The 144179-nt window shown below is 38.0% G+C and overlaps 5 protein-coding genes and 1 non-coding gene across 8 annotated transcripts; 2 read left to right on the forward strand and 4 right to left on the reverse strand.

Moving 5' to 3' along the window:
- Positions 1–1382: 1382 nt before the first annotated feature.
- lhx5 (LIM homeobox 5) lies at positions 1383–69265 on the reverse strand. 2 transcript variants are annotated; one of them, XM_039688360.2, is made up of 5 exons: positions 68995–69265; positions 9107–9330; positions 6583–6860; positions 3395–3560; positions 1383–2311 (listed from the first exon to the last, which is right to left on the reverse strand). In XM_039688360.2, exons 1-5 carry the CDS (start codon positions 69204–69206, stop codon positions 1953–1955), a joined length of 1239 nt encoding a protein of 412 aa, XP_039544294.2. In that variant the 5' UTR covers positions 69207–69265; the 3' UTR covers positions 1383–1952. The 2 variants fall into 2 exon arrangements, with proteins under 2 accessions (XP_039544294.2, XP_039544293.2); XM_039688359.2 differs by lacking the exon at positions 68995–69265 and adding an exon at positions 11295–12218.
- Positions 69266–94937: 25672 nt separating this feature from the next.
- On the reverse strand, positions 94938–99955 carry mzt2b (mitotic spindle organizing protein 2B). Of its 2 annotated transcripts, XM_039688365.2 has the most exons (5): positions 99851–99955; positions 98730–98925; positions 97181–97332; positions 96864–96998; positions 94938–95530 (listed from the first exon to the last, which is right to left on the reverse strand). In XM_039688365.2, exons 2-5 carry the CDS (start codon positions 98912–98914, stop codon positions 95379–95381), a joined length of 624 nt encoding a protein of 207 aa, XP_039544299.1. In that variant the 5' UTR covers positions 98915–98925; positions 99851–99955; the 3' UTR covers positions 94938–95378. The 2 variants fall into 2 exon arrangements, with proteins under 2 accessions (XP_039544299.1, XP_039544301.1); XM_039688367.2 differs by lacking the exon at positions 96864–96998 and having other exon boundaries at positions 95228–95530; positions 99851–99932.
- A 1898-nt stretch (positions 99956–101853) lies between these two features.
- Positions 101854–106520, reverse strand: LOC120490864 (uncharacterized). Its single transcript, XM_039688361.2, has 8 exons — positions 106359–106520; positions 105114–105312; positions 104827–105017; positions 104267–104416; positions 103620–103778; positions 103263–103397; positions 103051–103143; positions 101854–102952 (listed from the first exon to the last, which is right to left on the reverse strand). The coding sequence occupies exons 1-8, from the start codon at positions 106371–106373 to the stop codon at positions 102518–102520; spliced, it is 1377 nt and encodes a 458-aa protein (XP_039544295.2). The 5' UTR covers positions 106374–106520; the 3' UTR covers positions 101854–102517.
- A 464-nt stretch (positions 106521–106984) lies between these two features.
- On the forward strand, positions 106985–107056 carry trnaa-ugc (transfer RNA alanine (anticodon UGC)). The gene has a single exon. It is a non-coding gene; the product is annotated as a tRNA-Ala (tRNA).
- A 2-nt stretch (positions 107057–107058) lies between these two features.
- cyb561a3b (cytochrome b561 family, member A3b) lies at positions 107059–112277 on the reverse strand. The gene is made up of 6 exons (XM_039688418.2): positions 111967–112277; positions 111018–111195; positions 108582–108784; positions 108280–108434; positions 107905–108070; positions 107059–107429 (listed from the first exon to the last, which is right to left on the reverse strand). The coding sequence occupies exons 1-6, from the start codon at positions 111997–111999 to the stop codon at positions 107406–107408; spliced, it is 759 nt and encodes a 252-aa protein (XP_039544352.2). The 5' UTR covers positions 112000–112277; the 3' UTR covers positions 107059–107405.
- A 4472-nt stretch (positions 112278–116749) lies between these two features.
- LOC148970795 (uncharacterized) lies at positions 116750–118559 on the forward strand. The gene is made up of 2 exons (XM_089123923.1): positions 116750–117076; positions 117635–118559. Exons 1-2 carry the CDS (start codon positions 116750–116752, stop codon positions 118442–118444), a joined length of 1137 nt encoding a protein of 378 aa, XP_088980049.1. The 3' UTR covers positions 118445–118559.
- Positions 118560–144179: the final 25620 nt, after the last annotated feature.

A 144179-nucleotide genomic window follows, 5' to 3' on the forward strand; every position in this document is an offset into this window, starting at 1 on the left:
TGTATAAATATGATTTTTTTTTTGATTATGTTAAATAGCTCTTTGTGGTTATGTAAATTCACAGGTTAAATTGTAAATTGTATATTGTTTTTCTTTATGCAATATCACCCTCCCTCCCCTTTATAAATATTTTTGTATTTTATTGTAAAAAAAAAAAAAAACTCTGCTTCAATTACCTCTAACCATAGGCACTTATTTGGTTTATAAATAAAGGTAAAAATATTTATATTACTACGTGTATGACAAACTATATTGTATTTTTGTTTTATGCAAGCAACGAGTAGTCTTTTCTTAAGAAATTGGATTTAACCCATTTCACTCCTCTTGAGTAACTCGAATCCTTTAAGACTAAATACTGTAGTGCCTATTTCTACATTTCTCTCTAGTGTAATTAGTAGTTAAAAAGTAGTTAATTGAATTTGTACAAAATTATTATTATACCCCCTAATTCCAGGTGACATTTGTCTAGACAATTGTTTTTCTTCACTAGCCCATCAGATGGCGCCTGCTTTCAGTCTGGAGGCTGTTCAGGCTGCAGTGGTAAGTCACAGATGTTGCTTGTCCCGTTCTTTTGTTTTCCCCCCATTGAGAAGAGAGACCTCAGCTGTTAAAGGAGATTCTTCATTATGGCTTTAATGTTCTTTTGAAAATCATTTCCATTAAAATATTTTTTTTTTCAAAGGAAGGTATTAAAGCGAAGGTTAAATGAAGTTGAACAACGCACAGGCTCGTCAGGCATTTTTGAGTGCTTCTCGATGACCGATCACTGTGTGGGCAAAGGCCTCTATCCAAAAGACTACAGCAGGCTCCAATAAAGACGGAGGGGATGGGGGAGTGATTTGGGTAAGGCAGATGTCTTCATGTGTTACAGGTGCATGTGAATGCCTTGTTTTTTTAAATAGAGAGAAGAAAAAATATCCATATAGTTGTTACTGATTTTGTCCTCTTTTGTAGGAGTGACTTCCTGTTGTGTGATGTCACAAAAACTAATGGTGATGTCATGGAACGTCAGTTAATTTCAAAATTTGAAGTGAAATGTCACAAAGACTATAACTGATCAACTGCTTACTGAAACAACCAAAGAGGTCGCAAGCTGTTTCAAACCCTAAATCATTTACATTTCATTATAAATCTAATGTTTAGATAACCCCCGTCTTTGCTGTATAAGGGGTTTTTAACTGTTTAGACTTTAACGTAGATTTATAGTGACTTAACATCATCCACTTGTTGGTTATTCAAGTTCAAGTATGGTTCTGTAATAGTTTTAGAAAATGCCATGTGTTGTAATATTTAATTTAAGTCCAATTACCTATCAAAATCAGATATGTGATTAGTGCAGAGCGTGTTTTGACGGCCATAGATTCATCAGAACACGGGTATGCTGAGTGTTCATCAAAATGTTTAATGAACCAATTCATCGGTTAATGAATGAACCCAATATGTTACAAATGGACCAGTTTTAAGACAGAAAAGAAAACATTTCAATAAACTGAGCCTCAGAATCTCAGAAAAGTAAGAAACTAAAGCCGATGCAGGATGAAAATGGATTTACCTTTAAGTACTAGCTCACCTCTGACCATCAAATGCAGTTCGACAACGTTTGCTAATCAGTGAGTTAAAGCAGTAGAAAACGCCTTGGACGAACATCTGAGCTATTATCATAAAATAGAACTCAGGAAACCATAACCAATGTGATTGGTCAAGATGACCACGGACAATACACATCCTTTGACAGTAGAATCTAAACTGCGAGAGGGTGCTCATTTGTGCTCGATGTCTTTCCGCCTCTCAGGTTTATGGTCCAAATATTGGTTCGCTCTGGTCGATGACCAGCCAATAAGCCCTCCCTCGGGAACCTATAGCACTAAGGTGATCATTCCGGGTAGACCGGTTTGAGTGGAATCCGCTCCGTGTCCATAGTTCAGAGTCTTGTCTCAGACCACCTCTCTGTTCTACCAAACAGTGTTCTCCCCCATCTCTTGACCAGGATGGGACATGGGGCCATTGTAACTGGTGTTGTTGGCCAGGGGGAAGGGTGGACTCCCTGCAAAGCCACCCTCCCCCTGTGGATTGGGATGAAGAGGTCCGGTCATGCCTGGCTCGGGACTGGGGGTGTCTGCGTGAGAGATCATGTCCGTGAACCTTTGGTCGTCTGAGGGGTGGTGCGCAGACACCGGGCCGCCCTCAAGGGGTCCTGAACCCGAGCCTAAGAGGTAAGGGGACTCGGCTGGAGACTGAGCTTGTGAGGAAGGGGGTCCGTGAGGGAAGAAATCGTAGTTGACCACTGGGCCGTAGTAATCAGCTTGGTATTCTGTGGAGAAAAAGAGTCCATTCAGTTACTGGTTGACGAGTATGACTTGACATTTAATTAATTGACAAGAAGTATTTTTTTTTATTTGATGTCCAATTTCATCTGTTCTTCACATTTTCTGAGAGGATGTGTCAGGCTATGACGAAATGACTCATTACGAGCACGTAACAAAGATTTTCATGCATTAATGAATGAAAATACTCTAATGAAAGGTGAGGAAAGAGGATGTAAATAAACATGGAAATCATAGGAGGCATGTTTTATTTCTCCTCGCAATATCCAACCCCTCGCTCCATCATACCATTGCGATTGGCCTATATAATTAGTGCTACACAAAGTCATTAACATTCCTCCCCAATTCCATTATTTTTTTCCTGCAGTTGTGATACTTTAATGTGCTAATCAATCATCAAAAGACATTTCATCATAAAGAAACGCCACTTGTTCACTGAGTGATAGATCGTCGAATCATCAATGCCAGACCTCCGGAGATCAGTACATCTATCTGTTCCCATGTTCAGAAAGCTTTTGCTCTGAAAATGTATGCTTTTTTTGAGGGATTTGAAATGTGCAAATTTTCCAATTAATTCTAGAATGGTTGGTGACCTTATTCTGATTGTTTTGCTTTGTTTACCCATTACAGGAACGAAAACACAACTTGCATCTTTGCCAAATACCTGTTAGTATGACAGATACCAGGTGTGCGAGTGTGCACGTGGAATTCCGATCAAAAAGACCGAGCTGGAATGTCACGCAACAGGTAACGCGCATGGTTTTCAGGATCCTTTCAATCAGATTTCTTTGTATTCGTTCATGACTGGAACCCATTGCACAATTCTCCAATGAACACCAGTGCAATCCTGTTATAGTACTCATTTTTTGATATTTTGCTCTGATGTTTAAGAGACAACATAAACATGGCTTTTGGATACTGCGTTAAAGCTCTGAGGAATGATGGGTAGACCGGTAGAGAAATGCATGGAAGAGTCTTTGTGCTTTCAAAGTAAGAGAAAAACCCTGAAGTTACAGAGAATGTGTGTGAGGTACAGAACATGATATTGTGACAGAACATTCTTTATGTACCTCCGTAGTAACTGTATCCTCCAGGGCCCATTATTTCAGGGTCCTCTAGTCTTCCTCCAAGTGGCCTCATTCTGCGAGGTCCCCTGAAGAAAGCGTGCCGTCGAGCACCGAGCGCGCTCAGCTGCTTCATCCTACGTTCTTTAGACCGCCGATTTTGAAACCACACCTTGGAGGCAAAACCACAATTATAAATGTGTGATTACCTCACAGAGGTACGTGATCTTCCTTACATATTTATACATTGCACATTCCTATGATTTTCCATTTAGAAAACGGCTTACAGAAACTGGGACAAAAAAAATCCACACTTGTCCAGGTTACTTGATTGTTTACGGGAGTAATTATACCGTGCAAAACACCTAAGCTAGATGTTTGCTATGTTGGTTAAAGGGACATTTCTTTCTTATGTGGGACATAAAGGAAGATATTCTGAAAACAGATTTGTCCATACAATGAAAGTCAATGGGGACCAAAAAATAATTTGACTTGCATTGTAAAGATTTAGAATATCTTCTTTGGTCAATTGCAGAAAAAAATGAATGTCATACGGATTTTTCAGTTTTGGGTGAACTATACCTTTATTATATAAGATACAGGTACATACAGAGACTAAAAGAAAACAGCCTAGTCTTAGTTATGTACTATAATGGTATTATTAGAAACTCTTTAACAACTTAATGAGGGAAATGAACACAGCATACGTTAGGCCTACTGGTCAATGTTAATCCAACATACTGTCACAGTGTTATATAAGCTTTGAAATGTCATTTTATAAATAATAATGTGACCAAATTAACTGAATACCAAGTAGATGGTACACCAGGTTATTTATCATTGAAACTAAACACTGTTCTAAAGATATTGGCAGAACTGGCTATATTACGCACAGAGACAAATATTCTCTAGTTTTCATGTTTATCCTACAGCTCAACCTAATAATGACAGAACCAACACATAATAATTGATCCGACCCAACCTGTTAAATACGTCTTGTCAGGCCTAAAATGCTACTGAACTGCAATGCAATAGATTCCCAAGATTTATATTCCTGTGGAAATGAATATGCTGTGATGATTTCACCAGTCCCTCATCGTTGTGCACGCACACACGCACACATAATTTCTGAGACACTGCGGTGCTGACAAGTATCGTTTGATCACGGCGCCGCCAGCTCATTACAAATAGACCTGATATAAAAGTGTGTGACAGATGCAATATCAGACTCATCACTGTCGAACATTGTTTCAATCTCTTAGCAAGACCAAGGCAATCTGATGTACCACTGTGCCGGTGAAACTCAAACATAACCTTTTAGTCAAAATAATCACAACCATATGCTTCAACAAACACCACAAGGGCCGTTTTTCACACTGTTGTCATATAAACTGCTTGCGCAGGAACAAAGAGTAGAGAATATGAAAATGTCTGACATAAGGTGACATTGTTATGCATGATGCTTCAATGTAACACATTCGTGTCTGAATCTGCATTGCCACTGCATAATATATGCTAACAACAGTTAGTCTGCTCTGGAGGCACAATCCCACCATGTACGAAAGAGAAAAAGAGAGAGAGAGACTATATTGAGAGTGTGTTAGAGACAAAAACATGTTCTCTACCTAAAACCACTTAAGCATTCCTCTCCATACACAGCTAAGGCAACACCTGCTTATGGAGAACAATTGGCTAACTGTTTGGTACATTTTTATGGAAATGTTTTGCCTCCTCCTGAGTGAGCGTTGCTTAGGGATTACACACACACGCTGCTGAACCGGCATGGCTCCGGAGGGCTCCCTGCGCAGAGCGCAATCCACATTTAACACATAACAAATGAACAGGGACGTGTGGCAAAGGCCGTCTCCATTTTGGCTCAGAAACAAAGCCTTGAGCCTCGCTGGGATTCGGAGAGGGTTGTGATTTCTTGATGATGACAGCGACACATGAAGATGAGCTGTGTGCTTGAGTGGATAACTTTACTCGTCAGGCATCAAGAATCAAGTTCCCTTCCCTATGACTGGTAATCAAGCAAAGGTGTGGTTTTTTTTATATGGACCCGGCAATGTGCTCTTATCCTTATTGTTAATAAATTCATGTTCTGCATTTTCTTTACTTTTATAATCCTCACGTCATTCTTTCCACAAAGCTCCTAAATTGTAATTAATCTAAATATGTTTCAGGACTGAACACTTCTGGCATTTTTCACTAAATAATCAAGGAAAACTTGCACTCTCACTAATGGTGTTGATCTTTATCTGTACTTTAAAGCATGTGGCTGTGTGGCTGTGTTTGTGTTCGATAACAGCACCTCTCAATTAAATTTCACCTCACAAATAGCTTGAGAAATTTATTTTGAAATAGTTTTTAAATTTAGTAAGAACAGTTGGCTGCAATTGCTGTTTGAACAGCTTGTCTTTCACAGTCATATTTTCTAAGCAGGAACCAACACGCCCATCATGTAGCTGATGTTATCTTAAGTTTTTGATTCAGTGCCTATACCTGGTATACATCCATTGATGACGCTTTACAACTGTGAACATTTTGGCCTGTATTTGGATTTTTGTCATATTTTATGTATACCAGGATTCTACACTGCAAATTGATGATGATATGATAGTATGTTAATTAAATATTAACTTGTACATATTCTGTACCTGTTATACTACTATTAATAGGTATACAATTCTATCAAATAAACTCAAACATTCAAACATCATCCTGCACTTCCAGGAGAAGTTAAAAGTGCCCTCTTTTTTAACTTTATCATATGTTATGTACGGTTTGTTAGTGGGATATGACCTTGTCAAACCATGACTTTGTACAGTATACAACTAATTATTGAAAATTGTATAGAAATATCAGCATTCAATTTTTTTTTTTTTTTTTTTATAAATGTGCTAGTGGCATGGCTCTAGGCCAGTAATAAATAAACTGTGACATTTTTTTCATTTTTTTTTTTTTTAATTCATAGTCATATCCCAGTGGTTCTCTATCCCTGTGGGGTGTGTGGAACGGGACTGAGGACAGCCACATCCCACCACATATTATTATTTTCATTTAGCTCGAAGTTAGGCATAAAAGCTTGCGATGTAATGTTTAAAATCTTAAAGAAATTTACTTTACAGAATGAATTTACGGTACATATCGTGGAACGGAAATAAATAATAAAATAAATGCAAGCGTATTCTCACCTGTATGACTCGCATGTTGAGGCCTGTCTCCTGCGCGAGCTGCTCGCGGATGTGTCGCGTGGGCTTCGGCGTGGCCACGAACGCGGCTTTCAAAGTTTCGAGCTGTTTGGCCTTGATGGTGGTGCGCGGGCCCCGTCGCTTCGTGCACGAGTTCTGCTCCTCGTTCTCGTTGTTGTTAGTGTCCTTATCTGAGGATGTGGAATTGTCCGTCTCCTTCGTGTCGTCCTGGATCGGATCCGGAAGATCAGGCGATAAACTCCGGTCCGTACACGATGACACTTAAGCATGTTAAAGGACCAATGAGGGACATATTAGACTCATTGCAATTTTCCTCCCCAATGATCACTATAATAGCCTATAGTCTACTATCACCATTCTCTTGAGATAACAGTTGTATAAGTAGCCTAATATTATTAAAAAAGTAGCCTACAATGCATAATAGTCACACATTACTGGTAGGTCTATAGCCTAACATTAATAAATGTTTAATTGGCTAATATAATTGCATAATCTGATATAAGATATAGCCTAGGTATTAGGCTAAAATCAATTTGACACATTTCGACTACAAAAACAAAACTATGAATATCATGGTTGACCAGACATGAGGGGTTGTTGTAGCCTACTTTGTTAGTCTAATAATAGGCCTATATTATTACTAAATAAATGTTTGATTAAATGTTACTTAAACTAAATAAGGGCAATAGATTAAAAAGTAATAATAAATTGCACATATTAATACACACACACACACACACACACACACATACACATGAAACAAAGGAGAAAACAAGCAGAGATCACTTCTGCAAAATATCGGAGGAATTAAGTCTGGTTGTCTCTTGGGACAGGCTGCTGTGCTTGATAACAGCTTGTCATTGTCTGAGGAGCGGGGATATACGACTACAGACGTTTATCTGACAAGAAAGCGCATGGACTGAGGAGAATGAGTTATGGACACTTCTCTATAGGTGGACAACACCAAGAGTCCTCAGCTTGCAATGAAAAATGGATTGACAATCATATTCACGGACATGGACATCATGAAATCATTTTAACTAGCCTGGTTCGATTTACTTTTACTCACCTTTATTTTTAAATTCTAAAACAAGTTATTCCAAAATGAAAATAATTTAGCCTAATTTTGCAAAAATATAACACTATGGGCCTATTTGCAATCTAATAACCGGCACGATTTATCCTAGTAGTGGCCTTGGGTGGATACATTTTTGTCTTACAAGTATGCATCAAGTCGTTCAAAATAAAGATTGGTGTAAAAACGGCACGCAACCTTCAAAAGACCATTTTATGCATTAATGAATCTGAGTGTTATACGTCCCTTTTAAATCGACTGGACGAAGCACTCAGTCGCTGTTAAATTAATTGGACTAGCACTGACCCACAAGTGGAGGCGATAATAATGTCATCTGTGTGTTGGGAAACAAACAGCCTGTCCGTGATTCTGAACACTCGTGCGCATCACAGTCACGGGGACGCGCATAAATAGTCAACTCGCACACCTCCGTATTGGGCTGCTCGTTTCGTTTCAATGGATTTTACATTTGAATCACACACGGGCTCTGTTAATGTGCATTTGCATCTTTGAAACAATAGAAAGATAGAGATAGCACGTTAGAACATATTGTAGCCTACTAGACGACAAACAAACACAAATGAAAATGTTAATAAAAAAGAAAATTTTTGTTGCTTAAATTAATCGGAAACGAATGCGTTTCCCTGAAAAGCTTCGCCTTATAAAATCGAGTTTAAAGTAGGCCTATGTGCAAAGTTCTTACAATGTAGGCCTAATCTTTTATATTAGTGTTGCTCTAATTTTGAACAAAAACATTTAATTTAATTAATAATATCATGTGGTTTAACCATCAAGTAAATATTTAATTCTTAACTCGTATTCAAAATTCTGAACTTTTTACTGAAAAGCTTAACTTGAAATTCATAATAGGCTATTTGTAATAACCTTGACAGTTGTTAGGGTTTATGCATGATATAAACTCAGTTTTATAGATTTCATATCACATGACAACAAAATGGCTTCCTTCATGATTTTTTTTAAATAAATGAATAATAATAGAACAATTACAAACTAAACCAAAATTACACCACCAAAGCATTTTACTTTAAGGCCAACAAAAATAACTTAATTAACTGAAAATGAAACCATTTATTGACAATCATCATTTTATATGAATTGCCATTTTAATGTAATATTGAACAACTCAATAGATCCGGATAAAAAAAGAGCGTCACGTCATTGACCGATAATTCATATAACTGTCAATCTCTCTCTCTCTCTCTCTCTCTCTCTCTCACACACACACACACACACACACACACACACACACACACACACACACACACACACACACACACACACACACACACACACACACACACACACACACACACACACACACACACACACACACACACACACACACACACACACACACACACACACACACACTATGTATTTCACTTGTAAAGCTCTATTCGTTTCTCTCACCTGAGTTTAAATTGACTTCTTTGATAGCGCTCGCGCTCAGGTAGTCCTCTTTACACACAAATTTGTTTTCGTCGATGACGTAGAGCTCCTCGCCCGTGGACAGCTGTTTGTTGCACACCATGCACGTGAAACAGTTCAGATGGAACACCTTGCTGCGCGCTCTTCGCACGAGGTCGCTGGGCGAAATGCCCTGCGAACAGCCCGCACATTTCGTACCAAAACGCCTGTAAGGGGACATACAGATGGGGGAAAACAACATTTTATAAGAAAAAAAGAGTTGTGGCACGTTTAACCTAATGACCAACACAAAATGTTATGTAATGGACATTGATGAGATTGCATTCCAGTATACCAATGAGTCAATAATTGTTTATTTTACAAACCCAATACCCCCCCCCCCACACACACACACACTGCATCTTATTTGACGATTAAGAAAATGTTTAAGTATAATTGTACATCATGTATAATGTGTAGTAGGCTATGTGCATTTTTATGTTGTCTATATTGTTAATAGGGCCTATGTGTTATGAGTGAGTAAATTGTTAATTCTGTCATAAGTAGCCTAATAAAAATATTGCAATACGGATAACGCACAATTTCACTCATTGTGACTAAAAATGATCAAATATCAACAGTAATTTCAAGTCACTGATTAATGGATATAATTATCTATATTTTCCATTCAGCACTTTTATAAACCATGCCAACAACTCTGAATATTTCTAAAGGAATTTGACAGTATGCTCAAGATAAAGTCGACATGCTCTAAATTAAGTGATATTGTGGGATTAGGCAAAACAACAAAATATATAGGCCTATACACACGTACAATTGCTGATTTGTTAATCTGTGCACATTGGTTTCATGGAAAAATAGGCAGAAATAATATAGCCTAGAGAACGTGCATTTTTTTCAATTTATATTTCAATAACAACGAGACGGGAAAGACCGGGTATACAGGCCGGCCGTGGTTGAGGCACGTCAAGCGCACTACTCCCTTCTGTTTCTCCCCTCGGGTTTATTTTAACACTAATGCACTAAATCTTCTTCCATTTGTTATGGTATCGAGTCGCTCTCGCCCTTTTCAAATGCATCTCTCCCAGTGAAAGGCCATAACACTACTTACACAACAAATGGACGCATTACGGGTGATTACTGTTTCGCCCCACTAATGGCTCCACATTCAATCGCCGAGCTCGATGCTGGGCCCCATAGAACGTGATGGTCAAGGCCGTTTGGGATAACAATGGCACATATGAAAGCTTAAACACTGGATGACGTTAAATAGCTCAGGGAAATGTAAACTAGAAGAAAACATGACAGAACTCATTTAGCGATATTAATGACTAATACAAATAAACAAGCGGCCTGTTCTGAGAATACAACAATATAGGCTAATTACAGGTATATAATAAGCAACACAGGTGTTATTTTTAATGTTGTTTGGGGGGGCTTTAATCGTTTTGGAATATTAGTGCATCATTTTATTACACGATTTAAAAGTAGTTCGTGGTCGGTGATTTAACTTGATGGCTGTTTATATTATTTCAAAGGGGTTAATGATATATTAACTTAATACGTTAATATTAATTAGGCTAGAAGTTACTTAATTATGAACAAAATATGTAAATGATCTTGGCTATTTTTACTACAGTTTGGAGGGTATTTGAATTTTAAAGACTGAATCTCCTATAGGCTATATATATAATTTCGAATTTTCGTTCTGGATAAATGTAAACAAACAAAAAAAAAAAAAAAAAAAAAAAACTACTTTTGTTTTATATAAGTATCCAAATGAATGGTCCATCAAATGCACAATAATAATAATGCGTAAAATATTGACGTGTTTTAGGGTAGGCTACAATAAACAGTTATTTCACGTACAGGTTTTCTTTTATTTCCCCATGTGCACAAAGGTTTTCAAGAGGAATTCTCACACCGAAAGCGTGTGAATACAATAAGCAATGCATGAGTAATCAATCAAAAGCTATTAATGAACGACGGAGGATCAAAGGTTTAACAGTACATTACATATTTTAGGCAGGTTAATCCACAAATGGAGACTCATCCACATAAGAGCAAAACAAGGGTAGGTAAATCCTACATGACACATTCTTCAAATGAGGATTATTCCAGAAGTTTGACGAGGTGAGGCAGCCCAAATACAAGCAGCTGCAGATCTTACCTGAAAAAGTCAATTTTGCAATAGAGCTTTCCGTCCCTTGAGAAACATTTTTCGGTCAGGTTGCAGTTACACTCGCAGCACTGGACACACTTCGCGTGCCATGCACGGTCGAGAACGTTTAAGAGGAACCGATCCAGAATGGGCCTCTCGCACCCCGCGCAGTGCACCATCATTCCGCCCTGGAGGGGACCGAGAGCCGATCTTCCCAAACGGGCACCGCGCCTCGGATTGGGGCCACACGAATCGGTGCGGAGCAACGTCTTGGCTTCTTGTAGAGGGATGCAACAGCAGAGCAAATGTTCCGTCTTGAGAATGATTCCCCACGACGCCTAGAGGTAAACACTCCGGACGTGAATGTTATGCATTATACCTGTCGGCATCCAGAAATCCACTGAATCAAAAAAATATATTCGTTGAAGAGAGTTTGTTAACAAAAAGGCTTCTCCAAGTTTTCCTCTTGTTTTTCTGTTTGTTTGTGGGCTCTTGATCCACCTGCTTGTGTCCACTCACCTCACCGACACTTTTTTACATCACTCTGTTCCAGTTCGCGGGAGCTTCTCGCATCCGTATTCAGATTTGATGACGTTTTTTCTTGCACTTATGCCGCGGTGACCAATCACAGACAAGTTGCCATGGCAACGGGTTTAAATATTGGCACTCTCAGATTGCTTCCGAAGGTCTACCTTGGGTTTGGTAAAAAAACATCTATAAAGGCTGATGGTAGGGAAGGTACTAATTATTTCATCGACGTGCTTGCTTTTTTCTTTTTCTACCGAATTTGCAACTACGACTGGATCACTAAAATCAGAAAAAAGAGCCCGTGTGTTTAAGAAGCGTTTGCGTTTTGGCCTCACTAGTCCTGGATCCTGGAGAGCACATTCGGACTGAAAGACGCTCTTCGATTTCTTTATAGACTTTTGAGATTATTTTTTTAAATTATTTTTATAATTACTCCATTGCTCTATTTTGTGTGTATAATGCAGGATTTGAGAGTCGAAAATCTAGTGCCGGTGGTTAACCAGAAGGTAATAAAAAATAGTCAAAAACGTCTATAAATATGTACACATTTATAGACACTGTTTAGCCTAAGTTTTCACGTATTTTGCATGATGCGTAAAGAAAATCTAAATAACCATCACTGCGTCTTAATTCTGAAGGAGTGATCTGTGCGCGCGGTGGGGGATCCCGTTCTTTTATCATGCATAAAGCTATTTACAGGGAAATGCACTGGATTAAGATACTGGCTCGTATCAATAGAGAGTACCGGATCGCCCAGCAGTTTAACAAAGTAGCCACAAATCGAAGGGATTTTAAATATTTACCCAGGTAATCATTTTGTTAGCTGTGGAAATGCAAACATTACACTCTATAGTTTATTCGGGTGAATTAGAGACTGCATTTACAATCTTTTAGCAGCTTTTCAGCATTTAGTGGAAATGACTTGTTCAAATTTAAACCTTTAATTTTTTTTTTAAAACTGTATTTACAGATCGTGTATTATCGTGCGTTCACATGGATTTCCTAAGACATATATAATTGAAATTATTTATTTAAAATATAATACATATATTTAAATTTATCTAGGCTATTAAAAGGAAAATGTTATTAAAAATAAATGTTATTGTTAGCCAAAGGTATTTTTAAACCACATTTTCCTATAGCATTACATATTTTGCATTTTGTGAGAGTGCTGTGTTTTCACGGTGCCTGAAAGCCACCGGCATGTGTGATCACTGGAATAAATCCGGATCAGGCCACCCGTGGTCTGTCTACCTGCTTCCCTCTCTCCATGTAAACAATAGCACATAGTTTACAGTTGTGCTAGTGAATCGGATTAGAAAGCAAACGCAAACACCCCAACCCAAACTTTGCCCCAATAGACTTTATGCCTGGACTATTTAAAACAATAAAACATAGGCTACTACTACGAATAATAATAATAATAACAATAATACATCTATCTATCTATCTTATCTATCTTATCTATCTTATCTATCTATCTATCTATCTATCTATCTATCTATCTATCTATCTATCTATCTATCTATCTATCTATCTATCTATCTATCTATCTATCTATCTATCTATCTATCTATCTATCTATCTATCTTAATCTTAATCTATTTTCTATCATCCCCTAAAATTAATAATCCCTTTACAACATGCAGGGTTTAAGCAGTGGCTAAATAGCGTTTGGTAATATTTGGAGTCAGGGGGTGCCGGTGGGCTGCATGTTGTAGAAAAGGAGAGCCAAGGGCGAGTTTCGGGCCCCCCGCTGTTCTTGGCAGGCAACAACGGCAGCGAGTTTGGCTTCGTTTACATTTCTAATCCCTTCGCGATGCACGCTATTTATTTTCTCACTAAGTATTGTTTTGTTGACTTCCCATTTAAGAAATCTTCAGTTTTCCCCCTGACGTTACCCTTCGCGAATAAGCAAATATGAGTGAAATGCACGCCTGGGCTACTTTCAGTCATTTGCATATTTTTAAATAGCTAAATACTAAAATTAAAGGTGCCATCTGTTTACAGTCGCCCTGACAGAAGAGCCATTAACAGGCTGGCCTAACCTTGTCGAGTCTTTTTGGTTAAATAGCGAATCAGCCCACAGCTTGTGCGTGCGCACATATGCAGCCAAAACTATTTGAATGTGGAAGCATAGAAACGCAGCACTTCACGCAGCACCTTCACGCTCTCATATTACCTTGTTTTATACTGCTTCCAACGCGTTATCATTTGATGCATGGGAAAGCTAACTACTGGACTGGAAAATTGAGAGTCCGTTCTTCTACACTCTTAGAAAAGTGGGTTCTATAGGGTTCTTTAATCAACTGCAAAGGACCTTTTATGCAAAAAACATGATAATGACAAGAAAGAACCCTTTTGGCACAAATGTTCTTTATAGGCTATTGTTCATTCATATAGGCCTATTACATTATTCTACAACATTTTGTTGTTAATTCAATTATTGTTTATTAAACTGTAGTAGTAACTTAATATCATATTTTAATCATGTTGATTTTTTGAGGATAAAAACTGAAATGACACTCTTCGTGTGTTTGATCAATTACATTTTTTAACCCCCATATCTTAAATTTTGTGATAATTCACATGCATTGTATTTTAGGGGTTCCAAATACGTACTTTAGAACCTTTTAAGGTTCTATATAGAACCCTTTCTTCAATAGGCCATAGTGCAATGAAGCACTAAAGAAAGGGACTGAAGTCTTTGAGGTTCTGCTATACAAACAAACGGTAGCCGAGCCACCTGTGCAGATGGGGAACTGTCCAGGGTGCTGAAAACAGCGGGAGCCCTCGCAGTGACTAATGCATCCAGTCAGTGTGTGAATTATACAATGACTTTCATGAGGGTTGGATATTATAAAAGATTTTCGACATTTTAAAAGGATTTTTAGATGTTTAATTTATTTTTATTTTTATAAAGTAGCCTAGGGCCTGCTCACATATTGCGCGGTCATAATGGAAGCGACGCTAAGCGTGTCTGCGCCGCATCAGATAAAAAACAAAACAACAAAAAAAAAAACATAAAATTTTCAGAATGCGCAAGCGCACCGTGTCACGTCACAAGAATCAAGCGGAGCGCAACTGCCCTAGCGCTTTGGAAAAAGGTGAACGACGCGCCCAGCGTTTTAACGCGATTTTAGGCGCTATATGTGAATGGCTCTTTTTTTTTTTCGGACCGCAACCTGTTCATCTCGCGAAATGTTTACTCTATTGTATGCGCCATTACACAGCAGGTAGATAAAACAAAATTAAGTTTTATTATCAGTTGTGATATTTGTAGCCATATCACTATGACTTACCCCACCTTTTTTTTAACTTCTGGTTGTTTGTAGAAAGTGTATTATATTTATATTTGATTATTATTATGGCATTATATTAACATAAGAAGCCTATAATTATCAAATACTATGACGTGTTATTACATTACCTAAACTAGTCCAAAATGTCTTTTTTTTTTTTTAAGATACACGAACACCTTAATCATTCAGCAGCAGTTTAATTGGTGAATTGACGAGACATAGGCTAGTTACGTATTATTCACTGATTGGACAATGATTCTAATATTTACTCACTCTCTTTCTTAATCATGTTCAACTTTACAATCAAGTCAGAAAACTCAACACGAAAAACAAATTTCATTATTATAAGAATTATCATTACGGACATTAAAAGTAAATGAAATATTTAAATCATTACACTTTCTTATGTCCAAAAAAATTTTGCAAAACTGAAAGCCGATAAAACGGAGCATTGTTGTGATTCATTTAAAGGCAAATGTCCTTATTATCGGTCTCAAAGGCTTTGGGTGTCTATCAAATATATCATACAAGTGTGATCTCTCCAGTTTTGCATAAACAAGACATGAATACATGCATAGTAGATAAAACGGCTCATAGTTCTTTGTGTAATTTACAGAAGTGTTTAGAGGGCCTACTTTGCTCACGCTTTATTTAGGAGACATTTCCATACACACAAGAGAGGGAGAAAACATCCACATAAACAAACACACACGTATTTTAGAAATACTATAGATTACTCTTTATTGTTATGAATGGAACACAGTTTAAGATATTTTAGATTTAGTCCGAGAGCTTTCTGTCCCTCCATTGAAAATGTATGTAGGTATACTTTCCTTGTCCAGAAAGGAAATAAACACATCATCAAAGTAGTCCATGTGACATCAGTGGGTTAGTTAGAATGTTTTGAAGCTTCGTAAATACATTTTGGTCCAAAAATAACAAAAACTATCATTTTATGCAGCATTGTATTGTCAATCCACGTTCAGTGAAGCTGCTGGCGTAAGACGCTGCTGACGTGTTATCTGGTGCGTCCGTGTATTCGGGTTCAAATAAATATGGCTGGGCAAATAAATGCAAGTCTTCCTCTGTGTTGAAATCCTTAGACATGTTTGCAAAGATTGTTTACAGCGTGCATCTCCCTCAGACTGTGAACGAAGCACGGGCCAATGAACGCGGATTGACGACAGAACCCGGAAGACAACAATGCTGAATAAAGTCGTAGTTTTTGTTATTTTTTGGACCAAAATGTATTTTTAACACAGTCTCATCCCAAAAAGTCATATAACTGACGTTTTGGGACGTATTTTGACCATACGTCAATATCAGCCTTTTTAGGGCCCCCTTAAACGTCGGTAGATGGCGATCCCGGGCCGTCATACAACTGACGCTTTACCTTTAACGTCAGTTAGGTGACGGGTTAGGTTTAGGGTTAGGTTTAGGTATGGGGTAGAGTTAGGATCCCATAACCTCATCTACCGACGTTTAAGGGGGCCCTAAAAAGGCGAATATTGACGTATGGTCAAAAGACGTCCCAAAACGTCAGTTATATGACGTCTTGGGGTGAGACCGGGTTGGTATTTTCGTTGCCTCAAAACATTCTAAGCCACTGATGTCACATGGACTACTTTGATACTGTCTTTATTTCCTTTCAGGACAAGGACAGTATACCGTAGCCTACATACATTTCCAAAGGAGGGACAGAAATCTCTCAGACTAAATCTTGGTAGTATGGATAGGTTAAATGTTGGGTTAAGGGTTAAGGGAAGAGTCAACAGTGTAATTATAGAAAATTACGGAAATGAATTACAGCTGTATAATAATTTCATGCATGTATTGTTTAAATATAGCCTAAGTACGATGTGAAAGCATGTATGTAAACAATAAATGTATTGTGTCAAAGGATTCATTTAAATGTTGGTACTCTTAACGCAAAAGAAAAAGATGCACAGAGCGAAAATGATGGTGTAAATAGTCAAAAGAACATGAGAGACATGAACATACACACTTTTAAATGAGCTCCACTCAAAACATATCTCCCTGGAGACATTGCAGTGAGTGGCACACCTCCACTTCGCCTGCACAGACCTTCATTCTCACTGCCAGAACTAGCCTGGAGGGGCCAAGCCATCTCAGCATGTTTTCTACCCCATACTACAATCCACCAAGTCCACCGCACACACAGCCAGACAGACAGACAGACAGACACACTCTCGGCCCACATGTGCCATTAGTCTTGAAAGGTAGGAGAAGAGGTGAACAGGCATCTCAAGCATTCCTATTTGCGACCCCCCCCCCCCATCCCTCCGCCTCCCGTATCTATCCACCAAAGGGGTACATGACTCCCCAGGGCTGAGGCAGCAGGCTGGGGTAGGCCTGGAGGGGGGCTGCGGTTGTGGGGGTCGGTCAGTGTGATGGATGGTTGATTGGTAGCTGTCCCAGGGGCCTCTCTCGCTCTCACCTCTGGCGTTGGGAATTAAAAGGCGGTTTGTCTCTAGCGAGTCCTCAGCTGCTGAAAGCAGCCCGGCAATTTCACAGAGATCAGAGAGGGCATTACCGCTGCCTGTCAGGGGAGCCGTCACACAGCCGGACACCACAGGGTGGGGTGGCGAAGGGGGGGCCGCTACTTACAGGCATGCACATGCGTGTTAATTCTCTTCTCACATTGAAAAACACATGAATGCAGATGAGGAAAAGGAAGGACTCTGTATCTATGGTGCAAGACTTCTCTGAGGAGGTGATCTGTCTGAGTGGAGTAGGTGCGTGCACACACACACACACACACATTCTCACAGGGCCTTTTATCGACAGCCCTGTCCATCTCACTTATCTGTTCTAATCAAAGCTCTCTCCATTAACACCCAAACTACCCTCAGCTCCAATGCGAGACCCCTATCCTGATGAGTATAAATACACACAGACATTCACACTTTCCACACCCACTAAAACACCAAGGAACTTATTAACATCCGCCAATCAGTTTGAGTTTGGTGGTAACCAGTTGGTTAGAAGCACCACTTAACTGTCCGCTATGGCCATGGCTGGTGGATTAAAATGAGAAAAACAGGAATCATTTTTTAAATACCAACTCAAATGTCTTAATGCAGGGGTTAACCTATTGTTTGATTAAAATATACATTAAACTAAAATAATTTTAACTTATTTTAAACATGAGCTAAAGTTCAGAGTTGAACTAAATGTTTCCCACCTTAAATTTAATAACATACAATTATATAACTCTGCGAAGTCATTAAATTAATCATTATTAATGCACTATGTAAGTATCAAGAATGCAAAAACTTTAAAGTGGTAAGTTATTTTAGGCCAGGCTTATAATGCAACACACTTAGGTGTGGAAGGCCCTTATTTTACAAAAATAGTTTACCAAATATGAAAGTTTTGTCATCATTTAGTCACTTTCATGTCATACAAGCCACATCATTTTTTTTAGTGCAACACATAAGAAGTTTAGCAGAATGTCCCACACTGTAAAACAATTATATGATCAATAAGTTAGGACAACATAAGTTTTTAACATTGCTTTAACTCATCAAAATAAGTTAAGCAATTTTCAAGTTATACAAGATTCAACTATTTTTTAAGTCAGTTTAATGTATTTTAAGTTGAAATGACTTAAATATCCAAGTTGACTGTACTTAATTTAAGGGATCAACCTTTTCTCTCTTTTTTCTCTTTTTTTACAATGCAGAAGTTTCACTGTCAATTCAGACAGGTTTGGATTATTGATGGTGAGTAAAAATTACATTTATAATTCTATTAATTATACACTAATGGCCAAATGTTTGGTGTAAGTATCATTTTCTTTTTTTAGTATCTTTTTTTAAGTCTTTTATTGCTCACCAGGTGGCATTTATTTGATCAAAACATGCTTAAAATATGCTTATTATATTGTGATGTAATGTAATTACAGCTGAAATACCCTTTTTTCTATTCTAATATAATTTAAAATATAATTTATACCTGCTGGCTAAGCTGAATTTCCAGCACTTTGTCTGAGAATGGGGCATGAGGTGAAGATGAAGATAAAAGTTAGTAGAGTTTGACAGAAAGATAACAACACCAAACTGAACTTAAGCATTAATGAGATCTAAAACACAGGGAGATATATATATACTGTATATACAAAGTGAAAATAAAGATGATTGGATTAATAGTAAGAGACAAATAAGGAGACAAATAAGTGGTGGGAAACTAAAAACAAAAGAGACATGTGACTGAAGATAAACTAAGAGTCCATGAGAGTAAAACTAAGCATAATTGTGAAGGTCACACGATCCTCCAAAAATCACTCTATGATTATTTGGTATCAAAGAATTTTTTTTTTCAAAAAAATTCAAAAATTTTTTTAAATAGTGTTGAAAAAAAAAATGTGCTGCTTAACATTTTTGTGGAAACCATGAAACTATTTTTTAGGATTCTTTGATTAATAAAAGTTCAAAACAACTGTATTTATTTAAAATAGAAATATAAAAGTGTTTATTAATTTATAATTTATTTTTATGCCAGTGCAGAATCAGTTTTTGTGTGTTTTTAGTAATTGTTGGTTTGGTATGTTTGAGTTACTAAAGTCTGGGCTACTATTACACATTACACAGGAGCCTAAACTCTGAGAAAGTGATAATGTTAAGTGCACCAGAATAAAATATGCAAATCAGAATTAAACAGTGTAGCTGACAGAATCATTTAAATCGCTACTTTTTTGAAAGTAGTAAATTGCTACTTTTTTAAGTGAACCGATACTTTTTCAAAAGTAGCAATTCACTTTCAAACTTTTTTGAAAGTGAACTGCTACTTTTTCAAGTAGGAATCACTACTTTTTCGAAAGTAGTGAATCGCTACTTTAAAAAAAAAGAATTGCTACTTTATCGAAAGTGAATCACTACTTTTTCAAGTGAATTGATAATTTTTCAAAAAATTTTCATTAATTTTTTTAACCATGTATTTACATTGTAAGTTGTCACCTGTTCTAGCAAAACATTACACGCAGAAGACAACATTCCTCTGCTCAGGCGAGCAACTACCAAGAGAAGGTGTTAAAACCACTTCTTGCCCAGGACAACTTGTAGCTGTACTGGAAAATGCTGGCTGATCTTGATCAGACCTGAGATTGCCACCACTAACCTACGACCAGAGATGCACCAGGATGCATCAATGTTATCTGCCAACAAATTCTGTCAGCTAAAAAGGAGAGGAGGGAGCTCTTTGGGCAGCATTTGATTTTTCCAGAGTACCAATGTCAATAACAAATTTAGTGAAAGCCTATTTTGGAGATTTGCTATTTAGTTTCTCAACTCCAAAATTCAGCACTACATGGCAATGCTTAGAGGTTGGATAATGGCAGGATGCACCATTTCTCTGCTTGCTTTTACCATGGCAATGGAAGTACTCATTAGGGCATTGAGATGTTTAGTAGAGAGCGCTTGGCTTCTGGGATGCGACTACCACCAATCAGATCATACATGGATGACATAACATCCATGACTACAACAGTAGCCTGCACTAATCGGTTATTGGGTAAGTTAACAGATAATATTGAATAGGCACGAATGCAATTTAAGCCATCTAAATCAAGGAGCATCTCGATAGTTAAAGGAAAGGTAGTAGATAAATCATTCTTCATTAATGGTGACGCAATACCAACAGTTTCTGAGAAGCTTGAAGAGTCTTGGGCGATACATGGGTACGATAGGGATCTAGTCTGAGCGGGAGAAGTCAGATGACAAGCAGTGGAAGGGTCGAAGAGCATAAAAAGTTGTGCTCTACCAGGCAAACTAAAACTCTGGTACTTTCAGTTTGGTCTACTGCCGAGGTTGCTGTGGCCACTGACTGTGTACGAGGATTCTTTGACAACAGTGGATAAGCTGGAAGCGTTAATAAGTTCATACATCAGGAAATGATTGGGAGTTCCACGCTTCCTCAGCAGAGTGGGACTTTATGAAGGAATATTGCAGCTGCCAGTCTCTGCTTTAACCGAGGAGGTTAAGTGTGCCACGGTCAGATTGGAAATGACCTTGGTAGAGTCACGCGACGAATGTGTAAGGTAGGCAGCATCGGTGTTGAAAACTGGTAGAAAGTGGTCAGCAAAGAAATCTATGGAAGAGGCAAAGGCTGCCCTTCAAATTGGGGATATCGTGGGACAGGTACAGCATGGAAGAGGGGGTTTTGGGCTCAGTTCAGTTGAGCTCCTCCTAAATGGAACAAGGCAGGGCCAGCTCAAAGGAGGAAGCTGGTAGTCAACGAGGTGCGAAAGCAGGAGGAGAGGATGAGGTGTGTAAAAGCCATTTCCCAGGGCAAGGAGGGAGAGTGGATGAGATGGGAGAGCGTGGAACAACGCAAGATGGGCTGGCAAGACCTTTGGTCAATGGAAGAGAGTAGGATCAGTTTCCTTATCCGGTCAACATATGATGTTCTCCCATCACCGCAGAACCTAAACCTCTGGGTAGGAGAGTATCCCTCTTGTCTTTTGTGTTGATCACCTGCCACATTAAGGCCCATTTTGACAGGATGTAATGTGGCTCTAAGCCAAAGTTGGTTTACTTGTCACCATGACCAAGTACTGCGATGTTTGGCTTTAGTATTGGAAGTTCCCGGCTATTCCAGCAAAACATTACATGCAGAAGACAATATTCCTCCGCCCAGACGGGCAACCACCAAGAAAAGGTGTTAAGACCAATTCTCGCCCAGGACAACTCGAACAACCCGGTCTCATCCCAAATCGTCATATAACTGACGTTTTGGGACGTCTTTTGACCATACGTCAATATTCGCCTTTTTAGGGCCCCCTTAAACGTCGGTAGATGAGGTTATGGCATCCTAACTCTACCCCATACCTAAACTTAACCCTAAACCTAACCCGTCACCTAACTGACGTTAAAGGTAAAGCGTCAGTTGTATGACGGCCCGGGATCGCCATCTACCGACGTTTAAGGGGGCCCTAAAAAGGCGGATATTGACGTATGGTCAAAATACGTCCCAAAACGTCAGTTATATGACGATTTGGGATGAGACTGTGTTAACTCGAACCTGCTAGGGACTGGAAAATGCTGGCGGATCTTGATCAACGGCTTATTTTTCCACCTGAGATTGCCACCACTAACCAACGACCAGATATTGTTTTGTGGTCTGGATCAGCACGCATTGTTCAACTGATAGAGTTAACAGTGATGGGAGGATGCGGTAGATGAAGCATATGAGAGGAAGAAACTACGGTATGCTCATCTAGCCACTGAAGCAGAACAGCGAGGATGGAGAGTCCAGGTTTATCCAGTGGAAGTGGGTTTGTCGAGGATTTGTGGCATGCTCTACAAGCCAGTTCCTCAGAGACTTCGGATTCAGTGGCCCAGAGAGGGGAAGCAACTGGCTGTGGTTGAAATGGAAAGATTCTAGCTGGCTGTGTACAGGCCACCATTGGTCTGTTGGTTTATTTGTGTAGTTTGCAAAGCAATTACAGTTATTACGTTCCTGTGTATATTGTGTGAATGAGGGGTGGTATTTGGGCACCATATTGTGTTTTGTGATAGGTAGCCAATGTTGCCACTGAACCTACTTTAACAAAGACAGTCTGGCTCGACAACCTTAGTCAAACGGGTTGGCGCATATGGTTGGGTTGCGGAGAGATTGTGAGATTATGCTTAGGTGGTTAGGTCACATGTGAAGTACGAGGAAGGAGCAACCTCAGCATCAGGAGGGATGTAAAGGTCAGTAAGCTGGGCTGAGCTGAGTGGGGGATGGAGGGGGGTGACTCTGGGACGTATAATTACATTCTATTAATTATATAAAATACATTGTAATAAATAAGACTGTAAGAAATGTTTATTTTTTTGAGGATACTTTTCATTTTTTCAAAAAGAATTGCTACTTTTTCAGAAAAGAATCGCTATTTAAAAAAAGAATTGCAACTTTTTCAAAAAGAATAATGTAACAAAATAATAATGTAACAAATGTATAATACGACTGTAATGTATAATTACATTGTATTTAATGTTCATTAAGACTGTAACAAATGTATATTTACATTTTTTCGTTACTTTTTCCAAAAAGAATAACGAAACAAAATAATAACGTAACAAATGAATAATTACATTGTAATTAACGTAAAATTACATTGTAATGAATGTATAAAACACTATATAACACATTTTCTAAAAAATGTATAATTACATTTTAATAAACATATTATAACACTGTAATAAACTTATAAAAGTAATGCTACTTTTTTACTTCAGAAGTAAACAATGTAGATGACTACAACTTCAATGTGTGCTTCTTTTAAAGATATATTTAAGGATATCTTTTGCATTTCTAAGCCAGCCAATGTCAAACCCGTAGCAAGACACCTGTCAAGTTTGAAATCCAAAGAACTGGTTCAACAAATATTCGATTAAAAGAAAACAGACATTCCTGTAATTTATAGATAAATACAGTATGTAACCAGGACTATACTATACAGTACTACACAGATGTTTGAGTGGTAGTGTGTATGTTATCTATATCAGTGAATATGAAATGTAGTGCAAGTTGTATGAAAGCAGTGTGTATATAAAAATATTTGAATCGCAAGCCCTGCAGGATGTGTGTGTGTGTGTATGTATGGTACAGGCCCTGTCACTGAGGCATGATAAGAGAGATTACCTGCAGCCTTTGGTCCATCTTAATGAGGTAATGAGTGGAGGGGGGTGGGGGGCACTCTGCCTCTGCCCTCATATACTCCATTAATCAGAGAGGGTTGGGGGGGTCAGACACCACGGCCAGAGCACCATCCCACCCCCATAACACACTAATGGACTGACTGAAGGTGCATTTAGTTAAATGGCTCTGACTGCTTAGCATGATGGAGAGGAGAAGGGTGAGAGACAGAGGAAGAGGACAGCAGGTTGGACATACAGAGAGCAAAGATGAGAGGCATAAGAGTAGCTGACGGGAAAATACAACAACTGCAAATGAAAAATAACAAGAGGAAAATGACACCTGCTAAGATATGCTCTAATGCACCTAAAGTAAATTAGTTAAAATTACACGTAATTAAAATTAAATTTAATGTGGGAGGAACAATGAAACAATTTGTTGAACTTTAACTCTTTGGGTTGGTTGAAGTTAGTTTTATATAGTATTTTTAACAAACACAATTTTTTCTCATAAAATTTCTTGAAAATCAAACATTAATTGATAGAACCCCCACAGTTTGCCGCCCACAGACAGCTATTTTAAACGCTTTAATATTAAGTGCTTAATCTCATGACAGGTCATAAATATAAAAGTACCTGATGGTTTAAACTATTAACAATCACATGTATGCTCATCATATGAACACTATGAGCACCATTTAGCTCTAATGATATATATCTCATCGGTAAGATTTTTAATGTAAAAAAAAAAAAACGTAATATTTTTAAATATTATGACAATTCAAAATAATTGTTTTCTATTTTATTATATTTTAAAATGTAGTTTATTCCTGCGATCAAAGCTGAATTTTCATTCTTCACTCGGTATCACAATCTTTCAAAAATCATTTGAATATGTGGATTTGAAGCATACCAATGTTGAAAACAGTTGTGTACAATATTTGTTTTAGGATTCTTTGATGAATAGAAAGTTCAAAAGAACATTTTTTTTTTAAATAGAATCTTTTGTAACAATATAATGTCTTTACTGTAACTTTTGATCAATTTAATTTATCCTTGATAAAGAAAAGTATTGCTTTCTAAAAGTTGTCAGAACTTCTCAATAGAAAGTAAAAAAAGAAAAAGAAAAACCCTAAAATCAAGTAAATATTTGTTTACTCTTCCACGTCACTTACTTAATCTAAGAATCATTATTTACAGGGCTGTTGCGAAAACATCTGAAAACAGATTACATAAATCATAAATTTTGAAAAGCAGGCAAGGCTTGTGAGGAAGGAAAGACATAATGAGGATAGATAAGAGGACAAAACGAAGGGCACAGGGAATGACTGTGGATTGATGGATGGAACGAAGGATGGAAATGAGCAAGACAACAAGAGCGAGGAAGAAAGCGAAACAGAAAAGAGGGAAAGAATTGTAAAGGACGACAGTAGAGGGAGGAAGAAAGAGCTTGTGATGGGGTGTATAATCTGAGCTCAGTATGTGTGGTTGTGCCCTGTTCTCCCCTGGCTGGCCGCCCCAGCAGCCACTTGAATTAGCAGCCGAGGATTATGGGGGAGAGGCTCATTAATGAGGCAGACAAACAGCAGCCAGTGTGAATATTTGCACCCAGAAATTGAAAAGATTAAGTCCTATTTGACAATGACTGGCAGGCTCTACGCTGAGAGAGAAGCTACTGTTAAATATTCATATGCTGCCCGCAAGGCTGTCTGTGCGTGTCCTTCTCAACCCATGCAAAAATATGCGTATATGTCTAGTGTTTGAGTGTGTATGTGTGTGTGAGTTGGGTCTCTCTTAGTACATGTTTGAGTTGTATGAGAGGGCCAATAAATTGGCGTGAAAATGTCTGTACTTTTGTTAATGCGAATCCTGGAAAATTCTGGACGTATGGAAGATGAGGTAAATGAGAGTTCAGCCATTTTGGTATTATGCAGAGTCATATAAAAAAACAAGCCACCATTTGCCCTCAGGTTAATTCACAAGCATGGTAACGTCACCATCAACATGATTCATTCACTATTTGTAATAATAATAATAATAAAAACTTCGCAATTCACTTTTGATATAAAATGGCCTTGGGTGTTGAAAATAAATAAATAAATACAAATTCCTGGCACTGCAGTGCTGTAAAATGTGATGAAATGTGAAATTTTCTTTATATATATATATATATAAAGCACGGTTCATGATGAGACTGGACAATTCTCAATCTTAAAAAAACGAACATATTTTATCAGAAAAAAAACAAGGACTAGTTTTTTCAGCCAATAAACTGATGGGCCAGGCATCCATTCAAAGCCATTCTGGTCTGCATTTCTAGGTCTGAATTAAGACTTTATCTCAGAATTACCCGTTTTCAACACTGCAGTGGCAAAAAAGACTTGCAGGGTAGTGACAAGAGTCACCTATTTTGATTATCGCTTGATAAGCTATTTGTGCAAAGGCTCTCTGCTGCGTTACATGCGGATTCAGTGGTTGGTCCATGTGCCCACCTACATAGGATGGTGATTAATGACGTGCCCTTTAGGTGTCTGGTTAATGCCACCCCACCCACTGGCACTTCCCTTTAAATGGCAAATATATGACATAAAGAAGGAGCTGATATAACTACTTCAATTAATCTATGGATCCTTTTTTAGGTCTACTATCACTCCAAAAACCATCATTTTGTGAATGAAGAAGACTTATTTTGGTTATTTGGCACTATCTAGAAATTTCGTAAGCTTGGTAATTCTTGGGTGTATTAAAACTAGACACAAGATGTTGGTTTGTCAGGTTCTTTGCTTGATTGTTCTCTGGTTTAAAAAAAAAAACCCAAACAAACAAGGTGTTCTGTACAAAAACCATGAGAGCATTCAAGAAAGATGCACTCATTCATAAATGGCTGTTTTTTCATTCACAGGAAGTCTTGGAAGCAACGCACTCACACACACACACACACACACACACACAGAGCATTTCCACTATTGGACATTAATAGTGGATGAATAAAACTACTGTTTTAATATTGATCTATGTACTTTTTTTTGTAGACGTTCACAGGGCCAAAAGTGCTCATAGTTAAAGGCATTCACACACGAAACACTACAATGCTCTATAATCACAGCACTGTGTCTTTGCAGTGAGCACACACGAGCGCAGCGTGAAGCCACTCTGACACCCCGTCGATCAGCCTGCCGTGAAGCTGCCTAGCTGGAGATCACCTCCAGCGAACGCTCCGCAAATACAGCAGCAATTCATTTCCTTGACGGGACTGGATTCTTCAGACCTGACAAAGCGATTTACCTAGTGCGCCCCGGTGCTAGCCCATGCTAGCGCTAATGTTTTCCCTTCTGCAGAGGATCAATATCTTTGGAAGTGTACAAACAGCAGTCCCCGGTGGAACAGATCCTGATGTGAACGGCTAACAGACCGGAGGAGATGGCTGACAGCAGCTCAGCACTGAAAAACCAACAGCAGAGAAATCAAATCAACAGCACATACTAATGGGCCTCAGACTGAATCAACATTAGTGAGCTGTCAAAAACACTCAGCTCCAAGCGCTAATCAAGGCCAAATTAGATAGAACCAACACAGTCCAAGATCACACAGACTATATCAACAAGTTGTGTAAATCCACAAATATGGAGATACTGTCAAAATGGCACTGAAATTTGAAAGCGACTGAATCAACAGAATAATGGAATATCTTAGCTCATGTTTTGCTTCATTATCTGATTTGATGAATGTAAGTATATAAAAAAAAACACTAGAAAAAAAGAAAACATTTACAGTGTGAAATGATATAGATCTACACCCAGCTAACGTTCAAATAACATTAAGCTAACTTTCCCATTTAGTTCTATGAACATACAAAATGCCCAGTTTTATTTAAATGTTTACAAAAAGTTTATCAGGGTTATGCAAACATTATGGGAACATTCCCTTTAAAAGTTCTCTGAAAGTTCTGAACAACATAAAAAAAAAATGTTAGATGAATGCCTAACTAAAATATGTCATAAAGAAAAATGTTCCATGAATGATATAGGCTACACTGAACAAAATTATAAACAAAATTACACACATCACGCAGTGCAACACATCTCCTTCGCATAGAGTTGATCAGGTTGTTGATTGTGGCCTGTGGAATGTTGATCCACTCCTCTTCAATGGCTGTTCGAAGTTGCTGGATATTGGCAGGACCTGGAACGCGCAGTCGAATACACCGATCCAAAGCATCCCAAACATGCTCAATGGGTGACATATCCGGTGAGAATGCTGGCCATGCAAGAACTGGGGATGTTTTCAGCTTCCAGGAATTGTTTACAGATCCTTGCAACATGGGGCCGTGCATAATCATGCTGCAACATGAGGAGATGGTAGTGGATGAATGGCACAACAATGGGCCTCAGGATCTCATCACGGTATGTCGGAGCATTCAAAATGCCATCAATAAACTGCACCTGTGCTCGTTGTCCATAACATATGCCTGCCCATACCATAACCCCACCGCCACCACGGGCCACTCTATCCACAACCGGTCACCCACACGACGCAATGTACAGTGGATTCAACCATGAAGAGAACACCTCTCCAAAGTGCCAGATGCCATAGAATATATATCACGGAACATTCTCAGAACTCTGGCTAACATTCTGGCAAGATTCTTTCCAATATATGAGCAAATATTCTTTTAATGTTAAAACTGCAGTTAAAAATTATCCAAAATACAATTGAGAAAATAGATAACCAGCCAGTGTTCAAAACTATCTGCTTGCCTTAGCTCGGTTCAAAACGGTAAGCTTGTAATAATGATTTTAATTCTAGTGGTACTGGTGGATTTCCGCAGGATATTCAAACATGTCTTTGCGTCATTACGTCACACCTGTTCACATAAGGAGGAGTCTCGGCTAGTAGGCTATATTGCGTGTGAGGATGTTGAAGGTGGAGATTTATAGCCTTTTCTCACAGCACTTGATATAATTTGATGGCGGATCCAGAAACTTTCAAATGACAATCACCAGTGACAACATTCACTCGCTGTAAAATGCAAAAGACTTTGTTCGTACTTCGGAGTGGCTACAGAAAAAAAAAAGAGACTGCAACCAGAACCATGCGAAAACAAGGATCCGTATCGGAGGGACATTAAATGTAGTCACGCAATACTGACGTTGTTAGCAATAACGATTTGAGAACAAAGTATGATTTGCTTGGTTTTACGTGGCATGACAAACTATTCAGTGCGATTTACTGCAGTGTCAGAACCAGAACAAAAGTGGAGTTTTTTTTTTACTTGTTCAGACGACATTTTCCGGGGAAAATTCTTATGTTGGTCATACCGTACTTTGAAAAAGAATAATCTGTGTTTCTGAATGCCATTATCCACACGGTGACTGACAGCCTCACAGTCTCCTCAAATATTGTACCATGTCGAGGGTGTTGAAGTACAACTCACGTAAAGTTGATAATTCCACCAATGACTGCAATTGCAGATTTCGAACAGAGATGGCGACAAAGAGGAAAAACTGAGGACTGCAGCTTTAATAGAAAGTTCATTCAGAGTTATCTGGTCTAATGTTCTCAAAATGTTAGCACAAAAACATTATTTTTACATCATTAATGGAAGATTTAATGGAAAATATTTTGTTATATGTTGCTTAATAATAATAATCATTATAATTTCATATACACATAAATAAGTACAATTATTATTATTATTAAGCAATATATCGAATAACAATTTGGTAAAGTTTAAAACGGCTAACTGTAACCCTATAAAGTATAGCCTACATGTTGTTAATCAACATTACTCAATCCTGAAATGTATAATTACACGGTAACAACTAAGGACACCTTAAAATAAAGTGCAACCCGATTGTGTTACTGAGTCGGGTCACCAACAGCTGTCCAATGTAACATCTGGTTTCTGAAGATAAACTGAGAACCAACCACTGACGTAATAATAATAATAATCATTTCTGGGACCTCAAAGCACTTCAAATATGGAAGGGGGAATCTCCTCATAATCTCTTCCTAATACTGTCCAATGCAATAGTCCAGCGTGCCATCTGCTGTTTAAAAGTTGTCATGCCAAATATGTGAATGTTTGAGTCATTTCCATATTAGTATTTATGGTATTTACAAATACCATCAGACAGAAATGAAATGTATAGTATCTGTATATATGACCAAAGGTCAATAACACAACATTAAGAAGAGCATGGGAACACTCTAAAAATTGCTGGGTTGTTTTAAGCCAACTTTGGGTCAAATATGTACAAACCCAGCCATTGGGTTAAATTTTTAAATTACATTTTTTAACCCAACGTTTGGGTTTGTCCATATTTGACCCAAAGTTGGGTTAAAACAACCCAGCATTTTTAGAGTGAAGCTTAAGAAGAAAAAAAAAACATATTGTTGTTTGGTAAGACTTCCCTTTGCTTATCGAATGATACTTTAGAGGTGAATAACAAATATTTATAAAAATAACAACAACAAAAAAAACCTCCATGAGCATGCCTGCATATGATGGAGTGCATATTTGAAATCTCTTTATATACATCTAAAATGTGACAGGTACACAAATGTGTTTTTGCATATGCATATGTATGTGTCGTGTGCATGTAAGTGTGAATATGTGAACATGAACAAGGCAAGGTGAGCTTTGCGAGGATGTGTGTGTGTGTGTGTGTGTGTGTGTGCGGAGAGTGAATGTGTTTAATCGCCTGCTTTGCTGTGATAATGCTGAAGCCTGTTATCAAGTCCATCTCTGCCTGAGGACTCAGCGGAGGGAGGCACGCTCACGCTCACACACATACACACACACTGCTCTGCATATCTCTAGCTTACACAGCCCTCTCTCGGTGCGTGGGGACCAGGGGGGCCAAGACAACCGCTGTTCACCATAACCCTCTGACACTCATTCGCTGTCTGTCAGTTTCACTATTGTGCTTCTCTTAGAAAACACCTGCTTCAATCACCACACCAAACATTATCAAACCGGCCTTTACTAACATTTATTAGTCATTCTCTGTGAAAGAACGACAAACTGAATGTATTGACTGGCCCCTTTGACCAGGTCAAACGTTTATGCCACCGTACGGTCTCCGTGATTTTGCCAAGTACAACATGTTCCTGAATCAAAGTCTATTGTTGATCCTGGAACAACATTCTTGTCCAAAAAAACATAGTCCCTAAACACAACCCATAATTTATCACTAAAATCAGAGGGGAATGATAGGTGAATAACACTGATTCAGAAGCACCCTTGTTGTCTAAAGTCTAAAGTTGACATAAACTGAAAAACCATCCCTCAAATCTGATTGGTTGATTGGAATGTTGTTTCAGATTCATGTTCTACTTGGTGAAATCAGGTCAGATTCTTTTCTCTTTTACCTAAAATGATCAAAGTTAACACAGCCGTCAAGCATTATATAAGCATTATATAACTTCTGCACTATATATTGTTTTATATAATATATAATCTTCTGAACAATTCAAATACAAAATAACTTTGTGTTGAAAATAGAACAACATTTAAGTTGATTGTCCTCTCCTTGTTATTAAAGAAATATTGGTAACACTTTAGAATACGGTTCCTTCGTTAATGAATAACTACACAAGAACGAATGAGTAACACAACATTAACAATCTAGTAACTATTATTAACTAACAAGAAACTCTGATTAACGAACTAGTAAGTAATAGCGCACAGACGAAAGTGGTAGTTCACTATTAAGTAATCGATAACTACTATTTTTTAAATACTTCCCAGAGAACTACTGAAAAAGTTTATTAACAATCTAGTAACTACTATTAACTAAAATACATTCTTATTAACAAATTAGTAAGTAACAGCTCACAGATGAAAGTGTTACTAGATACTTCTGTGGGAGTTACTAATTATTTGGATTCGTACTATAAAGTGAAGATCATTGGAACTAACTAGTAATGACTCAAGTGTTACTAAAGACATTTTCTAAAAGTTACTAAAGTTCACCAAAAATCTCAAACGTTTGCACAAATCATGACTAGATCATGTAGTAACACTTGAGTAATTACTAGTTAGTTCCAATGATCTTCACTTTATAATACAGATCCAAATAATTAGTAATTCCCACAGAAGTATCTAGTAACACATTTTCTAAAAGTTACTAAAGTTCACCAAAAATCTTTATCTTCGGATATTTACAATACGGATCCAAATAATTAGTAATTCCCACAGAAGTATCTAGTAAGACATTTTCTAAAAGTTACTAAAGTTCACCAAAAATCTCAAACGTTTGCACAAATCATGACTAGATCATGTAGTAACACTTGAGTAATTACTAGTTAGTTCCAATGATCTTCACTTTATAATACGGATCCAAATAATTAGTAATTCCCACAGAAGTATCTAGTAACACTTTCATCTGTGAGCTATTACTTACTAATTTGTTAATAAGAATTTCTTTTAGTTAATAGTAGTTACTAGATTGTTAATAAACTTTTTCAGTAGTTCTCTGGGAAGTATTAAAAAATAGTTGTTATTGATTACTTAATAGTGAACTACCACTTTCGTCTATGCGCTATTACTTACTAGTTCGTTAATCAGAGTTTCTTGTTAGTTAATAATAGTTACTAGATTGTTAATATTGTGTTACTCATTAGTTCTTGTGTAGTTATTCATTAACGAAGGAACCGTATTCTAAAGTGTTACCGAAATATTTCACCAAAAAAAATGAGAATTATGTCATCATAACCACTTGTTTTAAACCTGTATAAGTCTACTTCTTCTGCTGAACACAAAAGAAGATATTTTGAGGATTATGGGTAACCTAACAGTTGATTAGCCCCATTTAATCCGTTAGTATGGGGAGGAAAAAATACAATGGAGGTCAATGGGGCCCGTCAACTGTTTGGTTACCGACATTCTTCAAAATAACTGTGTTCAGCAGAAGAAATAAATCCATACAGGTTTAAAACAACACAAGGGTGTTTCATTTTTGGGTGAACAATCCCTTTAAGTTGACTTTTGCAGCAGTTAATTTCATTGATGAAATCTTATGGCAATTTATAGCTATTTATGTTATGGTGAATTGGTATCAATTTGTATGCTTGCATTTGTATGTTTCTTTAAGATTTGCTATCATGGTTAGGTTTAAGGGTGGGCCTTACTTTTATACAAATTAATAATATGAATATGCCATGATTTAAAAAAAAATCCCCATACAATTGGGTTGGATAAAGTAAACACTTGTTAAGAACACATGCAACAACATTTTGTGTCACTGACGTCTAATCTGACTCGAAGCGTCTAAAGAAGCCATATTTGATTTGATTTGAGAGGAAGATTTAACAGCATACAGGTTTTGAACGGAAGGACAAAATCTTATTTTTGGGGGGCAAACTCTTTCAACCGTGAGAAATGCATACCAGCGGAAGGACGTATTCCACTCGGGACTCTACAGACGAAACAATCGTCTCTGATCAAATATTCCTGGAATCCACATCCAAGTGCAGGTAGTTTTAACTGGTGGCAAGAGCGTAGCTAGCATGGGGGTCCAATCTCTCCATTCAACTAATCACCCTCCCAACCAACGTGTACCCAACCCCCCATTCGGCTAATTATTCGTTTTTTCAAATGCAAAGCACTCGGAGAAAGTGAGATGATTTCTCCTTAGCTGCTTAGGAGGCCAAAGAACGCAGGGAAGGAATGAAAGCCACCCGCAAAAAAAAGAAGGAGAAGACGGAGGGACGAGTGAAAGAAATGACTTTCTCCTTCATACGCCGGAGGTCTTTGAAGTCGACCGCGATGGAGGGAAGCCCCCCACCAAAAAAAAAAAAAAAAAGCGAAGAAGATCGTGTTAACGAGATGGCCTCTAAACATGAATTAAATGGTGGGAGAAAAGAAACACGATCAAACCTCTCCTACTTAGGCTGCTTACAAACCCCTTTCAGTGCCTGTGAGGTGTTTCAAAGCCTGGATTCCTGGCCAGCGCTTCTTAAAGGAGCACGGTGTTGAAGAGGGCGAGTTTTAGGGAAGGCGGGTGATAGACTATAGACATACATCATAGGCCCTGAATGGGGAGGTCAGGGACTTACACGTTGACACCAGGTCAGAAGTGCTAAAGGATTACAAGCTCACTAAGCCCTCAGGATCCCTTGTTTTCACTGCTTCTTTCTGTTTGTTGTTTTGTTGCGGCACAGACTTGGGGAAGAAAGGAGAGAGTGGACCGACGGACGGGAATTAGTGTAAAAGCCTGCGGAGGAGAATGGCATCTCATTCACACCTCTTGTTGGCTGTTTTCGAGGCCCCCCAAAACAGCCCTCCCATCCCTTGTTGCTGTGAAAGCACGTTAGGTTGGCTTTGTGCAGACAAAAGGAGACACCCCTCCCTGCTCTCCGGACTCCGCAGGAGCAACAAGAGGATTTGGCACGGCACGCTAAACTCTGAGCCGCTCTCACTTTGATTGGCTTCGGTAGGAGAGCTCCCTCTCTCTTTGTTGATTAATCAAGAGATTTTCCTACTCTCTTTCTCTCTCTCAAACTCTATTTCTCTTGAGCTATCCCCCCCAGCTCTCTCTCTTTTTCTTTGCCTCCAATAGCTTTGAAGGTAACTGGGTTCTATGACATCATGGTTAAGGGAATTGATATGCCCATCAGTGTTTCTTTATGTATAATTAGAGTTATTTAACATTCAATATTATGCATCTGCACAAATAATTTTGGAATGACACCATATGTGGCAACTATTGAAGTGTATACATTTCCGTATTTAGGAGTGGGGTCAAAACATCTGAGACCACATTGAAGATCTGAGATTAATATTTGGAAGTTTAAGGATTTTGATAAATGAACTGCATTTATTGCATTTTACATTTATTGATGGATTCTGTATTATTGAATGTTCTATTTATTAATAAGTTTCACTGATCATATTAAACTCCTTTGATAATCTTATGATTATTCTCTGGAGAACATCAGGTTTCACACAAACTTCGAGATCATGCATGCTGTCATTAAAGGGAGGACATTCTGAAAATTCCACTTTGAACGTTTTTTTTTATATTGAAAATATAATGTGAAATGCAAGTAGTTTGGTTTAAGACTTTTGGGCCCTACTGTATATGTGACAGATACCAACATGTTTTTCATTACTGAGTGTGCATACGTGTGCAAATAATTATAAACATTATTTGTTCACAAAAAAATATTACAGCCCATTCTCACCCCCAAGGCATCACCTAACTGACGCCTTGGGATGCATTTTGACCATGCTTCAATATCTGACGCTTTAAGTGCCCTTTAGCGTCATGACGCCATAGGATGGCATGTAACCCTACCCCCACCCGGATCATCTAACCGTACGTTCACACCGCCGCCGACTTGAGCTTCCAAAGCGGCCGGAACTAATTCATTTTCAATGGAAGCTTGTTTCTTTCAAATTCCTCTGCGTTGCGTTTTTGGGCGTTTTGAGCGTTTTGAGCGTCAATCAGAAAGTTGAAAGAAGCTCAACTTTATGGTAATGAGCTGTGACGCGGTTCAGCGGCAAGCAGCGGCAAACGCCAGCAACCAATGGGAATATAGACGTCCTTCACGCTGGCTGATTCCGGAGAAACACACAATGTAAACTTTCGTTCCTACCAAAACATTAGTTCCGAGAAAATGGAAGAGAAGCTAATCATCGCCGTTGCTGTGATTCCTGCTGGTTTGGTATCATTTATGACATGACGTTGTTTGCTTATAGGGACTGCATGAGCGCAACTTTTCTTTGAAATATTTACGAACGCTCGTTTTAAACCGGGAATGCAGTTAATTTGCTCATGTGACTCCGATTTGACGGCAAATAATAATAACAATAGCTAACTATTTCTTCCCAACCAAATGTGACCAAAACGGTTATAAAAATGCTGTCATTAAAAAAGGTTTCTTCAATATATTGCTTGTTTTTATTACATTTCATGTTGTGACACTTCTATTCTCCCTACAACGTCAAAGCATCCAAAGCGTCAACAAGCTTCCCCGTGCTTTTTGACAAGCGTCCTTGACAGTGCGGCCAGAGCTTCTTTGACGCTGAAGTCGGCGGCGGTGTGAACGTACAGTAACTGACGCTTTTAAAAGCGTCATTTAGATGACGCCGTAGGATTGTGTCATGTAACTGATGCTAAAGGGCGCCTAAAGCTCAAATATTGAAGCATGGTCAAAAGGTGACGCCTTGGGGTGAGAATGCGTTGTGTATTATTGTGCCAGAAGCAGTCTTAAATGATCCAAAACTAAGCAAAAATTGTGAACCTGAGAAGAAACTACAATTAAAATGATATAAAACTATGTGTGCAAGTCTTGGTGAGTACATTAAACATCTCAGCATGATCTCCAGGGTTACTTTACCAACTTTTCAGTGACAATCATAGTACAAAGAACAGCATTAAAACTATTTGTTTTGGTAACACTTTATTTTAAGGTGACGTTAAATGTTACTACCCATATTTACTATAGTACAATGTGATAAATAATCACAGCAATCATTTTTTAAAATTTAAAATTCAACATTAGAATGAGAACATTTATAATTTGTCTTGTTCCAACTTAAAAATGTGTGTTTTTGCTTAACTTAAAATATTACGTTTAGTTAACTTTAGTTTAGTTGGATATTTAGGTTATCTCAACAAATTTGTAGTTGTTACAACTAATTGCAGTGGTAAATGATCAAATTTCAAATAGAATGGACATTCACAAGCCTTTTTGCCAGTGTGGGTGTTCGAGACGAGGGAGTCAGCGAGAGAAAGTGAGAGATTGAGCGAGAGAGATAAACAGAAAAAAAAGGGGGGTGGTTTTCAACAATAAATCAAGTTCCAGACTAATCTATTTAGCATGCTTTCACCATTATCCTGTCAGTGAAACAGCTAATTAATTAACTGATTCTACAATGAAGAGCTTTTGAATGAGCCCATTTAGGTAATTACTACCAAGAGCTGTTTGTGTGACTGCATTTACTGCAGTCACACAAACATGCTGGCAACTGCAATAAAGTCCCTATCCTGAACAATTAGAAAAATTAAAGATAATATAGGTTATGGGTGTGTAAGTTTAGGTGTGCCTGTGGCCATGTTTGTATTTGTGCAGAGTGAGTGAGATCGAGTGGCAATGGCACAATGGCAGCAAATTCAAGTCTTAACGCACGTCTAATCCAAACACGGCAAAAGAACAACAATACAGTATATATATATATATATATATATATATATATATATATATATATATATATATATATATACACTCTAAAAAATGCTGGGTTGTTTTAACCCAATTTTGGGTCAAATATGGACAAACCCTAAATGTTGGGTTAAAAATGTAATGTAAAAAATTAACCCAACGGCTGGGTTAGTCCATATTTGACCCAAAGTTGGGTTAAAATAACCCAGCATTTTTTAGAGTGTATATATATATATATATATATATATATATATATATATATATACACACAGTAATGTGAATAACTTTGGAAACCCATGCAAAATTTGCCTAAAAAGAGGAATAAAAAAAATCATCTTTTGGAAATCGACCTTAATGCCTTAATTAAAAAATGAGGGAAAATCCAACCTTTAAGGACACCAATTTTCTTTGTGTATGAATAATGTATCATAAATAAATAAATGTTCTTCCTTAAAATACAGGGTGCATAAGTCAACTTAAAATATTACTATGTCAGGCAGATTTGTATTTTTAAAGGCCAGTTATTTCATGGATCCAGCATAATATGCATCCTGATAAAGTTCCCTTGCCTTTGGAATTAAAATAGCCCCATATCATCACATACCCTTCACCATACCTAGATTGGCATGGGGTACTTTCCATGAGATCATCTTTCAATGCAAATCAAACCAGCTATTAGGCTAACTGAAATAAAACCATACCAATCTCTAGGAAAAACCAAGCATCTGCAATGGCCCTTCTAATCTCTGAACTGAACCCTATAGAAAATGAGTGGGCAGAACTGAAGAGAAGAAGCGCCAGCATGGATCTGGGAACTCAGTATGGAGGAATGGTCTCTGATCTTGTCAGGTGTTCTCCAAACCAGGTATTATAGGAGAAGACTCAGAGCTGGTATCTTGGAAAAAGGGAGTTGCAAAAAGTGTTTAATAAAAGGGGGGGAAATAATTGTTCCCAAGATGTTTTGGAGAAAAACTATTAATTTATAATGAGATTTTACCCTCACTTTCAATTCTTTTACTTTAATAAAAGGTTCGATTTTTGCATTTTTAAACAAATAAAATATCAAAAGGATAAACAATGCAGATTTTTGCATCTGCTTTACCTTTTGATCATCTTTACCAAGGGGGCTAATTATTCTGACCAGCACTGTATATAAAATGAATATACATACAAAAGTAATTCCATCACATAATTTTAAACTATTTTGTGCAAACAAGTCTAAATCCTTAAAATCTATAAACTTTTTGGACACAAAAGAGTGCTATTCACAGTGAACCCAAACAAAAGGTTTCAGTACCAGGCTATTGTTTCACTACAATACACAAGACAGGATCCTTGTGTTAAGACCAGAGATATAGAAGGGAGAAGATCAGTGCGAATGAGCTGAAAGTGTGGGAAAGCACATCATCCAACTCTGACAATGCTGACATCAGATTAAAGAGAACAACACAGTGGACAAAAGAAGATATTTGCACCTGGCCTGGTCAGAGGTTCATCACCTTTGGGTTAAAAGAATGAGGATAACAAACTCTTCTCATCAGATCAGCCCCACTTCATCCAAGCATCTCAATAATGCCTCAATGAGAGGGCATCCCCCTTTCAATGCCCTTCTTTCAGGATGGCTGTCTTCTTGTTGTGCCTGGGGCTTCTGTGTTTGTTTGAGCTCTGGACAGCAGGCTGAAAGGGAACAAGCGCTTTAAATAGAAGCAAAGAGACGCTATATGTTTTTTTTTTTTTTTTTTAATATACCAACATGCACATATGATCCAATGGACAAAATAAAGTTTTAGCATTGTTAGTTTTAATATTTAACATTTTTTTTAGGTTTGTATTTATACCGAAGTGTCGACTTTGTAATAATTCAAGTTAGTAAGGTAGACTGGATCTGGATTGTGCCAGATTTGTTATAATTTTTTGGCAAATAAAATTTTCCCCCTATTTTCCCCCATTTCCAATTCTCTTATAGGGGTCAAATTGATCTGCGATGGAAGGATTTGTTACTATTTTTATTATAACCACAAAAACTCGTGTATACCAAATTCAAGTGGCACGAATCTCCAGAGGTCTTCAACCACTCAAATGAACACTCAATAATTATTATTTTTCAAAATGACGAGGAGATTTGCAGACATTTTACATTCGCAAACAGCTACATTACACTTTGCATGAAAGGTAATATTCAAAAAAGCATAATAGGGACACTTTTAATTTAAACTTACTAAAACAAATTCATATTTTTCAAAATGAAAAAAAAAACTATACTTATTTTACTTTAAACGCACTTATCAAGTAATAAGATGTTCAAACATGCTTTTTATTACTTCTTTTCTCATGTTCTAACTTGTCAAATGAGCCAGTGCTACAACCAGGTGCATGATGGTCCTGGCAGCGTGTGTAAGGGGTGATGTGCATGTTGTGAAGGTGTCAGGGAATAAAGCCACAGAAAGGCTATCCCTAGTCTATGAATGTCAGTAACCACTGACTGCATGTTCACCTCTGCTTTGTCTCCGTTTTACAATGCAGGCGGCGCTCAATACCTCTTCACCCGGAGCTTCATCAAGAACACTAGCCCTGCCTCTCGTGAATGAACCTCTGTCAGGGCCTTTTATTCCAGCCTTCATTCGGTAACACTGCAAGACATTACAGATTTGGACAGGGTATGCAAGACAGAGATTACTGGTCACATTTGAAACCATATTTCACAGTTTATGTTTCCAGATGCCACTTCAGCATATATAAGGCCAACATCAGCACATGAACATATAAACATGTGCGCACACACTTTTCATCACTATCACTCTAGACACACACTGTACTTATTGCACCTTGTGAAGGACACAGGGGGCCATTAATTACTGGAATGGGCAGTTTTAAATCTGGCAGAAGGACGCAGTGTTGTTCCTGCAGAATGGAACGTAATTAAGGGGAAAGGCCACACGTCAGCGGCGAGCAGCCCGCGGACAATGCTGATGGGGATTTATTACTTCAGCTCAAAGAGAGGGAGAGAGTGCAAGAAACTGTGCTGGGGCAGCAGCCACGCACACATCTGGGTGAAATTCAACACAACCACACATGGACATGTTGATACAAAAACACTCATTTGCATTTAAAAACATACAACTCACTTACACTCTCTCACTAGATTTAGCACATGCAGAAGGTCACATATTCCCCTCAAGATTTCCTTCGGCTAATTGAGTATTTCTCTTTGGAGGAATTGCAAAAAAAAAAAAAAAAGATCCTGGATAAACAACATTAACCTAAAGAGTTGTGTATGCTTTTTCCCCCTCACATAGTTTTTTTTTTTTTGTGCTGACACTTTAAATATCGATTATTAAACACCTGTTAAGTTAAAGCTTTGTTTGAATAATAGCTAATCAATATATTTTTGAACATATACAATCTATTTCGACTTCGTATTAGTAAAAAGAGCTTGCTTGTTAATGCAAATATCTAATCAGCCAATCACATGGCAGCAATTCAATGCATTTAGGGATGTAGACATGGTCAAGACTAATGGTGCGTTCTATTATTTATCTGTCTCGGAGATCCGAATCGGAAGACAGACGTTGCCTAGCACTACGCCTCTTCTCCTCTTGGACGTCGGACAACCGTGAGGACACAGAGCGAGAATTCCGGTTCGGAATTCAAGATGGCTGCGCCCTGTGACTTAAAGTATGAATTGACTTCATTGTTTTTGAACCGCTTTGGTATTTTAAATGACGATTATAATCACTCATATTAATGTATGGGAATCGGTTGTTGTGAGTGCAATTACTAACGTTGCTAGCGTTGCTAACAGAAGATTAACATGAAAAACATGAAATAAAGTAAACATTTTCAAGTTCAAATGGCTGCGTTTTGATAAGGTGTAGTAGTCATAATATATATATTTTTTTTATGTAAGTGCTAAATCACATTTTCGGTCATCGGCCAGTGCTACAGCTTTCCGGGTGGCGTCCATTTTTTTCTCTGATTCAGACGCGCAAAACATAATAGAACGCATGAAGTGTGGACGTGACGTCATATCCGAGGTCCGAGTCGGTTTGTTGGCTATAATAGAACGCACCATCACTGCTGAAGTACAAACTAAGCATCAGAATGGGGAAGAAAGGTCTTGTTATTTAAGTTTAAAATTCTTCTTTCAAAATTAATTTGTTCAATTAAAAAAGAGAAAATCATACAGGTTGGAACTTATTATTTATATATATAAACAAAATTATGTTCAAATTAAATTTACTTTAACAATTTTAATTATTTTTATTATATATGCATTTTATTTTTTATTTAATTTCAAGACATATTCCAACTTGTACTGATAGCCAAGTTAATTTGCCAAGTTTCATTGTTTAATAAGTATTTGATTTAGTAGATGAAATTTCATTATATGAATCAATATATTCTCGCCAAATGTATGATAGAGCAAACTCAATAGATAAAATGTAACAATATCATGTGAATATTTTAAAACTTAGTGTGGCTACAGCAGCACACTAATTCAATTCAATTCAAATTTGTTTGTATAGCTCTTTTTCACAATAGATCTTGTTTCAAAGCAGCTTTACAGAAAGTGCATTTCAGAAATGTACATAGAAAAATACATATTTGCAAATATGTATTAGCATATTTTATAAGCATAAAGATTATTTATTGTGGTGGTTGAGGAGATTCCCCCCTCTATGTAAAGCACTTTGAGTGCCGAGAAAAGCGGTATATAAATGTAATGAATTATTATTATTATTATTATTGTTATGTAAAACATAACTAACGATTAGAGAGATGTTCACAAGTCATTTTTTGGAAGTCCAAAAAGTCTTTGAGGGACAAGTTCAAGTCAAGTCTCAAGTCTCTCTTGCCATCTGATCTGTCCCCCTGCTGAGAGACACGAATTTGGAAACGTGCTGAGAGAGACACGACAAAAAAATTGAAAATCGTGTCCATGTACACGAATCAATAGATTTAAATTTCGTGAGTGACTATTTCACAAACTGCTGTGTGTTGCGACATCGTATACTCTAATATTCTGCTAACACATCCCCCTAGCCCTTGGACCTGGTGAAATATTAACCTTAGTTAATATTAATCTGACGTTGTGGAACCGGCATCATTCATCTTGCATGTATAGCTGTTCGCTTACCGCCACTGTTTGTAACGTTATTAAAACCAAACTAATGACAAAAGGCACAACTCCGGGAGGACTTGGCGTCGCCATCGTCAATGCATTTTCTGCTATGAGCGCATAGGCATAGCGCATGCACATTGCACAGTATGGCAAAGGGCAGGGGACATGGCATGCAGCTCATAATACGCTTCCCCAACGTAGCTATATATGCACTAATAAAAGAAAATTCATGAATTTAGATTTAAAAAGCAATAATTGCATGAAAACCAACACAGTCTCATCCCAAGACGTCATATAACTGACGTCTTGGGACGTCTTTTGACCATACGTCAACATCTGCCTTTTTAGGGTACCCTTAAACGTCGGTTACATGATGATCCCGGGCCGTCATACAACTGACGCTTTACCTTTAACGTCAGTTAGGTGACGGGGTAGGTTTAGGGGTAGGTTTAGGTCTGGGGTAGGGTTAGGATCCGATAACGTCATCTAACCGACGTTTAAGGGTACCCTAAAAAGGCGGATGTTGACGTATGGTCAAAAGACATCCCAAGGTGTCAGTTATATGACGTCTTGGGATGAGACTGCGCTGTGAAAACAGGTTGTTGACAAGTCTCGAAGCTCGAGTCTGTAGTCTATTGGGTCGAGTCTCAAGTCAAGTCTGAAGTCAGCTGTTCGTGCGACTTAAGTGCGACTCGAGTCCAAGTCTCAGACTCGATCCCCCATCTCTGATTATGATTAGTTAGTTTCTCTACATGGACACTTTTGTTTATTATCACTCTTATTATCACTCGCCTCTCTCATTTGTTCTCCGTTTCCTGCCACTAGATATTTAATTTACAAGCATACCTGTCTGTATTTGGTTTATCATCACAGTGTATTTAAATTCCTCTTTAGTTCACATTCATAGTCCGGCATCGTTTGTGTGTTGTTTTACAAGCCGTCTCACATCTTACTTGAATTTGTTTTGTTTAATGAATATCAACTTTAATTTTGAAACCTGTCCATCTTTCTCTTCATTGGACTTGTAAGATGCGACAATAACACTGAAATGTCTACAGGATAGCAAGTAAAACACATTTCATTAAATGTAAAACCTATGCTTGAACACAGGACATCAACTCATTTCTGCATATTGTTCCTTTATCTTCTCAACGGATTGTATAATTGGATAATTAGACGACCATACTTGAAAAAAAAAAGTTTGCCTAAATTCTCAAGACGATGTGTTGCACATGATGGTTTCAGCTCTAATCTAATTACCTAAACAAAGCCTGGAAAACAGCATCCTGCGGTGTCCACCAAGCAGCCTTAATTAGCGACATCTGTTTGCCCAAAAGACACCAGGTCAGTTTTCATGTTTCACAGAGCTGCGGTTATTTAGGAAGGCCTGAGGAAAGCAGCGAAGGAACTTGAAAACGACAAGGTGTATTAACACCCTTGTTCCTCCCCATGGTGTTTTTAAGACCGTGTTAGCCGTTCACTGAAAATAAACCCACAAAAGAAGTCATGAATCGGTAAAGGAGAGTGAAGAAACCCACTCATAGGCTTTTTAATTTCCTTCCCCCTGCCACCTTCTCCAGTAAAGCGTGTTAAAAGCCTGATGAGTCGAATTACACCTGGACTCCACCTGGGCAGGGTGTTTTTGGCTATTGTACAAGCTAAGCAATCATCTATATCAGTGCAAAAGAGAACTTGGGGTAACAGAAGGCTTATGGATTGAGAAAGGTTTTTCACGGCTGTCATAATCTCACACTCACAAGCTGAATTGTTCGTCTTCACAGAAGCGGAACACCTGAGCACCCGCGCGAGACACGAGACTTTCCAAAGAGTCTGTACAGTGTGGAGAGGGGCCAGGTGCTCTGAACAACACATTTAGCAAGAGTAATGATTGTGGCTGAGCTTTTGAAGGCGCAAAAACCGATGAATTCCACAATCGGAGGCATTTCTCTCTCCTCTGAATGCAGACTTTTATTGACGAGAGGCTGCGAGCGTCTCTGCCAATATACCGCTGTAAAATGAAGTCCCCTCCATTCTCTCGTTCCCTCTCTCCCTCTGAATGGCTTCACCCCTCTCCGGTCTGTGTTCCGCCTCCTTCATCTCTCTTCAGCCATTCCTCTCGTTCTTCTATCGGCGCATAAAACACTCCCTCCTCCCCGCTCTCTCCCTCGCTCGCTCGTGAGATTTGCCTAACAATGGGTGGCTCTGCCCAAGGTCAGATAAGAAGCCACAGTCCAAGAAGCCACAGTCACTGTTTCTTTCATCCGTCTTTTTTCCCCCACTCTCTCTCTCTCCCCTCACAGCTTTCAAATTATCTCTGCAGCACATAATAATAATTACTGAGGACGGCGGAGAGGAGATAAGGGAGAAGCGGCGGACGGGAGAGAAGAAGGGAGGGCGAGCGAGGAGAGGAGGAGTGTGAAAAAAATACGTCTGCCAGAGAAAGAGAGAGGTTGAAGAATTATTATTGCTAGATGGAATTGGGTGGGGGGGGGGGGGGGCGCTGAGAGAGAACAACAGCGCTAATGTGCCTGTAATGAGCAGATCTCTGTTTTTCTTCATATGAAAGAGTGTTTTTTTTATGTATCAATGCCTGTAGAGCCTCGGAAATCTATTATAACATCTGTATAATGATATTCTTGTGATTTTTCTGGTTAAGTGACATGAAGCTTTTTATTTTCAAGGTTACATCAAGTTTTGATTGTTATACATTTTAAAAGTTTCCAGGTAACAGACATGAAGTGATTTTTTTATATATATGTTTTTTCTGTATAAAGAAACTGTCTTTCTAAAGTGCTGCAAAATGTTACAGTTTCTTAATTTGTATTTCTATTCTTTTTTCTGGTAAAAATTTAAACAAGATAGCTTTAGATAGATGTATCTTGAATTAAGTACATATTTTGAACAATATTCTTTCAACATTTATAAGTGTGTACTAAACGAGATAAAAATACTGATTGAGGAAATGATTTCTTGCAGTGCAATACACTCTGTCAAAACACTTAAAAAGTCATCCATGATATTGTAAACAAACCTAAATAACTCATCTCTCGCATTAGGAAATGATTTAAAACCCCAAAGGGCTCCACGTAGGGATTTATAGATCATCAACAGTTTAAATATGCTGCAAGTCTCTAGAGGTTTTTACTGAACAATATTCTCCAGTCTAAGTTGCATTGCAAATACCCTCAAATCCCATCTTGTTCACCAGCACCTCTTTTATAAACCCCCATTTCCATGCACTTCCGCACCCCTAACCCTTCTGACCCCCCATAATGTTATCGATAAGCAGCGTAAGCCACCTAATCCTGGGTCCTGTGGTTCCCCACACCACCCAGAGGAGCTTCTATCTGCCTAGCGGAGGTGCTCTGTGCTGGGCTGATACTCGCAGTCTGAGAGGGGGGTCTGGAGATGCCTATCAGAGCTGCTGTGCAACAGTCTAAAACACACACACACGCACACATAAACGTCACCCCTGACATGTAGATCGCTAGCCATCGTAACAATATTCTGAGGAGGCCTTATCTCTGAACTCAAGCTTCGTTGTCTGGATGACCCATAGTGGACCGATGACAAGGGGGGAGCTGGAATCTGTCTATACCCAGCCCACCTGCTTCTCATTGGACCAGTCTGTCTCTGCCTTTGGATATGGCTCATGTTGGACACTGAATGTGAGCCAATGGCCAGAGTTTGTGATGAAGCTGTAAAAAAAACTTTAAAGACCTTAGTCCAGTTAGTGCCATATTTCATTTTTAACAGAAATTAAAAGCTGTTGGGGGATAAAATACAGTCCGTTTAATGGACTCTGTATAGACTCTATCAAACACGCAAGTGTGTTTTGCTCAGTGACGCAAGTGTTTTTTTGTTTTTTGCTCAGTTTCAGCCCGACACAGTTATCATTTTCATGTCCTGTGCCACTTTGTTTAAATAGCAAATCCTTTTTTTGCTTATTTGTGCACCCATGGGTGTGCTGTTCTGAAAACGAGGTCTGTTCAGGTGTATTGTTGGTGCATTTCTATTTTGAGGCAACTTAAATAGACTGCGCCATTGACCAACAAAAACCTGGTCTAAAGTCAAAGGTGTTTAATTTGCGTTTGCGTCAATGGAATTTTAAAAATGTTTAAAAAAAAATTATTTAAAGAGTGTTTGTATTATAAGCCTATATAGGCAGGTCCGCAATGTGTGTACACTTTGTCCTGTAGATTGTCTGCTTGCACACTTTAACCTTGCCCATGAGCAGATCCGTTTCAGCGCAAGAGAAGTGCTCCGTTTTTCCGCTTGCAAATTACGCCTGTGCACTTAGGTTGCACGCTATAGACAATATGGTTCGATTGTTACAATACTTACTGTAAAGCTACATCTTAGCTTGTGCTTATCTTGACGAAAGCCGAGTACAAATCAGCATGAAGTTTAACCCTCTGAGACCTAAGGGTATTTTTACAATAAATTTTCCGTCTGGTGTCATTTACTAAAAAAGCTTGTAAAATATCAACCCTTTGGTGCACAGACAATTGACACACCTCTTTTTTTTCAGGACAAATTGAACTTTCAGCATATTTGTGTTACATTGATGTCACCTGAATGTAAAATAAGTTATGGGACCATAAAGACAAATGAAAAAATAAATCGGAAATGGAATCACTCAATTATTTATTGAAATCACACACAAATAAATAAAAGCTAAGCAATTTTCCTCTGGAAAATAGTTTGTTCATGTCTTTGGAGTCCTGGAGCACAGGAATAAACATTATAACTTGTACAGAACAAAAAAATATTGACATTTTTCCAAAAGAAGTCCAGGCGTTTGGGGCCTCATGAAATTCACTGGTGCCAAGCCTCAAAACAGTTCCTATCAGCAATCACACAGAGGGCCACATCACAGGTTTTGCATTTCTATTTTATTTATTCTTTTATTTATTATGTTCTTTTTATTCTTTTATAATACATTTATACTACTATAATACTTTTTTACAGTAAATAAATAAATGGCACTTCAGCTGGGTCTATCCTAATCTAGTTCCTCATCTGTCAAAAAGCTCTGTTCTCCTGAAAATCCATCATCCTGCAATGCACCAAAATAGACCAGCGCTTTATTTACGTCCATTTCGCTGTGTTTCTCTGTGAATCGCGCGTCTCCGTGAGTCTCTCTATCTCTCTACACTATATCAGCGCTTGGTTCATGCGTAATGACGCACACCAATGTTTACAACGGATCAGCCTGTAATTGGTCAAAAACCATCACGTGAAAACATCACGTGATATCCAGGATGTCCGCTAGCATCAAGCTAGCGGCAAAAATGACCGAATATTTATGAATTATGGGCTTCAAGATTATCAAAGTTTGACATAAAGCGTTTGGATTTATTGCTGAAAACCTCTGAAAGGAAGCACAAGTTCCAGGCTGGATAGAAAACCTTCTGTAAAGGCTAGAAAGACCCGAAAGACACCCCCGTGATGGCTAGCTCGTTAGCTTTCTGCTGGAAAAAACGGTAAGAAAATCGATAAATCTGTCATCGAGTTATGTAAACATTTATCGGAGGTGACGTGTGGCATCGTCGACGACGCCGTCGGGCTCAGGGGGTTAACATCTACTCTCGTGTAATTAAATCATGAAGATCTGGATACGTCCAGTGACTGCTATGAATACTAGTGCTGCTGGCAACAAGGGAAAGACCTTGTGACAGCCTGGAGAGACAGCTGACAGGAGGAAAGAGACCCCAATGGGGCTGGTAAGGGTTAGCTACCCTTGTCGGCAGTATTTAGCTCCGTGTTTACAGGATGCTGGAGACACCCACCCAAGGCTTCTGACAAATTAAAGAGAAAAATACCCCTAGAGTCTGCAAGAGATGACTCAATGTTGAACAACATGGTTAACGACTTGGAAATGGATATGGATATGGAAAAGAGTAAGACTAGTTCAAGATCTGCAGTTAGTAAAGTCATTGAACTCCAAATTTGTGTCTGTGGCTGGAGCAAGTTGACAGCGGTCAGGGTTTGAAGGTTCATCAGGGGAAAATGAAATGCTTGAGGGAGAAGGGATAAGGGCCTCGCACTGATCAGTACTTCTTACAAAGTCAGTCAAGTCAGTCGAATGAAATCCCATGACAGGAAGCAAACCACAGCTCACAGGATATCAGCACCCCTGTCATAGAGGAGAGGAGGGCTTGCACAGTTAGTGATTTTGCAGAAAATTGCAGAAAATTGAAGGGTTAGTTAGAGAAATGAGACAGCAGAGGAAGCAATGGAAAAGAAAAGAACTAAGTCAGAAGGAGGGACTCAATCTCTTACAAAGGTCCATTAAAGATAAGCTGGCAACATTACGCAGAGCTGAGCGCCTACGGAAACGCTACAAAAAGAAGGAACATAATTTCTATAAAGACCCATTCAAATTCGTAAAGTTATTCACTAGTGAAAAGAATGGCATTTTAAAAGCATCTAGAGTTGAGCTAGAGAGATATACGCATACAGGAAAGGAAAACGCATACAGATGCAAAATTCCATCTGACATCCCACCTATCAATCTACCAGTATACCAAATGGAGGTCTGAGCATCTAAGTGGAAAGAGGTAGAGCAGGCTGCGAGAAAGGCATCATCTCCAGGGCCTAATGGAGTTCCATACAGAGTGTACAAGATTGCTTCAGTTCTACGGATTCTGTGGAAATTGATAAAAGTGGCATGGGAAAAACAGGTTGTACCAGAACATGGTGCAGAGCAGGTGGAATCTTTATACCTAAAGAAAAAGGTGCCACAAGCATCAGTCAGTTTCATCCTATTTCAATATTAAACTTTGAAGGTAATAATAATAATAATAATAATAAGTGTATTGTATTTAGCGCCTTTCTCAAACCCAAGGTCGCTTTACATAGTGGAAAGGCAAGTATACACAACAGCAACAACCAAAGCAATACAACAAAGACAAGTTATGTGAATGAATCTATGAGTTTGGTGTGGAGAAGTGATCATTAAACAAAAAGGTCTTGAGATGAGCTTTAAAGAGGGTTAGTAAGGGACAGTCACTAAGAGGTTGTGGGAGTTTGGGGGCCAAGGCACTGAAGGACCTGCCACCCAGGGTGGAAAGTCTGGAGCGGGGGATAGCCAAGAGATTTTGGTCAGAGGATCTGAGTGAGCGGGATGGAGTGTACGGGATGAGGAGGTCGCGGATGTAAGGGGGAGCAAGGTTGAAGGTTGACCTTTGAAGGTGAGTAGTTGTACCTCGAATTTGATATGGGACAGAACTGGTTGCCAGTGGAGTTGGTAGAGAATGGGGGTGATGTGTGCTGATAGTCTGGTATGGGTGAGGAGCATGGCTGCTGAGTTTTGAATATATTGTAACCTTTGAAGTGATTTAACAGGGAGACCAAGGAAAAGGGAGTTGCAGTAGTCTTGGCGGGACATAATGAAGCAGTTAACCAGAGTGTGTGCATCACTAACAGAGAGAAAGGGTTTGAGGCGGGCAATGTTGTGGAAGTGAAAGAAGGCAGTCTGAGTGAGTGATTTGATGTGAGGATCAAAGCTAATTTGGAGTCAAGCAAAATGCCAAGGTTTTTGACCACAGGGGTAGGGTGAACAGATGAACCATCAATATTGAGAGTGAGACTTGGTGATTTAGAGAGGATGTTTTTAGGGCCAATCAGCAGAATTTTTTTTTTATCTGTATTGAGTTTGAGAAAATTGTTTTGCATCCATAATTTCAGTCAGAGAGGCAGTCAGTGGCACAGTGGTGTGTCAGAGGGAGAGTGAGTGGTCAAATAGAGTTGCATATCATCTGCATAACAGTGGAATTTAAGACCATGACTGCATATAATAGGGCCAATAGGGAGGATGTATATGAGAAAGAGGCCCAAGTACAGAACCCAGGGGGACACCACGGGTATATCGTGGGACAGGTACAGCATGGAAGAGAGGGTTTTGGGCCCAGTTTATCTCCTCCTAAATGGAACAAGGCAGGCCCAGTTCAAAGGAGGAAGCTGATAGTTAACAAGGTGCGAAAGCAGGAGGACAGGATGAGGTGTATAAAGGCAATTTCCCAGGCCAAGGAGGGAGAGTGGATGAGAGTGTGGAACAACGCAAGATGGGCTGGCAAGACCTTTGGTCAATGGAAGAGAGTAGGATCAGTTTCTTTATGAGGTCAACATATGGTGTTCTCCCATCACCGCAGAACCTAAACCTCAAGGTAGGAGAGGATCCCTCCCTTCCTTTGTGTCCATCACCTGCCACATTAAGGCAGATTTTGACAGGATGTAATGTGGCTCTTAGCCAAGGTAAGTTTACCTGGCGCCATGACCAAGTACTGCAATGTTTGGCTTTAGTATTGGAAGGCAAGCGTAGCATGACCAATAAGTTGCCACCTGTTCTAGCAAAACATTACACGCAGAACACAATATTCCTCCGCCCAGGCGAGCAACCACCAAGAAAAGGTGTTAAAACCAATTCTCTATACCATGCGGAACCACTGCCACTGAACCTACTTTAACGAAGACAGTTGGGCTCGACAACCTTAGTCAAACGGATTGGCGCATATTGTGGAGAGATTGTGAGATAGTGGTTAGGTCACATGTGAAGTACAAGGAGCAAGGAAGGAGGGATGTAAAGGTCAGTAAGCTGGGCTGAGTTGAGTGGGGGACGGAGGGGCGTGACTCTGGCACTAGTCGACGGAGGTGTCGTGGGCTAGTCGACGAAACACTGAGGACGGAAGGTGACCATTTGAAGACCCTAGAGATGTCCCTTACTCGTCTGGTCCACTGGGGAGACCACACTGTAGTTGCAGCTGTGCTGACGAGCCAAGTACACTGCAGCCGTTAACGGCGGACAGAAGGACAGACACATCACCATATGGAAAGAAACGTAAATGGATGGAGAAGCATAGTTTACAGTAAAGCTACATCTTAGTTTGTGCTTTTCTTGGCGAAATCGAAAGATAGATTTAAAAAAATTAAGAGTTGCCATTAACATTAGAAATAACAACCAAAACAAAATCAAGGCAGACGTTGACAGAGTAAAACTGAACCACTGCCACATGACATCACCTGCAACACAACAAGCCCATGGCACAGATCATCCTTATGGAAGGAATGTGGAAAGGTAAAATAAAACAAAACTGAAATAATCAAGTATTCTTGATGACAATGGGTGTGGAGTCACATGAAATTAAAAAAGAACACTATACCAGACACATTATGCAGTCCTGTTTCAATTTTTGACCTCAGCATGTGCATTTCTGTATATGTGATTATCCTGTGATTGTTTAACAGAAATTCCTCATTTGCCTGTATTATTTTTTATTTTTTTAAAGAAGGGAAAAAAAAGTGTTTGTTTAATATGCATGAAGGCTTTTCCACTGGCCTCTGGAAAAGGGAGATAAAGTGGACATATCTCTGAGAGTTATGATGAGTGTGTGTATTTGTTTGCACACGTGTGTGAGTGTGTGTGTGCCTGAGACATATCTCTGAGCTGTATGATAAGACACATCAGCACGTAACAACACGGCAAAATGGAGGGAGGAGGGGGAGTACGGATGGAGGGAGAGATTGGAAAAAAATGAATGACACAAGGGGGCGTTTCTATTTCTCTCTTTCTCACTCAGTGTGGGTCCTCTGGGAAAGGTCGTGCGGCACAATGCAAACATGTCTGTGTGAATAGCTCGATGGGAAGAGGACAGCTGTTTGAGATGACAGCGATGGCTGCTAATGCTCAATCTGTCTGCCTCCCCACAGACCCATTCATACACACTCACTCGCACAATGACCACAATGGGTTAGCCGCAAAGCACAAATGTGCTACTAACACATATACTGTACACACTTGCCACTTGTGCATGACAGAATGACAGCCTGGGTTCCTGTGTTGTGCCTTAATGGACAAATTATCCTGTCTCTATCTCTAACATGCACTGTCATTTAATACATCAGAACAGGAGAGTGATGTATTATAGAATGTTGTGATGTATGTTATGGGGTCTTGAAGAATTCACAGGCATATTTTCGTAGCTAAGATTCATTCTCACACTCCTTCTTATCTGTCAGTCAGACTTTGACTCATGTCTTTGCAAGCATAAAGAGTAATCATGAGTTACTGTGGCAGTAATAAACTTAATAAACTTCAGGTTGGTGCTAGAGATGCCTTCAAAATACTGTACCACTGGATGTATTATTATTCAAGAGCCAGTTGCATAAACATAGCCGTTATGTTAAGATTGTGTCTTAAGAAGTTTGACCAACTAACAGTTAGTTGGGGGTAATCAGTCTTACTTTTCGGGATCAGATTAGACCAATATTTTCTTTTATGTAACTGAATTTAAAAAGTCTTAAAGAAAAAAATAAAGATGATCATTGACTTTTTAAGACTTATCTCATGCAGTGTGAAAGTCCTGTTGGAAAGATTGTATGTAGATGAACGCACATGAACAGCACCACAACGTTGTAAATACGAGTGGGAAGCACTGGATCTTAATCCCTGATCTTTACGACTTGGGGGCTTGTCTGTGTAAAACATGGTGGAATACCACACATTTGCCACGCACGCCAATGACCGGTGACTTAAAGGTGGCATATGTAATAATTGAGGTAAAAATATCCAAAAAATGAGCTACACGCATCAAAAGAATGAGAAGAAATAAGTGCAATGATGTAATTAAAAAACTGACAAGTTATAGTGCTGCCGAGATATAAACCTAAATTAGCATGCTAAATGACTAGCCCCGGCCCGGTAGGTGTCGTAATACCAGTTCCGGCCATGGGAGGTGGTATGCGGCCGGGCAACATTACCACCAGCCAAACTGCAGTACACGAGTGAGTCGCGCTAACGCCGGCTTGTGTGTGTACTTGAACCTGATGTCAGTCGTGTGGAAATACAGCCCATTACTACATTTCAGTTCAGGGAAGAGTTCAAAAAATGATTGGTCGACATTATGCATGAGGAATACATTTTGGTAAGTTGTAGCATACTGTATCTTTCAACAGTGTTCGGGTTCTTTTTCCATTAGCTAGTAGAGATGATCGGTTCATGTGCGCTAGGGATCTGTGGTGTAACATGTACAAGCGCCAAAACGGTATTTATTGTTTGAATTGCATAATAAAATTGACAGAATCTGAGAGCTTAACTAACCTGCTTGCTAAGTGTTAATTGCATGTGTCTCACGGTGAATTCGTGAGAGCTGGCAGCTCTGAATTTCGCTAGGTTGATCAACATCAGCGAATGCTGTCTGTCAAATTAATTCAAACTAACAATAAAAGTGTAATATGAACAAAACGAATACCGTAAACTTAAAATAATAGCCTGCAGGCTTTTATTTTCCCATATCGTCGAAATGCAACAGCTTGTTTTTGAGACAGGCGTCTATGAGTCGGTCTTCATCATTTAGTGTTGAGATGTTGTTCATTTAGTCTCTGATCTCTAAAAATCTCCAAATGCTCCACGTGAAACTGCGGTCTTCCGACCTTTTACTATCGTGTCAAATGATTTGAATAATATGCGGAGAAAGAGAGCAAAACAGCGCTCGTTTGTGTTGTTTGAAGACGTGAGTGCGTGCGGCAGCGGCACAACACATTTTCTGGAGGTATACTGCCCCCATCTGTTATGGAATATGGAATATTTTTTGATTTTTAGTTCCAGAAGGCACCTTTAAGAAAATGTACCGGACATAAAAAAATTGGGTAACACTTTACAGGTTCATTATTTAACATTAGTAAAGGCATTAACTAACATGAACTAACGATGAGCAATGCATTAGTTACAGTGTTTATTAATCTTTGTTAATATTAGTTAATGCAAATACAGCTGTTCATTGTGCGTTAATGCTAGTTCACAGTGCATTAACTGTTAACTAATACAACCTTTGATTTTAATAACGTATTAGTAAATGTTGGAATTAATATTAACTAAGATTAATAATGCTGAAGCATTGTTCATTCTTATACATGGTAACTAATGTAGTGAACTAATGTCAACTAATGAACCTTATTGTAAAGTGTTACCAAAATTTACCACCCATGAAACTGTTTTTGCAAAAACAGCCAGTTATGACGCCAACATTTTAGATACCAGTGAAAATTCACAAGTTTTGTTTTGCAATTTTGACACCACATCTAACTACAAGCCTAACTAATATAAATTGAATACATTATCAAAGACATGGAAACAGTCAATTACAAAAATCATCAAATTACAAGCAATGCAAATAAATACAATATAAAAAGATACAAAACAGTGCTTTTCAGATTTTTCAGGTGTATGACTAGTTTTACAGATCTATAAATTTAATAAATGTCAAATAATACTGAATAGTCCTCGCTGTTTAAATCAAACTTCCTTATTAATTAATCCTTAAGTTACAAAAGTTATTCTGTCAAGAGCAGTGAGTGATTTTTCTTTGTTCTTTGTTGTTTGATTAACATTAAAAACACAGACAAATAAATAATATTGTAAAAACAGTAATTTTGTTAAATAATATCAATGTAAAAATTACTGCTGTTACATTGTTAAGGTTTTCTATTGTAATATATTTTAAAATGTCATTTATTCCTGTGACGGCAAAGCTGAGTTTCATTAGTCCAGTCTTCAGTGTAACATGATCCTTCAGAAATTATCCAACATGCTGATATAAATTTAAATAAATTTAATAAGGACTAAAACAATTGACTGATTAAATGCAAGTTATTAGTCAAGCACGTAAACTTGCACGAAACATGTTTGAAAACATTACACACTACCCCTTTAAAATGAACATACCCGAGGTAAACGCAGAGAGAAGTACCACACATAAATAACAAGGCGAAAGAAGTAGAACTCTGAGATAGAGAGAATGTGAGAGAAAATTTAAGAAAAAGAGGAAAAAAAGTGGCAAGCTAATTAAAGAAAGCCTACAGGCAAAGCTAGGGGGCTGGGAGGATCGTTGAGAAAGGTGTCATCACACACGCACACACACACACACTCTTTCCTCTTCTCCTCTCCCTTTTCCTACTCTGGCCTTTGATAAGACAGAGGTGCTAGACTGGGCCTCACCATCACCATGTAAAATTACGATAGAGCGAAAGAAAGTGTATAAAAGAGAGCAAGGGGTTTGTTTGGCTGTTAAAGAGACTGCTGCTCTGCTCTTGGCCTTGTTAGTGCTCATTAAAGCCTGACTGCTTGTGTGTTTGAGAAGCCGGAATATCTGTTCTGTGACCTGTTTTTATGTTTTATTTAATGTGTGTACATGTTTGGTAATTTGTGGCACAGTGTGGTATATGCGTCAGAAGCTACCTTCATATCACGGTCATACAGTTTATGTGTGTGTGAAGGAAGGAGAAATTCAAAGATATTTTTTGAGTCATTTGCTTTCTACCTTGAGGTTCAGTGTTTACTTACACCTAAGAACATGGTCAAATGACTTTAATGCCTAGACCTGAAACACCTGCTAATAGATGTGCTAACAAGGTGCAGTCACACGCACACATGTGGAAAACTCAGTCAACTCTCAATGATAAAGAGAAAGAGTGAATTACACATAACAGGACTAGCCTAGATTGATGAGAGAGAGAGAAAAAAAAGGTTTCCTAAACATTCCCACTGATTAATGCCAAAGGATAGAAATCAAGTCTCACCCTACACTTTTTCTAATTTAATGTGTAATTCAATTGATCAAACGCAACATTTAAAATGTTACAAAAGATTTATATTTCAAATACATGCTTTTACTCTATTTTTTATTATTGTTTTCAACATTGATAATAATAAGAAATGTGTCTTTTGCACCAAATCAGCATATTAGAATGATTTCTGAAGGACATGAGACAACGTAAACTAGAGTAATGACTATGAAAATTCAGCTTTGATGAGAAAACAGTAAAGAAAGCTTGTTTGGATGTTTGCACAAGCTCTGCAATTCGGCACTCCAGTAAAGTCATGTCACGTTTATTTGATTACATAGGCTACCACTTTATACTGTACAATAGATTTTTTTGTTAACCCCTTCAGACCTGAATTATGTTTCAAGTTTCTGAAAAATATAAAAGTACATTTTCCCAGCTCATGAGGCTTCTATAAATGAAAACAAATGAAATTTTTTTTTTTATATGATGGCTTTCATTGTGATTTTTTTTGTCCATTCCAATGGACATCAGGTCAAAACAGGTGTACTTCCGAAAAATGTACCAACATAAAATAAATTAATAAACATAAAATTTGTTGGTCTATACTTTAAGCTTTTTCTCAAGGTCAAAAAAATTCCAGCAGTATACCATTTCAACTATAATTTTGAGGTTTTTGTTTTACAGATTGCACATTGTTTGTAACAAACGAAATATCTTCGAATCAATCAATCTGGTCATTTTCTGTGTGCATCTTTCTTTTTTTAGATCAAAAACTTGAACATTATAACATTACAACTTTAATCGTAAGGTTTTTCCTTTATATATTGCACATTTGTTTATTCATAACAAAATAAACCTAGGAATCAATCAATGCATTCATGTTAGAGTCATTTCCGGTGTGCATCCTGGGTTTTCTTGTATTTTTACAGTACTGGCAGGACGGTTGCCAGCAAGTCACTGTATTTCGATTTCCAGTACCTAGTGTAATTCACTTTACAGTGCACAAGATCAGTAATGCAAACTAAAAAATAGTACTTTACTGTATTTTTACTGTATTTCGTAATTTCGCAATTTGATTACTGCTGTAATCAATTATACGGCATTGTACTGTAATATATATTGATACATTACTGCTAAATATTATTGTAATTTTCTAAATAGTTACTAATAATGATAATTTTATATTATAATAATATCATATAGTTATTTGGAAAATATATAGGAAAACAAAATACTATTGAAGTTAATGGCCACTGTCAGCTGTTTCGTTACCGACATTCTTTATCATACCTATTTTGTGTTCAGCAGAATAAAAACGGTCTATGAAACTCATACAGGTTGGGAACAACATGAGAGTAAGTGATGACAAATATAATTTGTGGGTGAACTATACCTTTAAAGGAATAGTTCACCCAAAAATTTAAATTACCCCATGATTTAACCTGGCCTCTCACCCTGGCCTCTAGCCATCCTAGGTGTATATTACATTCTCTCAGATGAAAACAATCAGAGTTATATTAAACAATGTTCTGACCCTTCCAAGCTTTATATTGGCTGTAAATGGTTGTTTTTGTTTTGAAAGTCCATAAAAGTGCATCTATCCATGATACAAGTGCATCTAGCCTTCATAAAAGTTCATCTATCCATGATAAAAGTAGATCTATGCATCATAAAAGTGCATCTATCTATAAAAATATATATATTAATATAAAATATTAAAAATATTAATATTTAAGTTGTGCTTTAGATTTAAGTCAAATCCATACGTTCTTTTGGCCAGAAGTTATTTTACTATATAAAGTTTTAAATATGGATATTTTTCTTACATCTTCATCTTCCTTATTACTCCACATAAAGTCAACATCTGAGATATTTTCATCAGCAATATGTTCAAGCACTTCAGAACTGAATATTCTGCACATGAAAAAAATTCAAAAATGTATCGGTACACTGATATTATTATTTTTTTATAAAAGAAATTTCAATCAGCATTACTGAAAATGTGACTTCAGTAACAGGCTTTCAAACCTACTGTCCATTCTAATGGACAGACACATTTAAAAAAATCCTGATTTAAAATGTGCAATTCTAAAGTCGATTTTTAACTTTAATTAATAAGTTCAATCTTTCTATTTTACATACAAACCATGAAATACTGGAAAAAATATATACAAAATGTAAATATAACTTAGAAAATGTTGCTTGCTTCTGTGTTTGGAGTGAAGTGCTGACATGCTTCTCTTCAATGTAGTGTTTTTTATATATAATTACCACATGCAGAGCTTTTCTGGCATTTGATTGGATGACAAACGTCCAATCTCATGGACTGCAGGCTTTAAACTAGGTGAAATGCTCCAGAAGTTAAAAAAAAGGGGGCTGACATGTGATGTCCATTGTAATGGACACAGGGTCTGAATGGGTTAAAGCAAGCAGCTTTAAAGTATTAAACTTGAAAAACAACAGTGTCAGTGTCTCTTTCAATTTAAACTTCATGTACTGTAAAGCGGTTCATGTTTTTACTCATGTCTAATCTCGACGGACTGAACAGAAGAAATGGATCAGATTACCACAACAAAAGAAGGCGGAGCCTCAGAGCATATCTACCTATTATGCAATCACCATGGACCAATGGTATAGTTCAAAAATGTTGACTAATGTCTACTTTTCTGGAAAGTTCGCTTTGGCAAGCTGTATCGAACTCTGGAAATAAACCCAAAACGAACTTTGTTTTGGCCTGATTTAGTTCGAAATGACATCATATCAGTTCTTCAATTTTCGCTTAATCAGGGCGTTAACACAGGCAGTTTGGAGCCGGCATGCCCACAAATCAATATCAAACCCCATCATTTCATCTCCCTCTTTCTTCTCCCTTAGCCCCTCTTTTGTGTTATGAGAAGAAAGAGAGAGTTACTGTTTTTTCATCCAGTCCTTTCGGACTGATGTTCTGGAGAAAAAGGGAAAACAGTGATATCTTAGGTAAAATTTGTAAATATCCAGAAAATTGCGCATAATTGTCACCTCAGAATAAACATCCGATCTGTTTACTAAAGACTAAACCACCATTTTCCTCTTCCTTTCATGATAATGCCTGGATAATAGAACTGGGTATAATGTATTCAGAATATCTTCCATGATAGAAAAAAGCAGCCCAGTGGCTGTACCTCTATATCTGTATGTGTGTATGTGTGGGTATTGATCTAGCAGGGTTATTCTCCAGCCAGGGTTTATTAACCTCTGTGATAATGACAGAGCATTTATGTACACAGTGTCCCAGAGGAATAGTGGGATTGAAGAAGACAGAAGCCCTTTGGCTATGTTCAGAATGACATCCTGACATGTTACTTGTACTTGAAAAATGTATACTGTGCATTCTCTATGACCTACTACATTTGATACATGAATATCCCACAATGCAATGTGGACCAATCTTGATTTAGCAACTTTCTTTGTTAATTTTTGCACTGACTCACTTAATTCACTAATGATAAAGGTCATGTGACAAATTAAAATATTGCATACTACTATTTAAAATGCACCATTTCAGAAGGTCATTGCATACTTGCAATATTTTAGACAGCATGCATAGTATATAATATAGTAGGCCTATTTCCAAACCCCGTCACTGTGTAGAAGACCCTTATTTGAAAATTCAACACACATAAAACCAACTGATTATGATTACTTAGAACATCATAAAATGTAAGCACTAAGTAAATAAATAAATAATGAAGGATTTTTCTTCAGCCAAATGTGAGAAGTGAAATCCTGAGAGTAGAACTATGACAAGAATCACTGTCCTCCATTCCTTGTCTCCATAGACCCTTCCCCCTCCTAAGCTACTCTGAACCAGCTTCCTCTATAATTACCAGTTATTAATTTTAAATGAGTCTGTTAAGGTGTTGCATGGTTTTAATACTGCCTGTTAATATCAGATCAGATGAGATTGGGGGGAGAGGAGATGAGAGGGGGATGATGGAATGGGTGTCTTCTCTCTGCCATCATTAGAGAGAGACGACATCAGTCCATCAGTCTATCATTACTCCACTCACACACTTGCTGTAGATGAGAACGATCACCCAGAACCTTGTTTCTTTCATAATTAAACATTTCTATTTCTACTCAAATGTCATTTTTGGTATTTTGCATCTTTTATTGAAAGAAGCATAGAAAGAGTGAATTTAAGAGGCAATTTAAATATGACTCGAGTCATCCCAACCCTGCTGCCCCTCCCTATCACTTCCGGTCTCCTGTGAATATACAACAATAAAATAAAATAAAATAAAATAAAATGTGCTTCTAAATGCCAGATTGTCTGAAATTAAACAATGTCCAAAAAAAAAAAAAAGTTCCTAGGCCACAACTCCAATTTAAATCATTTTTTAAAACATTAACAGCCAACAAACAGCATGATCAAATCTTACTATATATTTAATTAAAAAAGTTTTATTTATTATACAATTTTTCACATTTTTAGGATAATCAATCTTGATATTCAGTATCCATCTATGATTATTTTATAATTGATATTTATTCTACTTTAATTTGAAATTTGATGCACACAAAAAGATATAAGATTATTTATGACAACTGATAAATCTGGTCTGAGTGGTTTACATTATTAAACACTTTAATCATATATATAAAAAGTTGTAAAAATAATAAAAGGGTCAGTTGTGAAGCTATATTAAAGTGCAATCTTTAACAACAACTTCACATTGTGCCTAACAAACACCTCTTCATTTCAAGTTCATCCTTGACTTGTTTGGGACACGTCCAGCATCATGTTTCCTCTGACATGCAAATAAAAAGCAGTTCAGCCCATTGACATCGGACGACTCATTTCTACTGTTGCAATGTCATTCCCAGAGCTAGTGTACTGACAAATCGTCACAAAGACCTAAAAACTAACAGCAGGTTGACAGACAGGATATGACAAATGAACCATATGAAATGCATGTGCTGTGAGAGATAAAACTTAAAGCAGCTTTTGGATAATGTGTGAGAGAGAAAGACTCCAAACCGGTCCACTCATTCGGACAAACTCTCTCACTCTTCTCACATCTCTCGTCTTTCTCTCGCACCCCTCCCTCTACCCCCACCCCCTCCCCCTCCCTCTCTCTCTCTCTCCCTCTCTTTGTGTTCTGTATTCCAAGGTCCTTTCAGTGCCTAAAGTGGCGCTTGCTGCAGCTGAAGTGTCTGTGCATGTGTGCCCGAGCCTGCAATTCACCAATTTCACTGCTAATTAGCCTACAAAGCCGGTGCCTCGCAGGGGGAGGAGAGGAGGGGGTGGCGCACGCGGGGGGTCCGGGGCCCGGGGGCCGAGAGGAGGAGGAAGAATGGGAGAGGAGGGGTGCTGGCACAGCTGACACATATGGCTGGGTACCAGAGACTGGGTGAAAAGGGTGGAGGTGGAGAAAGAGAGGCAGAGGGGAGAAATGAGAGAATGATGTGGGGTAGAGCTTGTGCTAGAGCGTGATGCAGAGAGAAGGTACAGATGGAGAAGAAGAGAACACAGAGCCAGAGGAGCACTTTCACATGACTCACGTCAGAGCTTCAACGCACCTCTTAAAGCAAACGCCGCGCTCTGCTTTGACCTCCACGTGAAAAGATAATGTCACAGCAAGGTGATTTTACGAGGTCACTAGAGATCAAGAAAGCTGGCTAAATACATAGCAAAGAGGAAAAACATGCATTTGAGATTAGAGCAGAAGAAAGTCCTGCCGATGCTTTTGATACGTTACAGAAATCGAAAACAAGCTGTCGAATGTGACTTTAATGTCTTGGTGACCATACGTGACCAGAAGGGAGCAGTTACGGTTTCTTTGTATTCTAAATCAGGGGTTTCAACTGGTGGGTTTGCACAATTGTGTCACAAACAGAAGCAAAAAACAACACAACCAAGATTATCAACTTTTGAAAGGGAAGAGAAAATGCTTATCTGGTCGCTCCTTGAGGTCTTCAGGCCAAGACCTTTTTATTGTTCCTAGAACACGTTTTAAAACAAGAGGTGATCGTGCGTTTTGTGTGGTGGCTCCAAGGCTCTGGAATTCTCTTCCATTAGTCTTGAGAGCTTTGGACACTGTAGAAAATTTTAGTAAACACCTTAAAACCCATCTTTTTAGACAAGCTTTTAACTAGCTATATGGTGGTGTTGTAATGCGTGTTGTGATTTTTATTTCTTTTATTATTTGTTTTTTACTGTAAAGCACTTTGTGACCCTTCATGTCTGTGAAAAGTGCTATATAAATAAAGTTTACTTACTTACTACTTACTTATCTAGTGTAGTATGTATATCTTGTGTTGCTGACATCAAAGGTCATGTGTCCAATCAAACTTAGTGTATGAGTGCAAATTACTGGCACTTTATAGAAGCTGGACAAATTAGGCTGATGAAAACAATTGGATGGACTACATTAGATATGGGGAATGTTTCAACAAAGTTTCAACATTCATAAGTTCAGGTCAGTATGATTTTTTAATGTTTTTGAAATAAGTTTCTTTTGCTCACCAAGGCTGCATTCATTTCATCAAAACTTTACAATTGTTTTTAGTAAATTTTAAAATGTAATTTATTCACGTGATGGCAAAGCTGAATTTTATGCAGCATTGTTACATGATCCTTCAGAAATCATTCTAATATGCTGATTTTGTGAATTGCAGATTTCTTATTATTATACATTTTGAAAACAGTTGTGCTGATTAATATGTTTTCGTGGAAACAAAACATTTTTCAGGATTATTTGATATAAAGTTCCAAAAAAAAACCCAGCATTTATTTGCAATTTAATGCATCCTGGCTGAATATTTTTCAACAATAGTATAAATATGGTTTGTGCTGACAATTTACTAGTTTTTGTTGATAATTTACTCACCCCCATGTCATCCAAGATGTCCATGTCTTTCTTCAGTCGAAAAGAAATTAAAGTTTTTGATGAAAACATTTCAGGATTTTCTCCATATAATGCACTTCATTGGGAACCAAACGGTTCAAGGTCCAAATGAGAGTTTCAGTGCAGCTTCAAAGGGCTTTAAACGACAAGGGGTCTTATCTAGGACCCTTCAAGTCATGATTCGAAAAAAAAAGATTTGTTCATCTTGAAGAATGAGTTTGAACAGGAGAGTCACAAACGCTCATCACAGAACAGAGCAAGGCGAGCATTTGTGCTTGTAAAACTTAAAAATGACTGATCGTTTTGCTAGATGAGACCCTTATTCATCGCCTGGTGTCGTTTAAAGCCCTTTGAAGCTGCACTGAAAATCTCATTTGGACCTTGAACCGTTCCCAATGAAGTCCATTATATGGAGAAAATCCTGGAATGTTTATCAAAAACCTTAATTTCTTTTCGACTGAAGAAAGACATGGACATGGCAAAAGTTTTAAAAAAAAAGTGAACTACTCCTTTAATGTTAAAATCTGGGCACTGAAAAAACAGTTTATCACCAATCTAAACATGAGGCAAAATCATAGGTGAACTGTGCAAATCACAAGGGTAGGTGCAAAGTTGTCAAAATTATCTGTGCAAATTGTGTTGAAAAGGTCAGCAGCAAATAGGGTCAAAGGTAAAATGATTTGAACTTTGAGAGACGTGTTGCTATGCTGCAAGCTGATGCTTCCCTCCATAGGCTTCAAAAGGCCGTAAGAGGGGAGAGAGAAAGAGAAAAGGGCAATAACCTCGAGATGGAAAGAAAGCGAGACAGAAGGAATAGCTGGAATGACTCTAGGGTTGACAGACACAGTTGTGGCCACAGGGGGCGCTGTAGCCCCTTACGGCCGGAGTGAGTGGAGCGGCAGGGGAAGGCTGAGTGGGGATGCCCAGGTCTGGTAAGCCTACACTGGGCACAGCTGCACCACAGCCAGCCCTGGCACCATCCACGCGCCCTGGCAGACATAGCGAGTCTTCGAGCCTAACTAAAACACACATACACACACATGCACACATGCACAATCCAGTCTGGTAGCTGCCAACAGCCCTAACACCATCTCTGCCATACTGGCATCCATCCTGCCACCTATCGCTGACGGCGACGGTTTCCACAGCGTTTGGCACGCCGCCCAGGACTGCACTGGAGTATGCCATTGGCAGCGTTTGAATAAGCTTAGCCTTGTCTCTCTCTCCTTTCTTGGTCTCCTTCTCTCTGTCTCCCTCTGATTTGCTGTTTGTTTGTTGTTTTTTGTTTGTCCCCTGTCTCCCGACGCTTGTATATTTAAGGCTGTGGATGTGGAGGTGGAGAAAAGGATTATTCCGAAGGCACACAGGGGTCACACGCCTCTGGGGTAACGCGACCACCTTGAGAGAGAGCCGTAATGCTCTCACACCCACAATCACACACACGCACGCTTAAAAAACACTACCACGATGAGATTTACACCCTAACGGCACGGCGACAACATATGTTACGACATATGAACATCCATATGCGTTTATACCAAATATATTAAGCACAGTCGGGGTATAGAGAGTCTCTGATGTATTTCTCACCACCACAAGCGACTACTACACCCAATGTTTGGAGCTAATGCCAACTCAACAGATGTAATTGTTTGACCTGAATGTGTTCACCTAAAGCCCTCATCTTAATTCCAGTGGACAGATGCCATATAAAATACATCTTTAAAATGAAAACACTGTAAACACTCTGTCGATCCACACTGCCAGCAAACCCTATACGACAGACTTAGACAGATCATACTGCAAGCCAATGAGACGTTACTGTGTAAAGCTGGCCATAATTTTAGTTTATTCACTCTTAAAAAAACCTACATAAAGTGCAGATGGCAATTTACTGCAGAAATACTGATGGCCCACAAAAGTTGATCAAACATTCATGCCAAAGTACTTCAAATCGTTCACAATTACTATGACGTATTTTATTTTTTTATTATTTTATTTTTTGCATATCTGGCAAATGCACACAACTGCACTAACATTTTGGTTGTCCAATTTATTTGTGCATTATTTTTTGCATGTAACTTACTGTATACTTATTTTTCATGTAACTGCATGAACATAACTGCTACTATTACTGCTACAATTTTGCCTACAACTGTACATATTTGTGATCAATTGTTTTTATGTACATTTTTATGAATGTAATTTTAAGGAAAATTTCTGTGTAAAATTGTGCATTATTTGCATGTAACTACATTTTGCGGAAAAAAGCTTCTGCCTTAAATTTAAGTACAATCAACTTAGATGTTTAAGTCATTTAAACTTAAATTACATAAAAAATTTGTTGAATCTTGTATAACTTTGCTTAACTTATTTTGATAAGTTAAAGCAATGCAAAAACATGTTGTCATAACTTATTGATCATATAATTTTTTACAATGTATGCGTGTTTTTTTATGTAATTGTTATTGTACATACAATTCCTGTGTACAACAGTGTCTTTTTTTGCATATAAACGTACAACATTTTTGCATTTTATCTACAATTGTATTGTTATATATATATATATATATATATATATATATATATATATATATATATATTCCTGTTATTTATGTAACTGTACATAAAATATTTGCCATGATTTTACTTCCTTGAACTTTTTTCCCATTTCTAGTATTAATTTCAAATCTACAAGATATATAAACATGATAATATTTTAGACTGATCACAAATAATTTGTTTAAAGCCACAGGCCAAAAAAATTCATTCAATCAGGGTCAGATTTGGCCAGCACTGTGCCCCCCTCTCTCTAGTCTATAAGAACACTTGCAGAAGTCCAAAATCATGTCTCCCCCCTTTCTATTGCCTTCAGATGAGCTCCACAATCAATGAAAAGGCAGATCTATCTGTAACACTGTTCGTTTAAATATTCTCCCTTCTGCCTGTCCCCCCGACTCCCTCTCGCTCTCGCTCTCTCCCTGGTCTGCTTTATTTTATTCTTGGGTGCAAGCTGAATTTAATAAATATATGCAAATGTGTGCGGCGGAACATGACGAGTTTAAATCAGTCTGCGCTGCTCTTTGAGCGCTGGTGAGATTGAGGCTGAGAGCTGACCCCGGGTTAATCATTTTTCACTTCCCTATCGCATTCAATTCTGCTGCTGCCAGTGTACGTGTGTGTGTGTGCTTGGGCGTACGCATGTGTCTAGGTGTTGGTATAAGTGAGTGAGTGAGTGCATCCCTATGTTTGTGTGTATTATTAATACAGAGGGAGGCAAGTCATGTTCATGGTTTTTTGAACAGATCAGTGAAGATATAGTCTTTTCATTTATCTTATCACTGATGAATCTTAAACAGTAAAAAAATCATTGTAGTCAGAGCAAATATTCTTCCTCACACATATTTACTAGCACTAAAACCACCTCATGACCTGTTGTTCTCACTTTTCTTTCTCTCTTCTTCACTCTATTTTTCTTCTTCCTTCAGAGAGCATTAAACTTAAAAATGCAAAGCTTCTGGGCTAAAGTCCATCTTCAGCCTTCTTTTTTAATTTTTCTACTTTATACCTGTCTCTGTTTTCACATTTCATTTGAGCATAAATTGCAAGCATTTTTCAAATTGTCTACTTTTTTTCCCACTCTTATGCTGTTATTCCACTACAATTTTGGCAAATATGCCACAATTATTTTTTATACAACTGTTAAAAGCGATCAACCTTGTTATTCCATAAAAATAAAGTTTACTATTGGTTCACATGATTGAAACACACAATGGGGTTCAAAAGTCAGAGACCACATTGTAAATCTGGAATTCAAAAATTGAAACCAAAATATAAATTATATATTTTATATATTATATATTTATAAAGTTTTTTTTTTAATGCAATAGAAACATTATTGGATTTCATATAAGAAATATGTAGACTCTAGGTCTTTCTAGGTCACTAATCAAATTTGCACAAAGCAACAGAAAAACAGTTTTATTACGGAAACAAGCTTCCATAAATTTGTGACACTGATGGTCATGTAAAAACCTTCGCACAGATAGTCAGATGTTCTTTCTTCAATTGAATCCTAAGATGCTTTTTGCTCAAATCATCCTGGACACTATCATGATCAGGTTTTACAAAAACGTGTGGCGTTCTTGCAACCTTTTTCTGCGCCCGTTCTATTTCCCATGATTCATAGCGGGTTCGACTAACTAAATAGTTTTCTACTTCCGGTTGAAGTATTTGTTTACATAGAATGCTAGCACTCTAGTCCAGACATTAGCAAAATATCAGTCTAGTACAAACGCATTTTATATTTAATATGAGCGAAATACACATAACACAACAAATCTTTAACTTTTAGGTAGCAAAATATTTTTTAGTAATTCTATGAATTACACTGCGCAAACAAACAAAAGTAATATCCTACTAACCGGATGAAGAAGGGTCGGCCTCCACAAAACATAAAATATTTCTTTTTATTTTATTTTTCGTGTTCGCATTTATGAGAAGAAAAAAAAATGTTACGGACGTGACAGTTCTCCATTACGGACATGACTGCTCTGAGAGCGACTTTAAAACTTTAACAGAGATCTTAAAGAAAAACCACAAAGCCTTTCTTTAAAGTGAATTTAGTTTTTTTATTAATTGTATCTTAATTTTAATCAATGTTTAATCAACCAATTGCCTATGGTTTTAATAAATAAGTAAGTTTAAGTAAATATAGTAGTAAATAGAGGATCATGACGGAGGCGCCGGCGTGCAAACTGGGCACTGGTCTCATAAATTAACCGAAACTCGGCGTATAATATAGCCTACGAAAGTTGAAAAGAAAAAAGTTCATTTTGTTTTTATCTGTGATTTAATAAAAAATAACGTAACAAGATCACATTTGATAAGGGTTTTTTTATCGATTTAGTTTAGCGATGTGGGGATGACACAATCTCTAAAACACATGGCAAAAAGCATAGACCAGATTCGAACCGGAAGTTGACAACCGGAGGCGTCGTCATGGCAGCGCACATTGATTAGAGCAGAATAAGGTGGATAAAGAAAAAGTTGGACAAATATTTCACTAGTGGTCTCTGAGTTTTGGGTAACACACTGATCGCACTCTCTCTCTTCTATATAATACTATATAATTCATTATACAAAAGTAAAGAGTGGCCCACGTTTTTATCTAAAACAATTAAGCTAAATAAATGATGCCCATGCATGCTAATGAAGAGTTTATGGACCACTGGAGAGGTCAAAGGTCAAAACTGCTATGTGTTCCACTGCAGCTCCATCTACAGGCAAAGAAGGGTAGAAATTGAACTGAAACAGGTGCAATAAGCAAAAAACCTCCTGAAACCTTGATTCTCACAGAAGATCATATTTCATTCTGGTACAATGTACCATAAAATATACAAGAAGTGAACCTTGAAAATGTGCATTTGCATGTTTAGTCTATTACTGTACGTTTTACGCACTCACACACCCCTCTGGGATAGACACCCCTCTCATCCTGTCATCAGACATGTCTGTGCCCGCCTAACTGATCTAAGTTCTAATCAAATATCATTTAGACTGCATCTCACCCCGTCCCCGCGGGAACAACCACCCCAGTGACGGTCGCCAGGCAACCACCCTCTCATTTCTGAAGTGTCAGTTTGTATTATTGTCTTCACGCTCTCTAGTGATACCCAGGGTCTTGCATACTCACACACACTACTACATGGACCCACACATGTACAGTCAAATGCTCAGATATGTTTCTTAACCTTTTCAAAATATACATACACAATGAATTGATTCATTTTGTTGTTGAAATTAATGTACTATCTTAAATGTATCTCATTGAAATAATATGCATTTTTCATAGAGATGCATATAAGCATTCACAGTACTGCAAGTGGTGTCAACATTTGTGGCACAAACATATCCTGGAAAACCATTTGTGTTCACCTGCCAAAGTAAATATTTGGCACTGCTCTGCTCTAGATTCTAGTGTAAAGACCAAACAGAAAAGGGAGATTTCACAAACATAGAGAAAAATGTCAACGAAAACACACATGCACAAGCACACACACACACACAAATATGCTAAACATCTCTGAAATAATCATACGGCACTCGACAATCCACACAGACTGTATTTGTATCTAAAAAGTCTAAAATGACAGATAGTCATTTCACTGATATCAACATCACTTACATATATACAGAGAAGAGGGAGAGAGAGGGAAAGAGAGAGAGAGAGAGAGAGAGAGAGAGAGAGAGAGAGAGAGAGAGAGAGAGAGAGAGAGAGAGTCAGAAAGCCGAAGTGTTCTGAATCTTCAGTGTTTTGTTTTATGTTTTATTACTACTATTACATTATTTATTCATATTTTGAATACATTTCAGCTAATTTTAGTTTAAGTTTTAGTAATTTTGTTATGCGTCACGTTATTTGTTATATAGCCTATAAAATTCTGGCATGAAAGATGGCGCAGGCTAATGGGTCCTTTAACTCACCTGTTCATCACATCCTTATCCGTAGAGCTTATGCACCAGAGAAACGTGAGCGCCGTCATCTTTAGAATATTGTCTTTGAACTTCCGTTTTTGCGGTCGCTCTGTATATCTCTCTGGCATCGCTGTCGAGGAGTAATTAGCAGGTGAAGTGGATTTAATTATTTTAGAGTTAACAAAAGTTATCATGAGCATTGTAATGTTTATCATAAGCATTGTAAAGCAGATGTCTTAGTCGACCGAGAATTTTTTTTACGAGCAGTTCATATGCAAGATCGCTGTGAAAATACAGACCGGAAGTCAAAAAACAACGACCGCAGCGCTGAAAAGGGGCGGGGCTATTTAAGGTCTATAGGGGGTAGCTGATTGGTAGCTGCTGTATCAGTAGCCAATGACTAAACAAAATAGCAAGCTTGGTTCCAAATGCTTTAACTTTTGATGCTATGCTTATGCTATCGCCACAATTTGATTCAGATGCAGCTCACATGTAGAGAAACTTCACCAAAGAAGAATTCTTAAACCAACTCTAAAAACGTAATACTCACCCTCGGCCTTATGTCGATCCAAACCCATAAGCGCTTTGTTCATCTTTGAAACACAAATGAAGATATTTTTGATGAACTCTGAGAGCTTTCTGTTCCTCCATTAACAGCAACGTCATTGCAGCTTTCAAGGTTCAGTAATGCATCAAAAGAGAGTCAAAAGAGAAAGAATGACAGCTAAGGTTGAAACAACATGCACTTCTGAAATAAACTTTTAGCAAAAGACAGACTGATGTGTTATGGGTGGAGGCATTCAAAGACAGTGAGAGAGAGTGAGATGATGGGACGACTGTTTCTGTGAATACAAGTGCTAAAAGTGTGATCTGTCTTATTATATGTTGATAATAATTAAACACCTTAGTGCCCTTTGAAGGACTGAAGATATAATTTTAGGTAGTTTGGTGCACGCAGAGATTGTGTGTGTGTGTGAGTGTGTGAGAAAGAGAGAAAGTGCTCAGTAACTACAATGATATAAATGATTTCATGAATAATAATGACTATATTTTTATTCTACTTTTTAATCCAATAAATAATAATGTTTAAAAATTAGAATCACATAGCAATCACATAGCATCCACCCACGACACCACTGTTTTTGCACGCTTTGCATAGGCAAACACCAGTCTAAATCTACTTTATTTTTCATTTTTTGCACATTTCTTGGTTAAAGTGAATTTCAATATATTGCACGCACTGTAAATGCATTGTTTGTGGGAGAGGGAGAAGCCATGATGTGTGTGTAATATGGGAGATCACACTTTTAGCACTTGTATTCACAGAAACAGTCGTCCCATCATCTCACCCTCTCTCACTGTCTTTGAGTGCCTCCACCCATAACATATCAGTCCGTCTTTTGCTAAAATTTTATTTCAGAAGTGCATGTTGATTCAACCCGGTCTCACCCCAAGACGTCATATAACTGACGTTTTGGGACGTCTTTTGACCATACGTCAATATTCGCCTTTTTAGGGCCCCCTTAAACGTCGGTAGATGAGGTTATGGGATCCTAACTCTACCCCATACCTAAACCTAACCCTAAACCTAACCCGTCACCTAACTGACGTTAAAGGTAAAGCGTCAGTTGTATGACGGCCCGGGATCGCTATCTACCGACGTTTAAGGGGGCCCTAAAAAGGCTGATATTGACGTATGGTCAAAATACGTCCCAAAACGTCAGTTATATGACTTTTTGGGATGAGACTGTGTTAGTTGATTCAACCTTAGCTGTCACTCTTTCTCTTTTACTCTCCACCTTTTCTCTAGCAGCACGTTAATACCAGACTGGTGAGAGCTTGTCCTTGTAAAGCTTATATTAACAACATTTTGATGTTTAAAAAGAAGTAAATAAACCTATATCTTATAACAGAATTGCATAGTAATAATAAAACGGCAAACACAACCAACATCATCTTCTCATGTGTAATATGAGAGGGCTGCACACAAAAGAAATCCATAATGACACGTCGTCTCTGCTAAATTTAACGGTCTACGGATCTCATAGCATCAATATCACAATGTGAGGAGACTCGGCATCTGCAAGGGTGACAAAATTCACTGTGAATTGTTCACTAGGTTTCAAGAGAACATTCCCACTTTGTAACGTGTGGCCTCCACTCACCTCTAAAGTGTTGACAGATGATACAGTCTGTTTATGCCTCTCGATATACGTTTGTGTATACTTTTATATTCATGAAAGTGTAATCTTTGTGGTTTCTGAAAGTGTGTGTGTCTGTGGTTTTTGTACGTGTGTGTAAATCCGGTGCCAGCTAGGAAAGGGGAGTGAGCTGAATGCATTAGCACCAAGCAAAGAAGGCTGCGAATATTGTCATAGTAAATATGATTCATAAAGAATGTGGTGGCTTAACAGCACAGCGCTAGGTGGGAACACGTCAAAGAGGCTCTCCCAATTACTGCACTCTTAGAGTGAGGCAGCTGTTCATTTTTTAGGGCTCTGGAAATGTGTTAGATGTACCACTTAATTCACCCTGGCTGTCGAATTCAAACCCTGGGATATCATGTTCCTTTTCTCGCTTGTTTGTTGCATAATTTTCTCTCTCGGCAAGTCAAATATTCAGATGTGCACATCTATAAATGACCCTGTTTGGGATGTAGAGATAATTTAAAGACCTGTCGGTGCAGAGGAGCTACCCGGTTAACAAAAGTAACAAATAAAGGGCTGAAAGGAATTGTGTGATTCATCAGGCAATGATTATTAGACACAATAAGTTGTTTCGCAGTTAAAGGAGTAGTTCACTTTTAAAAAAACTTTTGCTGATAATTTACTCATTCTTTCTTCAGTCGAAAACTAATTTTGATGAAAACATTCCAGGATTTTTCTTCATATAATGTACTTCAATGGGAACCAAACGGTTCCATTGTTCCACGGTTGCAAACTGTTCAAAGGGCTTTAAACGATTTCAGATGATGAATAAGGGTCTTATCAAGCGAAACGATCGCACTTTAAAAAAAAAAAAAAAAAGTTTAAGTTGTATATGGTCGTCTTGCTCTGTTCTGTGATGCATGTTTGTGACTATCCTGTTTGAACTTGTTTATCAAAATGAACGAATCTTTTTTCGTGTCATTTGGTTCATTCAACAAACAAAATGAACGAGTTGACTATGGAAAAGATTCGATCATTTTGATGAACGAGTTCGAATAGGAGAGTCGCAAACGCGCATAACATAGCAAGGCGACCATTTGAGCTTTCATTTCGCTTGATAAGACCCTCATCGTCTGAAATCGTTTAAAGCCCTTGGAACAGTTTGCAGTTTGCACTGAAACTGTCTTTTGGACCTTAAACCGTTTGGTTCCCATTTAAGTCCATTATATGGAGTAAAATCCTGGAATGTTTTCATCAAAAACCTCAATTGGATTATGGAATGGTATAAGGCTAATTTATCAACAAGCCATCATTATTCATATTATTCAAAATATTCTTGTGTTTGAAAGTTTGGGGTCAATAAGACTTAAATATATTTTTTAAAAGAAATTAGTACTTGTATCAAGGAAGGAATAAGGATGCAGTAACGGTCACCAGCTGGAGTGCCCTTGAGAGCCACCAGTGAGCATGTGACGCAGAACACTGAAGCAACGATGCTGAAAATTCAGCTTTGCCATCCATCACAGAAATAAATCGTACTGTAAAATATAGTGAACCTATAGGTGGTATAGTGTAGTTATTAAATACCATCAAATATTAGACAACAAAATATCAAATAAAAGTCATTTATTTGAATTAAATAAAGCAACAGTTCAAGGTTGAAGGTTGAACAGTTCAAGGTTTGACACGATAAAACAATATCTATACTGTTCAAAATTAACAGCTTTCAGGTTGTCATACATTAGCAGCACATTTTAATGAAAAACAAGCCTACTTACTTGGCTACTGTTCGGGGAACTGACATCCTTTAAAAACTACCTTGACACTAGTTGCTTAAAAGTAATTGAATAAATGGAAAAGAAAAGCCAAGGTCTAGCATTTGATTGCATTTAGTTTGATATTTTGTTTTTAATGCAATGAAATTCATCTTTTTTTTAAGTGTGACAGGTGTCCTTTTTGGGGACCACTATATTTTAAGCAATTGTGTCGATAATAGTTCAAGGTAAAAACACAACAAATTGAATAGCTAATTTGTTAACCACCAGTATGTTTGGACCTGTGCTATCCTGTTTTTTTTTTTTTTTTTAATTGTTTTATTACCATGAGGTTCCTGCTGATTCCTATGCTGATCATTAAATACCACCTATTAGTGTAGCTGTCTACACACCTGTGCACATGTATATGAAAACAGTTTGTAGAGTTGTGCTAAGATATATTAAGTAGCAAACAACACACACACATGCACACGTAGGCTGACACACAGGGGGACATGTGCAGATGGCACGCAGGGTGTATTGAGAGGGTACAGAAGGTGCAAACATATGGTGTGTGACATAGAGCAAAGTCACCGAAACCTCCAGCTTCAAAAGAGGTTTGATACCTCACTCCACTTTGATGCCAGCCATGCAGGTGAAGCTGCTCTTTTGTATTGGACCAAGTTCAGTCTGGCTGATTTGATGGTTGTGTGTGTGTGTGTGCAGTTTGGCTTGTCTTGGGATCAGAGTGAATCAAAGTTCTGCTAGCAGCATCCGCTCAGAAATCAACCAGAGCAGCTTATTAATCCAGGCTTAAAAGTCAATATTTTATAACTCAGTCATGGCATTCTGTGGTCTATTATATTTGGGGTTTTGTACATTCAGCTAGTTATTACCACAAAATAAATGTTGAACTACTAGAGCGTAGGCGTCTTCTTTCACCCTGAAGGGCGTTTATTTTGTGATTGTGACTGACTGATTACATCAGGGGTCCTTTTTGACTCCAAGGCCTCAACATTTGCAGGTTCACTCTTATTTTCTTTAAATTACATTTTCAGGATTTTTAGAATTGGATTTTTAAGATTTTATTAATCACACTTTTAAAATTACCAAACATGTTTCCCAAAACAGTGGGGAACCTGGCTCTTTGAAGAAACATGGTGAAGGTGAGGGTGAAGACAGAACTGCTTCTCTACATTATCCTGCCTGTAAAAAAATAATAATCATTTAAAAAAAGTTGCTGCCTTAAATTTTTAAGTACAATCAACTTGGATGTTTAATTAATTTAGACCCTTATTCACCGTCTGATGTCGTTTAAAGCCCTCTGAAACTGCACTGAAACTCTCATTTGGACCTTGAACCGTTTGGTTCCTATTGAAGTCCATTATATGAAGAAAATCCTGGAATGTTTTCATCAAAAACCTTTATTTCTTTTCGACTGAAGAAAGAAAGACATGGACATCTTGGATGACATGGGGATGAGTAAATTAACAGCAAAAGTTTTTTTTAACTCTTTTAAGAACCGTTTTCCAAATTGTTAATAATATTGCTCCACTCTCAACTAAAAAAATCATAAAACTTTATTCTGAACAAACAAACCGAACATCCAGTTTCACTGCTCACAGAAATTGTGCTATCCCGAAAAGATCCTCCCCCTATCACTGACAGCTTTTTCATGTAAAATCATTAAACAATGGAATCAGCTTCCAGATAGTCTAAAGTTGTCTGTCGATCGGAATAATTTCTCTCGAAACATCCTCGATAACCAACTGTGTCAGCATCAGCAAACTTAAAGTCTACAAATGTAATAATGAAGCAAATGTTTTTGACTTTGTTAGTGATATTGTATTTGTTAGTGAAACTGAGAGTTATTTGTAATATAATGTTTTAATATTGTGTGCACCTGCCCGGACACTGCAGATGGAAATTAGCATTTCCTAACTCTGGTACAAAACATATTTTTGTAAGATTAATGTATTTTGTACATTGTCCCTGACAAATACAATAAATAAATAAATTAGTTAACAATAATAACCTTGCTAAGACTGTCTGTCTGTAGATTTATTGTATATTTTTAAACAAAGATGGGAGAACATTGTATAATTTGCCAATGTCAATAATTTTGATTTTTACTTTCCTTTTCTACTCTGTTGGTTTCTTTCAAAATATATTTTGAAATATTACAAACACCCAACGAGAACTCACATAATACATAAACAAAAACAAACTGAAGCATAATCGAGTCAAAATGTCCCCAGACAACCTTCTCAGCACCCAGTTACACATTAGTCTATAACAGAGCTGACAAAACATCCACGTCTATTGTGAATAGGCTGTTAAATGACCCCTCTTCAAGCCCCCCTTTCACTCGTAAGGACCTGTCCCAGCCCAAAAGGTTAATATTTGAAGGTGGATGGCCATAAATATGGAGAGAAGGACTTTTAATTAAATAAGCACTTCTTAAATGCTCTCTGGGGCAGCATTGCTTTTGTTTAAAGATGATTGATTGACTGCTATCTCTCCAGGCTAAGTCATTTGTTTCCCCTCTCCTTCCCTCCTCCCTCCTTTCCTTTTCTCTCTCTATCACTCCGCGTCCAATACCTCTCCATCCTACTTTCTCACTCTCATTCAGTCATTTACGAGGCCAATATTTCTCCTCACCCGTGACACAGTAATGAGCTCGTTCTGTGCCTGGCGGCCACGCCCCATCCCTTTTCCCAGTGGGCCATGGGGCAGGGTGCCCCGTTAAACATGAACTCAATCTAACACCCCTGGCAGTGCGAGTTATTTATTTTTCAGGAGGCCATAGAGCGGTCAAACGAAGCATTATGACGTTATTGCCCACCACAGACCTGATAAACAGGGTAAACAGACTCCAAGCCACTGTCGCATTCTCTTGCCTATCTCTCAAACACACATTGAACATTATGTAGGAAGTGCTTTATATATAACAGTTTAATCAGAAATATTGGCCACCATAACAGGTCACCCAGACCACACTGCAATCCTTTATCCTTCTCTTTAGTCTGTTTGTTTGTTTATTCCTCTTCTCTGTGCTTTTTCATTAGGGAATCCTTCTATAGACAATTACTATTTTCACTGCTCAAACTTATGATTTAGGAGGGAGAATATCATAAGCCACCTTTACACAGCAGCACAATACGATTGCCGGTTCTGTTAAATACGGTTACGTCCACACACAGTTTCGGTTATGACAAGCCCGAGAGTGACAACCTAATTTTATAGCTGAAAACCTGTGTTTTGTGAACGGAACTAGACAGGTTGTGTAGTGGAAATTGTCGGTCGCGTGTCTCCTTGCGTGCTTTCATATGTTTTTCAGTTTCACAGAAGCGTAAATATGAGCTGTCATTTGAAGGTTTTAGATCCAGTCGCTGTTTTTCTTGGAGCCATTCCTATTAGTTTGTGGTCCAAATGCTGCATATCAAATTCCATAAAAAGATTTGACGGGTTTTATGGACGCTGATGTCACTACAGGTCGCGGATATCGCATTTTGACTAGACACTTTTCCTTCGGATATATTTTTTTTTGTTTCACTGTTTGTTTCTCCCCCTGTCACTTTCTGTTTTCTAGTGTGTAACCCTGCAATTTTTTATTTTTTCCAGATGCAAACAGTTTATTGAAATACATCCATAGGGCCCTATTTTAATGATCTAAGCTCTTGGTCTAAAGCACACGGTGCAAGTGCACTTTTGCTAGGAAAAATGGTTGGCGGGCGGCGCATGGTCTAAAAGGTTTGTCTCTGTTCTCTTAATGAGTAATGGATGTGTTTTGGGCGTAACATGAAATAAACCAATCAGAGTCTCATCTCCTATTCCTTTTAAAATAGGGTTGGTATTTACAGTACATGACGGAATTTGCAAGAGTGGAAACGGATCTGCTCCTGCGCGAGGTTAAAGCGTGCAAGCAGACGGGACATGCCGGATTCCACCATATCTTTGTGCGCAATAATAATATTTTACATTAAATCCTTTTATTTTTCATATTTGGCTAGTTTGTGTGCGGTTGCGCATCCCTGTGTGCGTAGTAAGCAGAGTGTACATGCGTTGTGGACCTGCATATAGGCACACATTACTAATGTGCTCTTTAAATAACAAAAAAATAAAAAATACTGCGCCATTGACTGTAGACCAGGTCTATTGTCTATTATCTATTATCAGTTGCCTCAAAATAGCAACGCGCCAACAATGCAACAAAACACCTCGTTTTCAGACCAGTACACCATGGGTGCACAAATGGGCGAAATGCATTTGCTATTTAAACAATGTGGTGCAGGATGTGAAAATGATAACTGCGTCAGGCTGAAATTAGCAAAAAACACTTTCGTCGCACCTGGAGCTGCATTGTGCCGAGTGTATGATAGAAGCCATAAACTGTCTTAAACAGACTCAGTGCTACACATTACAATAGCAAACATTTGGTGTACACCAATTTGCTTACATCACTGTCACAATCCCTGTGTCCGAATATGCCTACTTACTAGCTAGTTGGCGAAAAACAGTAGATGAACAGTACATCTGATGGACACTACTATATCAACATATTCTCATCCCAGACTGATCTCATGAAGTAGCGTATGTATGACACGCCAATTCGTATTTCAATTTTTGGCATGCTATGAAGACGCATTATTGCTTTTCAGCGTGTTTATGAACGCCGTTGACTTAACATTATTACTGTAAAAATATATGACTTACCTCAACCCCGTCCCTAAACCTAACAGTCACTGGGGTTAATGGCATTTATGACTGTTCCCTTACCATCCTAGGAAAAAAAAAAGATCGCTCCCCAGATGTAGATCTACATTTTGCATCGTTTCGCGCGGATATTTGACGGCGTGCACAGACACGCGGAATCACTTGGACGTTAATGGTGTAGACATACACGCATACACGCGGATAGCTCAAAATGCCTAGAGATAACACGCCACTTGACTCGAAAGTGGCGTGTATGTTTACGAAAAAAATCATGATATCATGTTGCTCATCCCAAGGCATCATATATGACTCTTTTGCCAAAGCGTAGACATCCAATGCACATGGCACCCTTTAGCGTCAAAGATGCTTGGGTTATGGTAGGTTTAGGTATGGGGTAGGGTTAACGTTAGACCACTAGGAGGCGCCTTCTGCCCCATATATATCTGCGTCTCATTTGACGCTAAAGGGTGCGTTGGATGTCTACACTTTGGCAAAAGCGTCGTATATGACGCCTTGGGATGAGAACGGGCTCACTATATCTCATGAGGCCACAGGAGAGGAACTGTGAGCGAAGAAACTGACATAGTCACATGACATTGAGAATATGTAGTAGGCCTAATATGTTCAGATTCCATTCATACTACATACAGCCACTGCTAAAATTAACCTGTTATTATTGTTTCCAATTTTGAAAATGTAGCCTACTCAATGCATTTTATGTATATTCTTTTGTGTTTATAAGGACAGTATCTCTGATGTTCTCCTCAGTTACAGTACCATGGGACTATGAATATGCATCACAATTTTGCCCCCCCCCCCCTTTTGCTAACCCTTCCCCTTTTACTCCCTTCCAACCTCCCCACATTAATCTTTCTTTCTGTACAGTCTCTCGATCACTTTTCATCTCCCTTCCCTCCTGTTCCTTCCCCCATCGTCTCTTTCTCTCTAGTGCGCTCTCTCTAGTATGAAGCCGACAAGGTCTGGTGATTTCTAGCTACTCTAGTGCCAGCAACAGGGGACTTCCTGCCGGCTACAGCAGGCGCCCAGTGACACACTGCTAGGGATTGTGGGAGCTCTGATTTTTCCTTGATTTTTCACACAGGGTCCTGGTTTCTGTGCTGTATGCTGAGTGTGGGTGTCTCTAGGGTGAAAAAAAATGGACCTCGGGAAGTCCTGGGCAGAATCAGAGCACCATGCTTCATTTTCTTGATCTCACATCTCTGCCACAAAGCTACAGCCACACTGGGGCTATAGATCACAGAAGAGCTGTATGTTGCTCCAGTAAGATACAACATACTGTTGCAGATTGTGTTTATTAGGCCTGTCTGATACTGTAGCCTGTCTGATGTGATGCAATAGTATGCTTTTTGTGAGAGGACAAACTGTGGGATGGATGGATGGTTGGATGGATAGATGGATGAAACCAGTCAGCACAACTGAAAAGAAAGAGAGGAAACATGAAGTTGGCAGATTTGTCAAGTGGACGGCTCAGTCAGCGCTGAGAGGTTGACCAGGGCTGAGAGGACACACCTTGATAACATGGAGAAAGACTGATAGAGGAGACTGAATGAGGACACACACAAGTGAAGAGACAGAGAGAGAGAGAGAGAGAGAGAGAGAGAGAGAGAGAGAGAGAGAGAGAGAGAGAGAAGCACCAGGCTGTCAGGTGAGGAGAGAGAAGGATGAAGAGGGAGAAGAGGAGGGGGGTTTAGGGGTGTTTGAGTTTGGGGAGTGGACAACCCGGCTGCCAGGCAGGCAGGGCCATTAAAAATTCAGCAGCAGGGAACAGGCCGGGGATTCACAGTAATTAGATGACAAAACGGCAGGCTCGCTGGAGATGAGAGAGAGAAGGGTCACACACAATGCCTCCACCGCGGGGTAATTTGTAAGTGTCAATCACTACCAAGCCATGAAACGAGAGAAAAGAGGGAGGGAGTGCGGGAAGACAAGGGAGGGGAAAAGATGCAGTGGAGGGAAAAGGGTGAGAGGAGAGACGAATACAGAGTGCAGGAGAAAAACAGGAAGCGGAAGAGAAAAATGGAAATAGATACATACAGAACAGGAAGTTCACTCAAAAATAAAAATGGGGGAATTTTTAATTCATATTCTGGTTGCGCTTTCCATTGTAATTAAAATGAATGGTTACTAAAGCTCAAACACAAAAGCACCATATGAGCAGTGTTGGGGATCGGGGAAAGTTACATTTAAAAGTAATCTATTACAATATGGGCTATATGCACGCATAAGTTCCGCATTTGACGTAAGGATGCCCGTCCATTTCCGGTTGTGTAGATTAAAGCGGAGGAAAACCGGAGAAAACGGGATTATGGCAGAGTCTTCAATATTTACTGTCCTCCCGTCTTTGAAACGAAACGTACATACGTTTAGATGTAATTTTATATATAGTTACGTTTATTTAATATAATTTTAAAAAGAAGCATAAACACAACGAGGGGTGTCTGTTTTATCTGTTTTTGTGACTAACGTTTCTTTAGTATAACCATGGAGTACAAAATTCAATATAAATTCTCGGTATTGCATTGGACTCTATGATCGGCGGAAGTTATCGAGCATCCTTAATCCTTCACCGGAAATAACGCCGTGCATAGAGCCCATTGCTTTGCTCCCTAAGCATTACATTACTTTTGATGTTTTTTTTTGTTTTTTGTTTTTGACATTTTGGCTGGGCTTTCTTTTTTGTAAAATCAGGAAATGCATATTCACGTCTGTACAGTAGAGGGCGCAGCTCAGACAAAGCTTTCAGCTGTGCTGCCATTCTGGGGTGTCTTTCCCCAAAGCATCGTTTGCCAACTATGGTCGCAAGTTGGTCGCAATTTCCATTGAACTCTATTGGAAAACGACGGAACTTGCGACCACAGTTGGCTAACGATGCTTTCGGGAAACGCACCCCAGGATTGAAGAAGAATAGGATGCAGGAGAAGAAAGTTCAACACTCTTAAATAAGAAAGAAACACAAATGTGATGTTTGTCTAAGGCTGTTTTTGCTTAATATGATTGAATTGGTTCATCAAAGTCAGCAGCAAGACATTGGTTAATAAAGTGAGATTGAATACGGCATATTTGTGCAATTTAACATTCCGATTTTTTGACAGGTCATTGTTTTTATTTATTTTGAGGAATACTAGTAAATTTTTTTGAGTTTTTTGAGTAAAGAGGTTTTTGAGTAAATACAGGCTCACGTTTAGTCAGGAACTACAATACACATCATGTTAACACAGCACACTCAACGCCTGTGCTATCATAAATAACAAATAGTTAAAAAAATTGACGTGAATGCCCTCTCAAGCCAAAATTTAAAAACGATGAGCTCGTAATCACAACTAAAAGGTAGGGTGTGAGATTTACAAAACGGAAGGCAGATTTTGAAAATACACAACTCAAAAGCTCCTACCTTCTTTCCTCCAACGCTGGCCCCATTCGAAGAACATAAACACACATTCATGCATCTGCAAAACTCGGATGTGCGAGATTGCACTTTCTCTCTAGTCTGCTCTCTCTCTCTCTCTCTCTCTCTGTACCGGGGCAACAACTAAAGAGGCATTACTCCCAATTTCTCTCAACATGGGGTCAGTCAATAAATGGGAAAACAAAGTTACATGAGTTACACATTTGAAAAGTAATTCAGATATTTTGTTGTAAATTCAAAAGTAATACGTTACTTGAAAAAAGTAATCTGATTACGTAATTACTTGTAATGCGTTACCCCCGAGTCGACACTGCAAATTTGATAAAAGTAGTCCACACAATTTGTGGACAAATCATTCAGATCAGTTTAGTGAACCAAATCATCTGATTCATTGAAAAGATAAGGACGAGTAAATGATGACAGAATATTGTTTATTGTAAACTACTCGTTTAAAATAAATAAGAGTTATAAGCTATATAATTTCTATATAAATAAAAATAAAATTGTTGCATTGAAAAGAAAAAAAAAACAGAAGCAAGAGCAGGGTAAAAGAGTGAGAGAGAAACTTTGATGTACAGAGCCTTCTGTAAACTATAAGCAAATAAAAAAAACATGTCCTCTACAATGAAAAGAAGTGAGGTGAGGTGAAACTTGAGGTGACTGTAATGAGGGCACCTTTAGAAAGGCATTCATGAACCGCCAAGAGGAGGCCACTGCCCTGTGATCTACAGGAGTCTCAAGGCCATCACAAGTGAACGCTTTGATTCAGGAGTGGCCTTCAGAATGTAGTTTATGTGTTGATCTTAGGTCAGTACAGGGTCACGGATGGAGGCACCTCAAGAAAAACATTGCATAGTAAACCAACACTTTTATCTCTGGTAGAGCCTGTGCTTTGCTGAGGTGGTTAATGTCGGACTGGAAAATAGTCGGACTCCATTGCGAATCCAGTTCGGAAGAAAGGAAAACGTGGCGACTTGTTAGAAGGAGAGGTCACAGGATCAGTGCTTCCTTATTATTTGCTGGTTTTGTGTGCGAGAATGCAGAGAAGTGCGAGAGGTTTAGTGAGGGATGGTATAGGTCAGGGAGACAGGGCTGACTGACATGTTTCTCGCTGCAAAGACACGAGCTCTATTCATTCAGCACAATGAAGCAGGCATGTTAGCATATCTCTACCGACACAGTGCCTCACACTATCACATTCTCAAACATACACTGTTCGGTTCTCTATTTCTGATTACTCAAACAGAACACACAAAAACAGTAAGGAGTATGATATGATGTGATATGGGTTATTCTGTGACAGTTGTGTTCCCACAACTAAAATTGATTAAACACTCATTTCTATATTAATTAAATTAATGAAATGCAACATCAATTTTAAAAATAAACCATAATTGTATTTATTTTAATGTTTGTTATTTCATCAGAATATCAGCTAATTTGCATGTACCAATTTATCATCATGGCATTTTAATGGGTTACAAATCTAATTATTTTGATTTAAAACAGTAGTTTTAACAAGTTTTTTTTTTTTTTTTGAGAAAATGTAGTTTGTTTTTGTCCATGAACTTGTGGGTTGATAAAATGGGTTGATTTTTCTGACATGTTTTTTTTTACAGGAGTGACAATCTAAACACAACATTCAAGCATTTATTTCAATATATTTACATTTAACAGCCTCGTTGAGCTCTATCTGTTATGAAGAAAAATACCATTGAAAGGAAAAATACCAGAGATGACATCTTTTCATTGACCTTCAACCTCCATTAATAACCCCCAAGATACAGTTTAATGGCAGTCTGTTTTGATTTTTGTTCTTGTCGGTGTCTGGTTATCTGTTTATTAGTTTAGTTTACACTGTAAATAAATTACACTGTATTGTTGGTTTAACTTAAAAAAAATGAAGTAACCTGGTTGCCTTAATTGAAATGGCAAAATTCAGTTAATACAATGAAGGAGATTGATTTAACCATCAGAAACTCAAAATATTATGTTATCTGAACTACATAAATTATTTAAGTTGATTTGAGAAAAGAAAAAAATGTTGTGATTAAAAATCATGAAAATATTTTTTACAGCCCCTGCCTGTTTGTTTCTATGGTTACATTACATATTGATTAATTAGTTCTGTTGAGGTGTGTCTCGTCTTGTTTGTGCATTTAATCCCCGTGTCTAGTTCAGTCTTTGCCAGTTCATAATGTTGTATTATGTTGGTTGTTCTGTTCCTGAGTTTGAATTTGTGAAGTTTTGAGTTTATATAATAAAAGTCTGTTGCACATGGATCCTGTTCCTCATCTGCTTCAACCAACGAGACAATATCTCAAAAGATATTTTTCAAATATCTCTATTTCCCTATTCATTTATGTCACGCAATGTTTCAGGTTTGCATAGACCGCACTGTTCAATAAGCTCAGAGGTAATGAGTACACATTGGATAAAGATTTAAAATCAGAAACATGCCCTAAAAATATGAAAATATAATTAGGACAAAGACAGACTTAGACTCTCTGGTTAATGAATTAAAGTCTTTTATTGCAGGGTCTCCAAACACCTTTTATTTAATTATTTTTTATTAGAGTGATTAAATTCCTATTTTTCCACCTTGTTTATAAGCTTTTTGTAATTAGCAGCTCGTGAACCCTCACATTGTTCTATTTATTTTATTCTGTTACATTCTTTTAATTGTATATTGAATAAGGAGTTACAGAATGAGTTCATTTGAAAGATAAAACAGACATCTCTAGAAATGCCAAGGTCAGGGGTTTGATTCCTATAAATCCTCATACACATTTTATAAAATATAACAAATGTGAGCATAGATTGTGTGAGATGAATAAAGACAATGCAATCTCTGCTACCTCAAACAAATTCATGCATTTTTTTTTTAAAGGAAAATCTTTTCAATGTGGACAATCGCTGAGAATCGTAACATAAAGTTGCTTGGTCTTTTATGTCCTTGACGTATGGTATTTGAAAGAATTTGAAAGCAACAAACTGGACTTGAATACAGACTGTCAGTTCTCTTTGTTCTGATTTAGCTGAGAAACACAGGTCAAACCAAACCGCCGCTTTCACAGGAGAAGCACTGATCAACATTAAGGGCTGCAGAGAACGAAAGAAGAATGTCAGAAGAGTTGTTTCATTGCTGTTCATTTATACGTAAGAGCCTTGACAGGGTGATCAGGGCCTCGGCACAAAATAAAGGGGTATTTTATTACCTTGAAGGGGTTATTTGCAATAATGTCCAGTTGAATGCTCATTATCCCACTTATTAAACTGCTATTTGCCAAACAAAGAAAGAAATGGACATGCAGGGACATATTTCGTCATAAAGAGAATAAAAAGAGACCTCCAACTAGCACAAAAAAATCAGTTACCTGGGCCGAGTTGCAATGACAATTGGTGCTATTGACTATTGACTATTGATCCGAATCCTGCATTCCAAAAATTCAATTCACAAGTTTAAAACAGGACCACACAACATAAACAAACGTCAACAAACATAAGCTCATTTAGACTGCGAGCATTATATTAAACAACATCGGTACCTAGTCAATCGTTCACTGAGATTTGTTTTCATGATAATCGAATGTAAAGAGTTTTATCTCTAAAAACTGTTTAGCGTATAATGCTAGTATATGGGACATAGAATAAGTAAAAAGAAATCGCTAGTTTATACCACATGCATACATCCAAAATGCATACATGTTCCATACATGCAAAACGAAGCATGGAGAACTTTGTAAGTGTACAGACTGTTTAATAAGAAGATACTTTATAAAGACAGTTCACTTCGTGTATACAGGAGCCATCTTAGAAAATAGTCTCGATAAGTCGATCCCCGAACGCCGTTCATACAGTTCAGAAGTTCGCTGAACTTCATACAGTTCAGATCACTCAGCATGTCGTTCGTGGTTTGACTTGTCGTGACTGTTTTCCAAAGATGGCGCCGCCTGTATACACGTTGTAAACTGTATTCATCAAGTATCTTCTTATTAAACGGTCTGTACACTTACAAAGTTCTCAATGCTTCGTTTTGCATGTATGGACCCTCATTATGTTACTGTGTTAGTGTGGGGCTATTTTGAGCCTTGTTAGTGTTTGTAACTAGCGATTTCTTTTTACTTATTCTATGCCCCGTATACTAGCGTTATACGCAAAACAGTTTTTAGAGAACTCTTTACATTCGATTATCATGAAAACAAATCTCAGAGAACGGTTGACTAGGTACCGATGTTTTATTAGACCAAAGGTACATTTTGCGCCGGAGTTCTCCTTTTAAAACAGTGTAAATGCATTTTACTAAATCACAGCTTTGTGGTCTTAGTGAAACTGCTGTGTTTGAAGACACACTTGTCTAAAGGATGTTTCTCAAGTATTAAGATCTCCCTTTAATTATATTTGTTGATTGTCATTCTGAACAGTTCTACCAGAAACACTCAGCAGATAGTATTATGGAAAAAAAGCATATAAGCCCAGTAGGCACATATTTATAAAGTTCTTTTACGTAGGCCACGTCCATAGCGCGCAATCTGCCAAGTCTGCCAGGCATGGGGCGCAGCTGAAGTCACAATAAAGCTTTAATTTCTTGAAAGGATATTTATATTTTACAATATTACTTTTTTATTGTATATTTGAGAAATATTTACCAGTTACAGAGCCTTAGATATACATTTTCTCTCATATACATTGTTACCTAAAATCCTGAAAATATATATGAAAAAAAAAAGTGATTTGTGTCTGGATCATTCCAATCAACCAGTCAAATTTGAGGGACAAGTTTACAGTTTATGTCTAGATTAGGCTTACAACAAGGGTTCGGTGATTCTACATCAGTGTTATTCATCTATTCATCTGATTATTCATCTGATTTTAGGGATAAATTATGGGAAGGGTTAGGTTTAGGGGTAGGAATAGGAATGTTATCTTACTTGGCAAAATCACAGTGTCCTGCATGAACTACCCACATAAATATGTGAGCGTGTAAAAGACAGAAGGAGAGTGTTAATTGAATGTAATTGTTTAATCTCCACTCATTGACTCTGACATGCACTAACACTAGAATTGGAAGCATATTGGATTTCACTAAGTGTGAAGTGATCTGCTAACCTTTGGATCTCCTTTACAAGAAGACAATGCTACTCATTTACCAACTTCTCACCTGCTCTTCATCGTCACGTCTTAAAAATGAGACTGGACCATGATATCCATGACATTAATCATTAGTAATGGGACTGAAGTCTTTTAAATTAAAAAATGCTGACACAGTGTCAAGCTACAAAAAAAAAAGGGGGAAGAAGGGAGGACGTTGATGGAGAAAGGAGGAAAAGGGAGGACCAAATGAGAAGAGGGAAAGCTAGATGGAGGGAGACCGGCTACACTAACTGTCGAGGCAGTTAATATAAGGTTTTGGAGATAAGGCCTCGCAGACAAACATTGACAAAATCAGGCGTTTCGCTGCAAAGCCGGAGCTGTCAGTCAAACTGAGAGACAGGCCAACAATCAGCACTCGCATTCCGATAAGCACGGCAGAGAGCGTGTGCAGAAACTGCGTCTACAGGCGCACATGGAGAGGGGGAGTGGAAGAAGAGAAACAGGAGGAGAGAAAGAGCTAGTATGCTCAGGGTATACAACAACAAAAAATTAAATTAAAGGAAATTGTGTGTCATAATAAAAAAGTGAACAGTTTATGACATGTTTCTCACAGTAGCTCCTAGACACCTGAATACGTCATAGGTTTAAATCTAAAGCTGACGGAAGGTTGAAAGCATGCGCATGTGAGTGTGTGTACTAAATTCAGGCCTCTCGTCAGACCCATCAGTGCCTCCTCACACCGAGGGGGAGGGTGAAGGAAGGGAGCGAGAGAAAGGTGCGAGATCAGACTAGTAAAAATAGCACTTCCTCTCTCGGCCTCAACACCTGGGGAAATGCCAGAAGGTGGATGTGAGTGAGACGGACGGGAAAACACATTGAGAGACAAAACAGCGCAGCATTAAGATTTCAAGAGACGGGTTTCTAATTGTTTGCACTCAATGTTTGATTACGACAATAAAAAACTGTCAATCTGTGCATGGTTTTTTCAGTGTACATCAATAGGTGTTAAGTCATTTGAATCATTCACTGAAACGATATGTTCAAAAACACTGATTCATTCAGGAATTGGAATCATGACTAGAATCTAAACTGAATCATTCACTCAACCGAATCGAATGGTTAAAAAACATGATTCATTCAAGAACTAAACAACTGATTTGCAGAATTCAAAATATAATACTAGCATTCTACTCTTATATTTCTGTAATGTGTTTATATGGTAAAAATAGTAACTGTTGAATGCTAGTGTGCTATTCAGAAACAAAATGCTCTTTCCAAAATCGTGAACTCTGATTATGTACTTCTGAATAATTCAATTGCGACCAAAAAATATGAAATAAGCGCACTTCAGAATCCCGCTGGAAGTAGTATGACATCCAGGTAGGCTACTTTATTATGAATAGCCTTTTATAAATTATGACATTCTACTCTTTTCACATAGCAAACTGTTTTTCTTCTATAGTGAAGAAGGGATATTTGGATGCAGCCACACTATCATTGAATCATTCACTTGACCGATTGATTTGCTACAAAGAAAACGCCACTTAAAAACAGGCAACAAAACTATTAATATTGGTTTTAAAATAAAAAAGTTAGTCTATTAACTTCTTGTTTATTAAATTGTTGTAAAAAGAAAAAAACAACAACAACAACCAAGAACGTATTGCTCACAATCGGCTGTTGGCAGGAATATAAAATGTAATCCAATTATATGCTGTTGAATGAACTGCATAATAAAGTGATTTCGTCAATGGATGCATTAATGGGTTCAAGTCTATCATTTTTGGCACAGTTCTGATAATGTTAAAATGTCAAATCATTATCCAACACAACTATGATCTGTTGCAAATAGAGCTGTAAAGAGCATTTTAGGGTACTGTGTAAATAACACACTGCGTTAGATGAGCAGATCTATTCACCAGTCATTTCGGGAGAACACATGGAGTATTTTTGATTAGTTTGTGTGCTCTGAGATACAGCGAGCACAATTTCGTTTTGTAGTATTCCAACTGTGGAAATGGAGTCTTGTACATAAATATGTTTGTTCGATGAGGATGTCTTGCTGGATATTGAAATGGATGGCTAGTTTCATTTTCCTTATCCTGTGTGTGGCTACAGACGTACGTTTCATTGTTGCTGGTTCACACCTGGATATTGTCAAGTGTCATGTGATTATTTTCCACTCTTGCTAATTTCAAGAGGTTAAAGAAAGCATTATTGTTTTCCAGACACAATATTTTATGTGCAGTTATGTGACAGGAAACTAATGAATATATTCAAAGGATATTTGTTTTATAATTAGTTTGTCATTGGAGTTCAAGTACTAGCCTATCAATGTTATGTTTTAAGGATGTATATGTGCTATAATACGATATGATGCATTTTAAGTGTTGTCGGCTTTTGGAATATAAAGCGTCTCTGAATAAATTATCACCATCACCACTATGGAAGCATACAGTGCCATGAATAAACATGCAAATAAATGAATGAAAATTATCATAAATCTACCCTGCTAATGACTAAGGTTAAGTCAAATTCTCAGAAATAGAAACAAACAGTCACGCAAACAAATATGTTCACAGCAGTGGGGTCGTGCTGGCTTACAAGCCCTTCCCGCTCCACGCTGCCAAAGATGTTCGCACATAGAAGCATGATGCCACAGGCAGGGCATATGTGGAGGGGGGGAATATGTGGAGGTACCAACAATCTCAGCATCTGAAGCACTGAAGTGGCACACTGCCCCCTATTGGCGATTTAGAAAATGCAGTTAACCACCCAAACAAGATACTGTTTGAGTTGAGTTGACCTCCTTTAGGCAGTTTCCTTTGGAAGACTATTTGTCGTGCAATTTGATCTTTAAAACTTTGCAGAGATTTTACATTCGCAATAAGCTACACAACACACGGCATGAAAGGTAATATCTGAAAAAAAGCATAGTCGCTGCATTTTGTGTTTTGTTTTTCTCTTTAAGAAAATGTCCTTGTGTGCAATGGCAATCTCATTCTGGGTTAAATATGGTATACATTTATTTACCCCATAGACCTCCACTGTAACTGCAACTACAAACTGAGGTAAATTATTTTCTACTTTCTTTTTCTTTTATGATTTTAGCAAGAGATCACAGTTCATGTTTGACCCAGAATATGTCTTTAAAAGGTGCACTCAGTCATTCTTTCCAGTACGAAAAAAGTTTTACCCCTCGAAAACGATATGCTAAAAATGTTATGCTAAAAATCAATAGCCTAATAAAAGTTGGTTACCTCTTCATGCCGCCATGTTACGGTCACATGACCAACTGTTTCCTGCTGCTTGACCAAGTTAGGTTTGATTTAAATAGCATTCTGGTACTCAGAGCACTTAACAAGTACATCTAAACAAAGCAGACAAGCAAACTAAACAATATAACAACTAACACAATACTTGTTGTCTGCATTTTGTTTTCAGGAATGAAAGCCGAACTTTACTCTTCAAAATAAAGGTTCATTTTAGCATTTAAACTTTTCCATTATTGGAAACTTTCCATTCCACAAAATGTTCTTTATAGTAGCAAAAAGGTTTTCTTTACACTACACTCTACAAAAAAGTAAAGGTCCTAAACAGGGTTTTTCTCAGCAATGCTATAGAAGAGCATTAATGGTTTCCCAAAGAACTTTTCAGTGAACGATTCTTAAAAGGACCATTTTATTCTTAATATATACAGTAGAACATTAATCTGAAGAACCTTTTTCCACTATAAAGAACCTTTTGTGGAATGGAAAGGTTGGATGTTAAAGGTTCTTCATTGACCATAGATGCCAATAAAGAACCTTTATTTTCATAGTGTAAGAAAAAAAAAATATTTTTCTTTGGGGAAGCAAAAATAGTGGTTTTACAGCATCACTGCAAAAATCCCCTTTTAGAATTGTTTGTGTGCAACTTGCACAATGTGGGGTTATAAAATAAGAAGACAAGTTAATCTACCTGTAGTAGAAATGTGGCACACGTCTCCTTCCATACAGACACAAACACACACATATTTGGGGAGTGTGAGTGTGTGTGAGCACGTAAAGGGTTAAAGAGGGTTCCTGCTGTGCTCTCTGCTTCTGTGTCTCGGCCCATTACACTTGCCGGAGTACAGCAATATGCCGCCATCAATTACAGCCTGGCTGCACTGCCATCAATACAGAGAGCAGGAGAGCAGCGGCACAGCCACATAAACACGACAAACGGCCACATTAAAACCTCTAGCTCACCTCTTTCACTCTCTCTCTCTCTCTCCTTCTTCTCAGCTCACACACCTATTTTCTTTAGCTCAAGCCCCTCAAGCGCTTTTATTTTTTTTTTGTTTTCTCCACAAGTGTATGTCTTTGTCCTCATCCCTCTCAGTCTGGCAAACAAAAGCTTTTCTTTTCTTTTCCCCTCGTGAGCAGTGTTCTCTTTTTTACTTATGGCCCATACCCTTCAAAAGTCCAGCGATACCATCATTGGATTGGCGTACCATAAAACCCTCTTGTCTGGCTATAACATCCGCTCCAACCAACCCGTCGCGGTCTGCTCACTGCATACACACAGAGATCAATACATACTCAGATCAATACACAACAACATTTGACCGACCAGTGGAAGACTGGTGTTTAAGAAGCCTGTTTGGGGAAAAATATATTATCAACAGCACAAAATTTACAAAACTTAGTCAACGAACCCAACATTCCTCCATTAAAATGGCAAGTGAAAACCCAACTAATCTTTCGACAACAGAAACTTTCACAAGTGACAAATGAAGGATAAGAAAACTGTTGAAAGAGTACACAACCTTGTGCAATGTGTCCTTATGACCATATCCGTGCCATCTGAAGGAATTCACTTTCATATACTGACCTTGAAAGAGAAAAGACTGTCTGTCTGGCATTTATAAATGAAACGTAGTGCATATACAAGTGATTGTGTTCGTATGTCAGAGCTTAAAGGTTCGGTCATATGCGCATGTATAGATAGAAGTTTGTCTCTCCAATGGAACTGTTAAATTGCTTTGCGTTGAGGTTGGGTCAAACTGGTTTGAAAATATTTTAATTTACTTTTATATTTAAAACTCGTAAACAGTGCTATAATTTTATCACAATAATTGCACTGGATGAACTGAAATTCTTGTTTTGTTCCAGTCCTCAGTGCCACATGATACTTCAGAAATCATGTATGCTAATCCTCAAGAACATTTCTTATTATTATCAATGTATGAACCATTTTGATTTTATCTGTACACTTTGATGAATAAAAAGTTCAAAAGAACAGCATTCATTTTAAATAGATTTATTTTCGTAACAAAGTCAATTTTTCATTCATAAATCGGACCCAACAACTTTTGAATGATAGTTGTATTTAATGTGGTTTTGCCAGTTAAAAATGTCTGTAGGACTGATTTCAAATTACTGTCGATATACGAGAGAGAGAGAGAGAGATTGATTAAGTGTGTGTGTGAATTACCCGAGTCTCTGCACATCTCAGAAGTGTTAATTCGGTAGCACTGTTTCTGCTAAAAGTGGAACTACGTTTGTCTGCTTCAATGACAGCACCGTTACCTCGCAAGTGAGAAATGTCATGTAGCTTTTAAAGCTGCAGTCCATAGCTTTTTATTTTTATTTTTTGGTGATCCAAAATACATTTTTGAGAAAATACATAACCAGCTAGTGTTCAAAACTCTCTGCTTGCCGTAGCAGTAAACTTGTAATAATGTTTTTAATTCCAGTGGTAACGTGGATTTCCGCAGAAGATTTGAGCCTGTCTTTGCTTCATTACGTCACATCTGTACACATTAAGAAGGAGTTTCTCGGCCAGTTAGGCTATATTGCGTGTGAGGATGTTGCAGGTGGAGATTTATAGCCTTTTCTCACAGCACTTTATATAATTAGACTTATCAATTTGATGGCGGATCCAGAAAGGTTCAAACGACAATCGCCAGTGAGAACTAGACTCACCCGATGTAAAAAGACTTCATTTGGACTTCGGGCTAACTTACAGAAAAAAAAAAAAAAAAAGGACTGCAACCGGACCGAAAACAAGAATACATATCGAAAGTACAATACGTAGTCACGCAATGCTGACGTTATTATACAGGTTGAGAACAAAGTATAATTTGCACGGTTTTGGGTGATAAGCGGTTTTTAGATTTAATCAGTGCGATTTGCAATGTCAAAACCAGAACAAAAGTGGATGTTACTTAATTATTCAGATGACATTTTTCGGTGAAAATTATGCTAGTCATACTTCCAAAATGAATGATCTGTGATTCTGAATGCCAGTATCGACACCAGTGCGGTGATGGACAGCTGCACTTCATCTGTGCTGGGCGGTGTCGATCTAAAACTCGCGTAAAGTTGATAAATCCGCGAATGACTGCAATTCACCTTTGGCTAAGCCACGCCCTAGAATGTAGATTGACCAATCACAGCGGAGCCAAGAACGAGCTCCCACAGTGGTCCGACACTTTTTCACAGCGCTCCATTGACTTTCAACACAGGCGTCTCATATTTTTGGTCTCGGCAGGCTATTACCGTCGTAGTTTTATACAAAATATAGTTAAACGTTGTGCCTCGGGCATTTGTAACACGGATACGCGTTTCCCAGAGAGATTAGAGGGGGGCGTCCATTTTTTCCCTTCCCAAAACCAAAGTAAAATCCAAGTGTTGTCTTTGGATTAAACTGTGTGGATTACCTCAGTCAGCTAAACCCCGCAAAGATCTACAAGCACATGTTTTTTTACTTCTAACCTTATTGTGAGTGTGAAGTTATACTAGTTTGACCATTTTATCCACAAGTTTCCGAGGGGCGCTCCTGTAAAAAATAAAGTGGGTGAAACTTCCGGTGACGCGGCGGAAGTAGCATTCCAATGGTATTTTGTGTGTTAGTTAGCGAAGAGGCTAGCTGTTTTTCGGAGAATTATTTTACTATTTAAAGACGCAAATCTTTATGAGAGATGTCGTTACGGAGCTCAGGGACAACATGTGCTGTTCGCGATTGTATGTATAGCCGGACTAAACTAATTTAGTGGCTTAAACGGAATTGTTTTGAACATAAGCTGAAAACGAAATCAGAGTGATCCTGCCAGAGCCCGTCTCTGATCCTGCCAACGACTGTAGTTTCCATCACCTCCCAAAAGACGACGAATTTTCCTGTGTACATTTGTTTAAATTCTTAATGTTCTATAAACTCTATCAGCATGTGTTTGGCTGTTCTCTACTGATGTTACAGCTAAACTCAGGATCAAAGCCTGTGTTGACAGAATACCAAATGTGCCAGTTAATGTATTCAAGTAGCACATTCATTTATAATTTTGAATACACTCCAAAGCACAATGACTAAGTGTGTATTTTTTATTTTCATTGTTTGTCAGCTCGCACAACTGTCTGTCACCATGCCTTGATGAGTATTGATTATTAATAATGTTGCGGAGGGTAAAGGTACTGTTATTTCACCCTTTTGAATTTCGTTGAGGTTGTGTTCCCACATCGTTAGCTAGTTTGGATCGCTATAACTTGAATGTCAACTGTTGAATGAACGAGTGTCAAGCATGCCAAATCGCGCTTTGTTTACTTCCAACCGGAAGTCGCGCCCACTTTTAACGCAAGGCCTCATGGGGCGTAGGAAACTTGTGGATAATGTTTTAGGTTATGATTTCGGTTCTCATACCGGTTATTGAATACGCTAGCACACGCTGCTAATAAATACAACGTTATACTCGTGTAGTCCGTTTGCTTTGTAATACGGATTATAGAAGTGAATAGAGACCTACCCAGCTTTGCATGAACAGTGTTGCTCCCTGATATTGTTACTACCAGCCTGCTTCTCCCTTAGTAAGATATGCGGTGGTTCATGTTTTAACTGTGACCGGTAACATTATGTTTTTGCCTCCATGTTGGATGCCTTGTTGTTTCTTGCATTTGTAGATATGCATTTGAATATAGCCTTCGAACGCATATTGCAGCCCCTTTTGCCTTCTTCTATCGGACACTTTATTTGCTGCTTTATAAAAGTTTGATAACATTTCAGCAGGAAGAGCTGTTACAGCATAAGCCATGCAGAGCGCAGATGAAGTTTGACGGATGACGGATGCAGTAACTAAGTGGGGCGGGGCTTAGCCAAAGGTGAATTGCAGAATTCAAACAGAGATGGCGTCAAAGAGGAAAGACAACAGTTTGTGTCCATACTGTATGTGTATGTAAATGAAGTATGCTTAAGTTTCCGCACATAATATAAGTAATTTTGTGGCAAAAAACATGGGAAATATATATTGTTTTTATCTTATTGTTTACTGTATTCATTTGCTTGATCAGTGTCGTTGTGGTTTTTGTTTAGTTTTTTGCTGTATTAGGTTGCGCGGACCTTTGGCTGAAAGGTGACTAAAATCATTGGGGAAGTGACATGGGCATGCAATGTGGTCAAGATCTGTCTGGAAGTTCACATTTTCATATGCCTGCAGCTCATCACTGAAGAGATGTTTAACCATTGTGCATGTGTCAAAGGTGAATGTCTATCCTTGGCACACTTTAAGAAAGTTCAGTGTACAAACAAGTGCTTGCATTTACCCTGGCCCTTTCCAGGTTTTATAGAGAAAGGCAGTGCATCAAATAAACTCATTCAACATGGAATATGAAGTTCACGTCAGAATGAATAAGCAGTCCTAGTTCCAACAGTTAATGTAACTGCATAATTAAGTGCTTATGTGTCATTTATCAACAAGAAATTAAACTTAGTCTTTCTCAAAATTTATCAGACTATTATTTGTCTTTATAATTGATGCATAATATTAATGTATAGTATACTAACAGTGCTCACAAATAATTAAACTGTAAAATACAATCATTTTATTTATATTTTTACTCAAAACGCAGAGACGTATTTGGAAAATATTGGATACAAGAAAAATAAATAATGTAAAAAAAAAAAAGCATATTTAAGAAAAACTTGAAACAGATCTGGTTCACATCACAGCAGCATCAAAGCTACTGAATTTCAGAAGAGGAAGGTTTAAAGATGGAAAAAGATTTACTTTGTTTATCTGAAATTGTCTTGATGTGAAAGTGTAAACTACAGTCTTCCTGGGTGAGATGCAAATTTCATGCAAAGCAAGAGTTTTTCAGACAACCCCAAGGAGATCCCTAAAATGACGCAACTTGTTTACAGTGAAATAGTTTCTGCCAATCGTACAGGAACCTTCTTCAACGGAACATAGGAGTGTAATTCAAGCAAGTTTAGTATGTGTTGTTTAATTGGTGAAGAACTTCAGTTGGAGGTGAGCTGAGAGGATGAGCTGCTGCTGCCAGAGCTCTTGGCGCTCTTCTGCCCCCTGGTGGCACTGACCTGCCGTGGCACTCGCTGGCTAGAACCGTCTCTCGCTGATTTCTCCCCTTGCCCTGAACTTGTTTTACTACGCACTGAACAAATACATACAGAAGAAACCCATGTTAATATAATTAAAACACATTCATGTGACACGCGCTATCACTTTGAGCCAGAAGTCGCAGCAAAACATTTGTGGAGGAACACTATCATAAAACATTAATTTTGACTCGTTCATTTGAAAGACGTCTCGAATGGAGGTCGAATGAAGAGCATGTGAACCCATCATCATTTCTGCATTAACTATTAGTTTTAGAGTCCAACGGTGCCAACCCACTTTTTGGGTTCTGGAAGTATTTTTCCTATTATTTTTTTTTCCATAGGGATTTCAACAAAAAAAATATTAATTAAAGAGATATAAGCCATGAACCAAACCAACCGGATTCTAGGTGAATCACATTGCAAACTTTGATTTGACACAAAAAATGATGGATCTATATAACTATGTATTTAAAGATGCTGATTTTGTATACAGAAACAACATATTTTATAATTATTGCAAAGCAAAAACACATTTTTAAGTAGTTTAAGAGTGTAGTAGAGGTTACACAGGCCTTGTTCCAAATGGCAAACTTCATGTGCACTTGCGGCTCAGTTCACAGATCATTAGGTATGGAAAAAAATTGAGAAGAGCATTCGAAAATATATTATAAAATCAGTATATTTTAACCTGATATTGAGGTCTAAATTATTTAACCTATGTTTGAATAAAACTGCAGGCACAATTTAAACAACTAGAAATAGAATTACATAAATAGCGAGTGTTGAGACTTTGTTTATTATTCAGTGTACTTCTGGGTCAAAATGACTCAAAACGATAGAGCAGGTCACATGTTAGGGTATAAAGGACATTATAATGATTTGGAAAATTAGGCGACACCTATCCAAGATGGTTTACAGTTGCAATGAGTAGATATTAGTGATGAAGAGGAAAAATGTACAAACACCATCAGTTTATGAAGTTGACAGCCACATGCATGCTTTTCAAAGCCGGTGGACAATTTTGCAGGATGTGGTTTACTAGTATTCGACACACGCCATTAACAGCCATTCATTTACCATGAAAACCAGAGGACTTTATAGCCGGATAAGCGTCGCAGAGTCCATGAGACACATGAAGAAAGCCGATCTGGGGCATTTCACCCCCATATTTGGAGCATCGAGCCCGCAAATCACAAGCACAATCGGCGAGGCATGAGAATGAGAACAGATATACGGCACTATGAAGCTGAGGCAGGAATTAGTTATGTCAGCTTGAGAAATGTGCTGCAATAGTTCATGGGAGTGAAGAGAAGACCTTGAACTCGCAAACATCGGAAAATGAAAAAAAGGATGAAGGTTCCAAGCTAAAAGACAGAGAGGAAAAACCTTGAGAGATAGGAGCGCCTGTGTCACCCGTGCTGTAGACCACTATCTTAGCCCCTCCCCTAGGGGGGCGGGACACCGGTGCAGAGGGAGGGGCTGCAGTTTTAGAGCTTTTTCCTGAGACCACACATTCTTCTTCTAAAGGAAGTCACACAGATTAAATGAAACAATGCTAGCACAAAACTCGGAGAAAGTGATCAAAGGACAAAGTCGGAGTTTAAAACTACTACCAGGAGAGCAGAGATGTTGTTTTGTGTTGGATCACCTATTTTCCAGCTCATATCATGTAATACTGTGGCATTATTATGTGTACCACTCACCTCTAGACTCTGAAGGGGCAGCGGTGGTGTGGGACGCTGTGGATGTGTCACCAGTGGACGCTTCAGAGACCTTCTGCCCTGCACACATGGTCTTTAGGGTCTGAAAGACTGCCAGAGGAGCAACGTTCATTTTCAACAGGTCCACTATGATCCTGTAGTAGAGCGAGAAGAGTTGGTTTAGAATCTCGAGACACATTAACAGACCAAAAGTGCAAACTCAGTAAAAGAGGTTACGTGTTTCTAAGATTTTATTACAGATGCAAAGGCCTGGTTTCACAGATTAAGCCAGGAATAGGCCTTCGTTTAATTGGGGCATTTATAAATGTGCCTTCGAAAAAGACATTACTGGTATGCATCTTGAGACAAAACAATGGCACTGAGATACTTTAAGATATGTCAGTGCAAGTTGCTTTCAGTTAGAACAGCTCAAACATGAAGTGGCATCAGCAATGGAATTAAAGATTACGGTGTTCAATAAATGTATATTTCTATTAACTAACAATTCTTTATGGTCTTAAAGTTCATTTGCTTCAATGTAGGTAGTTCATAATTGCCAATTACAATTCACACTAGTGCTATTTTAGTATCATTAAAACACAATTGTAGTTTTTATTACAGTTTTTCTAAGTCACTTTGGAACATTTCTCAGATCAGAAAACTACCTGTTTTCTTTTATGTTTTCTATGTAACGCTGTCTTGTCCTTTATGTATTGCAATGACATGGTCTGTCAACAAATTACAGTACAAACAGTAAAAGCGTAAATGTGAATCTTATCCAGGCTCTTGTAATCAAACTTCCCTTATACACTAAGATGTGTAACCTACAATTTACAATATTGTCATCAAAACTTTAGCCATAGTTTACATCAGAACATCCCTCCAGAGTACACTGTTAGATCGACAGCATGACTAAGCAATTTGACTGTCTTATCCATACCCATTGCTGTACACAAATGTCAATCTGATGGCACTGACATTGTTCAATAACACAGAAATTTACTTTTGAGAGATGAACTAAGGATTTTGAGCAAGAGACAGGCTTTTCCAAGTAATCCATGGTGTTTTTTTATTTGTACGAATTGTTTTGAGAAATGCACTTACTGTTTTGCAGATTTCGATGATTCGAGAAATGTACCAAAGCGACTGAGAAAAACTGTAATATCTTCAATTCGTTATTTTTATAGCTTTCATTTTAGTTAAAGGTTTAATAATTTCGTAATTAATAATTAAAAGTTTTTGTAATATGTCTATAGTTTTTATTAATTTTCATTTCAGTTTTAGTCAAGTTAATTACGTTAAGTTCAATTAAATAAATGATGCATGTTGCCTTGGAAACTAGCTAAAAAAGTACATTTTATTTACATTTATTTTAAAGGGTTAGCTCGGTATTTTAGCCCTGTTTTAAGATCGTTTTTGATGAAATAGAACGGTTAAGACTGAAATTTGGACAAATGCTGCTGTCCCGAGAATTTTCGGTTTCTGTGTTCTGTGTTAATGATTGTTTCAGTGCACATAGACCATAGTGTACGTTTGATTTTGTGTGACTCACTTAAACACCTCTTGATCAATGACTATCCCAGCAGCCTGAGTGAGCTCGAACAGCTCAGTCTCCTCCGCATTTAAGATCTTTTTCTTCTTGATGCTGTATTTCTGCACATTCCCGCTGACGGTGACGCTCAGAGATGGGGAATCCGGGGCTGTGGGCATCGTGCCGGGCTGTGCTGACTGTGACATATATGCACCACCTAAAAACCATGTAAACACATGAAATCTCACTTACAGCAATCACAAAAAAACACGCATTCCTGTTTCAGATCTTACAAATTCTGTAAGTTTTGCTGAAACTACTATTCTCCTCTCTAGGAACGTATTTAACGCCAACCGTAATGTGTCGGGTGTCTTGCCTTGGTAAATGACCTTTGAATAATAATACATTAGGGTGACCAACAGTCCTGTTTTCCAAGGACATGTCCTGTTTTCACGTCCTGTCCTGGCCCTCCTGGCTGTTTTTATAAAGTGATGAACATGTCCTGGTTTTCAAAAAACTGCTGGGAAAGATCAGCTCTACAGCAAAATATAGATGGGCAAACAAGGACGACAAGGAAGAAAAAACGGATAAAGAGGAATAAAACTAAAGATATAAATATATTTTGTTAGTTTGTTTATTTGTATGTTTGTGAGAGCTATTTTTGTTCAATTTGGAGGTATTTCTTTTAGTTATTTATAATTTATTTTTCTTATACAAAAGAGATATTATTTCTATCATTATTTCATTCAATATTCTTAAAACCTGTCATAATAAAACATGCTGCGTAACCTCTGAGAAGCCTATCTGAATTTGTGTCTTTCTATCCATACAGTGGAGCTATAGCCTACTTTAAATGTATTGAAATTAATAAGCCATCTTTAAGTAAACTTCGAGTGTCATGCATCTGTTTGCCGGGCCGACTGTCCTGGTTTTTGGTAATCAAAAATATGGTCACCCTATTTATAAATGTTGCACAAAAACAACCAAGCTTTATAACGTTACAAAGTGATTGTGCCTAGCCACATTTACAAAATGAATTCGATAATTAGCGCTACATATTCCTGTTCCCTCCCTGTTTCTATTATTCACAGAAATGTTGTTTAGATTTTAAAACAGATGTTAAGATATAATATAATACTCACACAGTGACAGTCCTAATGAAATGCCCGCGTCCTTCTTCCGGTATTTTTTTCCTTTCTTGATAACGTCAACCAGTAGGTTATGTGCTGCCACCGTCAGGTCTGGAGAAGGCGTTGGCGGTTGTCTTCCTCCAGGGGGCGCTTGGTGAGACAGAAAACTAATTTCAAAAAAAAAAAAAAAAAAAAAAATCAGCTGTTGGTTTGTTAGTTTGTTCACAGTGCGTTAACTGATTGTAGCAATTAAAACATTGAAGTGTAATGTATTAATAAATGGGTTAGCAAATATTTATAAATGCTGTAGAAGTGCCTTTCATTTATGTACATGTACAGATCTGTAACATAATGATGTAATTAACCCTCTACTGCACGGTGTTGGCGTATGGCAACATACCCTTTCTTTGGACATTTCTTGAAATTTGAAAATAAATATGATTAATCTTAAATTCATGGTAGAACCTGGTGGTAACCAATGATATGCTTTGATGACATCACATACACACTGTAATTCTTTTCACACAATTTTGTATGACTCCAGTTGCTGAAGAAGTGCTTGTGAATATGTGAAGATTTTCCTCAATTTTTCATATTTCTTCCGAATTTAAAAATTACATCAAGCATCTGGGGTAAATTCTAATCTTTTTTTAAATCTCGGGGCTTAGCCAAAGGTGAATTAAATATTATTATTTATCATTTTTATTAAGTGACCATTTAATCTTTAAATCAGCTGTTTCATTTAAAAGGACTGATTCATTTTCGTCAGAAACTAAATGTCTAACATGAACGTAGCCTACTTATATTAACTTATTTATTCAACTGCAGAATAAAATCAGTTTCAATACTTCACACATTTGCAATAGGCTAGCCTACTACTGTTATTTGGGGAAAAAGTACTCTGTGTGTAACATTTCTTAAATATATGAAATGATAGCCTATGTAAAGGACAAAAACTCATACAGGGACATAGGCTGCATGATCGAGTTCATGGATATCACATATTGTTTAACATTTGAGCAGCACCCTCAGTGATTTGGTTCTAGAACCGGGCCTGGCTTTGACACAAGGTATTCGAGTACCATGAAGCTGCAGACTCGGAGACCTGCATCTAGCCCCCCTGCACCCAGAATGTTGGGGTATTCGACGGCCAGAAATCCTAGCCGCTGGCCCCGAGCTATAGTAAAGCCCCGCTCAAGCACCGGAAGCGACTGGCCCTGGCATGCACTAGCACGCATAGCTCGCCCTGGCTCGGCAGTGGAAACGCGGCTATGGGCTATATGCACGCATAAGTTCCGCATTTGACGTAAGGATGCTCGTCCATTTCCGGTTGTGTAGATTAAAGCGGAGGAAAACCGGAGAAAACGGGATTATGGCAGAGTCTTCAATATTTACTCTCCTCCCGTCTTTGAAACGAAACGTACATACGTTTAGATGTAATTTTATATATAGTTATGTTTATTTAAAATAATTTTAAAAAGAAGCATAAACACAACGAGGGTTGTCTGTTTTATCTGTTTTTGTGACTAACGTTTCATTAGTATAACCATGGAGTATAAAATTCAATATAAATTCTCGGTATTGCATTGGACTCTATGATCGGCGGAAGTTATCGAGCATCCCTAATGCTTCACCGGAAATAACGCCGTGCATAGAGCCCATTGTGCAGTTACTGCAGTTGGACGAATAATTGTTTAAATAATTTAATTGTGAAAACCATAACATAAAATATAAGATTTAAAACTAGTACAAAATTAAGTGCTAATAATTATAAAGGAGTGTCATAGCAGGTCAACAGCACTGAGGTGGCCCATGGTGATAATTAACGATACTGAAAATATTTCAAAGACACTGAATTGTAAGTACACGTAAAAAGAGGGGGAGGGAAACAATTGGATTATTTAGAGATGTATGTATCTGCTGCCCATTTGTTACCCAGTGTCATACTGATCATGGTCATTTCACTCACTGAATGCTAAAAGTTCAGAAAATCCATGAATCCTCCATGAGTCGCATTCAAATCCCAGAACTATTTTATCTCAGTGGATAAATTCATATAAACAATATAACAATGAAACCTGACACATCAATCTACAAATTATAAAATGTGTTTCACATTTAATGAAAGGGCTGATCTGGTGCATCTTGATCAGCACTGTGAAAAGTAACAGTTGCCAACACATGGTAAGTAAAGCACCAGTTGAACAATTTAACCTGGTAAAATACACTTACTTTAGTCATTGAATGAAAATGCAAATGAAAAGCCAGAGTAGGATAACAATGCACATTTGTGCCAACAAGACCATCAAGAATTAGCAATCCAACATAAAACAGTTTTCCACAGCTCATCACAAAATGTTTATAAATTCAAGATCAGTAACATGCTTCAATTTATGCTCAAAGAACAACAGAAGCTAACTGAAATTGAATGAAGACTTTTGAGTGACAAGAGCATATAAGTCCAGCAAAAAGCATTGCCAATGCAGCACTTAATATAAATAAGCATGGAAAGGAGATTTAAGCTCAAAACTATATTGCATCATGGGAATGTATTTGTATATCAATTGACAGAATACAGACATTATTGTTGACCTGGAAATGTGTGGTTAAGGTAACAGCAAAGTGTAAAAGTGTTGAGAAAAAGGAATGGAGAAGAGTGTTTCTAATGTAAAGTCATTCTCAGCTGACTCTTTGTACTTTGCTTTCAACTGTGTCTGATTCATTCACCGAGCAGCGCTTCTTAGATGACACAAGGGACAATGACACTTCCTGTTTATCCTCTAAAACCTTAGATGTAGTCAAGCCAGTCTTTGGCAAATCTAAGTCCAAGCCGGGGCTCTCCAAACAGGGCATTGTATCGGTTTGCACTAGTTCCAGCTCTGTGGGTCTTAGTGCCTCATGCTGCTCAGGTTGCAATTGTACATCCAAATCCTCCAGTCCTGTTAAAGTGCCACTGATAACTTCAGTTTGTGGCTCTTCTAGAACCACATTGAGCTGCAGTGCATCCTTATGGCCATTGATTGGCATGTTATCTGCTCCTGACAGGATCTCTCTCCTGAGTGAGGCCAACTGGGCCTGCAGGAGCTCCTTGTGCTGCGCTTCAAGGTTTTCCATCTAACAATAAAAAAGTAAGACAGTTTTCCCCAGAAGAAATATCCCAGAAGAAAATAAATATTTAAATTAGCCCAAACCAATACATTCTGAACACTTACAAGCTTGGCCACCTTCTGCTGGCTGTGATCTGGACATTGATATGCTTGCAGTTCCTCAAACATCCTAACATTAGATTGAACCAGACTTGCAACCTAAAAGTAAAATAGAAGAAATGCAAAAGAAGACAACATAGAGAATATAACCTTAATGAAAGTGAAAAATGACATTTTACCAAAAAGACTAAATATAAACAAACTTTTTGCATGTATACCTGTTCTTTGAGCTGTTTAATCTCAGCTTGTAGTGTCTTCTCCATATCTTCTTTCTCCTGACGGAGTGTGTCAATCTGCTGGTGGAACTCCAGGAGTCGTTTCTGTAGCAGGGTCTGTTCCAAACCTTCTGCGTCCTGAATTTACAGTTACAAAGCTTTTAGATCACTCCTCCTTTAAAAAAAATAAAGATACTAACCCCAAATTTAAAAAAAAAGCTTCAAAACCATCTAGCTGCATCAATAATTATAGATAGATGGACAAATCTAATTACCATTTTCTATTAAAAGTTGTTTTTTTTTTCAGAGCATTCATCATTAAAAAGAGTAATGTGTTCTGTGATTCATGTTATCAATGACCTGTTCAGTAATGATACCAGTAGCCATGTCATAGATCACACTGTTTCCCTGTCCATCCGGGTCCATAAGAACAAGAGTCTGTGTCCCATCAGATGAATTCTGGGAAGACCCCACCTCCTCTTCAGCACCCAGTCGGATCCCATTTCTCTCACCTTCTTCCTTCAAACACAAAGGAAAGTCGACAACAATATTTCAAATCAAACACTAAGAGGTTTAGTAGTAGATCACACTTGTTAAAAGGGTCCTACTATGCTTTTAAAAATTTTTTGTATAATGTTGCTATTTGAGCCAAAAAAATTGGTTGCCTGGTTGAGTTGCGTTAGTAGTCTGCTGAAATTTGCGGTTAAGGTAAAGGATGTATTCCTTCCCAAACACGCTTGAAGAGACACGCTTGACCAATCACAACACACCAATCAGTGTGTTCTGAAAGAGGGACTTCATAGAGACAGGACATAAACATAGCGTTACTGACTGACTGGGAAGAGAGGTGCTCCAGTGTAAAATATGTTTAAAAAGTGATTTTTTTTTAACTTTCAAAAATGAAAACCTGTTCTAGTAGACCCCCAAACCAAAATGAAGACTTTGAAAAAAAGAGCATAAAGGGTTCCCTTTAATGAAATTCCCAAAATAAAACTTGGACGGTCTACCGTTTCAGTGCCAGTGGTCAGGATGGGCTGAGTTAATATGGATCCAATGCTTGTTCCATCTCCACCTGGTCCGAGACTCACTGCCAACCCTTCATATGCTTTACCATGAGCCTCTGAGCTCTCCCCATAATACTGTCGGCAGTTCACATTCTGGGAGAGGAATCATGCAAACATTATTGGGTTCAAAAAGAGCGATCCAATGAGGAAAAAAAAGGCTGTTCACACTAAGAACGATAAACATAAATAACATTAAAAAAATATTCTAATTTTTTGAAAAACTAGTCAACACCACAACTATTTGTTAATGACAGATAGGAATGATATCGTTGGAATCAGTAAGAACTTTTTTTTTTCAGCTGATGAATGATAAAAGCATCAGCCAATCAGAATCCACACAACTTTAAAGAGCTTGAGCATTCAAAGTGCCAGTCTATATAACTATAGTGTGCACTTATTATAAACAGAATATTACCATACATCGATGTCGTCGCTAATACAGTTCTTTGTAGTTATCGTTGTTGGTGCGAATGGACCTTTAGCCCGATGTTATCCACCTTTACCTGAGTGACTTGGATCTGGAATGTGGTCTGGGGATTTCGGAAATGTGTTTTGTAGTGTTTGATGGCCTCGTCCCGCCTGTTGAAACCATTTCTACAGCGGTAACAGTGCCAATGGGCACCTTTAAACCTCTTTTCTCCTTTAATAGTTCCCACAATCTCACAATGGATACAGCAACGCAGCACCTTCAAGCCTGTCCATGAAAAAATAAGTGTAAGAGAGAGACTGATTTCAAAGAGCATCAGTCATAAAAACTAAATTTTGAGTCTATAGATTTCATGATCCTTACCTGCAAAATCAATGCCTTTGTCCACGTGTTTAATACGGAAGTGAGCTCGCAGGATGATGGGATCTTGGTAAACCTCGGCCACAGAACAGAGGGGGCAGTGCATGTGCACTCCTTTCTCCTGCCCTAAACACTTCTCATCCTGACACAGCACAGGTGTGTATGCGTGTTCTGTTCCTCTGACACGAACCGAGGGATGGGCCTAGAAAAACAATTGCAGACAGCCTTGTGAATGACACTCTAAAAGAGACATTGTATTGAATAAGTAGCCCTATTACTGTGCTGACAGCTGTTTAGGGCTGGCATACTATTACAAAAAAAGACTTTATTTTTCTTAATACATAACTGCATGATTTATATTTTGTTCTAACTGGAAGACATCTGTAAATGGAGGTTGTTGTACAATAAAGGGTTATTTCACCCAAAGATTAAATTCTGTCATAATTTACTCACCCTCATGCGATCCAAACCCATAAGACTTTAGTTCATCTTCGCAACACAAATTAAGATATTTTTAATGAAATCTGAAAGATTTCTGTCCACGCAACGACCATTTTGACACTTCAAATAATTACTATATTATATAGACTGTCTGTAATGCTTCTCAAGTTCACTTTGGCGGTGTCTAACTCCAAACTTTTTTATTTTATATACTAGAAGGTATTTTGCTCTGATGTGAACAGCTGAAGATTTACAGCAGGGGCACCAAATCTGACAACACAGCATTAGAGCTTACTGAAATATGTTACCTCATGTATTGCACACATAAAAACTTCCACAAACTGAAATGTCACATTTTGTTTTTATATGCATTTCTTGAAGAGCCCCTAGTGGCAATCTTATGCATTGCCGCCGAAAACCAATGAAACTTGGCCCGACGGCAAGTTTGTCAACAATATGAGAAATTATTACAACCACGATCTAAGATATTCCAAAAAACACGTGTTTGCAAAATGTTATTATTCGTGTACATGTTGTAAATGTAATACATACGATTATGGGCCCGGCTAATGCATCACTAACCGTTATATATATTTTTCATAAGGCCTGCAACTAGTTTAATAAAATAATGGGTAGTTATAAAACGATACCAGGTTGAGAATGTAAATCTTGACTACTGTACTGAATCACAATTGTCCAGAAAGTTAAGTTAAAAGCTGCACGCAGATTTTGCACACTTAATCGAGCTAACAACTTTAGCAAGCTAACACACAAACCACAGCATTTTACCTTTAAACTTTCACTCACCACAAAAGTTGACATGCCTTTGATATAGAAAAAAAATCCGCTTCAAATTCAGTCTTACGCCCGGCGTTTGTCGTAGTCTTTAGCCTATGAAACATCCCATTTCAGAGCGCTTGTGTGTGGTTCGTCATCTGCGTGTACACACATTCACCTGCGAGGTTCTAGTCACATAGCACCGATGAGGGAAATGAATGACGAGTGTCATTGTTAGAACTCAACGTAAATTATTTTCATTGGCCAATATCAGCTTGGGTGGAATTTTAAACCAATCAGCACCGTAAACGACGAGTAAGGGATGTCGGTGCCACCACAACGAAAGCTGCACGTACACTGGTATAAAATGAAAAATCCATAATTTTAAATACCTACAAATATTAAATACAGCCAGACACGTTAATTAGATTATCTAAATTATTGTACGCCTGTACGTAATATAAAATTCACAATTCATTCATTTAATTTCAACGAATTATTAGTATATGGCTATGGACGTTTTTAAAAATTTAGCTGAGGCAAAATATTTTCCTAAAATAGCAATATCACATTATGTATGAGTTAAAAATAGGATTTAATTTCATAAATGGTCTTCTACAAAGGTATTACAATAACCTACTCTTTTATGCTTACAAGGGGATGTAGCTCAGTGGTAGAGCGCATGCTTTGCATGTATGAGGCCCCGGGTTCAATCCCCGGCATCTCCACTTTTCCTCAAGATTACAGCAATATAGTGCAGATCAACAACATAATAATAAAAGAATCCTTAAAATGAAAAATGTAACTTAAAAGACACAATATATAGGCTATAGTAGTCTACATGTAAACTGGTAAATTTATTGATTTTTTTTTTCTTGCAATTTCTTTGCTAACCACAAGAGGTCTGACTGACTCATAACATTGATAAGGATGTCAATCAATTGACATTCAGATGATTTGGATGAGTATGAACAAGACATAAAACCAATCAATCAGCTTCCATAGAGTTATCAAAACGTGATTTGTATAATTGTGACCCAAAGTTTGTTTCTTCTTCTATCTTGTTTACTCCAGTCGTCATCTGGCATCTGTCAGCAAAGGCTACAAATGAAATTAAAAAGAAAGAACATCTGTTCAGCACTTAAGGTTTTAAAGTCACAAATGTAAATTTTTACAAAAAAAAAACATAATTAAATGCAGACAACAATATACAGTATAATGTAAAATGTTTTTCAGTCTATAAGATAATGTTGATATATATATATATATATATATATATTAATATATTTTAAACCATAATCTGCTGTGATGGCAAAGCTGAATTTTCAGCATCATTACTCCAGTCTTCAGTGTCACATGATCCTTCAGAAATCATTTTAATATGCAGATTTGCTGCTCAAAAAGAATTGATTTTATTATCAATATGAAGACAGTTGTGTTGATTCTTTGATAAAAGAAAAATGAAAAGAAAAGCATTTATTTGAAATATAAATCTTTTGTAATATCTTTGCTAAACGGAAGTGTCTATTCTTATAATTCAATTTTGGCATCTTAAAGTGAATGTCATCATACTTACCCTGTCAGTTTCATTCTCAAACTCTGGATTTTTCCATTTCGGATTGGACAGTATTGTCAGCACTACCAATCCAAAAATAACAACTAAAACACCTATTGAGTTTGCAAACAGAGCTTCAGCAGGCAGCGCAGTGTATGGTTCTGTATTGCTCCCATTTCTCCCGTTTCTGCAGATACATAATTGGTTGGGAACAGATACAAACAACTCAGCCGTCAACAAAACACACAGTGAATGAAAATGAAAATCATTAGATTTGTTTCATCACAATAAGCTTCTAATACTAGTTCAAATGGAAAAGTTATTATTTATCTGAATAAGGTAAATTACAGCCATTTCTTGTAGCTACGTGGGTGTGATTGTAGGATTGTCACTCACAACGTCAGTAGTAGTTTCTCATTGATCCCAGACAGGCTGGTGATGAGACTCAGGATGAAGATGGCCATACCCATCCAGATGTGGAGAGGTTTCAGGCTGGCTCTAATAGCCAAAGGGGTCCAGGGCAACAAGAAAGCGCAAAGACCCACAAACCACTATTCATTCAGAGGAGAAAGGCAGAGGAGATGAAGACAAGCATCATTGCATTGAAATGTGATGGAGCAGAACATACTTATGCAGTTTACCAAGCATGAAGCAGTGAAAATACTGTGACAAGTCAGTCATCGGGATAAATGGTATACCTGCAAAGTGAATAGAGCCACTGTGGAGATCCCAGTCCAGCTGTGTAATGAATACAGATGAGGGATGTTGTTGGCACTGTGAAAATCAAAGGCAGCGCACAAGCCTAGCACAGCCAACACCACTGCCATGAACAACAGCCCTGCATGGGCCAACTTACACCACCTCCTGCTCCAGGTCAGAGGAACACGGTACAGGATAATGGCTAAGAGAGAGACAGACAGACACACACACAGAGAAAAGAGAAAACTATCTGAATGTGATTCACAGTAAGTGTTTTGGACATGGTATGAACATGGTGGTACCATGTGTTTTTTACATGGTAGGCCTACCATGGTAATATATACCACGTACACTACCGCTCAAAATTTCGGGTTAGTAACATGGTGACAATCAATCACATAATTAAACCATCATATTTAAAACACATGTATTATATGAATGGAATTATATAATAAAATATCATTTATTGTTACTGTTGTTACTATGGTTACTACTACTGCTTTCGGAATCTTTAAATTTTAAAATAATTTTTTGTTTCTGTATTTTTCAAATATATATTTATATATTAATCACAGTATATATTTATTGAAAAAATATGATTTTATTTATGAAAACAAACAGAAAACAATACAAACTTTGCTTAGCACTGTTTTGAACAAGTATTAACTTAAACATTAAACATTATTTAAAAAAAACAAACATATTACTTTAGCTAAAGTATTTGTATCAATACTTTGCCTTTTGCCCCTGGTGAGATTTTTAAACAAAATAAACCATTTGTATGATTTATTTTCACACAAAATCTGTAATATATATATATATATATATATATATATATATATATATATATATATATATATATATATTATTAACCAACCTTTATGCTTTTGACAAACATTTGAACGGTAGTCTAAATAATACTAAGAATTATGAAAGTGGTAATCCGTCTCATGGCATGCTAAAGAAACAGTATTAGCCTACCATCTAAAACTGGTACCTCCAAAGTTTTAACTTTTTCTAACTGTTGACCTTTCTCCCATGTGAGTTTCAAAACAAAATGTCACTGCTAAAACTACAATAAAATAGTTATTGAATATCTTCCTTCATCTCCACATCTATGCTTCACAAACAAACACCTTTGCTCATTCACTATTCATATAGCAAATGACATACACAGCTTGAAAGACTGTCCATTAGACTAGCACAGCTGTTTGTGTTTAATTAAATCCTTGTTACCATTACACATTTACCTAAAATTTTGTTGTAAAATGTGTTGGAAAGTATTACTCACACACTTGGGGCACTTGCTCAGCACTGATTTTGTCAGGCGCATGTGACAGATCACATTTCATGTTCCACAACAAAGAAAGTTATAGAGGTTTGGAATAACATTTAGCTTAAAGGAGTAGTTCACTTTTAAAAAAACTTTTGCTGATAATTTATTCACCCATTCTAAGATGTCCACGTATTTCTTTCTTCAGTCGAAAAGAAATTAAGGTTTTTGATAAAAAAACATTCCAGGATTTTCTCTATATAACGGCCTTCATTTTGAACCAAACGGTTCAAGGCCCAAATGAGAGTTTCAAATTTTGATGAACGAGTTTAAACAGGAGAGTCACGAGCGCTCATCACAGAACAGAGCAAGGCGAGCATTTGTGCTTATAAAACTTAAACTTTTTTATTTATTTTTTTAAATGAGAGATTGTTTCGCTAGATAAGACCCTTATTCATTGTCTGGTGTCATTTAAAGCCCTTTGAAGCTGCACTGAAACTCTCATTTGGACCTTGAACTGTTTGGTGAAGTCCACATGGAAAAAATCCTAGAACGTTTTCATCAAAAACCTTAATTTCTTTTCGACTGAAGAAAGAAAGACATGGACATCTTGGATGATGGGGGTGAGTAAATTACCAGCAAAAGTTTTTTTTTTTAAAGTGACCTACTCCTTTAAAGGGGTGGTTCAGAATTTTGGACATCGGGTCTCATTTCCAAGTTAGCCTTAGTGTTATTTATCAGTGGAGACAGTTTTCAAAAATGTTCATCCAGTCGTGCAGTTGCATTCGCCGGTGCTAGGCTAGTGCGAGTCAATGGTAACTGCTAGCTTGCCATTAAAAACAGTTTTACCCACTCCACAGTACACCAGTAGCAAATAAATTATAGCACCAGACTTTCGATGTAAATGTCTGTAGAGAGAATAATGTTAGAAATCAACCTAAATCTCTTTAAACCAAATCTTGATTTGCTCGATTTAATCTTATTGTCATTTTGGAAAAACAATTGCTTTATTAAACAGAAATTATTATTGATTTTTCTCTTATGGGATTATCTATGGAGCAAGACCAAACCAGAAAAGGAAAGTGAAGATGTCTGCAGTTAAAACAAGAGAGCAATAGAAAAAGTGTTTACGTGAGACAGAAAGAGAGCGATTTCTTCTCACCATTTCCATATAACACCACAAGACTCGTCACCATGAGGACCGGGTGCCAGTTAAACTGCAGAAATGAACCATCCCAAGCGAACCCTCCTCTCCAGGTTCCACTCCACAGAAACACGAGTATCACACACAACAACCCGAGCCACACGCTCAGCAGAGAGAAAGACACAGGCAAACGCATCTGTGTAAAGCAGAAAGAAACATTGGATTGATTGGATAAAGCAATGATTTCAAAGCAAAAAAAATATGCATTTCATTCTTCATTTAAGGTTTTCATCTTCAATAGAGACATCTTCAATATCATCTTTATTATTCCTCAACAGTATATGGTAACACTTTATTTCGATAGTCCACTTTAGACATTCTACTAACTATAAGTAACTTTTCAACTACATGTCAACATTAGAGTATTATAGACTGTCAACTTAATATCTACCAACACTTTATTTTCTTGGTCCCCCAACAGACATTTAACTGACTATAACTTGGCGACTACAAGTAAACTTATTCTCTTAACCCAAAGCCTAACACCTAACCATAACCTAACAGTCTACTGACAGTCTACTATAATATACTAATAATCTAATGAGAGTTACTTGACATGTAGTTGAAAAGTTACGTATAATTAGTACGTCCAAAGTGACTATCGAAAAGTGGAACCCAGTATTTTTGTTACATGTTACATGTTGTTACTATAGAAATTACTATAAATTGTGCTTAATTATTTGGAACCCTAAACCTAATCATAATATATTAAGAACAAGTAGTTAATTATTGTGACTCAGTAAATATATATTAAATGATTGCACTGTAACAAAGACATAGAGTGTAACTGAAATGAAGCTGTAAAGTGACATACAAGTTATAAGCTTATAATTCTGTAACTAAACGATCCAGAATGTCTTAAATTTAGCTTATATAGTCACATAAATGACATATCCTATAGTCTTACCTTGCGTTTATCTTCCAGACATTCAATGGACATATTTTCTCCTCTGTTTTTCTCTGCGACTTTCTTTTATGTGTCCAACCCCAGAATTTTGAGATGTTTTGCAAGTCATGGTCGTGTTGTTAACTCATTCTCCTTGAAAGCTAAAAAAAAGTTTGAACAATTTTGCTTGTCTCACGTCTACATAACTATAGTGGAGCCTCAATTGGTGCCAAGCCTCTGTAATATATTATTTGAGGGAATTTATATATATATATATATATATATATAAATTCTGTGCCTTGAGTACTGGATAAATCACCCTTGCTTCAAGTTCTAAACACAGAACAGATTGCAAATGTCGTTTTTTGCAGTGTCATTTAGTTGTGAAAGCAACACAAAGGCGTTAGTGTCACGCGGTGATGAAGCGTATCTTCAGAATTTTTGTCACGCTGGATGTTCTTTTACAAGCTATCGTGAGACCAGATAGAATGCAAATATGATATGAAATGTCTTTTAGGAGTTGATATCTCACTCAACCTTTATCTAATGGCACGTATCCAGGAACTGACCTAACAAATTCCGAAGGAGATGAATGCATTATAATAAAAGTGCAATGTCATAGGTGGTCTTCATCTGCCAGTCACTTATTGTACTCACATTATCAGGAAATCAACCCATGTAATGGAATGACAGTGTGCTAGCTTCATTCAAATACCACTGGCCGCTTACTCACTTATCAAATTAAAGAAATTGCCATCTTCCAAGACCAAAAAACTGAGTCTGCCAAAAGTCACATGGTGTGCTTTCATGGTCATGAAATATGCTGTAACACAAGATGTACAAAGATCTGCATTGTTGTTCAGATATATTTGTTTACTCATTCTGAAAAGGAACCATTTCGGATGCATTTATCAAAGACATACAATTAAATGGCAGAATACAATAAAGGAGGATTTACTGGAGGCATAACTGATCATATATCATATATTAAAATGGACATTCCAGAAGGTAAAGGCACACAGAGACAGACATCTTTAATACAGACATCCTTGTTGTCCTCATCCTCAATAAACAGTGAAATATACTGGTTCTCTTCCCAAGAAAGCTCAGCGTTTTCAGAAACTAGGATACGGTAGTTTGGGATGTCGGGCCGAAAGCAAAACGTCTTCATTGTAGTATGAGGCAGCACAGTGTCCATCAAAACTTGGCCGGTGTATTTTGTAATGAAGGCTTCAACATCCAGCTTCTCTTTGCTTATAAAGGCTCGCATATTCCTGCTGCTTCTGTTTGACACGTTTGTTTTAGCGATTTCGTTGCCCATCGTCTACAGTCGCAATGTCTTCAATTATGCCTAATGACATAGTAGAACATAAATATGTAGTGCAAACATAAAATATAACAGCATCATACAAGTACAGTCAACCAGGGTTTCAGAACTGAGCTGAGAATGCCTTTTAAAGGGTTAATTCGCCCAAAAATGAAAATTCTGTCAGTATTTACTCACCCTCATGTTGTTCCAACCCCGTAAGACCTTCGTTCATCTTCGGAACACAAATTAAGATATTTTTGATGAAATCTGAGAGCTGGACCACTCTTGCATACTAGTCATAGGCTTCTTGAAGCTTGTCGGCCTTGAAAAGTTATTAAAGACATCGTTAAAATAGTCCAAGTGACTTCAGTGGCTCAATCTTAACTTTATCAAGCGACGAGAACACTTTTTGTGTACAAAAACAAACAAAAATAACGACTTTATTTCAACCATTCACTTCCGTCTCTATGCGCCTCTAGTCAGTTATTGTAGTGTGATTGCGTAGAGCTACGTCGCACGTAGGCTCACTATTGGCCGATGCTGGTCATGTGTGTGATGCGTGTGACGTACAATAACAGAAGCATACGTTATTAAACTAGTAAGCTAACTCAAGGCAGAGAGAGAAGTAAATGAATAGTTGAAATAAAGTTGTTATTTTTGCGCACAAAAAGTGTTCTCGTTGTTTGATAAACTTAAGATTGAGCCACTGAAGTCACTTGGACTATTTTAACGATGTCTTTAATAACTTTTCGAGGCCGGCAAGTGTCAATCCCTCAAGAAGCCTATGGACTAGTATGCAGGAGTGATCCAGCTCTCAGATTTCATCAAAAAATAATAATTATTAATAATTCATCTTAATTTGTGTTCCGAAGATGAACGAAGGTCTTACGGGTTTGGAACAACATGAGGGTGAGTAAATATACTGACAGAATTTAAATTTTTGGGCGAACTAACCCTTTAAATTCCAATTCAATTCCTGAATATGTGGTAGCAAACAGTATGCGGGATTGTGATTCAAATTTGAATGTAAGGAATTAGAAATAACTGAAATTCAAAGAAATGCATTTAACTGATCAAATTTTGAACTACAAAAGCAAAGTTTGACAAGACAACTTTGAATGTCAATTTAACAAAGTCTTTTTTGAAGGTTTAACAGTCAGAAAGATAAATAGACAGGATGGATGGAACTCATTCTTAAATTATTAAATTTGCACAAATCTAGCATCACAGAATTTGCTGTAAACATTTGAATATTTGACTGTGTGTTATTAAAATCCGCAACAATACAACTTTTTCATTTTAGTTTATGTTACCTCTAATAAGTGAAATAATTTCTTCATAATCATGAAAATAGGAATGAATGAAAGAATATGTGTTTTAGATGATCATTTAGAAGTTGAGCTTCTACGAAACCTGATATAACAGCAAGACCTAAAAGTCCCTGCTGAAAAGTCACTTAACCGCGGCTTTGGACTTTATGTCACACAACCTTCACTGTAAGGATCAAAAACAAGTATTTCATAGGAAGGTCCTCATATGTGACCACTGCTGAGGGTCTGACCTCCATCTGTGAATTGGATTGGCTTCTATTCTTTGACATCTTACTGGCAATAACTGAAGTGAATGCTTTGATTATTTCCATCAGTTTCTCTTTGTTATTTATCCTCACACTACCACCTTTCCCCTTTGTTATAAGTGATATTTGACTTTGATCGTGAAGGAAAGGATAGCTTCCAAGTTCCAAATGAAAGCGCGTTCTTTCTTTTGTACTGTTGTCACAAACCAAAAGACAACAGTATCTCTCTAATCAAATACGGTGTTAATAGAGTCATTATAAAACTGTGGCCCGGAATTAAATTTTAATCAAACATAATTTTTGTTTTGTTCACTAACAATTCAAATGTTTATGTTTTTAAATTAGCACAAGTGTGAAGAAAACTAATATATATGTATATATACATATATATATATATATATATATATATATATATATATATATATATACATATGGGCTATAAATTTGTGCTCCAAATCAGAATAACATCATTCCTACCTCCGTGGGTGTGAAGTTGCAGGTACGCTTTCTTTGCTGGCTTCAGGTTAGATATCAAGAGTGTCAGAGTCCTGGGAGACTTTGAACACAGATCATCTGCACGCTTTCATAATGACATGCAAATGTCAATGTACACTTCATTCTGTCACATGCTCAGAAAGACCTTTCATTTTGAAAGAAAAAAAAAAACAACAGTCCCATTGGTCTCCATTAGGCTTCCATTGAAAGTATTACAGCACATTTTAGACCTTGATCATATAAGTGACAATGTTCATTAAAGGTATACCTTGTATAATTCAATAGAGTAAATTTTATGCATAATTGACATGCTGTCTGAGGGGAGGGCTCCGAGCTCGGAATTTCAGAATGGAAACCAGAGTACTCGCCCATCCCAGGTTGGGATAGGAATAGTTAGAAGTGAGAAGATGGTGTGGAGGTCATGGAAAAGAGGTAAGTCTGCTGACCCCGCTTTTGCCAGCAGCTTGTGCCGTAGGATGGGAGTGCAATACTCAAGGCATCGGATAGGTAAGCCTTGTCGGCAGTCGGACGGAGAAAGACATAGTTCCTCGACCGGGAGAACTTTCACAGGATCTGACGGGCATCCTTGTTAATAAGACATCATGAATCTAACACATGACCATGTTAGCACATGACATGCTCTACTAGCTGAGACTGAGCATTACTGTAGAGCTATAATTTATATTTGATTACATATATATTTAGTCACCTCAGACATCGCCTGGGCAACAAAGGAGTGGCTCCGTAAAAAGCATTTCAAGGTCTTGGAGTAGACTAGCCAGTCTCCAGACCTTAACCCCATAGAAAATTTGTAGAGGGAGTTGAAAGTCCGTGTTGCCCAGCGACAGCCCCGAAACATCACTGCTCTAAAGGAGATCTGCATGGAGGAATGGGCAGAAATACCAGCAACAGTGTGTGCAAACCTGGTGAAGACTTACAGGAAACGTTTGACCTATGTCATTGACAACAAAGGTTATGTTACAAAGTATTGAGTTGAACTTTTTTATTTTCCACCATAATTTACAAATAAATTCTTTAAAAATCCTACAATGTGATTTCCTGTATTTTTTTTTCATTTTGTCTCTCATGGTTGAAGTGTACCTACGATGAAAATTACAGACCTCTCTCATTATTCTAAGTAGGAGAACTTCCAAAGTGGCTGACTAAATACTTTTTGGCCCCACATATGTGATTTCTGAAGGAAAATGACTATATATGACAACTGGAGTAATAGGTGCTGAATGTTCGGCTTAACCACAACAACAAAAACACTTTGCTAGTCAGGCTTCCAGTGTTAATAAGTTTTAAAACTAGTATCCTATGGCAGAACACAGTGAGTCATGTGTGGCACGACTATCAAACAAAGATAAGAGCTTGTTGCAAACGTGCAACTGCTTCCACACAGCTGTTGAGAAAGAGACACAATGAGGATACAAAGGCTTCTCAGCTTCACTTCAATGTGCTGGTATGTTTGGGGTGCGAATTTTCAGCCGGATCGACACAATGAAAAGTGGAACCACTGTGAAGGACACTTTTACAAGGGATGGGCCCATCTTCGACTGCTGCTTAAAAAAGCTTCTGTGGACTTCTGTTGTAGATGCCTTGAAGAAAAATGTATTTCCACTGCTATTTTTCCAACCTTAAGACATGTGCCATTTGTTTGGGCATATAAATTAGGCCATTCAGGGTTCTCCGATTGGTCAGAACAGGATCTCTTGAAGAATATCAAGATTTGGTATATATCACCATCGGTAAGGTCATATTTTTATCCTCTGATAATCTCTTGAATAATAAAAGGATCTGCAGTTATAAATATAAATTAACACATTTAATAAGTTTAAAATCCTAAATTCACTTTCTTTGCTTTATAACTCCTTTTGTATTCCATACAATCAAGATTTGGCCAAATGTTTCTTTTGATTGTATTATTTTGTTTTATTTCATTTTCTTTACAAAAAAGTGTTTTCTATTAACAATTTATGAAAATATCTGCCATTTGGCAGAAAAAAGAACATTGTCAGTATTAAAAAGAATCTCATCTGCATATTTAAAGTTGTCAAAGAATTATATTAAAAGAATTCAAAGTGATGTGAACAAGTGAACAAAATGAATCCTTTGATCCTTGCTCACTGAATATTGAATTATTAATGAATTAATCATTTAATAATTAATACAGTCTAGAATTATTTAAGTACAATATTTGTTAAACACAAAAAAGAGCAATAAGACATATAGTGACAGCTGAATGTCTTTATTGTTTTTTCATTCATACTTCTTATTTCTGCCATTGTTCCTTTTGCTTCTGACAGGTTGTTGATGATTTGCTCAGAGGAAAGTTGCACTCACTTCCTCCTCAAGTCACTTCAAGAACCTTCCCATCAACCACACATATTTTAAGTGGTTTGTTTGATCCCAATGCAAAATATATGCAAGTGGGGAACTGGCAGAACAAAGTCTATATTCGCTGGATTGCGTACCACCACACAAATGCAAAAGGGGTTAGTTTTGAAGGAGCGGTTGTCCAAAACAGTCAGGAGAAATGTACGTGGAAATGGATGATGGTAAAGCAACTGGTCGACATCCTTTCTGGAGTCTTTATGGCCAAACCCATGCAAACCCTGTTCAATCATCATAACATGGGACCTTTAAACCTGAATGGCATAAATAAAACTCCAGAAAAGATAGAGGACTACCAAGACACCGTAATGCCATGTGTGACAGGAACAACTATGCAAGTCAAAGAAGCAGAAAGTGGCTTTACTACAAAAAAACACAATACCGTCATTGCATCAGATGTGATTTCAGGCCTGTGCTCTTCGCTTATTCACCGTACTAGCACTGGTTTAAAGAGATGCCTTGAAAAGATGATGTTAGACAAAGTAAACTACACCACCTCTTCACCACTCGTGTATTTCTCTGTCACTAGCAAACTACGTAATGCCAGGTCAGACCATGAGACCCAGATCCCTCTTCAACTAAATAAAATCACTGATCACAGAAAATATATCAAACAAAAGCCACAAAACATAGTTGAACTCAGTGCTGATGAGAATTATCATTTTTACTATTTCAATGGCAAGATTAAACGTACAATGAACCACTTTGGACCTGCAGTATGAAATAAATAACATGTATGAAGGAGCACAGAGATTTTTTTTTCAGAGACAATGGATAAAAATACATAATATACCAGAGGCCAAAATTAAACTTTGTGAATTCTAAGGACTTTTTTGTGTTGGTCATATGTATTTATTTACAGCAATTATTCCTTTGAAAAGTCATAGGGGCCAATCATTTATATTATGTCTAATAAAAAAATAAAAAATAAATCACGTTCTTAATTTTTTTTTCCGTGTTTATAAATCAGAGTTTATTGTCTTGTAAATAAATAAATACACTGCATAGATTTAAGCATCCTTAAAAAACAATAAATGTACTTACATTTAAGCAACATTGTGTAAAGTTTTCCTACCTTGAAATCATTCTTTTCCCAATCAAAAATATTTTTTTTGTATTTGAAGGATAAATGTAATAAAATTTGGTGAGTTATTTGTGCTTTAGTAAGGTTTGTGTTTTAAAAAGATATATCTGCCTGTGGAGAAAAAAAAGAAAAATAGATTCTTGTAAAACAAAATCTTGCTCAATTTTCCCTTTTTCTCGTTTTGATTAATAGACAAAAGTATTGGAACACCTGACCATTACCAACATGGACTGTAATAACATCTAAATAGACATAGATATGGAGTTGGTCCACCCTTTTGCAGCTACAGTATAACAGCTTCCACTCTTTTGAAAAGGCTTTCCGCAAGATTTTGGAGAGATTTAAGGGATTTTTTGACCGTCTCTGTTCCACTTCTCCCCAAAGAGGATCGATGGAGTTGACGTCAGGGACTTGCCAACTTGCATTTTTCTGAGTCTTTTTCAAAGCTGAGGTGTGAGGCTAAACCAGGCTAAAACAGGGAGGTTTCATGACACATTAATATATGAAAGGTCTTCACACCTGACAGCCAGCAGTGTTTCAGTTGTGTATATGAAATTATATATACATATACCTCCGTCTACGTCAAGTATCTTGGTATTTCTGGAAATTGACTGTTTTGTGTACCATAACTCAGGTATTTTCCGCAAACATCGGGCAAACCTGAAATTAGAAGGCAGTTTCCCATGGCCAGATATTACCAGATTTGATCCTTTTCATGTGTACTGCTTAACATCGTGTAACACCACTGACTACCGAAGCAAGCCAAGTTTTATATACCATTTCACATTGACTTTAACATTTAATAGGGATTGAAGGTCATTTGCACAGCATTGGTTACGCTGAGAATAACATTACAATATATAAAGTTAATTTGTTAGGATTAATTTTGTCATGTCATGTGTGTGTGTCTCAGTAATTGTGCTTGGTTTTTGTTCTTTGCTTAGTTTGCATGGCCTATAATAAATGTCCACATTAAAGCTGGGACTGTAATTCCTTTAAAGTGCAAGGAAGGTGATGGTACGGGTAACATTATAGTCACCAGTGTCTTATCATATGTATATAGTAAAAGTCAGAGACTCAAATTAAACAGTGATAAGAAAATGATGTGACCGTCCTGTCTAACAGTTTGAAGCAGTAAATGAAGTGTTGCTGGAGCCTATGGAGTGATGAAGTTATGGTGGTTGTCTTTTTTTCTGCTTATTGTAGTTCCTATGTCTTTACAACTGCAGAAAACTTTTAAGACTTCTGTTCGGACTCCATGTCAAGAAATACTGTGCCAGGATTGGGCTCGACTTCAGTCTGCTCTTAAAAAACATGGTTACATGTGCAGATGCTTTATAGTGAAGTGTGTCTACATTGCAGAAGTGCGCTGGATCAATCATATGCAGTGCACTTGGGTTTCCAGAGGACACCATAAAGAGAATATAAAGACTGCAGTTTTACCACCAAAGGTAATGATGTTTTACAATATTTCATCATTTCAAATAGCAATTAAGCATTATAGTTATATTAGAATATTGACTCTTTAGTGCAATTAGGGATTCAATATTTTAAATTTTAGTTACAACTGGATTTTTTTTAGCTGTCTTTGAGAAAACCGTAACTAGGAAACATTCCACACTAGTATTCACCATAGTTTTGTGTTGAGGTTAATATAAGAAATTCAAAAGTTAGCTGAAATGTTTTAATAAACATTTATTAAATTTAAAAATTGATTTTGATATGATGTAGTATGCTATATTCTAAACACACTTATCCAGATACTTACAATCAATCTAGTAACATTAGACTGGAATTCATTTTTGTTATGGAGTTCCATTAGATTATCTCAATGCTGCACTAATACCAGAGCAAAAAAAAAAAAAAAAGACAAAAGATTCCAACTCATACATTTTCAAATTTTCCTGACAGATTATTGGGAGCTTTCTAAGAGGGAAGACACATTCATCTAAGCAAGGCATCACTTCAAAAAAATGTCTTATAATTGGTGTATTCCATGTTAAAAGAAAAACCATCACACAACTGAACAAGCAGTTAAAAGAAAAACCTATTTACTGGACTAATGACCATCATTCAGTTCAAACCTCAGATGAATTTCTAGAGAACACTTTCGAAGACGCCACTGGAAATAATGTATGGAAACAGGTGTCAGATCTAGCCAAGATGCTCAGGAATACTTTTCCATCTGCCACTCGGTTGAGAATAATTTTTAATCAAAAGACTTTAACCATCTGTCCCATACACCAGTCTACAAGATATTCACAACAGCACCAGGGAGCAGAAATCAAAATGAACGAGTTAGTGGAAAGTGCTATGAAAATCACATTCAATTCCAGTAATGATGCAGTCATCTATATGGAAAAAATACTCCAGTTTTTGAGAATGGGACTTCTCAGAAAAGAATACATTTTCCAAGCGAAAGCAAAGGACAGCACAGCTATATTAGACGATAAGTCAGGTGCTAAGATGTTAGCGACAGATAGAATGCTAACAAACGCCTCAGTTGAGAACAGTATAGCATCAGCAAATGAATCAAAACACAGAAAACAAGCCCCAGTGAAAACATTTAGGCAAAGAAGAAGCAAATGCAAACCAAGTACAATGACTGTCTTAACAGATGATGAATATAAAGCAGGTGATAACAAGGTGACTTTGACCAAGCCATTCAGTCAAACTGTTACAACACCACAAAATGTAGATGATAAAACAACAGAATCAAGTGTAAAAGAGAGTACAGAACATCTTGAAAAGAAAATCCGAAGTGAATCCGAAAATTCAGCCACCTCAAGAAAATTTGTAAATACTGTCACACGTACAAAACAACACATGGGAATTACAACAATGCCTGAAACAGACTTTACAACAGAACTGGAGAGACCGTCAGCAGAAAATAAAGGAAGTGAGAAGAAAACACAAAAACACAAAACAAGCTTTGGTGGCATTAGATTAACGAGAGAAAGAACAACATCAGAAAAAGGACAACTGGACAATTTAATGACAATTGAACCACGGACACATGAACCAGTAACACCAAGCACTTCCAGAGGAAAAGAAAAAAAGACTGGAATGACAACAGAGTTTCCTGAAACTGAATGCATAACAGAAATCGAGTTACAAACACCAGATGATAAAACATTGTTGGAGAGAACAGATGTCACAATCAACTTATCAACAAAAGAAGATAAAATGCTTTTAGAGAGAACAGACACCACATATGAAGGAAGACAATCAGAACCTGTTGATTTCATTTCAGACAACACTGTCTTAATAATCACGAATGAACCAGTGACACCAACCACTTCCACAAAAGATGTTGAAGATTTCACGGAGACCAGACCAGAGACAATAATGACAACTGAGTCTCTCGAAACAGAATGTGAAACAGAAATTAAGTTACAAACACCAGAAGACAAAACACCCGTGACCAGACCAGAGAAAATAATGACAACTGAGTCTCTCGAAACAGAATGTACAACAGATATTGAGTTACAAACACCAGAAGACAAAACACCCGTGACCAGACCAGAGACAATAATGACAACTGAGTCTCTCGAAACAGAATGTACAACAGAAATTGAGTTACAAACACCAGAAGACAAAACACCCGTGACCAGACCAGAGACAATAATAACAACTGAGTCTCTCGAAACAGAATGTACAACAGAAATTGAGTTACAAACACCAGAAGACAAAACACCTGTGACCAGACCAGAGAAAATAATGACAACTGAGTCTCTCGAAACAAAACATACAACAGAAATTGAGTTACAAACACCAGAAGACAAAACACCCGTGACCAGACCAGAGACAATAATAACAACTGAGTCTCTCGAAACAGAATGTACAACAGAAATTGAGTTACAAACACCAGAAGACAAAACACCTGTGACCAGACCAGAGACAATAATGACAACTGAGTCTCTCGAAACAAAAGGTACAACAGAAATTGAGTTACAAACACCAGAAGACAAAACACCTGTGGAGAGAACACACACCACATCTGAAGAAAGACAATCAAAATCTATTGATTTCTTTTCCCACAATTTTGAGTCAATAGTCACAAATGAACCATTGACTCCAACCACTTCCACAAAAGATGCCGAAGATTTCACAGCGACCATACCAGAGACAACAATGACAACTGAGTCTCGCGAAACACAACGTACAACAGAAATTGTGTTACAAACACCAGAAGACAAAACACCTGTGACCAGACCAGAGACAACAATGACAACTGAGTCTCGCGAAACACAACGTACAACAGAAATTGTGTTACAAACACCAGAAGACAAAACACCCGTGACCAGACCAGAGAAAATAATGACAACTGAGTCTCTCGAAATAAAACGTACAACAGAAATTGAGTTACAAACACCAGAAGACAAAACACCCGTAACCAGACCAGAGACAATAATGACAACTGAGTCTCTTGAAACAGAATATACAACAGAAATTGAGTTACAAACACCAGAAGACAAAACACCTGTGACCAGACCAGAGACAATAATGACAACTGAGTCTCTCGAAATAAAAGGTTCAACAGAAATTGAGTTACAAACACCAGAAGACAAAACACCCGTGGAGAGAACACACACCACATATGAAGAAAGACAGTCAAAATCTACTGATTTCTTATCCCACAATATTGAGTCAAGAGTCACAAATGAACCATTGACTCCAACCACTTCGACAAAATATGCCGAAGATTTCACAGCGACCAGACCAGAGACAATAATGACAACTGAGTCTCTCAAAACAGAATCTACAACAGAAATTGAGTTACAAACACCTGTGACCAGACCAGAGACAATAATGACAACTGAGTCTCTCGAAACACAAAGTACAACAGAAATTGAGTTACAAACACCAGAAGACAAAACACCCGTAATCAGACAAGAGACAATAATGACAACTGAGTCTCTCAAAACAGAATGTACAACAGAAATTGAGTTACAAACACCAGAAGACAAAACACCCGTGACCAGACCAGAAACAATAATGACAACTGAGTCTCTCGAAACAGAATATACAAAAGAAATTGAGTTACAAACACCAGAAGACAAAACACCCGTGACCAGACCAGAGACAATAATAACAACTGAGTCTCTCGAAACAGAATGTACAACAGAAATTGAGTTACAAACACCAGAAGACAAAACACCCGTGACCAGACCAGAGACAATAATGACAACTGAGTCTCGAGAAACAGAATATACAAAAGAAATTGAGTTACAAACACCAGAAGACAAAACACCCGTGACCAGACCAGAAACAATAATGACAACTGAGTCTCTCGAAACAAAACATACAACAGAAATTGAGTTACAAACATCAGAAGACAAAACACTCGTGACCAGACCAGAGACAATAATGACAACTGAGTCTCTCGAAACAAAAGGTACAACAGAAATTGAGTTACAAACACCAGAAGACAAAACACCCGTGACCAGACCAGAGACAATAATGACAACTGAGTCTCTCGAAACAAAAGGTACAACAGAAATTGAGTTACAAACACCAAAAGACAAAACACCTGTGACCAGACCAGAGACAATAATGACAACTGAGTCTCTCGAAACAGAATATACAACAGAAATTGAGTTACAAACACCAGAAGACAAAACACCTGTGGAGAGAACACACACCACATCTGAAGAAAGACAATCAAAATCTTTTGTTTTCTTTTCCCACAATTTTGAGTCAATAGTCACAAATGAACCATTGACTCCAACCACTTCCACAAAAGATGCCGAAGATTTCACATTGACCAGACCAGAGACAATAATGACAACTAAGTCTCGAGAAACAGAATATACAAAAGAAATTGAGTTACAAACACCAGAAGACAAAACACCCGTGACCAGACCAGAGACAATAATGACAACTGAGTCTCTCAAAACAGAATATACAAAAGAAATTGAGTTACAAACACCTGAAGACAAAACACCCGTGACCAGACCAGAGACAATAATGACAACTGAGTCTCTCGAAACAGAATATACAACAGAAATTGAGTTACAAACACCAGAAGACAAAACACCCGAGACCAGACCAGAGACAATAATGACAACTGAGTCTCTCGAAACAAAACATACAACAGAAATTGAGTTACAAACACCAGAAGACAAAACACCCGAGACCAGACCAGAGACAATAATGACAACTGAGTCTCTCGAAACAAAACATACAATGGAAATTGAGTTACAAACACCAGAAGACAAAACACCAGTGACCAGACCAGAGACAATAATGACAACTGAGTCTCTCGAAACAGAATATACAACAGAAATTGAGTTACAAACACCAGAAGACAAAACACCTGTGACCAGACCAGAGACAATAATCACAACTGAGTCTCTCGAAACAAAAGGTACAACAGAAATTGAGTTACAAACACCAGAAGACAAAACACCAGTGACCAGACCAGAAACAATAATGACAACTGAGTCTCTCGAAACAGAATATACAACAGAAATTGAGTTACAAACACCAGAAGACAAAACACCTGTGACCAGACCAGAGACAATAATCACAACTGAGTCTCTCGAAACAAAAGGTACAACAGAAATTGAGTTACAAACACCAGAAGACAAAACACCTGTGACCAGACCAGAGACAATAATGACAACTGAGTCTCTCGAAATAAAAGGTTCAACAGAAATTGAGTTACAAACACCAGAAGACAAAACACCTGTGGAGAGAACACACACCACATATGAAGAAAGACAGTCAAAATCTACTGATTTCTTATCCCACAATATTGAGTCAAGAGTCACAAATGAACCATTGACTCCAACCACTTCGACAAAATATGCCGAAGATTTCACAGCGACCAGACCAGAGACAATAATGACAACTGAGTCTCTCAAAACAGAATCTACAACAGAAATTGAGTTACAAACACCTGTGACCAGACCAGAGACAATAATGACAACTGAGTCTCTCGAAACACAAAGTACAACAGAAATTGTGTTACAAACACCAGAAGACAAAACACCCGTAATCAGACAAGAGACAATAATGACAACTGAGTCTCTCAAAACAGAATGTACAACAGAAATTGAGTTACAAACACCAGAAGACAAAACACCTGTGGAGAGAACACACACCACATCTGAAGAAAGACAATCAAAATCTATTGATTTCTTTTCCCACAATTTTGAGTCAATAGTCACAAATGAACCATTGACTCCAACCACTTCCACAAAAGATGCCGAAGATTTCACATTGACCAGACCAGAGACAATAATGACAACTGAGTCTCTCGAAACAGAATATACAACAGAAATTGAGTTACAAACACCAGAAGACAAAACACCCGTGACAAGACCAGAGACAATAATGACAACAGAGTCTCTCGAAACAAAACATACAACAGAAATTGAGTTACAAACACCAGAAGACAAAACACCCGTGACCAGACCAGAAACAATAATGACAACTGAGTCTCTCGAAACAGAATGTACAACAGAAATTGAGTTACAAACACCAGAAGACAAAACACCCGTGACCAGACCAGAGACAATAATGACAACTGAGTCTCTCGAAACAAAAGGTACAACAGAAATTGAGTTACAAACACCAGAAGACAAAACACCCGTGACCAGACCAGAGACAATAATGACAACTGAGTCTCTCGAAACAAAACATACAACAGAAATTGAGTTACAAACACCAGAAGACAAAACACTCGTGACCAGACCAGAGACAATAATGACAACTGAGTCTCTCGAAACAAAACATACAACAGAAATTGAGTTACAAACACCAGAAGACAAAACACCCGTGACCAGACCAGAGACAATAATGACAACTGAGTCTCTCGAAACAAAAGGTACAACAGAAATTGAGTTACAAACACCAGAAGACAAAACACCCGTGACCAGACCAGAGACAATAATGACAACTGAGTCTCTCGAAACAAAAGGTACAACAGAAATTGAGTTACAAACACCAGAAGACAAAACACCCGTGACCAGACCAGAAACAATAATGACAACTGAGTCTCTCGAAACAGAATATACAAAAGAAATTGAGTTACAAACACCAGAAGACAAAACACCCGTGACCAGACCAGAGACAATAATAACAACTGAGTCTCTCGAAACAGAATGTACAACAGAAATTGAGTTACAAACACCAGAAGACAAAACACCCGTGACCAGACCAGAGACAATAATGACAACTGAGTCTCTCGAAACAAAACATACAACAGAAATTGAGTTACAAACACCAGAAGACAAAACACTCGTGACCAGACCAGAGACAAAAATGACAACTGAGTCTCTCGAAACAAAAGGTACAACAGAAATTGAGTTACAAACACCAGAAGACAAAACACCAGTGACCAGACCAGAGACAATAATGACAACTGAGTCTCTCGAAACAAAAGGTACAACAGAAATTGAGTTACAAACACCAGAAGACAAAACACCCGTGACCAGACCAGAGACAATAATGACAACTGAGTCTCTCGAAACAGAATATACAACAGAAATTGAGTTACAAACACCAGAAGACAAAACACCTGTGGAGAGAACACACACCACATCTGAAGAAAGACAATCAAAATCTATTGATTTCTTTTCCCACAATTTTGAGTCAATAGTCACAAATGAACCATTGACTCCAACCACTTCCACAAAAGATGCAGAAGATTTCACATTGACCAGACCAGAGACAATAATGACAACTAAGTCTCGAGAAACAGAATATACAAAAGAAATTGAGTTACAAACACCAGAAGACAAAACACCCGTGACCAGACCAGAGACAATAATGACAACTGAGTCTCTCGAAACAAAACATACAACAGAAATTGAGTTACAAACACCAGAAGACAAAACACCCGTGACCAGACCAGAGACAATAATGACAACTGAGTCTCTCGAAACAAAAGGTACAACAGAAATTGAGTTACAAACACCAGAAGACAAAACACCTGTGACCAGACCAGAGACAAAAATGACAACTGAGTCTCTCGAAACACAACGTACAACAGAAATTGTGTTACAAACACCAGAAGACAAAACACCCATGGAGAGAACACACACCACATATGAAGAAAGACAGTCAAAATCTACTGATTTCTTATCCCACAATATTGAGTCAAGAGTCACAAATGAACCATTGACTCCAACCACTTCGACAAAATATGCCGAAGATTTCACAGCGACCAGACCAGAGACAATAATGACAACTGAGTCTCTTGAAACAGAATGTACAACAGAAATTGAGTTACAAACACCAGAAGACAAAACACCTGTGACCAGACCAGAGACAATAATGACAACTGAGTCTCTCAAAACAGAATATACAACAGAAATTGAGTTACAAACACCAGAAGACAAAACACCCGTGACAAGACCAGAGACAATAATGACAACTGAGTCTCTCGAAACAGAATATACAAAAGAAATTGAGTTACAAACACCAGAAGACAAAACACCCGTGACCAGACCAGAGACAATAATGACAACTGAGTCTCTCGAAACAAAAGGTACAACAGAAATTGAGTTACAAACACCAGAAGACAAAACACCTGTGACCAGACCAGAGACAATAATGACAACTGAGTCTCTCGAAACAAAAGGTACAACAGAAATTGAGTTACAAACACCAGAAGACAAAACACCCGTGACCAGACCAGAGACAATAATGACAACTGAGTCTCTCGAAACAAAACATACAACAGAAATTGAGTTACAAACACCAGAAGACAAAACACTCGTGACCAGACCAGAGACAATAATGACAACTGAGTCTCTCGAAACAAAACATACAACAGAAATTGAGTTACAAACACCAGAAGACAAAACACCCGTGACCAGACCAGAAACAATAATGACAACTGAGTCTCTCGAAACAGAATATACAAAAGAAATTGAGTTACAAACACCAGAAGACAAAACACCCGTGACCAGACCAGAGACAATAATAACAACTGAGTCTCTCGAAACAGAATGTACAACAGAAATTGAGTTACAAACACCAGAAGACAAAACACCCGTGACCAGACCAGAGACAATAATGACAACTGAGTCTCTCGAAACAAAACATACAACAGAAATTGAGTTACAAACACCAGAAGACAAAACACTCGTGACCAGACCAGAGACAATAATGACAACTGAGTCTCTCGAAACAAAAGGTACAACAGAAATTGAGTTACAAACACCAGAAGACAAAACACCCGTGACCAGACCAGAGACAATAATGACAACTGAGTCTCTCGAAACAGAATATACAACAGAAATTGAGTTACAAACACCAGAAGACAAAACACCTGTGGAGAGAACACACACCACATCTGAAGAAAGACAATCAAAATCTATTGATTTCTTTTCCCACAATTTTGAGTCAATAGTCACAAATGAACCATTGACTCCAACCACTTCCACAAAAGATGCAGAAGATTTCACATTGACCAGACCAGAGACAATAATGACAAATATAGCTGCGAGCAGCGATGGCGGGCCCAAGCCGGTGGCACCGCAACCCCGGCTCCTTTAGTTACCTAAAGGCACCGGGGTGGCGGTGCCGAAGGCTTTGGCCCTTTCATGATTAAATGTTAAAACGGCTTGCCATAGTCTGTCATTTTGACTAGACACAATTATGTTACAGATATCTTAAATGATAATACAAACTATCCAAAATGTAATTACGACTAGACAGAAAGACATTGTTGATATCTACAATGTTAATTTCCGGATAGGCAAACTTAGCTTTTAAATGTTAAAAGGGCTTGCCATACACGGACGTAGGCTCAGAGAGAGTCTCACCATATTCAAACCAAAATATCTGACTTCCTCTTGGTCTGAGCTAATGACTATGAATTAGAAAGTTGTCTGGCTTGAGGAGTACAATGTATATAACGATTTTTGTAACTGTAGATAAAAATAACAACCTCACTTTTGTCAAATGGTGGCGCTATTTAGTCCCTGCACCATGCCCGTTTCTGAAACTTTGCACATGTCTACTGGCTAATAAATGTGATGTGTCTGTTGAGTTTCATGCAATTTCAAGCATGCTAAGAGTCTCAAAAGCATCCTAAAATAATTTCAAAGTTTGAAGCTTTGCCACGGCAACAGTTTAAAAGATATCAAGAATCCATTCACAGGTCTACATCTACCGTATGTTTACATTATACAGATGAAGTTTTTCATCTGTTTTTCATCATTATACAGATGAAGTTTTTCATCTGTTTACATTATACAGATGAAGTTTTTCATCTGTTTACATTATACAGATGAAGTTTTTCATTCATATTATTACATGCAAGCGTGTTTGATTTATGGACCAAGTTTTCGGACCCCGTTCCAGGGGGCGCTGTCTAGCCCCCTGCCACGCCTAGGTACCATCTTCAGCCCGGGCCTGATGGCTGTGGGATATGACCTGTGTGCAAAGTTTCAAGAGTTTTCAAACCCGTTAAGGGCCTCAAAAGCCATTAAGAGTCTCAAAATCATCAAAAAAAAGAATTTTAAAGTTTGATGCGTTGCCACGGCAACAGTATCAAAGATATCAAGAATCCATTCACAGGTCTTCATCTGCCATGTATTTACATTATACAGATGAAGTTTGAAGCAAATCGGGTAAAAATAAGAGGTTGATTTCAAAGCATTTTGAAAGTGACACACTTCCTGCTGCCAGTTGGTGGCGCTATAACTTTGACTCGAAATAGTCACATCCATGTGATCGCCCTCTTACAGTGAACACACTGATGAAGTTTCATCAAGATATGTCAATGTATGCTGAAGTTATAACACACTTCCTGTTTCACGTTTCTCGCCGTAATATCGTTTCCTCACCACGGCCAAACCGTTCGAGATATCAAAAATCCCCTCACAAACTTTCATCCTCAATGTCTTGACTTCTTGCACACCGAGTTTGGTTGTGATTGGTAAACACATGCGTTGTAATTTGATGTATTTCTCCTAGGACAACTATTCAAACAACCCATAATTCTCAACTTCCATTTTAATTGTCGTAAAACTTAGAGCACGAAAGTTGTTTGGCCTGATGTGATCTATAATTGTACCGAGTTTCATATTAATTCACGCAAGTGTGTTTGATTTATGGACAAATGTTCGAATCCCAGTCCAGGGGGCGTTGTCGAGCTGCCCTGCCACGCCCGATGACCAGCTTCAGCCCGGCCCTGATGGCCATGGGTTCTGACCCGTGTGCAAAGTTTCAAGAGTTTTAGAGGATGTTAAGGCCCCCGAAAATGCGAGAGAAGTCGCACACAGCAAATAAAGGGTTAAAATAAACCTGACAGGCGCCCCTCCTCTCACTCACACAGAGAGACACTGAGAGACTGGCAAAATTCTTAGATTTTCTCTACATTCAAACAAAGATATCTGACTTTCTGTGGGTCCTAGCTAATGAGTGTCAATTAGAAAGTTGTCCGGCTCGAGGAGTACAATATACATACAGATTTTTGTAACTCTAGTTAAAACTAACAACCCCACTTTTGTCAAAAGGTGGCGCTACTGAGCCCTCACCACGCCCGTTTCTGAAACTTTGCACATGTCTACTGGCTAATAAATGTGATGTGTCTGTCGAGTTTCATGCGATTTGAAGCATGCTAAGGGTCTCAAAAGCATCCTAAAAGAATGGTAAAGTTTGATGCGTTGCCACGGCAACAGTTTAAAAGATATCAAGAATCCATTCCCAGGTCTACATCTGCCGTATATTTACATTATACAGATTAAGTTTAAAGCAAATCGGGTAAAAATTAAAGGGTGATTTCAAAGCATTTTGAAAGTGACACACTTCCTGCTGCCAGTTGGTGGCGTTATAACTTTGACTCACAATAGTCACATCCATGTGATCGTCCTCTTACAGCGAACACACTGGTGAAGTTTCATCAAGATCAGTTAATGTATGCTGAAGTTATAACACACTTCCTGTTTCACGTTTCTCGCCATAATTTCATTTCCTCGCCACGGCCAAACCGTTCGAGATATCAAAAATCCCCTCGCAAACTTTCATCCTCAATGCCTTGACTTCATGCTGACCGAGTTTCGTGCCGTGTGTTTGAATTCTCTAGGAGGAGTATTGCACATTCCATTGCGAGCGTTTTACAAACAAACCTCAATAGCTGACTTCCTGTTGGGCTGGGGTAAAAAGTAAAAGCGCGAGGTATAGATGAAACGATGAGATCAACATGTGTACCGAGTTTCATATTATTACATTCAAGCGTGTTTGATTTATGGACCAAGTGTTCGGACCCCGTTCCAGGGGGCGCTGTCTAGCCCCCCTGCCACACCCAGGTACCATCTTCAGCCCGGCTCTGATGGCTGTGGGATCTGACCTGTGTGCAAAGTTTCAAGAGTTTTCAAACCCGTTAAGGGCCCCAAAAGCCGCTAAGAGTCTCAAAATCATCAAAAAAAAGAATTTTAAAGTTTGATGCGTTGCCACGGCAACAGTATCAAAGATATCAAGAATCCATTCACAGGTCTTCATCTGCTATTTATTTGCATTATACAGATGAAGTTTGAAGCAAATCGAGTTAAAATTAGAGGGTAATTTCAAAGCATTTTGAAAATGACACACTTCCTGCTGCCAGTTGGTGGCGCTATAACTTTGACTAACAATAGTCACATCCATGTGATCGTCCTCTTACAGCGAACACACTGCTGAAGTTTCATCTAGATCGGTTGATGTGTGCTGAAGTTATGATACACTTCCTGTTTCACGTTTCTCGCCATAATTTAGTTTCCTCGCCACGGCCAAACCGTTCGAGATATCAAAAATCCCCTCGCAAACTTTCATCCTCAATGTCTTGACTTCAAGCTGACCGAGTTTCGTCGAATTTGGATCAAAGCTCTAGGAGGAGTATTAAAAATTCCATTGCGAGTGTTTTACGAACAACCCTAAATAGCCGACTTCCTGTTGGGCTGGGGTAAAAAGTAAAAGCACGAGGTATAGATGAAACGATGAGATCAACATGTGTACCGAGTTTCATATTATTACATGCAAACGTGTTTGATTTATGGACCAAGTGTTCGGACCCCGTTCCAGGGGGCGCTGTGTAGCCCCCCTGCCACGCCCGGGTACCATCTTCAGCCCGGCCCTGATGGCCGCGGGTTCTGACCCGTGTGCAAAGTTTCAAGAGTTTTTGAGCATGTTAAGGGCCCCAAAAGTGCCCGAATAGTCGTATAAATAATAATAATAATAATAAATATAGCTGCGAGCAGCGATGGCGGGCCCAAGCCGGTGGCACCGCAACCCCGGTTCCTTTAGTTACCTAAATGCACCCGGGTGGCGGTGCCGAAGGCTTTGGCCCTTTTATGATTAAATGTTAAAACGGCTTGCCATACTCTGTCATTTCGACTAGTCACAATTATGTTACAGATATCTTAAATGATAATACAAACTATCCAAAATGTAATTACGAATAGACCGAAAGACGTTGTTGATATCTACAATGTTAATTCCGGACAGGCAAACTTAGCTTTTAAATGTTAAAAGGGCTTGCCATACAGGGATGTAGGCTCAGAGAGAGGCTCACCATATTCAAACCAAAATATCTGACTTCCTCTTGGTCCGAGCTAATGACTATGTATTAGAAAGTTGTCCGGCTTGAGGAGTACAATGTATATAGCGATTTTTGTAACTGTAGATAAAACTAACAACCCCACTTTTGTCAAAAGGTGGCGCTATTTAGTCCTTGCACTATGCCCGTTTCTGAAACGTTGCACATGTCTACTGGCTAATAAATGTGATGTATCTGTTGAGTTTCAAGCAATTTCAATTTCAATTTCAATTTGACTGTTGAAAAGAAGTGCGCCGATTAGATACTCAGGATCGGTATCGGCTCTGACACTGCCATCTTTGACGAGGCTGATTCAAATTCTATATTGTGCATATATACTATTCTATGTTAGGCACAAAGGCACAAAAACTTTCTAAAGTACCATAAAGTTTTTGTGTACTGTATTATTAGTGTTCTGAAGCTATTATGTGATATAGAAATTAATATTTAAGTCATTAAATTCAAGAACACAAACTTTTCCCTCTCTGCGCCTGTCAGTCATTCTCCATTCAGCATTCAAACAGCACGTCACATTCGGTTACAGTCAATGATGAAACGATCTTCAAGATGATTGAATGTTAATCCTATTATACTGGATCTTTAAGATAAAGGTCTAAATGTCTATATTTTCGAATGAAGAAACTTTTTCTTGCTGGACTTTATTGCTGTAACTTAACCGTGTTACTTTCTACCGGGTGTCGGACGCTGTCGGTTAGATCACAACACTAGAGTCAGAGCACTATAATTGTTCTTCACGCACACAGTAACTGAAATTTAAAACCTTTAAAAGAGAAGGCTCAATAAACTATTGCATAGATAGATAATGTATAATACACTGTTCATAAATATGTATTTCCTTTGTGCTTTGAACTTTTCAATACGGATTCACTGCGCTGTAACTTCATGTGGCTTCAAGCACATCATTCTCCGCTCGGGATGCACATAAGTGCTTTGTGCTGCACCGTATCGGAGCCGTAATATCATAATGCAGTGACGTAATGACAGATTATTAATTGCCTTTCAATTATATGTTGCTGCGTCATTAAACATCTGTCCTATGCATTTCAAACATTTATAGCAGCCATGGCTATATTTTTTTTATGATTTTTGTTATCTTGTTTTTCATGAATGTATTTTTCAAAAATAAGAGCAATGTGTATTATCTATTATTAATATGGTTTATAATAGCATTTTTGTCATAGATTATGACAAAGTAATCATATGATCCACCAGCGAGGAACCAGCAGAACAGAGTGAACATTCTTTCTGTTTAGTTCAATCCTACTTAATAGGAATTTATTTAAAATGCTCGCTCTACTCCACACCATTAATGTCTTGTGCGGACATCCGTATTTCGACTTTCGATTTTAAGTAAGCGATTTAAAAGCTCCCAAGTCCCAGCGGAGTCACACGTTGATTAACCGGTGGGAATATACACAATAGGCCTACCTGATATTGAACACAAGAGGGCAGTATAGCACTACGTATGACTCAGATTATTATTTTTTTATGAATTTTACAACAATTCTGGCTGTTTTTGAACGTAAACATAATTCTTAAATGAAAAAAAGGAAAAATTGGGGAAGTTATAATATTTGTATAATTTAATTTAGAAACAAATGATGTATAATTACATTTTTAGAAGATATGAGGCTTTTAGTGTTTACTTTTTTGACATTACTTTAATCTTTTGCCATAGTTGCACATGTCTACTGGCTAATAAATGTGATGTATCTGTTGAGTTTCAAGCAATTTCAAGCATGCTAAGAGTCCCAAAAGCATCAAAAAAGAATGTTAAAGTTCGATTCGTTGCCACGGCAACAGTATCAAAGATATCAAAAATTCATTCACAGGTCTACATCTGCCGTGTATTTACATTATACAGATGAAGTTTGAAGCAAATCGGTTAAAAATAAGAGATTGGTTTCAAAGCATTTTGAAAGTGACACACTTCCTGCTGCCAGTTGGTGGCGCTATAATTTTGACTCACAATAGTCACATCCATGTGATCGGTCTCTTACAGCGAAAACACTGCTGAAGTTTCATCAAGATCAGTTAATGTATGCTGAAGTTATAACACACATCCTGTTTCATGTTTCTCGCCATAATTTCGTTTCCTCGCCACGGCCAAACCGTTCGAGATATAAAAAATTCCTTGGCACCTTTTCATTCTTAATGTCTTGACTTCACGCTGATCGAGTTTTGTCGAATTTGGTTCAGTGCTCTAGGAGCAATACTTTAAATTCCATTGCATGTGTTTTAAACACAACCCTAAATAGCCGTCTTCCTGTTGGGCTGGGGTAAAAAGTAAGAGTGTGAAGTAGGCTATATATGAAACGATGAGATCTATATGTGTACCAAGTTTCATATTATTACATGCAAGTGTGTTTGATTTATGGACCAAATTTTCAGACCAAGTTTATTGACCAAGTTAATCTGATTAATAAACTAATTATATAAAACTATTGTCAATGCACTACAATTAAACTAGTTATATGTCTTTACTTATAAAAAATAAAAACTTATTTAAAAAATACCAGGCTTGAGAAATGTATTTTCTTTATGCAGGTCATACACACAGCAGTGAAATGGTTAAGCCCCCTCCCCCTGCACACTCACACACACACAGACAGCCAGCCAGCCAGCCAAAGACACAGAGACATGTAGGCTCAGAGTGACCATATTCAAACAAAAATATCTGAGTTTCTGTGGGTCCTAGCTAATAAGTGTAAATTAGAAAGTTGTCCGGCTCGAGGAGTACAATATACATACCAATTTTTGTAACTCTAGTTAAAACTAACAACCCCACTTTTGTCAAAAGGTGGCGCTACTGAGCCCTCACCACGCCCGTTTCTGAAACTTTGCACATGTCTACTGGCTAATAAATGTGATGTGTCTGTCGAGTTTCATGCATTTTGAAGCATGCTAAGGGTCTCAAAAGCATCCTAAAAGCATCCTAAAAGAAGGGTAAAGTTTGATGCGTCGCCACGGCAACAGTTTCAAAGATATCAAGAATCCATTCACAGGTCTACATCTATCGTATGTTTACATTATACAGATGAAGTTTGAAGCAAATCGGGTAAAAATAAAAGGGTGATATCAAAGCATTTTGAAAGTGACACACTTCCTGCTGCCAGTTGGTGGCGCTATAACTTTGACTCACAATAGTCACATCCATGTGATCGTCCTCTTACAGCGAACACACTGCTGAAGTTTCATCAAGATCAGTTAATGTATGCTGAAGTTATAACACACTTCCTGTTTCACGTTTCTCGCCATGATTTCGTTTCCTCGCCACGGACAAACCGTTCGAGATATCAAAAATCCCCTCGCAAACTTTCATCCTCAATGTCTTGACTTCACGCTGACTGAGTTTTAGTCGAATTTGGATCAAAGCTCTAGGAGGAGTATTTGACATTCCATTGCGAGCGTTTTACAAACAAACCTCAATAGCCGACTTCCTGTTGGGCTGGGGTAAAAAGTAAGAGCGCGAGGTATAGATGAAACGATGAGATCAACATGTGTACCGAGTTTCATATTATTACATACAAGCGTGTTTGAGTTATGGACCAAGTGTTCGGACCCCGTTCCAGGGGGCGCTGACGAGCCGCCCTGCCACGCCCGGGTACCATCTTCAGCCCGGCTCTGATGGCCGCGGGTTCTGACCCGTGTGCAAAGTTTCAAGAGTTTTCGAGCATGTTAAGGGCCCCAAAAATGCCCAAAAGGTAGCAGAAAAATAAAAAGAAGAAGAAGAAATATAGCTGCGAGCAGCGATGGCGGGCCCAAGCCGGTGGCACCGCAACCCCTGGCTCCTTTAGTTACCTAAAGGCACCGGGGTGGCGGTGCCGAAGGCTTTGGCCCTTTCATGATTAAATGTTAAGACGGCTTGCCATAGTCTGTCATTTTGACTAGTCACAATTATGTTACAGATATCTTAAATGATAATACAAACTATCCAAAATGTAATTACGACTAGACAGAAAGACATTGTTGATATCTACAATGTTAATTTCCGGATAGGCAAACTTAGCTTTTAAATGTTAAAAGGGCTTGCCATACACGGACGTAGGCTCAGAGAGAGTATTCAAACCAAAATATCTGACTTCCTCTTGGTCTGAGCTAATGACTATGAATTAGAAAGTTGTCTGGCTTGAGGAGTACAATGTATATAACGATTTTTGTAACTGTAGATAAAAATAACAACCCCACTTTTGTCAAAAGGTGGCGCTATTTAGTCCCTGCACCATGCCCGTTTCTGAAACTTTGCACATGTCTACTGGCTAATAAATGTGATGTGTCTGTTGAGTTTCATGCAATTTCAAGCATGCTAAGAGTCTCAAAAGCATCCTAAAATAATTTCAAAGTTTGAAGCTTTGCCACGGCAACAGTTTAAAAGATATCAAGAATCCATTCCCAGGTCTACATCTACCGTATGTTTACATTATACAGATGAAGTTTTTCATCTGTTTTTCATCATTATACAGATGAAGTTTTTCATCTGTTTACATTATACAGATGAAGTTTTTCATTCATATTATTACATGCAAGCGTGTTTGATTTATGGACCAAGTTTTCGGACCCCGTTCCAGGGGGCGCTGTCTAGCCCCCCTGCCACGCCTAGGTACCATCTTCAGCCCGGGCCTGATGGCTGTGGGATATGACCTGTGTGCAAAGTTTCAAGAGTTTTCAAACCCGATAAGGGCCTCAAAAGCCATTAAGAGTCTCAAAATCATCAAAAAAAAAGAATTTTAAAGTTTGATGCGTTGCCACGGCAACAGTATCAAAGATATCAAGAATCCATTCACAGGTCTTCATCTGCCATGTATTTACATTATACAGATGAAGTTTGAAGCAAATCGGGTAAAAATAAGAGGTTGATTTCAAAGCATTTTGAAAGTGACACACTTCCTGCTGCCAGTTGGTGGCGCTATAACTTTGACTCGAAATAGTCTAATCCATGTGATCGTCCTCTTACAGCGAACACACTGATGAAGTTTCATCAAGATATTTTAATGTATGCTGAAGTTATAACACACTTCCTGTTTCACGTTTCTCGCCATAATTTCGTTTCCTCGCCACGGCCAAACCGTTTGAGATATCAAAAATCCCCTCACAAACTTTCATCCTCAATGTCTTGACTTCTTGCACACCGAGTTTGGTTGTGATTGGTAAACACATGCGTTGTAATTTGATGTATTTCTCCTAGGACAACTATTCAAACAACCCATAATTCTCAACTTCCATTTTAATTGTCGTAAAACTTAGAGCACGAAAGTTGTTTGGCCTGATGTGATCTATAATTGTACCGAGTTTCATATTAATTCACGCAAGTGTGTTTGATTTATGGACAAATGTTCGAATCCCAGTCCAGGGGGCGCTGTCGAGCCTCCCTGCCACGCCCGATGACCAGCTTCAGCCCGGCCCTGATGGCCATGGGTTCTGACCCGTGTGCAAAGTTTCAAGAGTTTTCGAGGATGTTAAGGCCCCCGAAAATGCCAGAGAAGTCGCACACAGCAAATAAAGGGTTAAAATTAACCTGACAGGCGCCCCTCCTCTCACTCACACAGAGAGACACTGAGAGACTGGCAAAATTCTAAGATTTTCTCTACATTCAAACAAAGATATCTGACTTTCTGTGGGTCCTAGCTAATGAGTGTCAATTAGAAAGTTGTCCGGCTCGAGGAGTACAATATACATACCGATTTTTGTAACTCTAGTTAAAACTAACAACCCCACTTTTGTCAAAAGGTGGTGCTACTGAGCCCTCACCACGCCCGTTTCTGAAACTTTGCACATGTCTACTGGCTAATAAATGTGATGTGTCTGTCGAGTTTCATGCGATTTGAAGCATGCTAAGGGTCTCAAAAGCATCCTAAAAGAATGGTAAAGTTTGATGCGTTGCCACGGCAACAGTTTCAAAGATATCAAGAATCCATTCACAGGTCTACATCTGCCGTATATTTACATTATACAGATGAAGTTTGAAGCAAATCGGGTAAAAATAAAAGGGTGATTTCAAAGCATTTTGAAAGTGACACACTTCCTGCTGCCAGTTGGTGGCGCTATAACTTTGACTCACAATAGTCACATCCATGTGATCGTCCTCTTACAGCGAACACACTGCTGAAGTTTCATCAAGATCAGTTAATGTATGCTGAAGTTATAACACACTTCCTGTTTCACGTTTCTCGCCATAATTTCGTTTCCTCGCCACGGCCAAACCGTTCGAGATATCAAAAATCCCCTCGTAAACTTTCATCCTCAATGCCTTGACTTCATGCTGACCGAGTTTCGTGCCGTGTGTTTGAATTCTCTAGGAGGAGTATTGCACATTCCATTGCGAGCGTTTTACAAACAAACCTCAATAGCCGACTTCCTGTTGGGCTGGGGTAAAAAGTAATAGTTTGAGGTATATATGAACGATGAGATCAACATGTGTACCGAGTTTCATATTATTACATGCAAGCGTGTTTGAGTTATGGACCAAGTGTTCGGACCCCGTTCCAGGGGGCGCTGTCTAGCCCCCCTGCCACACCCAGGTACCATCTTCAGCCCGGCTCTGATGGCTGTGGGATCTGACCTGTGTGCAAAGTTTCAAGAGTTTTCAAACCCGTTAAGGGCCCCAAAAGCCGCTAAGAGTCTCAAAATCATCAAAAAAAAAGAATTTTAAAGTTTGATGCGTTGCCACGGCAACAGTATCAAAGATATCAAGAATCCATTCACAGGTCTTCATCTGCTATGTATTTACATTATACAGATTAAGTTTGAAGCAAATCGGGTAAAAATAAGAGGGTGATTTCAAAGCATTTTGAAAGTGACACACTTCCTGCTGCCAGTTGGTGGCGCTATAACTTTGACTCACAATATTCACATCCATGTGATCGTCCTCTTACAGCAAACAAACTGCTGAAGTTTCATCAAGATCAGTTAATGTATGCTGAAGTTCTGACACACTTCCTGTTTCACGATTATCGCCATAAGTTCGTTTCCTCGCCACGGCCAAACCGTTCGAGATATCAAAAATCCCCTCGCAAACTTTCATCCTCAATGCCTTGACTTCATGCTGACCGAGTTTCGTGCCGTGTGTTTGAATTCTCTAGGAGGAGTACTTCAAATTCCATTGCGAGTGTTTTATGAACAACCCTAAATAACCGACTTCCTGTTGGGCTGGGGTAAAAAGTAATAGTTTGAGGTATATATGAACGATGAGATCAACATGTGTACCGAGTTTCATATTATTACATGCAAGCGTGTTTGAGTTATGGACCAAGTTTTCGGACCCCGTTCCAGGGGGCGCTGTCTAGCCCCCCTGCCACGCCCGGGTACCATCTTCAGCCCAGCCCTGATGGCCGCGGATTCTGACCCGTGTGCAAAGTTTCAAGAGTTTTTGAGCATGTTAAGGGCCCCAAAAGTGCCCAAATAGTCGTATAAATAATAATAATAATAATAATAATCGTTAGGAAAACAATAGGGCCTTCGCCCTTTCAGGGCTTGGGCCCTAATAATAATAATCCTAAGGAAAACAATAGGGCCTTCGCCCTTTCAGGGCTTGGGCCCTAACTAAGTCTCTCGAAACAAAAGGTACAACAGAAATTGAGTTACAAACACCAGAAGACAAAACACCTGTGACCAGACCAGAGACAATAATGACAACTGAGTCTCTCGAAACAAAAGGTACAACAGAAATTGAGTTACAAACACCAGAAGACAAAACACCTGTGACCAGACCAGAGACAAAAATGACAACTGAGTCTCTCGAAACACAACGTACAACAGAAATTGTGTTACAAACACCAGAAGACAAAACACCCATGGAGAGAACACACACCACATATGAAGAAAGACAGTCAAAATCTACTGATTTCTTATCCCACAATATTGAGTCAAGAGTCACAAATGAACCATTGACTCCAACCACTTCGACAAAATATGCCGAAGATTTCACAGCGACCAGACCAGAGACAATAATGACAACTGAGTCTCTTGAAACAGAATGTACAACAGAAATTGAGTTACAAACACCAGAAGACAAAACACCCGTGACAAAACCAGAGACAATAATGACAACTGAGTCTCTCGAAACAGAATATACAAAAGAAATTGAGTTACAAACACCAGAAGACAAAACACCCGTGACAAGACCAGAGACAATAATGACAACTGAGTCTCTCGAAACAAAAGGTACAACAGAAATTGAGTTACAAACACCAGAAGACAAAACACCTGTGACCAGACCAGAGACAAAAATGACAACTGAGTCTCTCGAAACACAACGTACAACAGAAATTGTGTTACAAACACCAGAAGACAAAACACCCGTGGAGAGAACACACACCACATATGAAGAAAGACAGTCAAAATCTACTGATTTCTTATCCCACAATATTGAGTCAAGAGTCACAAATGAACCATTGACTCCAACCACTTCGACAAAATATGCCGAAGATTTCACATTGACCAGACCAGAGACAATAATGACAACTGAGTCTCTTGAAACAGAATGTACAACAGAAATTGAGTTACAAACACCTGTGACCAGACCAGAGACAATAATGACAACTGAGTCTCTCGAAACACAAAGTACAACAGAAATTGTGTTACAAACACCAGAAGACAAAACACCTGTGACCAGACCAGAGACAATAATAACAACTGAGTCTCTCAAAACAGAATATACAACAGAAATTGAGTTACAAACACCAGAAGACAAAACACCCGTGGAGAGAACACACACCACATCTGAAGAAAGACAGACAAAATCTATTGATTTCTTTTCCCACATTATTGAGTCAACAGTCATAAATGAACCATTGACTCCAACCACTTCCACAAAAGATGCCGAAGATTTCACATTGACCAGACCAGAGACAATAATGACAACTGAGTCTCTGGAAACAAAACGTACATCAGAAATTGAGTTACAAACACCAGAAGACAAAACACCCGTGACCAGACCAGAGACAATAATGACAACTGAGTCTCTCGAAACAGAATGTACAACAGAAATGGTGTTACAAACACCAGAAGATAAAACACATATGAACACAACAGACACCACATATGAAGAAAGACAGTCACACACTAATGAACCAGTGACTTCAGCCCCTTCCAAAGAAAATGAACAAATGGTCTTAGTGACTCAACATGAAATTACATTATTGCTTCCTGATGCAGGATGTACGACAGACTCAAGGAGCTCAATAGAAAAACCTGAAGAAATTCCGGAGAAACCATCAATGGAAAAGCAAGAAATGACACCAACAATGGCAGTGCCAGGAGTGGAAATTCAATCCCCACCAAGCAAAGAAACTGAAGAGACAAAGCAAACTGATGAAGATGGTTGCTTCGGACTAATCCACCGAACCAGTTCTGGGTTGAAAAGATGCCATGAGAAGATAATAAAAAATCTGTTTCATGATTATTTCATTTCAGACAACACTGTTTCAACAATCACAAATGAACCAGTGATGCCAACCACATCCAGAAAATATGCAGGAGATTTCAATGTGGCCAGACCAGAGACAATAATGACAACTGAGTCTCTCGAAACAGAATGTACAACAGAAATTGTGTTACAAACACCAGATGATAAAACACATATGGAGAAAACAGACACCACATATGAAGAAAGACAGTCAGAAATTGGTGATTTAAGGTCGGAAGATCCTGCAACAAAAAGTACTAATGAACCAGTGACATCAACCCCTTCCAGAGAACATGAACAAATGGTCTTAGTGACTGAACATGAAATTACATTATTGCTTCCTGATGCAGGATGTACGACAGACTCAAGGAGCTCAATAGAAAAACCCGAAGAAATTCCAGAGAAACCATCAATGGAAAAGCAAGAAATGACACCAACAATGGCAGTGCCAGGAACGGAAATTCAATCCCCACCAAGCAAAGAAGCTGAAGAGACAAAGCAAACTGATGAAGATGGTTGCTTCGGACTAATTCACCGTACCAGTTCAGGGTTGAAAAGATGCCAGGAGAAGATATTAAAAAAAAAAATTTATAAAGATTTTATTTCAGACAACACTGTTTCAACAATCACAAATGAGCCAGTGATGCCAACCACATCCAGAAAAAATGCAGAAGATTTCAATGTGACCAGACCAGAGACAATAATGACAACTGAGTCTCTCGAAACAGAATGTACAACAGAAATTGAGTTACAAACACCAAAAGACAAAACATCCGTGACCAGACCAGAGACAATAATGACAACTGAGTCTCTCGAAACAGATTGTACAACAGAAATTGAGTTACAAACACCAGAAGACAAAACACCTGTGACCAGACCAGAGACAATAATGACAACCGAGTCTCTCGAAACAGAATGTACAACAGAAATTGAGTTACAAACACCAGAAGACAAAACACCCATGACCAGACCAGAGACAATAATGACAACTGAGTCTCTCGAAACAGAATGTACAACCGAGAAAAGTACTAATGTACCAGTGACATCAACCCCTTCCAGAGAACATGAACAAACTGAAGAGACACAGCAAACTGATGAAGATGGTTGCTTCGGACTAATTCACCGCACCAGTTCTGGGTTGAAAAGATGCCAGGAGAAGATAATAAAAAATACGTTTTATAATACAACACCAAGACCACAAGAACCTTCAACTGTGAAATATAAACAAGAGCCTTCAACAGAGCTAACATTCATGTCGCCAAATGCACTACAACCATCACCCCAGAAAAAATATCAGAGTTCAAAACAAGTTACCCAAAGTAATATGGATAAAGTTAATCAAATTGAAGGTGAAAATAATCACTTCTACTACTTCAACGGCAAGTTGAAAAGAGTTGGAAATCATGCTTTGAG

The sequence above is a fragment of the Pimephales promelas genome, chromosome 19, assembly GCF_988280905.1.
Source record: "Pimephales promelas chromosome 19, fPimPro1.hap1.1, whole genome shotgun sequence".
NCBI classification, from domain to species: Eukaryota; Metazoa; Chordata; class Actinopteri; order Cypriniformes; family Leuciscidae; genus Pimephales; species Pimephales promelas.

Bases quoted from the DNA above. Each gene is read 5' to 3' on its own strand.
- lhx5 (XM_039688360.2), bottom strand. From the start codon at position 69,206: ATGCTTATGATAAACATTACAATGCTCATGATAACTTTTGTTAACTCT. The intron at 3,561-6,582 runs GTGAGAATACGC...TTTGCCTCCAAG, and splicing joins TCAACATGCGAGTCATACAG to GTGTGGTTTCAAAATCGGCG. The intron at 2,312-3,394 runs GTACATAAAGAA...TTTTCTCCACAG, and splicing joins AGGATACAGTTACTACGGAG to AATACCAAGCTGATTACTAC.
- mzt2b (XM_039688365.2), bottom strand. From the start codon at position 98,914: ATGTCACAGTCAGCACAGCCCGGCACGATGCCCACAGCCCCGGATTCC. The intron at 97,333-98,729 runs GTGAGTCACACA...GCTCTACTACAG, and splicing joins ATTGATCAAGAGGTGTTTAA to GATCATAGTGGACCTGTTGA. The intron at 95,531-96,863 runs GTTTTTCCTCTC...GTATTTGTTCAG, and splicing joins AGGCGCTCCTATCTCTCAAG to TGCGTAGTAAAACAAGTTCA.
- LOC120490864 (XM_039688361.2), bottom strand. The intron at 105,018-105,113 runs GTAAGGATCATG...TTTCATGGACAG, and splicing joins CAAAGGCATTGATTTTGCAG to GCTTGAAGGTGCTGCGTTGC. The intron at 102,953-103,050 runs GTAAGTGTTCAG...TTTTATTGTTAG, and splicing joins AGCAGAAGGTGGCCAAGCTT to ATGGAAAACCTTGAAGCGCA.
- cyb561a3b (XM_039688418.2), bottom strand. From the start codon at position 111,999: ATGTCCATTGAATGTCTGGAAGATAAACGCAAG. The intron at 111,196-111,966 runs GTAAGACTATAG...TGCTTTACACAG, and splicing joins GTCTGGAAGATAAACGCAAG to ATGCGTTTGCCTGTGTCTTT. The intron at 108,071-108,279 runs GTGAGTGACAAT...ATGTATCTGCAG, and splicing joins GAGAAACTACTACTGACGTT to AAACGGGAGAAATGGGAGCA.
- LOC148970795 (XM_089123923.1), top strand. From the start codon at position 116,750: ATGAGGATACAAAGGCTTCTCAGCTTCACTTCAATGTGCTGGTATGTT. The intron at 117,077-117,634 runs GTAAGGTCATAT...TGCTTCTGACAG, and splicing joins TTTGGTATATATCACCATCG to GTTGTTGATGATTTGCTCAG.